Consider the following 144,179-nt stretch of genomic DNA (forward strand, 5'->3'; position numbering starts at 1 on the left):
ATATATTTATAAATTAAACATTTTTCAAAGTCTGAAAAAATAATGTTCAGTTACTCCCAGAGTTGCTTCCACTTATATCATTCACATAACAGTATTGTCTGAGAAAACAAATTTCCTAAGCTATATGCCTTATATTCTATTCTGCCTTTCTTCATTATTAACAAAATAGCTCAAAATGTTAACTGCCTGCTTAAATACTGACTTGCCTATATGTAATACTTAACTTTTTTAATACTGAAAACCGAGTTACAAATTGAATGCAGGTTAAGATCATATATTCAGCAGGACAACAGATAACATTATTACATAAGTAAACCGTAACTATATATTATATGTATATATACAAGAAGAGTTAAGATTGGAAGTGCTATATTTTGATATTCTTGTGCTGTATTTAAAATCATTTTACACAGAAATCTTGTTGATAGGAAAATGTTTTATGAATAATAATCCAAACATCAGCTGAACTTCCATGTTTTATAGCCAGACTGTTTACTGACTGCTGAAATTTAATATCTTAATGTTGAAATCCCTTCTGACAGGTCCTTTACACAAATATAGCAAAATAAATACCAAAATAATATATCATATACGAGTAAATCATCTTTAATTATCATTTTGTAAGATAATATATTATCAACGGATAAATTGATCTTTTCATAATTTTATAAATGAATTAATTTCTTTGATAAGTTTAGCAAGGAGCAACAAACCAGTTTAAAGGGGTCAGGTTTTGCCTGATGATATGTTATTATTAGTCATATTTGATATAGCATAATATGTTCATTCCACACTACAAGTAATATGTCATTTTGAATTTGTTTTGGTTGTAAATATTTATTTAGATTTTGTACATATATTTATATGAGTAATTATTACTATATATATAAGTTTCTTTTTCTTTTTTTCTTTCTTTTTGTGCTTGTAAATATGTGGTGCTTTAATAAAAAGTGAGTTGCTCTGTGAAAAGGTGCCATTTTGTAAAGATGTTGGATATGTTGTGATAAGATGTTGTATTACATTATAACTTTGAGATATTCTTGACAATAGATTCAAATAATAAATGAATAGTTTTAATCTATGAATTTATAGTGGAACGAAGTATTGACTGTAGAAATAGTATAACTTATGGTTGAAATTATATGACTGAGGGTACCTTTTTGTGTGGCAACTCACATGTTTACCAAACAACATACAAACTCTGTGAAACTGTTGAGAGACAAAGCATTTCATTGGTTGATAAACTGGTCTTATCATTGTATATGTTTTTATATCAAGTACTTTTCCTACAACGTTGTTTCTATTTCGTAATTGCCTTTCTTCAAATTATTTTTCCAAGGGATAGAATTCTTAAGTATTTTGTGAAAAATGTGCTGTTTTATTTACATTATTTAAAAACCTGTGTATTGAATGTACATGTCTGCACATTATCAAAGTGTGTGAAGTAAACAGATGAAAGAATTTAAAAGATGTTAACTTTTACAATGCTCATATCAAAACTGAGATGCCTCTCATGAGCAAGACTGGTTACGTAATTTAAGTTGGAGGACCCTAGATAATGTTCGTATAACTATTTGTCCAACCCTTTTGTATGTACATTATATTTATGCTCTAACCATGTGACATGCTAGGTCCATCTAACCTTGTGACAAGCTAGGTCCATCTAACCGTGTGACAAGCTAGGTCCATCTTACTATGTGACATGCTAGGTCCATCTAACCATGTGACAATCAAGGTCCATCTAACCATGTGACAAGCTAGGTCCATCTAACCATATGACATGCTAGGTCCATTTAACCATGTGACAATCAAGGTCCATCTCACCATGTGACAAGCTAGGTCCATTAACTATGGGACATACTAGGTCCATCTAACCATGTGACATGCTAGGTCCATCTAACCATGTGGCAAGCAATGTACATCTAACTATGTGACATGCTAGGTCCATCTAACCATGTGACTAGAAGGCCCATCTAACCATGTGACAAGCTAGGTCCATCTAACCATGTGACAATCAAGGTCCATGTAACCATGTGACAAGCTAGGTCCATCTAACTATGTGACATGATAGGTCCATCTTACCATTGGACAAGCTGAGTCTATCTAACCATGTGACAAGCTATGTCCATCTAACCATGTGACAAGCTATGTGCATATAACGATGTTTAAAGTTCTCTCCACCTATAATTGTTTGGTAGTTTTAAATAATCTAATGATAAATGGCACAATATATCATTGTTTTTTCTTTTCAAATTAATGTTGTTTTTTATTATTGGCAAAAGCCTCCAGTTTTAATTAATTTTGATTTCGATTTATAAAAACTAAAACAGAAATTAATTCAGATATCAAGTGCATTTGTGCAGCTTCTTTCAGCAGTTTCTGAGATTTAAAGAATGATATTGAATTAAGACTTTTATACTGATTGAATCAGGATCTGCTTTGGTTTTGTCAGGTTTAACTTTTGACTTCTAGATCAAATAGCATACAAATACATCAAATAACAGTGTTTTAAATGGTTTTTAGAAAGTTCACATTTTATACCTTTTTATTTGACCAGCCTATGCATGAGAAAATCTCTCTTTGGTATTATAACATAACCAATCTGATACAAGTGACTGAGACAGGTTTTTCTTACTTTAAATATCTGTTCACCATCTTACATCCATACGCTACACGGTACAAAAGAGCTTACCATTGCAGTTTTGTTTTTTCAAGTTTTGTCGAGCATGCAAGCTGTCTCCTCTTTCAGCTCTTGTCTTTTACACTGGCTCTCTGTAGATTTTGCATTGTGTTATTTTGTAGCAAAAAATTTGTTAAAATAATCAGTGATATAAAAAAAAATGTCAATTTATGACAAAAAATAAATAAATAAGTTTTGAGAAAATACATATATGGTCTCTCAATAAGTTTCACATATGTTTATGTAAATGTTTAAATCTAGTCACATGTATGAGTGTTTGAGTATTGAGAAAAAATCTGGCTTAGTGAAATAGAAAAGGAACATTATTATAATTACGTTATTGTAATTTACTTCTGTGTAAAAGAATATGTCCTGTTATGTTATTGTAATTCTTGTATTTTTCTTTTTTGTGTGGTTTGTGAAATTTACCTTATTTATAATGTTAAAAACGAACCATTGAATACATCTAGAAAGAAAAAGAATATCACAGACTGGAATTTTAGAAAAAAAGATTATAAGTGGATTTTGTTATAGTGTTAAAGGTATGAAGTTGAGAGCATTTTCTTGCTATATGAGTGTGTGTGTCTGTGTGTATATATGTACAATCTGTTATAGTGCTATGTAATTGTCATTGATACAGACAATATTTTAATAAAAATGTTGATCCAATTATCCTTGTCTTCTCTTTTCTGTCCTCCTAAACTGTTCATCAAATCATTCTGGAAATTTGGCATTTTTCACCAATGTCTATGTCAGTTAAGCTTCTACAAGTATGACACAGAGCAATAAAAAGTCTTTGTCCTCCAGATGCTTGCTACATAAATATAACACCACCCAAAAAAAAAGATAAATTTATACAGACTATACATTGATAGAAGGAAGGAGTCATGACAAAAACTTGTGTAATAAATGCAATATATTGATGTGAATATATATAACTTTGCATATTAATTGGTTGCCAGGGGTGAAGACAATGTTATAGAAATATTCTGTATGCTCAATAATGTTATGAAAAGATATCAAATTGTTACTTTGTAACCAAGGATTTTTGTTTTTTCTCCTAGAAAAACCAAGTCTGGTCAGTGTTTACCAGTATGTTAAATTGTTACTTGTGTTGTAATTAATTAATTTATTGCCAATACTATACGTGGAGATAAATTTTTAGGGAAAATACTACCAATACTGAAATCTTACATCATGGAATAAGGAGAAATTCTGTGTAAGTCTCAGTTAATGAGTTTTAATTATTGCATTGCTTTTATTGAACTGCTTGAAGAGGTATGGGAGAGTGGTTTATGCAATAAGACTAGTTGTTTACCAAACTGCTAGCTGTGTTGGTTCAAACCCTGTCCTAGGTAAGTGACGTTTCCTTGAGCAAGGAACTTTACACTCATTGTTACAATAAGTGCTGGTTGGTTCCAGGATTGGATTTCGAGAATGTGTTGAGCTTTTAGTTTCCTACACAAACTAAAATAAGTTCTGTATAAAGTAGTGTATGGTTCAATTTTAACTTCATTATAAACATGACAGTAAGGTTCAAGGCCAACAAATTCCATACACCAGTACAACCTGCTGAATGTATTGTTGTTAATCTAAAGATTTTAAAACATGTCCTGGTTTGACACAATGAGAATCAACAACAAGCAGCACAATAAGAAACTATAATATAATGGTTTCATAGTTTTATTTTCGAATATTTCATAAATAAATGATCAAATGCAATTACACCATCATTTCAGAACATTTATACAAGATGTAGAATCTATCTAAATTTTGTTCATTTAAGAGATTCATGCTTCAATTGAACACATACTTCGTACACGCCTCTGTGAAAAAAATGTCAATATTTCTAATTTACAGACAACACATACAGAGTTGGTTGAAGGGTCAAAGGACAAAATTTGGTACAAATACACAATGTTGAAAGTTACACATAAACAATAAATCTACTAATATAGTTTACTCTCGAACACAAATATTCATTTTTCTGTTAATTGATTAAAATGCATAAATACATGTACATAAGAAATTAAGTGTTTTATGAAATGTCAATAACTGCCCTTTGATGATCATTTTAATATGAACTGACAAACATTTAGTTTTATTTCATTGAAATATTTTTATTGATATTAGACACTTGATATTAATACTGTTCTGTAAGCCAAAGAAATACAACAGCTTTTTTTTTCTTTGCACACAATTTGATGGAAAAAAAATAGTGAAACACCCTATTTCTTGATAAACTTCTTTTTTAACTACTGGTACACAGCAGTCAGTGTTCTCATGTACATGGAAGCAAATCTATTTTCTCTGTCTTAATTCACACAAGGTTTATTTCTTATATTAGAAAATATGTTTTAAAATATCACTGTTTAATTCCACTGACTTATGTGCTGAAAACTGCCTGACATAACTGGAGAGTTTGTACTCATGTATATTGTACAACATAAAGAAAGTTTATAACATGTTAGTGCACTGCTATAGAAGAGGTATTTAAAATTGTACCTTACTGCAAATATTTAAAAAAAAAGACATTTAAAGGTGACAGCAAAATTGTTCACCTTGTCTTTACAAATATATTTTAGATATGTGTAACACAGATTAAAATCTAATAATAATTTAATTATGCTCAACAGATGATTGTTTTATGCATTTAGAGAACAAAATAACAATTACAACTTCATAAACAAGACTTACAAAAAGTAAACACTATTTTTTTGATTAAAGGAAGCCATTTCACACAGAACAAAGATATTTCATTGCCATTTAGTTCAGTAACAGTAAAACTAAATGTCAGAGTTAGATAAAACAAAAGTTTATTTATGGAAATCACTTAATGGTAAACATAATGTGAGAAGAAAAAAAAAATCAGAAAATGAATTTAAAGGGAAAAAGGAAAATATTACACGTTTTTTAAGCATTCTTTTGAAAATGTGACATAAATAAGCTCATTTCATTTAAATCATTTTAAAATACTAAAAGTGGTGGTAAATTACAATTTTTCACACACAAATTTCCTTGTTAACTACATTTTCTGAAAAGAATAATAAAAACAAAATCCATATGCCCCCACCCAAAATAGTGGAGGCATAGAAATGGCATACCATATTGTTCAATACTAACAACCCATTCCTGGGGTGTTAATAAGAAATTGTATGGCTATTTATGATTGACTAGTTTCTATGACAACAAAGTATTTATGAATTTACCAAGGTTCAAAAATGCTTCACTTTTACAATTAAACAAAAAAATTTGCTTTGCTGACAATATGAACTTATCTTATAAGCTTGATTTAACACAATGTCATTGAAATGTATTATGAATAAATATGGCAGTACAGCAAAACCTTGTGCAACACCTGCTCAAAATGTGAACTATAATACAAGCATATAGATGATACAAGTAGACAACTTCTATCAAGTCTATTACTGCTTTCTATGGTCACAATATATTTCTTCTTAAAATTCAACATTTTTTAGATAAACTAAACACATCTAAAAATATCAATAATCAGTGTATTTTACTGTTCCAATATGTTAATTTACCTTTTTTTCCTCTAAAGAAGTTTATCATCTCTACAATTAGGAAAAAAAACAGTAAAACTTTTATTTGTTGTTGTTTTATGGTTTAGCATTTCTCGAAAATATTTCTTGGTTAATTCATATTTATAAAACCCCACAATTTACAGCCATAATAATCAAATATTGTGGTAATTAATCTTCTAACAATTCCATGTTTTTAAACTACAATGTACATGTATTTCATACTAATGAATAACTTATCCGGTGTAATATATTTATATGTAAAATGCCTTACAGCTTTGTGTCTAATACGAAAGCAAAAATGCCTTTGCACTATTTCAATTTACAAACATAAAAGTAAAAACTATGAACATTTGGTATCATGTACAATATATTCTATGTACAATAGTCTTTATACAGCATGTAAAAGCAAAATATATATATACATAAAAATAGGTTTAAAATCAATGTTTTCTTAAAATGAAAAAAGATTTTCATAAAAATTCCATAACACCCTAGTCAGTTGTATGCATGCTCTGTTCCTAGCTTGACCTTTAATAAAAGGTAAAATCTGCAGGGAAAAATATGAACTTCTATTCCTTTAAACAGAAATTTGTGAAGGTTTTAATGCTTCAATCACTCAGTTCCTGACAACTCAAACTACAAAGCTTAGATAGAAGTTTAGTAAATATATTTCTATACAGAAAGTAGTCCCATTTAATGATGATCTAAGATGTAGGAATACAACAGATAAGCCTAAACTGGGTGAAAGAATACAACAGCTAAGTTTAAACAGTTCACCAAACTGCACATCCTAACAATGAACTTTGTTCAGAATAAAATAAATACACAATTTAATCTTGTTCAATTCTAATATGTCGCTGTTCAAAAATGTTCATTGTTTTCAACATAATGATGCACTTTTTGTTCTCCTACTCTACACATGATGTACACGCCACTACACTTCTCCAAAAATGTTCTAGTGTGAGCTGTTTGCCATATATACCATTTAAAGTGCTCACACACAAAATCATGTGGTTTGGTTTTTATTTGTTTGTGGCAAGAAGTATGGTTCTTTCCAAACATTGTAAATCTTTAGAATATTGAATTACTTCTCAACAATAAAACATCTCTTCAGTTAGAACTGGTACATTACTGAGAGAATTATCATCATTTCCAGTTTCATTAAGACAATCCAAGATCATTCATACATCCTGCAATATTTGCTGCATGGTCAGATAGTCAGCATATTGGTACCTTAATCTGGTTCATTTTCTCGTCCTTGGGATTGTATCCCATATTTTTACGCTGAAGAAACATTTGGATTTCTCTGAAACTAGGTCGCTCGCTCTCTGCTCGATTCCAACATTCTAACATCAGATCGAATATTTCCTTTGGGCAGTTACCTGGTTGCGGTAAGTATATTTGCTTGTTATCATTACGATAATAATGTCCAGCATTTTCGATTACTTGTTCGTCATTCATGGTATCATATGGTTGATCACGAGCAAATGTCAGTACCTCCCATAATGTTACACCTAATGACCATACATCACTCTTTGTTGTAAACTTCCCCTGAAATTATAAGTAACAAGACAGAGTATTTTAAATTTTTGTGGTAGGAAAAATATTAAATAAATACAAGAAGACACACAGAAGAAAATAATTACAATAGTTTGGGTTATAAAACATATGAATGTATTACCAATAACTTACATTAAACTGTATAAAACCATATGAAATGAAAAATTAAAAAAAAAATTGTAAATGGTAAACTTACAATGTTTCCATAATAAATGTACAGGCATTAGCAATAATTCACATTAAAGTTGTGATTTTATTTCAGGACTGATACATTAACATCATTTACTCTCTTATAGCAGTTAACATGTAACTAATGAAAAACAAATATGTGGCTATTATTCTTTCTACATGAAACAAATGCTGTATAAATATTCTATCATATAATTATTGTTAACTATGCACTTATCATATTTGTCATTGTACCTTATTATCACTGTAGCAAGTAAACTACTTAACTATGTAAATAATTGATTTGTTCCTAAAAAAAACAGCTTTTTCATAGCTCCATTATATACAAGTGTTATTTCCCTAAAATCATTATTTCAAGCTTTATATATTTTAGAAATGATAAAAACCTGTGATTTTTTTGTCATTACTAAAAAGCAACATAAAACTGGTAAAAAGTAATGAATAATTCTATATACCCTATATTTTGCATCATATAACAGAAATTTAGAATAACATGCAAAAACAAGAGCACCGCTAGGCGGGGCATTAAATGCCCGAAAGTACTTTAGCTGTAGGTTGATTAATGCTTGAATTATTGAGCGAAAACTGTTTCCAGTTTAAAGGTGATAGTAACCTTGATCTTCCACCTTGTGACCCCAAAATCAATAGGGATCTTCTACCCAATATGTACAATCATCCTATGAAGTTTGAATACTATGGACCAAATGGAACTTAAGTTATGCTGCAGAAACCATTTTCAGTTTTAGGGTAATAGTGACCTTGACCTTTGACTTTGTGACCCCAAAATCAATAGGGGTCTTCTACTCAATATGGACAATTATCCTATGAAGTTTGAAAACTGTGGGCCAAATGGAACTTAAGTTATGCTCCGGAAACCATTTTCAGTATTAAGCTAATAGTGACCTTGACCTTTGACATTGTGACCCCAAAATCGATAGGGGTCTTCTACCCAGAATGGACAATCATCCTATGAAGTTTGAATACAGTGGACCAAGTGGAACTTAAGAAATGCTCCGGAAACCATTTTCAGTATTAAGCTAATAGTGACCTTGACCTTTGACCTTGTGACCCCAAAATCAATAGGGGTCTTCTATTCAATATGAACAATCATTCTATGAAGTTTGAAAACTGTGGGCCAAATGGAACTTAAGTTATGCTCTGGAAACCATTTTCAGTTTTACAGTAATAGTGACCTTGACCTTTGACCTTGTGACCCCAAAATCAATAGGGGTCTTCTACCCAATATGGGCAATCATCCTATGAAGTTTGAATACTGTGGGCCAAATGGAACTTAAGTTATGCTGCGGAAACCATTTTCAGTTTTACGGTAATAGTGACCTTGACCTTTGACCTTGTGACCCCAAAATCAATAGGGGTCTTCTACCCAATATGGACAATCATCCTATGAAGTTTGAAAACTGTGGGCCAAATGGAACTTAAGTTATGCTCCGGAAACCATTTTCAGTATTAAGCTAATAGTGACCTTGACCTTTGACCTTGTGACCCCAAAATCAATAGGGGTCTTCTACCCAATATGGACAATCATCCTATGAAGTTTGAAAACTGTGGGCCAAATGGAACTTAAGTTATGCTCCGGAAACCATTTTCAGTTTTACGGTAATAGTGACCTTGACCTTTGACCTTGTGACCCCAAAATCAATAGGGGTCTTCTACCCAATATGGGCAATCATCCTATGAAGTTTGAAAAGTGTGGGCCAAATGGAACTTTAGTTATGCTCGGGAAACCATTTTCAGTTTTACAGTAATATTGACCTTGACCTTTGACCTTGTGACCCAAAAATCAATAGGGGTCTTCTACCCAATATGGGCAATCATCCTATGAAGTTTGAAAACTGTGGGCCAAATGGAACTTAAGTTATGCTGCGGAAACCATTTTCAGTTTTACGGTTATAGTGACCTTTGACCTTGTTACCCCAAAATCAATAGGGGTCTTCTACCCAATATGGGCAATCATCCTATGAAGTTTGATTACTGTGGGCCAAATGGAACTTAAGTTATGCTCCGGAAACCAAATTCCTAACGGACTGACGGACGTACAGACAGATGTCCGGACAGAAGGACCTCAGGGGGTATAACATAATATGCCTGAAATTCTTTCGGGCATATAAAAAGCAATCATAATATGTAAAGGAAAATACATACAAGTAAAATAGATTCCCAGGCCATCCATCTAATTGGTAAAACTGCCCGTCCTTCAATCCTGTAATAATCTGCACTGTACAGACTTCGACTCATTCCAAAGTCAGAAATCTTGATGGTAAAATTTGTACCGACTAGACAATTACGAGTGGCCAGATCTCGATGAACCATATTTAGTGATTCCAGATATTTCATTCCTGAAGCAATCTGCGATGCCATGTAGATCAAACAACCGTAACTGGAAACAAAATAAATATCTTTGATATATTAATATAGTCGAGGTACACTAAGTAATGTTACAAGCAAAATATCTAAGATCTGGACGTTGTAGTTTCAAACAAGAAGATTTTAATAACTTTTCTTAAGTAAGTCTATGTAAACTATGTGAGCCAAGCATATGCCTAGTCTTTACCAAAGGGACATGATCTAAGAACCATAAGGTAATGTTAAATGTCAAATATCTGAGCTCTTAGTACTGAAGCTTCTAATACGCAGATTTTTAAACTTGCAGATATCAATTTTGATCCATATTTTTATTTTTGCCATCACACAAGCTCACCAATGTACATCAAATTATGCAACAACTGAATAAAGTAAATATTTCCTTCATCAATTAAATGTTAAACATTTAAAACTGGTCAGTGGTAACATTCATTTTTGGACTTGTTTCCATATCTTAGACTGACATTTCCTTGAAGCACTTACTAAATTTTATACAGCTAACCAGAGATATAAAATTGATGTTAGAACTATAGAAATTTAACCTTTGAATTTCCCGATTTCCTCTCCTATAATAATGCATATATACATGTATCTCTTATTTTACAGTACCAGAAAAACATGCAATAAAGTCTAATTATAACAGAATAATATTATGGGAACCATCTCAAATTGTCTCTTAAATCTTTATTTAGAATGCCATTTCATTTTTTTGCATCAATTATTATGTCTGGTCATAAAGTCTCTTTGGAATTATTTCCATTTTCTAGAATATTTCTGCATGATAAACTTATACCATTATCAAGTCAAATAACATGAAACATTTCTCAGTAAATCCAGTCAAAGAGATTAAAGCCTGGAACCAGTTTTTGAAATTGCTTAAAAATACATAGAACTTAAGTCTGTAACCATAACACAGGTGTGAATAATCTTTGTTGTAGATACTTTGTATTTACATAAGTTCCTTGAACTAGTCTATGCCAAATTACAATACAACATTTATTCCATGCCAGTTTAAATAAAATAAGCTGCCAATTTATACATTTCTCATCATACATCATATTTCATACTTGGAACAAACACTGACAAATAAGACTAAGGTTAATATTTAAATGCCTTAAGTTGACAGCCCATAATGTAAAATAAAGCAGACAAAAATCTGTTAGTGTAAGGGCCTTAATTCACTCAAATCTAAAAGTAATGGGCCTTGGAACTAGTTTGCTATAGCAGTGTTTAACTGTATTTAACATATGGTAATAACATGGATGCATTAATTAATGGACCTACCTTAAAGTTTTAGCATTAGCGGCCTCTGCCATGGGAGACTCTGGTACATGATCCAGTAAGAACTGGTTGAGGTCCCCATATTTCATGTACTCTACAATCATACATAGGGGCTCCTCTCTTATGCATACCCCTAACACCCTCACAATGTTTGGGTCCTTTAACTGGGACATTATCTTGATCTCCTTTTGGAAGTCAGACCTGAAAAATAAACCAAACAATTCTTATATTGTCAAGGTCAAATAGTCACTCTTTTTATCATTTGTTTTTTAAGTTATATCGACAAAATGTTTGGCTCCATTAACTGAACATAAATAATTTCTTAAGAATCAAACAGTTTAAAAATTTAGATGGACACCTTAATGATTAATAAATAGAATCATTAACAAATGTTGAAAATGTAAAAAAAATTCTGAATTTCAGATATTGCTATGAAATATATTTATTTTATATTTTACATATTTAAAAAAGTAGATATATTTTTATATCATGTTTTATGTATATATCACACCTAGCTCTGTCGTCTGCATCTTTACGTAACATCTTTACTGCTACCAGTACTGGGCGATTTACATTTCTGTTCATAATGTAGTCATCTTGCAAATAGTCCGCAATATCAACAGCCTCACATAGATGTACCTAAATATAACAAAAAATATAACATAATCAGTAATGTTAATCTGCAAACAAGTCATCTTCAACTCTTATACAAGTAGTAGCAGTGAAAATTGAAGGCAAGTCAATTATATAGAAACAGCTCAATTATTTGAGTTCTGAGAATTCTTACTGAGAACATTTATAATTGTGATATACATTGTATAAAGCAACTTCAAACTGTAATGGGATTGTCTTTTATTTATCATTAGGTTACAATAACTTGAAACTGTGAGCTTGAACACCAACTTGAATACTGAGATATGATAAAAATAGGTAAGATAATATATGAATAATATACATTGCTATTTATTGTGAGTGAATTATGTTTTATGTTGTTATTTAGCAATGATACACCATTAACAACATATATACAAGAAAACTCTAACTACCATCAGGCAGTAAACCCAGGAAGTATACTGTTTTATAATGCAAAATAACATTGACTCCAAGATTTATGCAAAAACCAAGCTTATATACACTACATAAAGCCCTCAAAAACAAATTAAATAGCACATTTAGAAATGTGTGGATCCTAGACGTAATTCATTGATAGGCAATAAAGTGCAGGGCAGAACAACGAAATGCAGCCATTATAATGCTGGGAGGCAATTAAAGTAATCAGAACTGTTTTGTTGTAAACTACAGATATTATACTGTATTATACAGTTATCTCTAGACTTCCAGTCATAACTAAACATTGTTTTATTTCTCCTATACACACAGTTAATAGCCAAATTATGCAGAAAAAACATAAGTTGCACTATAGAATAGTGAAATAATTCTTTGTATTTGTAGTATAGGTGATTTCCCCCACGGTTTTTGTAAATTCCTGATAAAAATTAACAGATAGGACTTTTTCCACATTTTCTTAGCAAACTTAGAGCATTTTTCACTGCAGATTCAAGGGCTGTCTCAGTAGCAGCTACTCTACTTTCCTCAGTGCTGTATAATTAACCTTTGACCTTTTTAACCCAAAACGGGTATGGTGGTTAGGACAAGGTAGGCAAGGTGTATCTTCAAACAAATATGCTCTTTGATTAAATGGACAATTTTCTGTTTGCTATTAAATGATCTTGACCTTTTGACCTAGAATGGGTGTGACAAGTAGTACTTATCAAGATACATCCACATATTAAGTTCCAATGAAATAGCTTTTGTTGTTCTCTTTTTTTTTATTTTCTAAATTTTTTGTTTGACATAAAGTTTAAATTTAATAAAGAAGGAACAATGTTGTTGAGTATGTAATAGACTATATTCATTAAGTTAATCCTTTTGCACTAAAAGCTGTATGAAATTTCCCACCATGTATATTATTTAAAATTCTGCACTAGCATTACAAAGAAACTTTCAACACAAGAGTTAAACAATTACTCCAAATAATTACCTACTCATTATTTTGGCACTGGAGCATTTAAGATTGTGAAGCTGCAAGACCTAAGCAGCTGTAAGTGCACATAATCTTTGTACCTGAATACCCTAACAATGATAACCCTTTGTCTTATGTGCAAATAAAGTGAAATGAGAGGGAACTAGAACAACAGTGTATCATTGACAACAAAATTAAATTATCAACATTGTGTACTAAATATCATTCAGGAGCTTAACTTTGCACTCATTCTATCATACTCCCTGCATCTTTCACATACTCCCTGCATCTTTTACAAAGTTGTTTAAGTATGTATAATGTATGCACCCATTCTATACATAAAACATTAGATTGCTTACAATATTTGCTTTTTAAATCTGATATCTGGACCCAGAGCAGTAGACCTATTATAAGTGAATACATCTAGTGATATCTGGACCAAGGCAGTAGATCTATTTGTCCCTGGACAACTGGCAATTACATTTAATAAATTTAGGAGTGAAGACTACACATGTAGGATTACCTCTCCAAACTGTCCTTCACCAAGAACCTCCACAAAACGAAGATTTTCTCTTGGAAACTCAACAATAGACAAGTCAATACTCAGCAATAACTCTGCATTGGGTATTGAATACACGCTGCTACCTGTAGCACCCTGCAATGTACACATAAAACACAGTAATAATCATCCTTTTCATTATTTCAAACATTTCTACTTTAAGGTAAATAAATTAATCTAAATTTATTTCAATGCATTCTCTAACCAATTCTCCACAGTGACATATACTAAAATTTCAAAGAAATTCTTCTAATTACTATTAGTTCCAATGACAATTTTTTACCATTTATTACAAACATTAAAGGTAAGTGGGCATCTATCACAATAACAAACTGATGTTTCACATTAAAAGCACCAAGCTTCTACAAGTTACCTTATAAGCTTTTGAAACTTCAAATTCATAAAATAAGAATTTCTGGCAGAAATATAAATCATAAAGCCAATCAAGATATCATCCTAATTGCTATAAGTGCCTTATTTAAATATTTTTAACAATGCATTCAGACTCGTAATTTAGAAATTTCAGTAATTTTGCAAAGCATTTTCAATATATTGCATTGCATAATCATGTTTTTTTATGTAAAATCTTGTAACCTGTAAATTTGGAATGTTTAAACCCTGTGAATTCACAATATCAGCGGCGGCATACAGGGCATCATACGTCGGTGGCGGAAGATCCAACTGGTTCAGTGGTTGAACCCGAACTGGAGGCTGAGGGGGGTATATTGGTGGTAGTGCAACTTTTAGAGCCGACTTTGTAACGTCTGGCACTGCATAGTCCCTCGAATCTATAAATAGAACCAAGTGTGTACAATTCAATAAAGAATTCTATAATTGGAACAAAGTGTGGTAAATTCAATCATGGTTTCTATAAACAGAACAAAGTGTGGTAAATTCAATCATGGTTTCTATAAAAAGAATAAGAATTGTAAAATTTGGTCCCCTTGAATCAATAAACAGAAAAGTGAGTGTAAAAGTTAATCATGAAATCTATAAATAGAAATAACAACATAAAGTTGAATTGAAGACTCAAAAAGTGTTAAATTTAATCACAGAATCTATATGAAGAAACCAGAGTCTACAATTTAATCATCATACATGCTGAATGAATCAATGAAGTTTTCTAGAAATAACAGCAGTAAATTTTGTCTAATTTTACTATTTCCAGATGACTTAAATTAAAGATGGTTAAAATACTTAGTAAAGAAGCTGTTAAATGAGGCAATAAGAGGAAGTATCAATTAATCAATTATATCTTATTTATCATAATATTTCTAAATATTATTACTATTTTATATTTACTTTCATTCAAATCATTAATCCCTGAACTATAAAAATCAAAATCAAAATTCATGGTTATCACATTAAAAAACATTTAAATTGCTTTTTAATACAACATATTCTTTTAATTTTCATGTTATATCAGCTTGTACAACAAATGCTAGACTATACTATATACATTAAAACATAAGAAATATTTACATGTCTGTTACAATACGATATTAAAATGTCTGACTAGTATCTCTGAAATGGAATAACATCTTCAATTTCAATTCAATTTCAAGACTTCTATTAAGTGCAGACAGATAAGGTTGCAAGAAGTTAGAAAACTGTTACCAATATAGAAATCTAATCTGAAGATTAAATTCTGTAAAATGCATTTTCAAAATTGAATGAAAATATCAGGATTCCCTCGCTGTTTTAATAGATGTTTAAGAAAACAACTTAAGTTAGAATTTATATAACAGTAGAGAATCAGAAAATTTGAGTTAGTTTTCATGTATTTTCAGCCAATTACATTCTACAGCTTTTTTATTTCCATATAACAGTAGCTTATTATGTTCTATTAGGTGTAATATTCAACACAATTCTTTGACCCTGGAAGAGTTTATCTATCAATATATTGATTATAAGGAATGGAAAATGAAATTGTTTGCATTTTTTAAAAACTTTCTTCATTTTACCAATAAAATGTATGGCCTTTAAATAACTAGAAACAGTGCTATATTTTCTAAGAAAAAGTTTCTAATAATTTATTAAAATATGCACCTGAAAATCATACAGCCCGAATTGTTTCTGTAATTGAAACAAGATTCTTCTCTAATTATTCCTAAAGTCATTGGTAATTATTTGCAAATACTTTAGTAATTATTTCTAACATTTCATATGCCTATAAACAAAAGTGATATTATTTAACATTAACAAAATGATAGGATAATACATTTCTACATTCATTTCTCTGTAATAAACAGCAGTAACAACATGTTTTTCATTTAAATTTATCAACAACTAGTTGTAGGTGTATTATTATGTCTCCTAGCAAATATTTATGAAACAAAATAATTCATACATTTGTTTAGTATAACAAGAATGCCATGAAGGCCTTAGATCACCCACCTTAGACCCATTGCTAGAAAAGGTCACATTTCTTCAATGAAGAAGTAGATCATTAAGTCACATGTGAACTGGTAGCCTATAATCAATATAACTTTTATAGAGGAACAATATAAAAGTGCTCAGCAGTGTGGTTTTTTCAAAAAGTCTTTTTTTTTTTGCTTCTGTGACTAACTTATTAACAAACTGAAACCACTTATAATTAACTATTAATCATGATGTAGAAAGCCACCTAAGAATCATTGGAGTGTATCAGGTGTATAAATAAAGGAAATGTTGTTTAGAGAAATTGTGGATAACAACAGGCATCCTTCTATGACAAAAAGCTCACCTCTCTGGTAATTTTCGAAGACATGAACAGCAGATATCCTTCATTTAAAGCATGGTCAATTTTTTATTCATTTATTTAATTTTTTTCTTCTTTTTTTTTGGGGGGGGGGGAGGTGCAGTTGGGGACAAAATATCCTCTGTCAGATTTAAAAGCGAGGGAGTCCACAGGAAAAAGTTATTTAGTGCCTTATCACAAAGTATTACAAAAAAGCCTTGACATCTGCACATTCGTGATCAATCAATCATTTCTCTTAATATCAACTGTAGCATGTTATTAAACTTTGTTTCAAAACAATCAAACTATACAGTTCCCCCTTTGTATTATCAAACAATAAAATGCAGCAAAAAAATTAAAATTTTGTCAGTCTCAAAATCTTATGAGCAATTTATTAACATATGAAAAAAATAAACGAAGCTAAATACAACATTAATGAACAATCTTCATACTGGGAGTTACAAAAACTCCAAAGATTGCATTTTAATGAGTGAACCTAAAAACTTAATTTGGCCTAACAGTAGCAAGATTTCCCCCTTATGATTTCTCAAACATTTTTTTTGCACAATACAACTGTTGTATGAAGATTTTTTTTCATTGCTTATAATTTCAATGAGATTATCCTATTTTATGATGTATGTAAAAAAAAATCCCCCATCAATCAAATTATAATGTTTGTTGATTACTACTTTAACTAAAAAAGTATAAAGAAACATAATAAAATCAAAATAAATAATTCTAATGCAGAGTTAAATTTGATTTTAATTAAACTACCTAGCGTTTTCTGGTGCCTTGAGCCTGTCCTATTGGCACTTGTGTAGAAAGGGGAATATTGACCTAGTGGGTGCCTGAGCCTGTCCTATTGGCACTTGTGTAGAAAGGGAAGTGTTGACCTAGTGGGTGCCTGAGTCTGTCCTATTGGCACTTGTGTAGAAAGGGGAGTGTTGACCTAGTGGGTGCCTGAGCCTGTCCTATTGGCATTTGTGTAGAAAGGGGAGTGTTGACCTAGTGAGTTTCAACATGACCACTTCTACTAGTTAGTTCAAGGAGACTTCAAGCTTTCTATACAATCAAACTGTATAATTATGTTTAAACTATGGCTAACAGTTCAGAGAAAAACAACAGGTAACAGTTTGAACAGTTCAATCACAGGGATTTTTTCTCGATAAAAAGTAAGATAAAACATTTAAGCAGGATACAGTTTTTGTGTTGTGATTATTTTTATATCTGGAGAGAAACTGTTTCCAATGAGCCAAAAACACTAAATTCTTCCTCAATATCAGATGCAAAGAATATAGTTATCAATGTGGTTCATAAAAAAAGTTTGCCTTCAAGTCAATTTTTCACAATTAATGAGTTATGCTGGAATGAAAAATATTAAAAGAACAATTTTCACAGTAAGTTTATGTAACACCTGTTATTTCATACACTTACACTGTCCATTGTGGTTTTTTGCAACTATTAAGTGTCCAACAAAACTTATGGAAGTTTTTATTTGTATAATATTACCTTTGTCATTTGCATATGATGGTTAGTACTACTCAAATAACATGATTTTAGTACTTGTATTTTAGTAAGACTCCTTTAATAATTGCACAGGATGATTTTGATGACATTTATTGCTTGTATAAAAGATGAACAATTGTTAAAACTAGCAAAATAGTACTAGCATCTTCGTGAAAATTTGGTTTTATCTAAAAGTTATTACAATATATTGAAATTTTTCCACGGTATAAAGCATGTCAAATCTTACACTGAGAATTTCTTTCTTTCCATTCTTATCATTTTTCTTCTTATCAATGTAACAGTAGGAAACTTTTTATATGCATTTCTTCATGAGAATTCCAGCTTGTTTTATACCAAAACATACACTAATTCAATTTATCCTCATATACAAAATACAGTCATTCAAACACAGGCAGGACAGAATTTTTTATGATTTTTATGATATCATAAGTACAGACTGGCAACTAGTTTATGATCTCATAATTCCTAGAATTAACTTTCATTACCATAGTTCATCTAATTAAAGTACCATATGCTTCCTTTTAAGTTATAATAAAGTTTAATTGTTGAAAATATTCTGTTGTAAAAACTTTTCAGAAAATAGTCTACAGGAAAAGTCTTAACACCTCACTTAAAGAGAGTATCTACCTTAGAATTAAATATACAGGATCTAAAATCTACAGGGGTTTATTTATAAAAAGTGCAGTACCTATCACTTACTTATTCATGAAAGGCAGAAAAATACATCAGTTTTTTCTTTTATTTGAAATGATATGGTATTACCCCCTTTAATCACATGCAGAAATATTTGGACAAATTGCAAAAATAAACCACATCATAAATTTATGTGTTAGTACATCACAGCAAGGGGCTGATTGCTTTAACAGACTATCAGGCATCTTTTTCTCACAGGAATTTATCTACAGTACCTCATAGGCATTTTGATAACATTATATGAATTTCAGTTATTTCCCACATTACTGAACTTTCATTTTCAATACTTTTGTATCTAAATTACAGTTATATTAACTAAAATGTTCATTTGGTCATTTCAATTAAGTTGGTGTGCCAATCTGTCACAGGCAGTAACTTATGCTGTATTAGTTTTAACCATATCTATCCTTGTCTGCAGAAAAATATTGCAAAAAAAGATCCAGAATGATCTCTAATTGGAATGTAAGAAATCAAAGTATTTTGGAGGATAATGTATCTGATAAAGAAATTACTTTATTACAGAGAAACAATTAATTCTTAATTGTGTAAAGTGTAATGGACCATCACAAGGGATCTAGATTTAAATGTCTCACCTGCAATAACTGTTCATATTTATGTACACATATTTATGTACACTGAGCTGTAATACTACAGTATTTGTACATATATTTATGTACACTGATCTCTTATACTACAGTATCTGTACATATATTTGTACATATATTAATGTACACTGGTCCCTAATACTACAGTATTTGAATATATATTAATGTACACTGGTCCCTAATACTACAGTATTTGTACATATATTTATGTACACTGGTCCCTAATACTACAGTATTTGTACATATATTTATGTACACTGGTCCCTAATACTACAGTATCTGTACATATATTTGTACATATATTAATGTACACTGGTCCCTAATACTACAGTATTTGTACATATATTTGTACATATATTATTGAAGACTGGTCCCTAATACTTCAGTATTTGTACATATATTAATGTACACTGGTCCCTAATACTACAGTATATGTACATATATTAATGTAAACTGATCTGTAATGTACAGGTAGTTATGACTTACAAGGGTATAACAATAACTGACAAGAGGTAATATAGATATGTAAAACTAGAGAAAGTTCATTAGGTATTTTGATTTGTATCCAAATTGTTTAACAGATTACATCAGATTACATAATCTCTAGTCATATCCTTACAGCCAGATTTATATTGAAGTTTTAGGAAATAGGGTAAATAAAACCATAAACTTCAGGTCTTGTAAACTCAAAGCAACATATTCTTCTATGTCAGAAAAACAGAAAATGAGAGGGTGGGGTAATACCACAATAACTATCATATTAGATTAACTTGTTCACAAAAGTTTTCATAGATATTATATGTGAAAATGTTCCAGGATAATCATGGGGCTAAAAATGTCCATGAAAGTCATATTTTGTTAATACTATGTACACAAAAATGCATTTGAAATGATGAAAATGCATTATGGGAGTTAGAGGATGAGTTCATAAAACAGTCGTATAACTTGCCTATGAAAGTCCTATGACATCCACTTCTGCTAACAAGGGTAAGTAACCACATAGAAAATATTTGTTAATTCAGGTACTTGTTCAATGACAACAGGTAAAATAGTCGGTTACATATTCAACATCTGTAACTAATAAGCTTAACAACTACTCCTTTAGTTCTCTGTACTTATAAAATATCCCAAGGAGCTAAATAACACAATGTATTAAATGCTTATGGGTAAAGACAAAACAAATCTTAGTACTTAATGTATTATTTGCCTAACCCATAAAATGATAAGATTTATGATATGCTGTGAAGCCCAAGTTATTTTGGCAATTTCAATTTTTCCCTTATGTACTATGTATATTAATTAACATATAAAGGTAACATTTCATGTGAAGAGAGAGAAAGAAGCACTTTAAAAGCATTCTAAAGATAGTAACAAAATTAGAAACATGCAAACATGCTAGTATCTTAACTATATAATACATGAACCAAAATCACTCAATTGAAGGTCACTATAGGAAAACATGCCTTTTATAAATTTCCCTGAAAAACAACTTTCTAGGAATTCAATTATTTGATGTGAATTTCACATAAACACATCATGCAGGAATTTATAGGAATCTAGCTGTAATAATGACAAAATAACTAGATGTTTAAGGCTATGTTCTTATATAAACATGCGCAAGAATACATGGGACAAGACACATCTAAAAGCTTTGAATATATTCACACAGGCATTAGCGATATAAAGTAAGGGCATGAAGCTTACAAACACAGTTTCTACCTTGCATTTCAGAACTAGATGGAAGGTCTGGCAAATTACGACCTTGAATTAAGTCTTTTGGTTCAGAGTATCCTTTTAAAATTTTATCCCCACCATTGCAAATATGATGTTCATCCATATCATCAACTGGTAGACCCTTGTACATTGTGCCATTTGACATCTTGCCCGTCAAAGTCGGATGAAATGTATTAACGTGATTCATGTTCATAGTCACATGATCCACGACAGGTTTCATACCAAGTCGATTATTGTTATGTTTTCGCTTCTTATGGCGAATGATGATAAATAGAACAATTACAAATAAAACAACAATGAGGAAAGCTAGAGCTCCAATGATAATTCCAATATATTGCTCTTCAAAAGATTTCTTCTCCTCTGTTTTATGTATATCATTCTCATTATGTTTTCTGCCTACATCAACTGGTACATAGTCATCATGGTTATGATCAGAACCTGCAACAAATATAATATTCACAATTTTTATATTTAAACATTTTGATATTTTACGTATAAATGAAGCAAGTACATGACTTGTATGTTGTATCAAGAAATCAAGGCTTATTACAAACTCACCCTTGATAAAAATGGGTGTCAATAGTGCATTTTAGTACATTGTGATGTAAAAACAACAATAACTACTTTATCATAACAACCATTCTCCATTTTTTTGCTGTTGATTAATGTTTACTTCCACTTTGAAAATTAGATTTATTTTTCTCATTTTCTCAACAGTTTCACATTAATTTAACAAGTTTACATAACACATGCTGTTAACAGTGTTGGGTGGGGAATATCAACCCACATTAACTAAATGCACAGCTTGGTAGTGTAATTCTAGAACATATTCCAACGAAATTAAACCACTAATCAAGTCATTTATTTTACATTTAACATTTTGCACAAAATAAAGTTTATCTATAAAATCTATCATATTTCACATAAAATAATATGTAAAACACATTTTTTACATATTTCTTAATGGATATTTCTGGAACAGCTAAAACAGTAATTTCCTAAACAAATAATCCTTCAGGGAATGACAAATTCTGTAACTAATTTTTACATTTGTTAATTTTATATTAAAACTTGATGCCAAACCATGTAATATGATTTTATATAGTTCATACAATTGGCATATAATTAAGAAAACATGTGTAGGCATTTGATAATCTTGATAAATCTGCTACAAGGGACTGTATAATCAGTTGTTAAAATTCTTTCATGTAAGTACAGCAAAACTAGTACGCACTAAATACAATGGACTTACAGATAGCATACTAGATACATGTATACAATACAATGGTTCAAAAGTGACTAAATTCAAGCTATAAGGGTGGAGTATGACCTAAAGTTACATGACTTTCACTGTTTTCATTCAGTTTAGAACCACCAGCCCTTCCACAAACCTCACATGATCCAACAAGAATTCAAACCTTTACTAATATACAAACAAGCAGACCACCTTCATATTATGAATATATTTATAAAGTATTGAAATAGCCTTTACTGTTGTTAAATATACAAAGAAAGTACTTTTAACAAAAAAACACAAAAATTAATGTATCAAATTATGCAAAAAATAACTGTTATTCTGTAAGTTACATCAGGTAAAACAAGCAAAGTCAGTAGTACTGTTCTTACAGACAATAGCCAGCATATATTACAGGAACAACAAAATAATATAATATACATATTTCTATCTGCATAACAAAGACCCTTAATTAAAATCTTGATGACATGAATTCACTTTCAAGTGAACACTTAACTTCAGCCAGAAATGATTTTTTTAAGATCACCAAGGGCCATTAACAGTCAACTTCCATGTCAAAGTTATTGACCTTTGAAAGTGACCTCAAATGATGATCATAAAGATTGAAGTGATATACTGCATGGAAAACTTTAAACAGGACACATTTTAAGGTCCATAATTCTTAAAATCCATGTTCAAGTAAAGGACTTTGAAGAGTGACCTATTATGATATCAAAGACATGTGTGATATTACAAGCAATAAGTTTTAAAAATATTTTATATTTACCTAGATCTATTGTAGGTCCACTGGAGTTTGGATCAGCCACCATTTCTTGACCCTTATTTTTGCCAGCCTGTTTCACTGTTGTTGTAGAAACTGTAGTTGGGGGAGGCAACTCATTAGTAAAGTTTCCAAATGCAGGTTCTGTAATTCAAATAAATATTATTTAACAATCAAAGAAAAATCAAATAAATTAGAAAAGGCAAATGTTTTTTGTCTTTTTTGTGTGTTTTTGTTGGTTTGTTTGTTGCTGTTTTTTTGGAAGGAAGGGTGACCTGTTGTTTGGTCTCATCAATTGTGGCAATACAGACCTATCTAAATCTACAATTCATGTTTCATTCAATACACACCTGTGTCTTATACTACTTAAAGCACAACCTTAAACTAAAATCAAATTAATACAAATAGATTTTCCATCCAGTATTTTCCATCCATCAAATCTTCGACATTGAATAAAGAGGAATGTGAATAAAAAAACATGTTTTGCAAATAAATGACATTCTATTAAAAGATGCACCTCAATACAGGGGTTTTAACTTTAGTTTCACATAGTATTCACAAAATTTGTGATATTAACTAAAACAATTATCAGCAATATATAGGGAAAGTGAAATTGGATGCAAATGCATTTTAGCAATTTGCCACAATTCTCATGTGTCTACAGACCACCTTGCTTTCCAATAATACTTTATTTGAATTTCAACACAATTCCCCCAGGACAGTTTCTGCCTGAGCATTTCTGGAGGCATAGACAGTTTTTCAAATTGATTTGATTTTTTTTTGTATTTTAATCCATTAGTCTAGCACAATTGTTTAAACATGCATAAAACCAAACCACAGAATAATATTATTTATATTGGTTATACATCAGGGGAGTCCTTCATAAGAAAACAGTATTATAGAATTTTATACAATATCTCAAAAAATGTTTGCATTTTCCATTAACCAATCACTCTTCTCACCTAAGTCAGCTACTTAACATAGTTAAATGGAAAATTCTTCAAGAAAAAAAAAACTTCAATCTTTGGTTGTTTAATTGATAATGTAAGCAGAACATAAACATTTAAAGCAGTGGAGATTAAGCACGAATATGACATCAGAAGGGAGAAAATACTTACTGGATTCAAACTGCACCTCACTGATTAAAATCCATTTGGCATCAAAATAAAGTTCTAATTTTATATATCTTGCATTAATATGATCCAACTTAATATAAACATTTCGTGCATATTCCACAACTGTGTCACGTATGAAGTAGAACTTGTCTTTTTTCTGTTTGAAGTATTTTCCACCAATACTGTAATGAATAACTGCTGTTTTAAACACTCTGTTGTCTTTTGTAAAGTAATTGTTACAAAATAACATCACAGACGAAAAGTTTCGAACTGTATTGAATTTAAATAAGATTTCAACCGGACCGGGGTCGATTAAAGTATCATTTTTCCAGCCGACCCACTCATATCCTTTTATTCCAAGATTCTGTGGGTCAAGACGAAAGTTTGTGTCTCCCTCCTCCCCATCAGTTAACTGTCCAAGCCCATCATGTAGGTAGTTCTGGCTTATTATACCGTCATACGTAAAATCAAAGAAGTCGACCTCAGCACCACGTTTATCTCCCTGTCTCATAGAATATGACACGATGCCGTCTGAAACAGTCATTAACATATTTAGATGTCAATTAAGCTAAAAGACAATGATTACCTAAAAGTACAGAACAAAATTTATATTTTCAGTGAAAGAAACAACAACAAAATAATTGAGCATGTAAAAGTTGATGAAAAATTATCATTAATGTGTTGTTAATATTAATCTTTTTATTTGGTTCCATTATAGCTCGAATTGACTCTTGACTACATAATGTTACGCATGATTTTGTACAACTATTGGATCATTTTTATAAAAACAAATGTATGTACATGTATATAAACAATCTAAAATAAATACATATTTAAACAAGATATGTTTGTAAAACATGTATGCCCCCTATCAGCAGCCAATTAGTCATGTGATAAGGTTATTATGCATGACTTCTGACCCAGTGATCAAACAATTAATAAGGGTTATAAAGTATCTACTGGTCATGACCTTGACCTTTGACCCCTTGACCCCAAAATCAATAGGGGTCATCTGCTGGTCACGACCAATCATCAAACAAAGTTGAAGTTCCTAGGCCTAGGCGTTTTTAGTAAATTGATCAGAAACCGTTTTTACCTACAAGGTCAATGTGACCTTGACCTTTTGACCCCTTGACCCCAAAATCCAATAGGGGTCATCTGCTGGTCATGACCAATCACCATGCCAAGTTTGAAGTTCTTAGGCCTAAGGGTTCTCTTATTATTGATCGGAAACCGTTTTAACATACAAGGTCAATGTGACCTTGACCTTTGACCCAAAATCAATAGGGGTCATCTGCTGGTCATGACCAATCACCATGCCAAGTTTGAAGTTTTCTAGGCCGAAGCGTTCTTTATTATTGATCAGAATCTTTTTACTTACAAGGTCATTGTGACTTGAACCTTTGACCCTTTGATCCCAAAATCAATAGGTGTAATCTGCTGGTCATGACAAATCACCATACCAAGTTTGAAGTTCCTAGGCCTAAGCATTCTTGAATTATTGATCAGAAACCGTTTTTACTTAAAAGGTCAATGTGACCTTTGACCCCTTGACCCCAAAATCTATACGGGTCATCTACTGATCATGACCAATCACCATTCCAAGTTTGAAGTTCCTAGGCCTTAAGGTTCTTTAGTTATTGATCGGAAACCGTTTTTACCTACAAGGTCAATGTGACCTTGACCTTTGACCCCTAGACCCCAAAATCAATAGGGGTCATCTACTGATCATGACCAATCACCATCTCAAGTTTGAAGTCCCTAGGCCTAAGGGTTCTTTCATTATTGATCGGAAACCGTTTTTACCTACAAGGTCAATGTGACCTTGACCTTTGACCCCTTAACGCCAAAATCAATACAGGTCATCTGATTGGTCATAACAATCACCATACCAAGTTCCTAGGCCTAAGGTTTCTTTTGTTATTGATCAGAAACCGGTTTTAATTAAAAGGTCAATGTGACCTTGACTTTTGACCCTTGACCCCAAAATCTATACGGGTCATCTACTGATCATGACCAATCACCATACCAAGTTGAAGTTCCTAGGCTTAAGGTTCTTTAGTTATTGATCGGAAACCGTTTTTACCTACAAGGTCAATGTGACCTTGACCTTTGACCCCTGACCCCAAAATCAATAGGGTCATCAACTGATGATGACCAATCACCATACCAAGTTTGAAGTTCCTAGGCCTAAGGGTTCTTTTGTTATTGATCAGAAACCGTTTTTAATTAAAAGGTCAATGTGACCTTGACCTTTGACCCCTTGACCCCAAAATCTATACGGTCATCTACTGATCATACAATCACCATACCAAGTTTGAAGTTCCTAGGCCTTAAGGTTCTTTAGTTATTGATCGGAAACCGTTTTTACCTACAAGGTCAATGTGACCTTGACCTTTGACCCCTTGACCCCAAAATTAATAGGGGTCATTCTACTGATCATGACAATCACCATACCAAGTTTGATGTTCCTAAGCCTTAAGGTTCTTTAGGTATTGAATCGGAAACCGTTTTTTACCTACAAGGTCAATGTGACCTTGACCTTTGACCCCTTGACCCCAAAATCAATAGGGGTCATCTACTGATCATGACCAATCACCATACCAAATTTGAAGTTCCTAGGCCTTAAGGTTCTTTAGTTATTGATCGGAAACCGTTTTTGCTTTCAAGGTCAATGTGACCTTGAACCTTTGACCCTTTGACCCCAAAATCAATAGGGGTCATCTTACTGGTCATGACCAATCACCATACCAAGTTTGAAGTTCCTAGGCCTTAAGGTTCTTTAGTTATTGATCGAAACCGTTTTTGCTTTCAAGGTCAATGTGACCTTGACCTTTGACCCCTTGACCCAAAATCAATAGGGTCATCTACTGGTCATGACCAATCACCATACAAGTTTGAAGTTCCTAGGCCTTAAGGTTCTTTAGTTATTGATCGGGAAACCGGTTTTGCTTTCAAGGTCAATGTGACCTTGACCTTTTGACCCCTTGACCCCAAAATCAATGGGGTCATCTACTGGTCATGACCAATCACCATACCAAGTTTTGAAGTTCCTAGGCCTAAGGGTTCTTTAGTTATCACTCGGAAACCATTTGGTCTACGGACCGACGGACCGACGGACCGACGGACCGACGGACCGACAAGTGCAAAGCAATATACCCCCTTTTTTTCAAAATGGGGGCATAAATATATCAACACTATAAATTTTCTACACCTGTGACCTAGATAACAAATAATTTAACTCCCCTTTATTTCAAGCACTTGAAGAATACCATGAATAAAATACTTGCATACAAAAAATTGCCATTTCATGCAGTTTGAGTAATTCATAGGGATTCAGATTTCATTATGACAAAATTCTACCTTAGTATCATACATCTGTTCTGATTTACATCAAATCAGGTTATACAAAACTGAAGAAACCCATGAAGTTAACAATTTCAAAATCTTCTAGCTCCATGTTCCTACTTCTTTTCTCCTTCATTAAAAATTCCGAGCAAATTCCACTCATATCAAATAACTTGTAATTTTATACTATACAGAGTTTTTCCAACACAAATGATCTTAGTTTTGGCCAAAATAAGTTAAATTAATCTAAATTGCTGACTTATTCCAAGCTCTTCTGGTGAGCAAGAGTTCTAAGGGTGATTTAAACTGGGTAAATCAGCAAACCTTCCATGAAGTAACAAGATATTTTCACATTACAAACATCAGGCTCTGGTGTTTGAATTTGTACAATATGACAAGAGATTATCAGCCAAAAAGGTTGTGACATTATTCATCACTTTAAATAACCACATAGAACTGAGAAACATTCATTCATAGATTTTACTAATGTGACAAAATTGATAAAATCTTTTCATGCATTAAAACTGCAATGACTTATGAACTAAATAAAAATTTCCTTGCATTTTTTTTCAAAGAATACAATTTCCTTGTAATTAAATGAAATCTCCTACTATTAGGTCCTAACCATAAAATGTTTATTTCAACAAAAACAAAATTCAATTTAAATGTTTCAGTTGTACGAATTAGATTCTGCCAAGTTATAAACAAAATTGGCAAATTTCAAAAAAAAAGGAAATAATAAAAAGACATAAAGAAAATTACTGAAGAAATGTTTTCCTTTTTTTTAAAAACTAGTTTGAAATTCTGTGAAATATTTTGACACATGTATCAAGGAATACAATCTTGAATACAATTTACTGAATTATATGACAGTAGGAAAACTAGGCTTTTTCTGATTTTATTTTTCTTATCACATGACCATAGAATATTATATCAGACTGCTGGCTCTATACTGGTGGCAAAGGCTTAAAATGCTTTTGGTTCCAGCACTTTAAGGGTTAAGAATTTCTTGCCATCCCAATCTTATTGCTTCAAGAATTCCTTTAAGATAAAATTGCCCATCAAGTTCTGTGACAGAGGGACAGACGTTTAATAGATTTTTGTTTAATAGAGGGCCAATGGCCCCTTACTCTAATGTTACGGAATAAATTCTATTGTTCTCTTTTGTTCTGTTTACAGTGAGATAAAATATGTTGATGGCAACAGCAGTTGACTGCATGACTGTACTGTAGCAATAGCACAATTTTCTTTCTTAGACAAAAAATAAAGGTGAATTAATCAACTATGTTGCTTTTGGTTAAAATATTTATTTCTTGTTTCAAAATTTGCTTTTTTAAAAATTCAGAACACTTTTTTGCAGTTTAATAGTTTTTTACAAGCGATCATCTGAATTCTGGCTGATAATTGTATCCTTGATATGAAAAACTTTGGCAAGTACCTTCCCATGTACATCCATACAGTTCCACTCGAAGACACACTGTGCGTGGATTACGGCAGTACGGGATAAAACGTATACGTTTTCCAATGATGGGTGGAGATACTTGACGCAGCTCTGCCGAGTAGGTGTTACCATTCCCCTCAAAACGCTGTGAATATAAAATTGAAATTATTCAAGAGGTGCAATTCATAAAATCTGTGAAACAAAACTTGAAAATATTATGCAGGTGATAATAGTTTGTGGAAAAATCTAACTGTCTAATTATAATTCTGAATTTAATAATTAAACAATAACCATCAAGTGTAACCATCAAAACTTCCATGCTCAATTAGGTTTTACACAGACTAGCAGGAAGTTAACAAAATGAAAATAAAAATCTCTTTTTAAAACAACTGCCATACAATTTCAACATGGCAATAAAATCTGAAGAAAACACACAAAACAATTACTCATTTACTAGGCACTGTTTTTATATTTTTGACATAACAATCTAATTATTCCATTCTCTTCATTTTGACAGGAGTAGCATGAAAACCAAGGAGAAAGGAATCTAGATTGCTGCATGTTTTTACTATCTTTTTACTTGTTTTCCCTGACAGTCGTTGAGAGTCAGACTAATTACTGAAATCGAGCTCTCCCTCCAGTCCATGCAATCTTAACAAAGTTACAGAGAGCAACATCTTTCCCTGAATTTTGTCTGTGAAAAAAATATAATGATACCAGTGGAACCAATGATACCTTTGGTGACTCAACATACAAACAAATGTCTCTTAACATTTTTTTATGTGTGTGTTTTGTCAGCCGGCTCTGGGAAAATTTTGCTATGATCTTAATTGTGTGATAACGAGGTTTTCCAAGCTATCTAAACATGGCTACAATTCTTCTACAAATACTGTCAATGGCAAGGAACATTTAATATAAAAGCTTCCCCATTGCAATTGCTTTGTTCTCCTACACCATCATAGAGAAAGCCAAAAGATAATGTGAGATTTCTTTTCTATCTTTATTTATAACAAAGATCCAGCTTCAGGGTGCCAATCTGATTACAAAGGAAAAAGAAAAATCCATGTAATTCTAGAATAGGAAAGTTTCTGTAATCACTGCTTAGTAGTTTGTCTGTAAACCTTTGAAAAGTAAAATGGCCCTGCGTCTTAAAATAATTCATCAATTCATTCACCTATCCCAAATCTTTAACACAACTATAATTATGACTTTGTTTAAATATTAATATTTTAAATAAGGATTTTTCCCAGCTAATCCGTAGGTACAAACAAACCTTTACCGTTTTAGCTTCAAGGCGCACAACCTGTCAACCTGTTGTGCTGACTAAAAAATGAGAAAAATCCAAATATTCTTAATTTTGGAGTAAGTCTATTTCGGGTCCATGTTTAGGGGCACCAACTCTACATAGTTTGACCAGTACAAACCGCAAATAACATTCTGCATGTGCAAGACCAAAGTGACCCTCTTATACTGGAAATTTTCAGTTCAAAAAGTGTCATGAAATCAAAGACAAATATCAGCTGTAACTAGACTAACATTCAAACTGTCAGATTAACTAAACTGTTTCAATATTTAGCAGACAATCACTTTTATGCCCTTTTGCAGTAAATGTCAAACTATTCTTTATTTTCCTTTAAACTACATTTGTACAATAACTGAATTTGTTCAAGAAAACAAAAAAAAATCTCTCAGAAGTTAAAACAACTGTAAACAGTATCAACTTTGACATAAAGTAAACAGCCATCCATTAAAATATCATATTTAATCATAATGAAAATATTTCAGATATCATATTCTTTGAGATCAGACGAAATGGGCTCTAAAAGAAAGTTGTTGTTTTTTTCCTTCATTTTTTTTCCTACACTGAGGCTATATGAGCATATAATATGTATAATATCATAAGATGCTTGCAAATTCTAATGAATAGGGTCAATTCTCTCCTATCAGCAACAAAGGCATCAACATTTTACTTTGTCAGTTTATTTCCACATTTGATTTTGTTTCTGTACAACACATATTCAGGGAACTGCATGGTTTATAAAATGTTTCTAATTAAAGGACAATGGTTTTTAAAATCCTTTAAAGATGACAGAAATGTGATAGCTTTAGGACAGCCTTTTAAATAAAATTCCCAATTACATGTACTATCATTTTATAACATTTTACATTTCTAAAATTTCTCAATATTGTCAGACTTTATTACAAAGTTTTATGTCAGTTTTGTTTCTGAAATTATTTTTTTTTCTGAATATAAAACATAGGTAAATATATTCCAGGGAAATTGACGTTTTTTTTAACTTTGACACATCGAATTAGGAGTGATAAGTTCACAACACCATGTCCAATCTGATTATTTTGTTTCCCCTAATATGTTCAACATTATATTATTGGTCAGTGACAAAGCAGGCATGATTCATCTATAATATCAGACAATGTAGTCACTAAACATGGAAAGATATTGTGAGAAAACTGAACAATGTATGAATCATGCTGTTACAATTCCACTGGAGAAATTGTTAGCCAGTTATAACTGTCAAGATTTTCTCCTGTATATTCCAAAATCCACATTAAACTTTGTTCATGTAGTAATTTCTTAATTGTGTGCAACAAGCATTAACTTTTCTGCAAGTTTGAAATGAATTTGTTATGTTTTGAATTCCTAATTTTTCAATTTTTAATAAAACTTGTATTCATGGTGATAACATTCTAGACTCCAATTAAGATTCACATTTTGTTTTAATTTATTTATTCAGCCTAATTAAATTTTTAATCTTTCATCAAAAAGATCATCATTCTCTATTTTTTGTTAACTATTAATATGTTTATGAAATTCCAAGAAATTATCCATTCTATTCATAGAACACAATGGTTAACCATAGACAATTACTAGGTATTGATTAATTAAAATGACAAGAGAGTAGAAAACAGAATTATAAATTGATGTCTGGGGAAGTTCTCTCACACAATAAGTACATGCTTCCACTTTTATTGCTGCAAACTGTCAGACATTTTGTACTATTCAGCACTATTTATCTTTGGCATCTGATTTACATCTAATATAACAACTATTTTTGGTAGTAAAAACATTTCATCTCTTTGAAAAGCAATATTTTAACAAAAATGAATTACTTAAGATTAATTTTTTTGATACTAATTATCCAAAAATAGATAAAGTATCATTCAATATGCACAGGAGATATAAAACATGTGCTTATGTAAAATGTTAAACGATTTGAGCACATTTTGTAGCAGTCTTGGTAGTTTTCAATCTGGGTTATAGCAGTTAGCCACTTTGAATTCACCAGAACAAGTTGGTTACCAGTACTAGTTGACTTCACTTTCAGAAGGAACTGATAACTTCTGTACATGCCCGGGCAAAGGTACAGTGATAATGACCATAGAATTAATCACATATAAGGTGACCTGCACTGTCCAGGAATCAAACCCAGGTCCTGATTCACAGTCCCAACGCTCTACCTATTTTGCAACAGTTCACTGCAGACAAATCATTATAAACATTGGAAACATAAAAAATCTAATTATGGTAAACAAACAAAAGTGCTAGACTATTCTCTCAGTTCTTGATAGTAAAACAAGAGTCTGATTAAAGTATAATTAACTAAGTTCAAAAAAGACCATTATACTGTCAAAATCCATGTGGAGTTATGGGCCTTTGTCAGTGACCTTCAATTATGCTCTCAAATGAGTGTTCAAATCATTCCCTTTAGCACTTTTGGAGATACCAACTTGTCCACAAAAAGTTAAGTGTGACGAACAAACTGGCTGTCTCATACCATGTTCTGGTTATTTGGGACGCCAACACGACTGGAACAAACTGGCTGTCTCATACCATGTTCTGGTTATTTGGGACGCCAACATGACTGGAACAAACTGGCTGTCTCATACCATGTTCTGGTTATTTGGGACGCCAACATGACTGGAACAAACTGGCTGTCTCATACCATGTTCTGGTTATTTGGGACGCCAACACGACTGGAACAAACTGGCTGTCTCATACCATGTTCTGGTTATTTGGGACGCCAACACGACTGGAACAAACTGGCTGTCTCATACCATGTTCTGGTTATTTGGGACGCCAACATGACTGGAACAAACTGGCTGTCTCATACCATGTTCTGGTTATTTGGGAACTGTTGGCAGCATCAAAATAATGGTTTATTTAAACATCATGAAAATATATTAATTTTAATTTGGGATGTCCAGAAAGGCACAATTAAGCAGATTGCACCTTATTTAACAGCGGTGGTCAATTGCACAGTTTTGATGAAGTCTGGTTGGTTGATTTTGAAAATATCTTTAATCAGAGTTAAAATCTTTACGTTTTTTTTTACTTTGAACTGAATTTTTATTCTCTGCTTTGTAACTGTAGACTGGCATATGCTCTATGTTCCACTACAGGGTCAAATTCTGGAAGAAGAATATTTATAAGAACTGGTTCACATTCAGCCAAAAGTTGAAAAACTTATTTATAAAATAGTCTTGAACTTATTCCTACCTGTAAACTGAGTGATACCATGATAATTTAAAATAGCATTTTTGATATCATTTACATAGAAACATGTAGAGTCATGTTCTTTATAATGGCAGAGATGAAAGGTTGAAGATTTGTCCTTTTATTCACTGATAAGATAAACTGTCTGAGCAAATCAATCTGTCAATAAACCATTAATTGACCAATAAATAATTCTTTTTTTTACTTTTTGTCCTGAATATGTCTTCCATTTTACAAATTTGAGATTAGAAACCAATGCCTGCATGATAACCTGTCTAGGCTGTCAACCATTCTCTGATAAAAGAAAAAGTTCCTGGAACTACGTTTTCTTCATAAATCAAATTAGTGCCCAATTAGTAACTTTTGGTTGTCTCTTACCAGCAAGATAGTGTTTTGTATATAGCCCATTATTTTAGATTTGTTTTTTTTTTTTTTTTTTTTTTTTTTTTTTTTTTTTTTTTTTTTTTTTTTTTTTTTTTTTTTGAGGCCCCAACTGGGTAACCCCGTTTATTTTCCTCGTTATAGGTCTGAAGGGGTCGAGGGCATCCCCATCATACCTTACATGTATTGCAAATATAATTCAATCATAATGTATATATCAATCAAGTCATATAATTATACAAACATCTCAACATATATATCAAACAAATCATATACATTATGTCATTATATCACATTGCATAATGATTAAACAGTTAACACATATACATGTAATTAATAAGATTAATATCTATATCATTTATTTAGTTTATAAAACGAAGAAAAAAAAGAAAAATTAACATCTGAAAAAAATATCTTGTATGCATTGAAGTTGTTTTCTTTTATATATAAGTGGAATAACCAAATTTTGATGTAGTTATTTCAGTTACACAATAAGAGATTTAACAATTGCCCATCTATTGATTTCTTCTGTTGTCAAATTTATATTTTTATAAATATTCCAAGCTAATTTCAAACTATTTTTAAAACCAGTACAAGTAGGTAACAATTTTTTTTTCGCTTAGACAAATATATATATCTTTTTAATTCTAAAAATAAAATATCATATCTATAGTCATTTATTTCACAGCCAAGAATAAATGATTTACAATTAAAAAAGGTATCAAAATTATGTATATTTTCTTTCAGAAACTGAAATATTGGCTGAATCTTTTTGCATTCCCAAAATAAATGTATCAGTGTTTCTTCTTGACATTCACAAAAAGTGCACATTTTAGAATTAACTATTTTCATTTTAAATAAAAGAGAGTTTGTTGCCAATATTCTGTGAATAATTCTTGTCTGAAACCATTGTAGGTATGAATCTTTGGTACATTTAAATACATAACCATATATAAACTGCCAATTTAGGGAAATGTCTCCAAGGTTTAATGTCCATTTTTCTTTACATGTTGGTATCTCTATAGTTTTTACCATGGTTTTATAAACATATTTATGATGTTATTGACAAATCTCATTGATGTAACAACTTATAATAGGATACTGAACATACAGTAAGTCGTTTTGAATACAAATATTAAGGTTTTGTGTGTATCTGTTTATTGCCAGTTTCAAACTATGATACTGTAAAAAATTAATTAGTTTACATGTAATTTGTTCTATGTAGCTTAATTCTAAAAATTCTCCATGTTGATTTAAAATGTCCTTTACAAATCTTAATCTATGATCATATAAGGTTTTAACGAAAAAAAATATTACTTCCTGTTAACAATTTATGGTTATAAAATAGTGGCATATGTAGCACTTGTTCAATATCATCTATATTAAGCTTATCAATAAGTACAATATAGGCTTTCAAAACATCAATCCAGAATCTATTCTTTATCTTATTAATAATCAAATCACAGAACAATTTTCCAGTATCAAAAATTTTATCAATATTAAACAGTGATTTTACAAGGTTAAAGCATTTTCCATCACTATTACTAACATACCTTTTAAGCCATTTTATCTTTAAACAGTGTATATAACTATAAATATCAACCATGTTAAGACCACCTTCTTTGTATGTCTTTGTCATAACTGATTGCTTTATTTTTGCCTTGCCTCCCCATATAAAGTCATAAAATATATCATTGAGGGTCTTTAAAAATACTGCACTAGGAGTTGGCAAACTTGTAAAACAATGTGTAAATAATGGAAGTAAAATAGACTTAACAACAGTGACTTTACCTATTGGTGTCAACATTCTTTTTTCCAATGACTTATACTATTTTTTACCTTTTGTAGTTTTTCATAAAAATTCAAATCAATCATTTTGTCTAAATCTACATCAAATATCAAACCTAGCAATTTAAACTGTGTATCACCCCATGTAAGTTTCCATTTTGTCTTGATTGATCTAGTACTGTACTTAAGGGAACCTATCCAAATGACTTTGGTTTTATCAAAATTTACTTTTAGTCCAGAAATCTTTGAAAATATATTCAACAATTTTAGAGCATTATTTAATGATTTTTCAGTACCATCTAACAATAGTGATGTATCATCTGCAAATTGTGTAATTTAATATTCTTCACCATCTATATGTATACCTTTAATATCGTTACATTGTTTTATTTTAATAGCTAATATTTCTGCACATAACATGAAAATATACGGTGAAATTGGATCACCTTGCCTACAGCCTCGTTTAACTTTGAAGAACGTAGATAAAAAACCATTTAGAATAACACAAGTTTCAGTATTATATAAAAATAATAAAAAAATATTTTAGATTTGTTGGAAATTTAAGGATACATGGATCGTAAATAATCATAAACAAGCTTTCTAAACTGCTCTGTATGCTTCACACCCTATTATTACCCAGAATGCTTTATCACACACATGTACAAACAATTAACTGTAAAACTCTGACGCCTAAAACACACATGGCAGCCATCGTTCTGACAAAGTTTGACAACATAATTTGACACCTGAGCCCAGAAGAATTCTTTAACAAAACAGTAAACAGACAAAATTGTAACTTTCCAGATATAAGATATAATCCCCTAGACACTAGAAAAATTGTTGGTCAATCAAATGGACATTTATCCAAATTACTAGTGTTAACACAGAATTTAACAAAATCCTAGTGAGAACTTATCTTTATCCCTGATTATATCTTAATGTTAAAATGACAGCAAAACAAATATATTCTAAAATCTAGTAAAGTCTGTTGATTGATACAATATGGTGCTCCTCCATTTTTTTGACCTAATCATTTTATTTTGACATTATAAATCCTGCATATGTGAAACACCTGTTTGTGATAAATGCATGTTTTTTTTAATGTTTTTGTAGCAGTAATGATAAAACTTATAGAGAAATCAGAGACAAGTTTTGAACTTTATTTATCATTTATCTTGTTATGGTCACCTTTGGTGATGCTCCAGAAAGAGTGATAAGTTTTGACATATTTGTTATGGAGGTAATGGCCTACCACCATCTTTATATAATGTCAACTGAACATATCAATTCAGTGACTGAATCCATTTCTTTATATCTAAAATGTTAGTAAATTTTCTGTTATAATTTACAAATGAACCAAAGAGACACATGACAACATACTAGATTTTATCAATTTTCAAACCCATAATTTATGTGAGATCAAAACATTCTAGATTTCCAATCCAAAACAGGTTTAAGACAGTGAATTCATTTAAAACATATTAGTTTACATTCAAGTTCAGGGTGTCTTGTTCATCAGTAACAATAAGAAATGCTTTGTTATTTTAGAAGTGAAATATAGTTGTTGTTTTGCAGTGAACGCAAATAATGCAAATAAGCTTAATTCAAATTAAATTGATTAACTTTCAATAATTTATTAATCTGTATATTTTTTTCCATTTTACCATAATTGCAGTTATATTCATAATTTGCTGCATGTATAATAGAATTCAAAATAAGGGATAGAAGATTGTATAGAACACAAAATAAACAAGTGTCCACTACATATGCCTAATCAATCCAATACCAAAGTCATCAACTGCAGATGGTAGGGATCCTTTATCATATAGGGGTATATCCTTGACATGTTATATGTATAAGTTATATTGTAACATTTTAAATGATAGATTGAGTTCATGGTCTGAAGCCAATAACATTATTGTTGATGAACAGAACGGCTTCCGTAGGAAAAGAAGCACAACTGATCACATTTCATCTCTTGTTAACCTAATTGATACTAGGAAGAAAATGAAAAAAAGTACTTTTACAGCATTTATCGATTTTCGTAAAGCTTATGACCTAATCAATCGTTCTAAGTTGTGGAGTCGATTACAAGTTACTGGTGTTTGTGGCAAAATGTTACGAGCCATTAAGTCTTTATATTCATCTTTAGCATCATGTGTTAGAATTAACTCGTTCACTACTGACTGGTTTGACGTCCACTGTGGCTTACGTCAAGGCTGTGTTTTATCACCTTACTTTTTAATCTTTATATCAATGATCTTGCGTTGTATTTAAAGTCTCTTAATATTGGTGTAACAATTGATGATGAAATTGTATGTATACTTTTGTATGCTGATGATATTGTGCTACTTGCAGAAACCGAGCGTGACTTACAATGTTTATTAAATGGTCTACACGATTGGTGTAGTATAAACGACATGTCAATAAATACAAGCAAGAGTAACATTGTTCATTTCCGCCCAGAATCCTGTACTAGATCAGATTTTGTCTTTAAATGTGGTCATGATACGTTAAGTTATGCTGATAAATACAAATATTTGGGAATCGTTTTGCATGAGCATGTCGATTTCAATGTTACAGCTAGGATGGTGGCACAAAGCGCTAGCCGTGCGTTAGGCTTACTGATAGCCAAGTGTAAGTTAGTTGGAGGGGTTCCTCATAGCGTTTTTACTAAATTGTATGACTCTGTTGTATGGCCTGTTATTGCGTATGGGGCTTCCTTATGGGGTCATAAGTCATATTCTTGCATAAATGCTGTCCATAATCGAGCTATGAGATTCTTCCTTGGGGTGGGAAAATATACGCCCAATGCAGCAGTTTCAGGAGATATGGGTTGGGTCCCCCCTTTGGTCCGGCAATGGAAATCAGTGGCCATTTTTTGGGTGCGCCTTTCCCAAACAAATACTTGTAGACTAAATAAACGGATTGAACTTTGGTCGTTGACAAAAGGTGCTCCTCAATGTAAAAATTGGTTTTATCATGTCCAAAAGCAATGGAATGAATTAAATCTTGGTATGTTTTGCGACTTGTCTTCACCCATTGCTAAAACTTCCTTTGTGCGCCAGGTTGAATCTTTGACTATGGAGGGATTTAAGGCTGAATGGATCCGTTCGGTTAATTGTACAGTGGGCCCGTCAGGTAGGGGTCTGAATAAGCTGAGAACCTATAGAACTTTTAAGCAGGAACATACGTCAGAAGAGTACTGTAAAATGATCTTACCCCCTAGGCATAGGTCAACGTTTTGTAAATTTAGGTGTGGGGTAGCCCCTATTCGTATCGAAACGGGTAGGTACGAGAATCTGAGATTAGATGAACGCCACTGTCCTTTTTGTAATGTACTTGAAGATGAACAGCATGTTATATTAGACTGCCCAGTATATGATGATTTTAGATCAGAATTAATCTCTAAGGCTGTGTTGCACGAACCTTCTTTTATTAATTTAAGCAAAGACAACCAACTTGCATTTTTGTTCTCTAGTCAACCATTAGTCAGAAAATGTGCCAAAACCTGTTTTAATATTCTTCAACGTCGTCAATCTTACTTATGTAAATAATATATTTTATATAGAACATGCTACTGTATTTTTTTTATATATATATTTTTTTATGTTTTGATGTATGTTTTTTTATTTATTTTTATTTTTTTTTCTTACTTTGAAATAATAAAAAATAGCGACTGTTTTTTTTTTTAATCATATAAATATATAAATGTATATTTCTTTCCATTAATTTATAGTTTTTGTACTGTGTAGTTAGTTATTATTTATAATTGGATATAATTTTATGATTAGTATGATATTTTATCGTGTTATTATAAATGTTTTACTAGTCTCTTATAATTCAATGATTGAATGGTCATGTACTTTTTTGTGTTTTATGTTTGCTTATGAATTTTATTTGTGTATGTACATGAATGAGACTTAAATAAATAAATAAAATAAAATAAAATAAAAATACTTCTTGCTGCAACTTGATTCTGGTGCAATTATTTTTGTTTATCATAAAACAACTAATTTTTCAATAATTATATACTGAACAATAAAATCCCAAACATTAAGTGTCAGCCAAAAAATTAACGTTAGGATGTTGGTCATTTTTTACAAAAATATTGTCAGGTTTCCTACATGGAAATGATTCTGGTCTCATGTGAAAACAAAAATTAAATTTAATTACTTAAATCATTTTTGATAGACATACATTGTTGTTATTTTGACATAAAGATACCAACCTCCTCTCCTCGTTTGTTACGGAATCTCATCCATTCACCACCATCTTCTCTCTGATACTCTAACAAAAACTCTTCTGTAAATTCCTGACCCTGTAAATATAAAACAACAAATAGTAAATCATAAAATTCTACCAGGAAGAGTATTTTAATTTTTCCAGATATGCAAAATTCTTAAGAAGTGGATGTTTTAAGTCATGGGATACAATTTTAGCTTTATAAGTAGAAGATGAATGGTTGTACATCAATTACATTGCCCATACAAATCTCTGTCAAGACAATCATATACATTGCCCATACAAATGGTTGTACATATCTCTGTCAAGACAATCAATAAACATTGCCATACATACATATACGTGCCATAATGGTTGTACATATCTCTGTCAAGACAATCAATATACAGTGACCATACAAATGGTTGTACATATCTCTCTCAAGACAATCAATAAACATTGCCCATACAAATGGTTGTACATATCTCTGTCAAGACAATCAATTTACATTGCCCATACAAATGGTTGTACATATCTCTGTCAAGACAATCAATATACATTGCCCATACAAATGGTTGTACATATCTCTGTCAAGACAATCAATAAACATTGCCCATACAAATGGTTGTACATATCTCTGTCAAGACAATCAATATACAGTGACCATACAAATGGTTGTACATATCTCTGTCAAGACAATCAATATACAGTGACCATACAAATGGTTGTACATATCTCTCTCAAGACAATCAATAAACATTGCCCATACAAATGGTTGTACATATCTCTCTCAAGACAATCAATACACATTGCCCATACAAATGGTTGTACATATCTCTGTCAAGACAATCAATATACAGTGACCATACAAATGGTTGTACATATCTCTTCAAGACAATCAATATAAACATTGCCCATACAAATGGTTGTACATATCTCTCTCAAGACAATCAATAAACATTGCCCATACAAATGGTTGTACATATCTCTGTCAAGACAATCAATATACATTGCCCATACAAATGGTTGTACATATCTCTGTCAAGACAATCAATAAACATTGCCCATACAAATGGTTGTACATATCTCTGTCAAGACAATCAATAATACATTGCCCATACAAATGGTTGTACATATCTCTGTCAAGACAATCAATATACGTTGCCCATACAAATGTTTGTACATATCTCTGTCAAGACAATCAATATACATTGCCCATACAAATGGTTGTACATATCTCTGTCAAGACAATCAATAAACATTGCCCATACAAATGGTTGTACATATCTCTGTCAAGACAATCAATATACAGTGACCATACAAATGGTTGTACATATCTCTGTCAAGACAATCAATAACAGTGCCCATACAAATGGTTGTACATATCTCTCTCAAGACAATCAATAAACATTGCCCATACAAATGGTTGTACATATCTCTCTCAAGACAATCAATACACATTGCCCATACAAATGGTTGTACATATCTCTGTCAAGACAATCAATATACAGTGACCATACAAATGGTTGTACATATCTCTCTCAAGACAATCAATAAACATTGCCCATACAAATGGTTGTACATATCTCTCTCAAGACAATCAATAAACATTGCCCATACAAATGGTTGTACATATCTCTGTCAAGACAATCAATAAACATTGCCCTACAAATGGTTGTACATATCTCTGTCAAGACAATCAATAAACATTGCCCATACAAATGGTTGTACATATCTCTGTCAAGACAATCAATATACATTGCCCATACAAATGGTTGTACATATCTCTGTCAAGACAATCAATATACATTGCCCATACAAATGGTTGTACATATCTCTGTCAAGACAATCAATATACATTGCCCATACAAATGGTTGTACATATCTCTGTCAAGACAATCAATAAAAATTGCCCATACAAATGGTTGTACATATCTCTGTCAAGACAATCAATAAACATTGCCCATACAAATGGTTGTACATATCTCTGTCAAGACAATCAATAAACATTGCCCATACAAATGGTTGTACATATCTCTGTCAAGACAATCAATAAACATTGCCCATACAAATGGTTGTACATATCTGTCAAGACAATCAATAAACATTGCCTATACAGATGATTGTACATATCTCTGTCAAGACAATCAATAAACATTGCCAATAAAAATGGTTGTACATATCTCTGTCAAGACAATCAATATACATTGCCCATACAAATGGTTGTACATATCTCTGTCTAGAAAATCAATAAACATTGCCCATACAAATGGTTGTACATATCTGTCAAGACAATCAATAAACATTGCCCATACAGATGGTTGTACATATCTCTGTCAAGACAATCAATATACATTGCCCATACAAATGGTTGTACATATCTCTGTCAAGACAATCAATAAAAATTGCCCATACAAATGGTTGTACATATCTCTGTCAAGACAATCAATATACATTGCCCATACAAATGGTTGTACATATGTCTGTCAAGACAATCAATTTACATTGCCCATACAAATGGTTGTACATATCTCTGTCAAGACAATCAATATACAGTGACCATACAAATGGTTGTACATATCTCTGTCAAGACAATCAATAAACATTGCCCATACAGATGGTTGTACATATCTCTGTCAAGACAATCAATATACATTGCCCATACAAATGGTTGTACATATCTCTGTCAAGACAATCAATAAACATTGCCCATACAAATGGTTGTACATATCTCTGTCAAGACAATCAATAAACATTGCCCATACAAATGGTTGTACATATCTGTCAAGACAATCAATAAACATTGCCCATACAGATGATTGTACATATCTCTGTCAAGACAGTCAATAAACATTGCCAATAAAAATGGTTGTACATATCTCTGTCAAGACAATCAATATACATTGCCCATACAAATGGTTGTACATATCTCTGTCAAGACAATCAATAAACATTGCCCATACAAATGGTTGTACATATCTCTGTCAAGACAATCAATAAACATTGCCCATACAAATGGTTGTACATATCTCTGTAATGACAATCAATATACAGTGACACTATACATTGCCTATACAACTACAGAAGTATTGACTTTTTTAAAGCTACAAAAATAATCTCACATGAATGATTCTACATTTATAGTCATGTGACTCATAAACATAAGGAATAAAAGCCTTTTAACCACTGAGTCAAATAAAAGCCCACTAAAACTCTAAGCCATTCAAAGTCTGATACTACGCAGAGTGGTATCACCATGCACACAAACAATTAAATCATGCATTTATACCATTCAGCCATTTAAATCATGTAATGATACCATTCAGCCATTTAAATCATGTACTGATACCACTCAGCCATTTAAATCATGTACTGATACCACTCAGCCATTTAAATCATAAACTGATACCACTCAGCCATTTAAATCATGTAATGATACCACTCAGCCATTTAAATCATGTACTGATACCACTTAGCCATTTCAATCAAATACTGATACCACTCAGTCATTTAGATTATGTACTGATTCCACTTAGCCATTTAGATTATGTACTGATTCCACTTAGCCATTTAAATCATGTACCACTTAGCCATTTAAATCATGTACTGATACCACTCAGCCATTTAAATTATATACTGATACCACTCGGCCATTTAAATTATGTACTGATTCCACTCAGCCATTTAGATTATGTACTGAATCCACTTAGCCATTTAAATCATGTACCACTTAGCCATTTAAATCAAATACTGATACCACTCAGCCATTTAAATTATGAACTGATACCACTTTGCCATTTAAATCAAATACTGATACCACTCAGCCATTTAAATCATGTACTGATACCTCTCAGCCATTTAAATTATGCATTTATACCACTCAGCCATTTAGATTATGTACTGATTCCACTTAGCCATTTAAATCATGTACCACTCAGCCATTTAAATCAAATACTGATACCACTCGGCCATTTAAATTATGTACTGATACCACTCAGCCATTTAAATCATGTACTGATACCACTCAGCCATTTAGATTATGTACTGATTCCACTTAGCCATTTAAATCATGTAATGATACCACTCAGCCATTTAAATCATGTAATGATACCACTCAGCCATTTAAATCATGTAATGATACCACTCAGCCATTTAAATCATGTACTGATACCACTTAGCCATTTCAATCAAATACTGATACCACTCAGCCATTTAAATCATGTAATGATACCACTCAGCCATTTAAATCATGTACTGATACCACTTAGCCATTTCAATCAAATACTGATACCACTCAGCCATTTAAATCATGTACTGATACCACTCAGCCATTTAGATTATGTACTGATTCCACTTAGCCATTTCAATCAAATACTGATACCACTCAGTCATTTAAATCATGTAAAGATACCACTCAGCCATTTAAATCATGTACTGATACCACTTAGCCATTTCAATCAAATACTGATACCACTCAGCCATTTAAATCATGTACTGATACCACTCAGCCATTTAGATTATGTACTGATTCCACTTAGCCATTTAAATCATGTAATGATACCACTCAGCCATTTAAATCATGTACTGATACCACTTAGCCATTTCAATCAAATACTGATACCACTCAGCCATTTAAATCATGTAATGATACCACTCAGCCATTTAGATTATGTACTGATTCCACTTAGCCATTTAAATCATGTAATGATACCACTCAGCCATTCAAATCATGTACTGATACCACTCAGCCATTTAAATCATGTAATGATACCACTCAGCCATTTAAATCATGTACTGATACCACTTAGCCATTTCAATCAAATACTGATACCACTCAGCCATTTAAATTATGTACTGATACCACTTAACCATTTCAATCAAATACTGATACCACTTAGCCATTTAAATTATGTACTGATACCACTTAACCATTTCAATCAAATACTGATACCACTTAGCCATTTAAATTATGTACTGATACCACTTAACCATTTCAATCAAATACTGATACCACTCAGTCATTTAAATCATGTAATGATACCACTCAGCCATTTAAATCATGTACTGATACCACTAAGCCATTTCAATCAAATACTGATACCACTCAGCCATTTAAATCATGTACTGATACCACTCAGCCATTTAGATTATGTACTGATTCCACTTAGCCATTTAAATCATGTAATGATACCACTCAGCCATTTCAATCAAATACTGATACCACTCAGCCATTTAAATCATGTAATGATACCACTCAGTCATTTAAATCATGCATTTATACCACTCAGCCATTTAAATCATGTAATGATACCACTCAGCCATTTAAATCATGTACTGATACCACTCAGCCATTCAGATTATGTACTGATTCCACTTAGCCATTTAAATCATGTAATGATACCACTCAGCCATTTCAATCAAATACTGATACCACTCAGCCATTTAAATCATGTACTGATACCACTCAGCCATTTAGATTATGTACTGATTCCACTTAGCCATTTAAATCATGTAATGATACCACTTAGCCATTTCAATCAAATACTGATACCACTCAGCCATTTAAATCATGTAATGATACCACTCAGTCATTTAAATCATGCATTTATACCACTCAGCCATTTAAATCATGTCATGATACCACTCAGCCATTTCAATCAAATACTGATACCACTCAGTCATTTAAATCATGTACTGATACCACTCAGTCATTTAAATCATGTAATGATACCACTCAGCCATTTAAATCATGTAATGATACCACTCAGCCATTTAAATCATGTACTGATACCACTTAGCCATTTCAATCAAATACTGATACCACTCAGCCATTTAAATCATGTACTGATACCACTCAGCCATTTAAATCATGTAATGATACCACTCAGCCATTTAAATCATGTACTGATACCACTCAGCCATTTAAAGCACAAAATTAAAAGCACTTTTCACTTCCTACAATATCTGTAGCAATATCGATACTATAGCAGTATTATATTTATTATTTAATTCGACCAGAAGTGAGCTCATATAACTGGTAAGTCCTGAGAATGGAACAATTATTATTAAATTTGTAAGTTTGAAAAGAATTGAGACTAGCATTAAATCAATTGTATTCTAAACATCAAACTTCAGAGTCAACTGAAAACCACTTAAACCAATTTTCTGCTATTCACAAATGAATGTATTAATAATGCATTCTTGAATCTTTCTCAACAAAAGCACCATGATTCCAGGCAATTTTCTCATCTGAATCACACATATGCATGGAATATATTGGCAATCATTTCTAAGACACAGATCAAAGTAAATAATCATGGAGGTGTTGCTATTTTATTTCATTTTTATTTTGTTTTTATCTTTTATACAGAATAAAACTGTTGGTGTTTTAATGTGTTTCTCAATACAACACCACAAGGCAAAAATGGGTTATTTTATTTCTTTTTTTTATGATATTGATAATAATGAAATGGTGATAATGATGATGATGATGTTGATGATGATGATGATGATGATGATGATGATGATGATGATGATGATGATGATGATGATGATATAATAAATAAATGAGTTAAAATAAAATAACAATGACTCAAGCAGAACAAGTTGCGCTATATCTTGTGACTTTTGACAAGACCTTATCATTTTTTTGTTAGAAGACAACTTCCCTTTGCTTATACACTAGACTGAAAACCCAAATAAAACTGATGCCACACATATGTATGTAGAACATGTTGTCAGAAATACTAGAGATTCAAAAATGATATGATATTCCTACATAAAGAAATCTGACACAATGTTCACAAGATAATAAATACTAGGAATTCCAAGTCTTAACATATCAACATTCTTATCTTTCTCTGTAGATTTCTTTCAATTTCAATGTTTCCAGCACACTTAAATCACTGGCACATGCAACAATTGATAATGAATGGAATCTATCTTTTTTCACACAGAATGTTAAAAAAATTAAAGATAGAAACACAAAGCCTTTTTCTTCTAGCCTAATACAAACTTAGTCTTTTATTTTATTTGTAGTTTTTCAGTCCTGGCGGGGAACCGATAAATACCATATGTTTAACTGGATTCAAGTGAATATCTGTTATGGTGTCTATGTAATTAAAGTAAAAGTTTATTTCAATACATTACATTTTCAAAGTAAAAAGGTGTAAAATACAGCTGTCAAAATACAAAACAGAGTGATGAGACTTGACATGGTGACAATGCTGACCCTTAATATATTTTAAGTTTCAAGCCGTTACTGGTTTCTAGTTAACATAAATTTTTAACAAGGGGCATAACTTTGTAAAACTGCAATTAAGAGTTATGAATCTTGGCCTGTGACCTTTTATATATATTTTATATATCAAGCTACTACCTGAAATGGTTCAATTGGGTGAGGATAGTACAGACAGGATGGGATAAAGTGATTCCTATAGAGCCTCGGCATCTATCTACATAGCCTCAGGATCTATCTACATAGCCTTGGGATCTCTCTACATAGCCTCAGGATCTATCTACATAGTCTCTGCATCTATCTACATAGCCTCAGGATCTATCTACATAGCCTCAGGATCTATCTACATAGCCTCGGGATCTATCTACATAGCCTCGGCATCTATCTACATAGCCTTGGGATCTATCTATAAAGCCTCAGTATCTATCTACATAGCCTCAGGATCTATCTACATAGCCTCGGGATCTATCTACATAGCCTCAGGATCTATCTACATAGCCTCGGGATCTATCTACATAGCCTCGGCATCTATCTACATAGCCTTGGGATCTATCTATAAAGCCTCAGTATCTATCTACATAGCCTCAGGATCTATCTACATAGCCTCAGGATCTATCTACATAGCCTCAGGATCTATCTACATAGCCTCGGAATCTATTTACATAGCCTCGGCATCTATCTACATAGCCTTGGGATCTATCTACATAGCCTCAGGATCTATCTACATAGCCTCAGGATCTATCTACATAGCCTTGGGATCTCTCTACATAGCCTCGGTATCTATCTACATAGCCTCAGGATCTATCTACATAGCCTCAGGATCTATCTACATAGCCTCAGGATCTATCTACATAGCCTTGGGATCTATCTACATAGCCTCGTCATCTATCTACATAGCCTTGGGATCTATCTACATAGCCTCAGGATCTATCTACATAGCCTCAGGATCTATCTACATAGCCTTGGGATCTATCTACATAGCCTCAGGATCTATCTACATAGCCTCAGGATCTATCTACATAGCCTTGGATCTCTCTACATAGCCTCGGTATCTATCTACATAGCCTCAGGATCTATCTACATAGCCTCGGGATCTATCTACATAGCCTCAGGATCTATCTACATAGCCTCGGGATCTATCTACATGTACATAGCCTCGGCATCTATCTACATAGCCTTGGGATCTATCTATATAGCCTCAGTATCTATCTATATAGCCTCGGGATCTATTGATCTATCTACATAGCCTCAGGATCTATCTATAGATATTATAACACTTGAAATTACTTGCTTTCCATACTGAGAGCATCTTGGTACCTTTCATACAATAATAATTTCAATCAAATCAAATGCTTCATAAGATCATTTATATAGTAAGATATTCTGGGAATTTCTTTGAAAATTGTACACATCTTAGGTAAATAGTCTCTTTTTCAGATTCTCATTTTTGAGATAAGATAAAGGCATATCAGAAAACATTGTATCTGTAAACCTACACAAATTCAAACATTAGATACAAAGTTATATCGTCTAAGAAATTTCTCTTTCTCCAATAAAACATATATGAATTCTGTGAATGTAAACAGATGCTGGGAAGTTATAAATTAAGGAAGAGACAATGGGACCTTGATCAATCATTATCAGTATCACACAGACACTTGCATGCAGGCAGAATGTGCAGACACCACCAACTGCTGTCAACAACAACAACAAAAACACTTTCAAAACTTTTTGCATATCTCACAATCATAGTAAGTTTGCCTGGGAAAAATGTGGAGAGAAGTCCTAACATAAGATTCTATCAGAATTTTTATCATGTGTCTCATCTACTTTTACTTTGATTATCACAGATGTTTATTGCAGGCATCAGCCAAACCCTTTCATTCAAAAAACAAGTTGGACAGAAAAACTGCTCTCTGGTAATTCTACACCAGTACATATGTGTTACTTTAGAGCAGCTTAGAATCACAAACACAACATCAAATTGGAACAAATTTCTGTATGATTCAGCAAGAGGTCATTTCTGCTAACTTACTCAGCCTGGACAAATTCTGAGCACTTAATGTTAATAAATGCATATTAATTGTGGAAGACTATTTGTATTATAAGCTGGATAAATTCCTAACCAAAAAGACAGCTTATTGCATAGATAATTTTCATTGCAATGGAATTAAAATTAAAATGATAAAAGGAAAAGCAATCATCTTTTATCACATTCAACAGAATACCCATAATTCCATGATGCTGACTGATCAAGGTAATATCTCACAACAGACTTTACAAAAATGAATAAAACCATTATCCCTGTAATGAATAAAACCATTATCCCTGTAATGAATAAAACCATTATCCCTGTAATGCAATTTGATAGGAAAACAGACAGTTTTAGCATTCTGATACAGCTTGTATCTCATATACCAGCAATACTGACATATTATTATGAGAAGTCTACTGAAGAACAAATATGAAATTTCTGGTACCCTGCCAGACTTATTGTATAAACAAACAAAAACAAAGATTTTTCCCCTTTTCCAACAAGAAACAATCATTTTTGTAACAGATGAATATTGTTACTTGTGTGTACCACATCTGATTCATTGAACATATCTACTCCCAAGACATTTAGTATTTAACCTGAGGCATAATTTCCTTGCCTCCCATCACATTATCAAACATAGAAATCTCCTCACAGTAAAACAATATATAATGATATTGACTTTTACTATTTTAAAGCTTAGATCATATCCATTATACATGTAACTTATAGATGCTATATGTAATACTTGTAAAGTTGAGTGTTGCAGTATAAATAAGTAGAATAAAAGGGCTATAACTCTTGTAAATTAACTATGGGTGGAGAAAGGCCATAATGTAAAGTTGTAGAATATTTGAATGATCGATTGAATTCAATAATGAAATATATACATGTATCAGAAAAGTTATGAAAGAATGGATTTTATCTCACCAATGAATGAGGTGCACTTATTGCCAGTTTGCTATAATTGTTTTTAATTCACAGAAATCATTTACTCATGTTTCATGAATATCCTTAGTAATTTTTTGGCAATGTTCACTTAATAATAAGAGTGAGGTAGCCTATTTATGATAATTTTATGCAGTTTTTATATTTTATTCTAAAATTTCTCATTAGCAATAATTTGTCAATCACCATGACATTTTGGTCAACCTTATTATTTATATAATTTAATAGATATTTCAGCTCAACTTGACAATGAAATAAGCATAGTGTCACTGTTAACTATCAGTACTAAATATTGGTTCAAACACCTATTTTCTTGTGTCAACATTGAGTGGAATCCTAATTCATTTATATATTTGAATGTTTCATATTTTTCAACAGGAGAACAACCATTTCCGGGAAGAAATCAAAAGGTTTGATTCATTTAACAGGTCTCGGCATCTGACATGACATCAATTTCTGATGTGTGCTTCACTTAGCCCACAATGTTAAACTCCACAAATCCAACATGAACTTCACATATATTCATACATGATAAATGATAGAAAACTATGAACTGCAGTTGTTCATGACATGCCTTGATAATTTCAAATGCACAAGGAGCTTGTAAAGAAAAAATGAAAATATTCTGAGAAGTGTTATTCATGGCACCAGCTCATTCTTCAAGCAGCTTTGAGTTTTTGTGTGTGTTTTTTTCTTTTGTCATTTACTTGCTTTTCTTTAGCCAAAAGTCTTTGAAGTGTAGATATCAAGATGAATATGAAAGATATAACATCATGTTATGTAAACATTTGGTGGAAGTTTTAAAATTAATTTGCATATAATATTATACATGGCAAATATCATACACTTACAGAGTAGCTTCGAATACAAAATGTTCATTGCTATGTTCTGAACAATTATAACTAGAACTATCACTAAATGTGATTAATACCCCCACAAGACTGCTTTGGAAATGAGGATGTTACTAGTAACAGAATACCTTGTAAAAGAATTGAAATATATAGTTATGGCTGTGGGCAATTAAAGATAGTTGTGGTTCTTGTATGTTGCATTTCCTGTCAATGTGGTTGGCCATTAATGAAGTTTTATTGAATTACTCTGTAATAAGTCCAGAAAGACAAGGAAAAGGAACAAAGGGCAATAACTCTATAAATACTGAAGATGGAGTTATAGTTCTTGTGCACTGCACTTCCTCTTATTGTGCTTGACCATTGTATGAAGTTGTTTTGAATTCCAGCCAGTACCTTTTAAGTTATGCTCCAGACAAGAAAAAGTATCAAAGGGCAGTAACTCTGTATTTTGTCAAAATGGAGTTATGGCTCTTGTGCACTGCACTTCCTTTTAATGTCCTTGACAACTTTATGAAGTTGTATTGAATTCCAAACAGTAGTTTTCAAGTTATGCTCTGGACAAGGAAAAGTAACAAAGGGAAATAACTCTGTAAATACTGAATATGGAGTTATGGTTCTTGTGCACTGCACTTCCCCTTATTGTGCTTGACCATTGTATGAAGTTGTTTTGAATTCCAACCAGTAGTTTTCATGTCATGCTCTGGACAAGAAAAAGTAACAAAGGGCAGTAACTCTGTAATAAGTCAAGATGGAGTTATGGTTCTTGAGCATTGCACTTCCTCTCAATGTGTTTGACCATTGTATGAAGTTATAATGAATTCCAACCATTAGTCTTCAAGTTATAGTCCGGACAAAAGAATGCAATGGAAAAGTAACAAAGGGCAATAACTCTGTAATTACTTTAGATAGAGTTATGGTTCTTGTGCACTGCACTTCCCCTTATTGTGTTTGACAATTGTATGAAGTTGTTTTTAATTCCAACCAGTAGTTTTCAAGTTATGCTCTGGACAAGGAAAAGTAACAAAGGGCATTAACTCTGTAATAAGTCAAGATAGAGTTATGGTTCTTGTGCACTGCACTTCCTCTCAATGTGCTTGACCATTGTATGAAGTTATAATGAATTCCAACCATTAGTCTTCAAGTTATGGTCCTGACACAAGAAAGCAATGGAAAAGTAACAAAGGGCAATAACTCTGTAATTACTTTAGATAGAGTTATGGTTCTTGTGCACTGCACTTCCCCTTATTGTGTTTGACAATTGTATGAAGTTGTTTTTAATTCCAACCAGTAGTTTTCAAGTTATGCCCCGGACAAGGAAAAGTAACAAAGGGCAGTAACTCTGTAATAAGTCAAGATAGAGTTATGGTTCTTGTGCACTGCACTTCCTCTCAATGTGCTTGACCATTGTATGAAGTTATAATGAATTCCAACCATTAGTCTTCAAGTTATGGTCCTGACAAAAGAAAGCAATGGAAAAGTAACAAAGGGCAATAACTCTGTAATTACTTTAGATAGAGTTATGGTTCTTGTGCACTGCACTTCCCCTTATTGTGTTTGACAATTGTATGAAGTTGTTTTGAATTCCATTTCAAGTTATGCCCCGGACAAGGAAAAGTAACAAAGGGCAATAACTCTGTAATTAGACAAGATAGAGTTTTGGTTCTTGTGCACTGCACTTCCTCTCAATGTGCTTGACCATTGTATGTAGTTATATTGAATTCCAACCATTAGTCTTCAAGTTATGCTCCGGACAAGAAAAATGCAACGGACGTCTGGACCGACCTACCGCCCGACCAACCGACCACTGGGTGACTCCTATATACCCCCCCAAACTTCGTTTTTGGGGGTATAAAAATGTATGTATACATTGTTCAGAACAAGTTATTATTTTACTGAGTCTGGCTTATTGTAACAATAGAAAGTTCTTTTATAAAGATTTATCATGATATACATGTAATTGATGATCTGAATGACTCTTATTAACAAAAAGGAAGATTTAAACTCTAAAAGCAGAAATTTTGCCCATCATAATTTTTATAATTACCTTTGATCAGTCAGCAATTAAAGAGAAAGCAAGAAATAGCTCATTTTTTTTCTATGATGAACATCATAAAATATCATGTTATCTTAAAGAAATTATCAACATAGATTTACACTAGTCTTAAAAACATAACAAGAAAAAAAGTCAAATTGACTTTAAATGTTATCCATTTACATGGTATGTAAATCAAATTGATTTTATCATCTATAATTGAAAAGTTTATAAAAAGGTAAATTATTCAAATATTGGTTATTAATATCACTTATAGTGCTACATATTATATTGCTATATGTTTTAAATTTGTATTTATCTGTTTTATGGTAAAATTAAAGGCTGCTTTTAAAGTTCACCCCACTTTGGGAACAGTCTGTAAGAAGTTTCTTTGGTTTTTTCCCTAACATTAACTGCTAAAAAAATTGCAACATACATAAAAAGATAATTTTTGGGGATAAGATTTTTTCTCCAAACAAATAGGTAGTGGTTTTCTGACAAACTGATAATAGCATTTTTCTCTGGTAATAAATCTATCAAGAAACTTTGATGTTAACAGGCCAAGCGTCTATAAAACATACATTGAGTAAATTGGGCAGTAAATTATTTGAAAACAGGAGTTCACAAATATGAACACTTTGATACAAATAAGCTATGTGAAAATTGTCCAATATTATCAGTTCACTGGGCTGTTTTTTTATATAAATAATCTTTTCAGACAAACTATCATGAATACAAATGGATAAGAAATATCAAGTAATTCATTAACAGCTCATTTATTTCAACATCTAGATTTTTCATACTTAATCCATCATATACAAGAATTATCAGCTGGATACACTCTTTGTGCTATTCACTAATACATTCTTTGACAAGTTAAGAAATTCCTCTGATAGGCATACTTAATTAACACCTGAACAGAATTATGGTATAAGCCCTGTGAGCTGGTGTAGCACAAGGAGCTTCACTTTGCCATTCATCATTCAATGTATAATAGCTTAACCATTATCACAACTTGATATTTTTATGATGTAAAACAGAAATATTCTACAAATCATACAGGTATGCATCAAAACTTCTTAAAACTGTGGAATACATCAAAATGACACAAAACTATCTAAAATGTCTATCAAATATAACATGAGTATTGTATCGCTCTTTCTCTAGTAGATATAAAATGTTTCAGATATAGTCCAGATCACACACATTCTTAGATACTTTCTTATATACAGGAAGCTTAATCCATTAGAGCATTGAATTTTTTAAATGAATCTAAATGTTCCAACATAATGTCAATCAATGTGTGCCTCCTGTGTCAGATGAGACAAATTAGTTTGTTGTTGACATATAAATATTATCAACATCATAATGGCAGCTTGCAGTTTTACTATCATATATAAAAGAACATCAGAGGAAAAGAGCTCTGGCACTAACTAGCAACAAGGCAAGAACTTTCAAGCATTACTAAGAATAAAATTTAAACTCCTCTTTTAGAGACTTTGGGTTCTGGGTTTCAGAAATCCTTATTAGTATTTCAGAAGTTTCTTATCAATAAATCCTTAATAAGACAGTATTGCTTGATTTAGGAGTATTTACCAAGCATAGATGCATAGCAGGTCAGAGTTATCATTAGCTGCATGCCTTTAAATATGTTTGATTTTTGTTTATTTGGTTCACAATTTATTATCATATAATGGTGGCCGGTCCACCTGACTTGCTTTCCTGTATAACCAATAATTACTAATTTACCATCGAGTAATGATAATGTAAAGGTAGTTAGGACTCCACAAATTTATTAAAATATATATGCCATACATATTGCAAATCAATACCAAACATACCTATCTCTATCATCCAGCCTGAAATATTATGCAACTGTATTCCAGGCAATACATTAAAATCATCTACAGCAGAGTATTTCTTATCTTCATCTCAACTACTATACATCAAAATAATCCACCTAATGATTCAAATCTTGAGAAAATAAATCATCAGTTACATGAACCGATCCTGTCAGCTCTGTTCACTGAAACTTATTTTATTCATAAAAGTTACACAAATAAACAAAGAACTGAGTGGGAATCATTTTCTTCACACACAGATTACCTACTTCAAATTCCCAATCAAATTTATCTATATCGTTTTCATGGTTTATTATTGAAAATTAGCCTATAATTAGAACTAATGACTTCTCCCAAGTCCAATTATAATTGGTTAATGTGATATCAAGGGATAAACCAGTGGTCTGAAATAAGATCCTAATTACAGATGAAGAGGTCTGGCTCAGAGATATGGAGAAGTTTCTTGACTCTGTATTTATTTACCTTACCTTTCATCAATAGAAGCAATCTATGTCATATATATTTTTCTAACAGAAGTCATTCAATTAGCAATTCCAAGGGTCTCAGTCCTTCCCACCCCATGCTTAAACTTGAAGTTTATGTAATTTTATATTTATTTGCTTGTTGAAAATTTACTTGTTCATATAGAAACTTCCTGAACATGGTTCCTGACATTCAATTTGTATAAAACATATTATCAACGTAAAATTCTATGAAAAAAAGTTTGTTTGTAATACTGTTTAAATATCCTACATGCTATGCTGTAATGTATACAATATTATTCAAATGGGTTTTAATTTTCAGTATCTGTCAATTATTTCCATTTAACAATACTCAATCTTTTAAAATTCAGAGAGACAGGATCTGCATTTTATAGAAATACACTAAAACCGTACAATCGATACAGATCTAGAAAGCTAGCATGCTTATCTAAAATTAAAATTGCCTTGCTATGTTAATACAAGCTTGTCATCCAATATTCAAACATTGTTTCATGCAAAAGCACAGTGAACAATAACAGTAACACAAAATAATGAATTATTGAAATTTTACCCATAAATCATTCATTAATACAGATTTTGTGTGGTTAATATAAAGCATTTAGATCAACCTTAAAACAGGACTTTTATTACCAAATACAATGTCAGCCATTTACAGAACAAGACATGGATGCAATTCTCTGCTGTGACCTTGACCTTACAAAGTTGCGCACCAGATGCAAAGAAAATAACAAAAGTGGTTTTGGTGACCCAAATACCCTTGACCTTTGACATTGTGCCATGGATCTTGTCTGCTACACAGATCATCAACAAATGATTGTTATGTGTACCAATATTAACAATAAAATTCCATCATGCATGTAAGACTTACTCTAAACTAAATGCTCATTAGCCCCAGCTGTGACTTAGGCCCATGGATATACTAGCAACACACCATTTTCTTATGGTGATCTTATGAACTAATTTATGTTGGAATCCTATGAAATATGATGAAGTTATGAACTGAACAAACAGTATATACTTTTTCAAAATAATGTATTAGGGATATAATTTTGCTCTATAAGAGCACAATGCATGTTAGTTAAATTGAGGCACCAAAGTTGTTTAAATACATACCTGACCATTGCCAAATCTTCCCTGTATTTCCACCATTGTGATAACAGTGAGACGTCCAAGGTCAATCTGCAGGTACTCATAGGTGTCACGCTCAATAACACTTTTCGGACACCATGCCCCACCATTTGTCTCTGTGCGAATTCTGAAAAAATCACAGAGAAAAACATTAACAATGGCCTGATAAATGTTATACAATCTGTATCTGTCGTCTTTTCTCAGTGAGCTAGTTTTTGAGTTAATTCATCAGTAAATTTCAAGCTTTTCATACATAATGTTTCATTTTTCCAATTTGGTCAAAACAATATAGATCATTTTGTAACTTGGCTCCAATAATACAAGAAAAGTATCTTCCATTTTGAAGTACCCTGGTAGAGTTTTCTAAAGTGAAGCCTTCAATTTGCTTTTTTCTTCTTTTCAAGATAAGGAATGTTTATGGGCCTTCAGATATTTTTTTACATGGAATAATTTGATAAAATCAGGGTTCAATATTCCCGTCTGCTCACACACTGGCAGCTTATAGCATCAAAGTATAGATATTGCCATGTGTTGCATGATAGTGTACCATTAATTACTTGCATTTGTTGTGTACATCTTGGTGTTGTCTTAAAGCAACCACTATCTTACATATATGTTAGGCTTCCATTAACCAACATTATGGGGATCAGGACAATGCAACAACAATACATGTATGACTGTCCCCCAGAATCAGATATCATAAACCACTAGGGCACATGGAGATAATATTGATCTTGCAATATGAGAAGATGTTATAATTCATACAAAGTAAAGCAGCTGGTGGGAATTTTTAGACAGATGTTTAAAAGGTCTTAGTCACTTTAACTTAATTCTGTATAAAGTCACATTGACTTATATAGAACAATCATACTGAATTTAAAGCACAGAGCCCCTCCATTCACCTTTCTGAGTTTATATAATGGACTTGTCCTGCTATGAATTTATAATAGTGCAATGTTAGTCATAAAAATATTGAAAATGGCTTACAGAGGGGGGTATTTTTTACATTTCACAAACAATTGTTTGGAAACCATCTGAAGATTGACTTACTTCTGACCTTTTGATAAATTTCTCATTAAAAAAAGAAAACTCTGATTTTGTAATTCCTTGTAGCATTAAGATATAAACAACATTCATTTAAGAAGACCCTATCTCCTTCATGCATATAAAGAGAATTGTTGAAGCCATTCAAAGAATTTTTTATAATTGTCCCTGTGAACATTTTTCACAATCAATCTTTCCATGGGATTGCCATAAAAATGTCAAATTTATCAATATAATGAGAGTTTTGTAACTCTTTATTTTTTTTCATTCAACTGTTGAGACACAATAAAACTCAGATTTTTATAAAATTCATTGTAACTGAATCCAGAATGTAAATCAATCAATGGGACTTTTTATGTAAGAAGCTTGAGATAACATTGCAATATTTTCATTTTCTTTCCTTGAAACAAACTTTCAAACAAGAAAAAATCTCTTAAAGGACTAAAAATTAAATTAAAATACTTAAAAGACATGTACATGTATAATATTATGATGATAAGTGACAAAACATTACGTCAATGTAATGTCAATACATTAGGCATTTCTGAGTCAGGTTACAAGAGCACAGTTCCTGGCATTATTACCAGACACAAGTCAAGGTATTTTAATATTCTTCACGATTCCTGAGTTTTTCAACTATAATCTTAAAGTATAAACATAATTGACAGTTTGTTTTGTAAATATTACGTGTATTACTATCAGTTTTGTAGCACATTACAAACACTAGTAATGTCACAAAATAACATTTGTAGCACATTTCAAATAATGTCATATTCAATTGTTTTGATTGCATGGAAAAAACAGAATACAGCATTTTAGAAATGGAAGTTCTGAGAAAAAATGCCAATTATAAGTTAATATTTATATTGATTATTGTGGAAAGTGTCATTTGCTAAGACATATTTCTTTATTAAAGAGATAATTTCTGACAAAGGAAAACAAAGGGAGAGGGGCCTTTGTCCATGTATGCCTTTAGCTTTCCTGATGAATCAATAACTTGAACATAAATGACTTCAGCAGAGGGAAACCAATAAAAAATAGATTGGTCCACAATGTCTGCTTGATGCTAACTTTCAACAAAACCATTGTTGTGTTAAAACATCCCCAACATTAGACCAGCTCTCACTTGAATATCAACATTTTTCTTTCATATATCTAATTTTAAAAGATATTTTACTCCTTTGTCCAAAGGCTTGTTTGAATTCTTTGACAATGAGTAAATTATTTCATTCTTAGTACAAAATAATAGAAACAGAGATTATTCTAGAGGTGACTGAAAACAAAGTACAAGTCAAAATTGTAGACTCCATTTTGCTGAGCCTGGTGTAACTTTTCTTTCTTTATTATACAGAAAACAAGAGCCGGTTGAACCGGGTGATGCTCCCCGAATAGGTTTTGGACACAGGAAGGTATACCTCTTGTAGTGTCAGAGTTATGTCACAAACAAAGTTCAAAGTGTAAAAACAACCCAAATATTGCATGCGACTTGTCGTCTCAATATGGTGATCATTTCTGTGAAATTGTTGTAAAATCCGACTTCAAATAACGAAGATATGTGCCGTACACCATTTACTGCAAGGTCATACTGTGACCTTGACCTTCAAGGTAGCTCCCCAAATGTTGCTCGCGATACGTCGTCTCAATATGGTGATTATTTTTGTGAAATAGTTTTAAAATCCGACTTAAGAAGTTATGGGCCGGACACGATTTTGCTGCAAGGTCATGCTGTGACCTTGACCTTCAAGGTAGCAACCCAAATGTTGCGCTTGACACATTGTCTCAATATGGTGATCATTTCTGTGCAATAGTTGTATAATCCAACTTCAAATAACGAAGTTATGGGTCGGATACGATTTTGCTGCAAGGTCATACAGTGACCTTGACCTTTAAGGTAGCGACACAAATGTTGCCCCCGACACCTCGTCTCAATATGGTGATCATTTCTGTGAAATTGTTGTAAAATCCGACTTCAAATAATAATGTTATGGGCCGGACACAATTTTGCTGCAAGGTCATGCTGTGACCTTGACCTTCATGGTAGTGACCCAATCGTTGCGCGCGACACATCGTCTCAATATGGTGATCATTTCTGTGAAATAGTTGTAAAATCCGACTTCAAATAACAAAGTTATGGGCCGGACACAAATTCGGGACGGACGTTCTAACAGGAGAGTAATAATGTGGCTACTCTATTGTTCTCTCTATTGTTCTTTTAATAATTTGATAACTACAATTTGTTACCATCAATAATTCTATATTTTTCTAGTTGTAACAAATACCAGACTGGATAAAGAAGTTACAGAAGTTAGCAATTAACATGTAAACTATTCTAGACCCGATAATTGTTACCAATTAATTTTTATTGCAAAAACATAAACATTATCAAAAAATTCTTCAGATATTTTCCAGTTAGTCAAAACATTGTTAGTATATACACCTCGGAGCCAGTAACCTAAACAACATTGGAGAGAATAGGAGAGATTTACCACCACGTCACTGATAACTGCTGTGTGGACTATGTATACACACAATCTTAGAAGGTCGTACAAACATTGGTAGCATTTTCTGTCAAGTTAACATAAGATGATGTTCCTGGGGCAAAGTTTTAAAGATCAGAATTATCTGAACATATTCTTTTTGTAATATTCAAAATGAAGAAAAAAATACAAAACTATTTTCTAAATAGTATTGATATATTTTACATATAAAATAAGTGTGATGTTATAAAGGGTTAAATTTTTGCTAAACATCTACATGTACTTTAATTTTTATGTCTATATCAATCTTGAAACAACTCGCTACATGTGTTCTATGAATTATCATTTTTATGTGAAATATGCCTGCTACATTGCTCAGTTTTGTTTCATTTTCATTTTCCCCCTTTTCACCTTGTCAATGTAAATATGTTTTATGATTCAAGGGTATTATATTTTAGCCATTGTTAAATGTATGCTTAAGACCCAAAACTGAGTGTTGTTAACATAAATATACAATGTAATTTAAAACTTTATGCTTAGTTCATGTTCAGCTTTAAGTATTAAGCAAGTTAAAGTGACATTATGCTCATATTTCATAGTCAATTTGAGCTGAATTGACTTTATATTTCAAAAGATTGACTGTTAAAATGGTGTTTGACCAACAGGTGATATTTGAAAATGTTTGGGATAAATTTAATTTATTTAAAAAGTTGACAAAATCCCCAATTAAACATGTTTACAGCAGCCAATAAAAAAAGAAAAGGCAACATAATTACTCAAAATAGTCATGTGTCACATCTGTGGTTGGAAAAAAACCTGGAATCAGGTAGATATGATAATGACCTCCGTGAATTTATTTCAGAATACAAGTACACCTCTAAAACTTGATCATACTTATAAGCTAGGCATTATATATTTGATGTAGTTAACTAATTATAACTTTTTTAAGGCCACATATTATAACAAATATCTAAACAATGTCTTTATAATTGTTCGATCGAATATTTCTTTTGCCGACAGTTTTTATAACTGTTTGAAGATTTCTTTTCCCTACAGTTTTATTTATTTTCAATAAAAAATAAATAAATAGGAAATATGAGATAAGAAAGATTGTTTTGTTTATATAATTTTGTAGTCAGTATCTTTAAAAGTACAATAGAATTGCATCGTTTCATACAATAATTAAACATAATAGCCTATATTTTCCCAGTCACTTTGCAAGCTTAATGTTAATGCTTTACTTTAATTATTTTCAATCACCTGTTTTATTCGCGATGAATTAAGTTTACGATGAATTAAGTGTACGTTATTTTTGCTGATTTAAAAAATGATAACAGTTTCTTGACAATATTTCTAAGCAAGTTTGTTTCACATATAATGTCTTTATTGTAAATAAATAGGTACTCATATTAACATATTGTTAATCTTTTCTTTATTCATGGACCATTTAACTGATATTTTCTTAAATTTATGATAATACAATCATTTTTCTATTCGGGGACTAATGATGCTTTAGCATAAAAAACTCTACTTTATTGAAACAGAGCTCATATTTATTTCTTAATAGACATACACAGCATAGTTTTCTTATGTAAAATGACTAGGTAGTACAAAGAGGATGTACGACCAGCAACGGTTGCTATGGTCAGTGCTTATCAGCAATTCTATTTTTAGAATATTGGCCACTGGTAAATCTCTCCTATTGGCTTCAAACAGCGACTATCAGGAGCCAAGGGGTGATTAAATAGCTTTCCTGGTCAGCAGAAGCTGTCAACATACAAAGTGTGGAAATCATCAATCTGAATGATCCCTAAGTCTGGGATACAGGTCATTTATATTTCAACCAATTTATTCTAGAGGTATTTCTGTCTTCTTGAAAGTTTTATTACAAACTTTTTTTAATTTGTTTACCAGTTAAACCCAATCATTTCTATCATTCATCAAAACATTATAATACATATATAGATCTATATATATTTCCTATATTGAACTTAAAGCAAATTATAACATTTATAATTATTTAGAATACATAAAGATCTTGAGAAAAAAAAAGCCAGTAAAACTGGTTTATTGAATTCTCTTGACAACTATTTTCTCTGACTCTTAAAAAATCAAGTTTTTTTTTTATCAATCTTATCACTATTGTTGTTAAACTATTTAAAACTTAAAGAAGAGTATATATCAGACAAAATACTCAAATTGATACAAAAAACAGATTTCTCTCTCAAAATATATTGCTTTGATACAGAACAGTATTGCCAGAGAAAGAGAGAGACGGTCAATGAAATAAAAGGAAAGAAAAAATTGACCACATGGGAAATAAGGTAACGGTCAGACAATGGGTGTTACTGCTAGTATAATAGACAAGGAAACTTGGAACAGATTGGTCCAACAATGAACAAATTGACCACTGGGAAATAAAAACTTGTTACCACCTTCTGATTTTCAATCTTTATAATTAGAAAGGTAGAGAGAGTGCCAAATGAAGACGTAGAAAGCTGTGATCATTTTCAACAAAAATATAATTTGCAATCTTGTAAAATCAGCTGAAAGTTTGCACAGAAGGATAGGGAAGAAGGAGTTCAAACTAGAACTGCCACTATCATGGCGTGAATACCCCCGCATACCACTTTGTCAGAATCAACAGTGGCCATTTAGAGCTCAAGGACAACCTCCCTGCCAAATCTGAGGTTACTAAGCCAGTGCATTGCTTAGTTATGTATTCTACATGCTTCAAATGTCAAAATCAATACATTGCGGACAGGACATTCTTTAGCAATTGAGAAGAAAAGCTTTTTTTTGTCAAGGTCCCTGTGACCTTGACCTTTGACCCAGTGACCTCAAAATCAATAGGGGTCACCTTATAGTCATGATCAACATCCATACCAAATATGAAGACTGTGGGTCAAAGGAATCTTTGGGTGGACAAACTTTCTGAAGTCAAAGTCCCTATGACCTTGACCTTTGATCCAGTGACCTCAAAATCAAAAGGGGTCATCTACTAATCATGACTAACCTCCATGCCAAATATGACGACTGTAGGTCAAAGGAATCTAAAGTTATTGGGCGGACAAGCTTTTTGAAGTCAAGGCCCCTGTGACCTTGACCTTTGACCTGGTGACCTCAAAATCAATAGGGGTCATCCACTAATCATGACTAACCTCCATGCCAAATATGAAGACTGTAGGTCAAAGGAATCTTAAGTTATTGGGCGGACAAGCTTTTTGAAGTCAAGGCCCCTGTGACCTTGACCTTTGACCTGGTGACCTCAAAATTAATAGGGGTCATCTACTAATCATGACTAACCTCCATGCCAAATATGAAGACTAAGGGTCAAAGGAATCTTAAGTTATTGGGCGGACAAGCTTTTTGAAGTCAAGGCCCCTGTGACCTTGACCTTTGACCTGATGACCTCAAAATCAATAGGGGTCATCTACTAATCATGACTAACCTCCATGCCAAATATGAAGACTAAGGGTCAAAGGAATCTTAAGTTATTGGGCGGACAAGCTTTTTGAAGTCAAGGCCCCTGTGACCTTGACCTTTGACCTAGTGACCTCAAAATCAATAGGGATCATCTACTAATCATGACCAACCTCCATGCCAAATATGAAGACTAAGGGTCAAAGGAATCTTAAGTTATTGGGCGGACAAGAAAAAACCGACGGACGGACGGCCGGACGGACGGACAGCCGGACGGACAAGCTGATTCCAGTATACCCCCCTTACAACTTTGTTGTGCGGGGGTATAAAAATGCAGATATGGTAGGGGAAGGACAGAAAAAGAAAAAAAGAGAAAATAGAATTAACTAGAAATGTATCTATAGGACATCAATCAAATCAAAGAATGCTCCTAATTTTTATATATTTGTTTGGTCTACAACTATAAATGGTTTCTCTCCATGCATTATTCCAACCCTTCCAAAACTGGCTACATCAAGCTACCACAAACATCTTTGCCAGGATTTAAACATAGTCAGCAGCAGTTTAGTGGCATTTAGTCAGGTATTAATGTAGCAACCTGAATCAATCAGCCAGTTGTTGGTGGAACAAAGTTTGACCTCTTTCATCAAAAGGGTTACATTAGGGAGAGAAATTAATCTAAGTAAAAAAGGGGGATATAATATTACTACTATATTTTAGAATGATCTAACCTTTGTGATATGACTTTGATAATGAAGAAATCAAGTTTCAAATGAATAGATTTGATAATGTTAACAGAATAACTTTACTTAATAATTTCAAAACTTTTGATCACCATTTCCATAAATAAATCACTGGTCTATATGCTATTGAACTGAATACTTTCCATTCTTTCATGTAACAAATCTGCTGTCTCACTGAAATAGCCATGATCGGCAATTACCCAGGATTATGTGAATGTGTCCCCTGCATTTATCTTTTGCTGCTATTGTTATTAATAGCATGAAACTATATTTTGGTGGACTAACTCCTGGCTTACTACAGTATTGATTGATTCACAGTTCAATAACATAGCAGACAATCAGGCGCCAGTTATGCCTCTGTGGTACAGCAGAAGAATACTGTGTCCAAATTTACAGCAGTCTTTTTCTTGGACAAGATTTCCCCAATTTAAAAGAATGGAGAAAAAGGAACATTGTGGACGCAAATCTATAAATAATTGTTACCAAACAAAAGCTCACTAATATGTGCAGGATTCCCATGGGACTTGGAAGTAATTTTCAGATGATTTGCAATCTGCCTTAAAACAATCAATTGTCTGTTACAGAAATGTTAATTTGTTTCCAAATATTAGAATGTCTATTTTCACAGTTCAAGAGAACAAGCTAGAATTATTCTGAGTTATCCCTAGCTTGTTAGTTATGACTACTTTCACTGATTAAATTATACAACTTTTAAAACATTGAATACATCTAATAAAACATGGAAGCATGAATGTTAAGGTTGAGAAATTAATGTGATGTCTTACAGGACAATTTCTTCAACTGAGATGTTTGTAATAATATTATAAACACCAGTTGATTTTTTACACAGAAATTAAAATGAAAATTTTTCTTTTAAACAAAATGCAATGTGGGCTTTTTTTAAAAAAAAAATAAAGAAGAAAAAACCAAGAATTAGCCATCTGATTTATCAGGAAGCAGCTAGCATTTTTTAAGACTTTGGGGGGGAAAAACATCATCTTATTATCAATTAAACATGAAATCAAAGTGGTGTACAAACTTTACCATTTATGCAGATTTTACATGAAATCATGAGCAAGATATATCCCGAGTCACTTTGCCATAATACCTGTCTATTAAAGTAAAATAATTATAATTCTATAAATAATAACACTGCTTGCTGTGACACACTGATTAAAATAACAAAACATGACTGATGTCCAGATATGGACTAGACATGACCATTAATGCACTTTCATATTCAAGTATGACCTTGACCATTGGGGTGCTGAATTGCTTCTTGTCCATTTACATGTTGTCATCATAAAGCGACATATTTATACAGAAATATTTCCAGGCAATCCATGAAAACTATGCATTAAACACAACCATATATACACAATCATAGTATGACTGGACATACAAGGCTATGAGTGACATTAACTTTTAAACTAGAGACCTGATTCTTGAGCCCAGCATGTCAAACATATTTATGCCTTGCTATTTAAATATCCATTCTGAATTAGAATTGTAGACCAGTTGCAATCATCAATGCACTTTTATCAAAGCTTCATATCATGACTTTGATGTGCAAGAAATACTTTGACCTTTAAGCTAGAGTCTTCTGAGCAACATATTATCATCATGTCAAACATATTTATGTCAAGTTATTTTAAAATCTGTTCATGAATGACAGAATTGTTGAGAGGACAGTCAACCATCAATGCAGCAGTTTTAGGGAAAAGACCTTTCCAAGCATGATGGTAACCTTGGCATTGACCCAAGTGACATCAAAACTTAAAGCATCCAAGGTATAAACCTACTAAGTATGGAAGATATTGATGGAGAAATAATTGCTAGTTAGAAACTGTAGGAATGCCTGCTGAAACTGTAAAAAAAATCAGGATGCATAAATGCAGATATTTTATGACATTATAACTTAAAAAAATACATATATTAATGATGTAAATCAGGATGCATAAATGCAGATATTTTATGACATTATAACTCACATCATTAATTAAACAAAATGTAACCACCTATAGTAGATATTCAAAACTGTTGTTACTGACACATGATAGCAATCACAGATCAATTTATGATTGTTTCCAATTTTAAACCATCTATTTATTCAATATGACAGAAAATGACAAATTAAATGAAAAAAATTGAGATATTGTCCCAGTTTTTCTATGACATCAAAAGAAGGAATTGTGGAAAAATGAGACCAAATCAATAATCATCTACTCTTATCCATTCTCTCCTTTCTACCTTTTTTATGATGATTAATTATTGATTCATAAATAGAACAATAGTTAAATATAGTGAATATTACAGCCAATCAAGAGAAATGTTCAATGTTAGAGATGGTGAAATGCTGTCAAAGCCAAAATTCTGATCAGTTATAAGAGAAGAGAGCATTCAGACATATGTAAAGATTTTAGGATATTTCTGGAATTTGTCCCCTTATGAGAATAATACAGAATTAAAGTTTTAAATGACAAACATAATTTCAAAATTAAGTTGGAGTGAACCTTTAATTAATTTAATTTCCATAACAACAACCTATCAAAGTATACTGTATCAAAAGTGTCATTGTATTTCAAGATTTTCTCATTAATATTTCAGTTTGTTGAAAAGGCTGATAAGGTTTTACAATTTCATCCCTCCATAAACTGTTACATAGAATAAAATAAAAACATGGAACTATCCAAAATAAAAATCCCAGTAGAAAATTATAGAGATAAGAAATTGCAGAATAATTTACAGTGAAGGAAAATCATCCCACATCCATTCCACTATGTCTAGACCTGCCAGCAATTACTGGCCAAAACAAACCTTCATATGCATACAGAAATGCACTATATTGATAGTATGGAAAAAACATTATTATAATAAATGTTCTTAGCATAATTATATCATTACAAATTCTATTTATTGATGAACGCTCATGTAAAACTACACACATCTCCAAAAAAACAAGCTATTATGGAAACCTGTGAGTTTTGCAGGCTCCATTTTTTTCTACCATTTTCTAACATCTTAATTCTGTTTGGGTTTTGATCCCTAACAGGGATAAAATCTCCTCTTGGTTTAGTTTCAACTTACATGCTGATGTAAAAATCAAGGTATGATAATTAAGCATCTTTATGAGTCTAAAATTATATTCCATTTTAAATAATTTCTCCAAATTAACTGCTCTGAAATATATAACAAATATATACATTACCTTCCATTTTTTGGCCCTACACTGTCATCATTGAAGGAGGAACTTGCTGTAATAGCTTCATCTGGTATGGAGCCAGACTGCATACCAAGCGAATTTCGACATTGTGCTAAAAATAGAAAAAATATACTATAATTAGAATAAAAATAATGTGAAAATTCTTTGGTACACAGGTAAAACCCATTAATTTTAAGGTCTGTTAATGTATATTTCTTCTTATGAGTGGATTTTTATTAATATGAAGGTCTTAATATGATATACAATATAACAAACAACTTCACTGAATTGATATCCCCAACCATACAAAACTGATATGCCCAACCATACTGAATAGATATCCCCCACCATACTGAATAGATAACCCCCATCATACTGAATAGTTATCACTAACCATACTGAATAGATATCTCCCACCATAACTGAATAGTTATTCCCCACCATACTGAATAGATATCCCCCACTATACTGAATAGATACCCCCTACCATACTGAATAGTTATCCCCCACCATACTGAATAGTTATCCCCCACCATACTGAATAGTTATTCCCCACCATACTGAATAGTTATCCCCAACCATACAAAACTGATATTCCTAACCATACTGAATAGTTATCCCCCACCATACTGAATAAATATCCCCCACCATACTGAATAGTTATCCCCATCATACTGAATAGTTATCCCCCACCATACTGAATAGTTATCCCCACCATACTGAATAGTTATCTCCCATCATACTGAATAGTTATCCCCTACCATACTGAATAGTTATCTCAAACCATACTGAATAGATATCCCCCATCATACTGAATAGTTGTCCCCCACTATACTGAATAGTTATCCCCAACCATACAAAACTGATATTCCCAACCATACTGAATAGAAATCCCAAACCATACTGAATAGTTATCTCCCACCATACTGCATAGTTATCCCCTACCATACTGAATAGTTATCCCCCACCATACTGAATAGTTATCCCCACCATACTGAATAGTTATCTCCCACCATACTGAATAGTTATCCCCCACCATACTGAATAGTTATCCCCCACCATACTGAATAGTTATCTCCCACCATACTGAATAGTTATCCCCCACCATACTGAATAGTTATCTCCCACCATACTAAATAGTTATCTCCCACCGTACTGAACAGTTATCCCCACCATACTAAATAGATATCCCCCACCATACTGAATAGTTAACCCCAGTACTGAAGAGTTATCTCCCACCATACTAAATAGTTATCTCCCACCATACTAAATAGATATCCCCCACCATACTGAATAGTTATCCCCAGTTCTGAAGAGTTATCTCCCACCATACTAAATAGTTATCTCCCACCATACTAAATAGTTATCCCCCACCATACTGAATAGTTATCTCCCACCATACTGAATAGTTATCTCCCACCATACTAAATAGTTATCTCCCACCATACTGAACAGTTATCCCCACCATACTTTAATAGATATCCCCACCATACTGAATAGTTATCCCCATACTGAAGAGTTTTCCCCCACCATACTGAATAGTTATCCCCAACAATTCTGAAAAGTTATCCCCACCATACTAAATAGATATCCTCCACCATACTGAATAGTTATCCCCCATACTGATGAGTTATCTCCAACAATACTGAAAAGTTATCCCCCACCATACTAAATAGATATCCCCCACCATACTGAATAGTTATCTCCCACCATACTGAAGAGTTATCCCCACCCTACTGATCTCCAAAAGTTGATTTATCACTAACATCATTCTGTATAACAGGACTGGTGTTTCTAGTTTGTCAAAATTTCACCTTTTAAATAATTTATATTGTGAATTAAATAAACATTTACAATATGGTATTAAAATCTCTTCTTTTTGGGCCTCTTTCCTTTGGTTTTAAGACTTTTATAATTGAAAGTTAAATTTCCAGATATTGAGCAATTGTCCAAAGATGGATTAAAGCTTGTTACAAAGCAATTGATGGTAAGGGTGACAAATGACAAGTGATTATCACATAGTGTTAAATGTTTAAGTACATGGATAAAAAGGTCATATCTTTCATAAATAAAGTCATATTCTAAACTTTAGTGTGGATGCATAACATAATAACACAGAACAATTTCAATGACATTGCACTTATTCATTTTGAAAAAAAAAAAACCTTTAAATGAGAGAATTAGATCTAGATACACAAAAAAACACATGCACAATCTAACACTAACCATTCAATGTGGAGACTACAATATGCCAAGTCAGAGTTGTAATTTTAACATATTATTTTAACTACTCCACTTCCTTTACTAAACCAGTACAAGATTTAATGTATAGCGAAGCATAGTCATCATCCAAACCCTTGCTTCCTGTACTATTAGGCATACAGCTCTCAGATTCTAGTTAAAGTTCTGCTTCAGTTTTTTATTATATCAAAGCTAGGCCCTCTAAATTTCATGTCTCTTTCATAAACTAGTGTAACTGTTCAAAGTTACTACAACATCAATAATTCATACAGCATTATCTGCACGTAAGTCATTATTATCATCCACTGCAATTTTCTCATAATGTTCCTCTAATGGAGTTTACATTACACTAAGTCAATAAATCAAATATGTACAGAAACTCATGCCTGCACCAGTTTGCCTAAACATCCTGCCCTCTATCATGCCATTGGAGCCATTCCAATTTCCATATTGTCCAATTATGGGATAAATACATTAATAGCAGAATAAGGCAATATTATTTATCATTTTCTCTTGTCTGATGTGGTATAGAGATAATTCTGAAAATTATCAGGGAATCAATGCATTGGTAATGAACAAAAATTGCATCAAGCTGTTTGAAGATGACACCTAATACCCATCAATATATGAAATCAATATCAATTTAATTTGATATAAATGTAACTTGTTTTTCTTTCCTTCTTCTGCAACTTTCTACTATCATGTTTGTAAGATTGCTTTTCTTCTAATCAAGGTGCAAAACAAGTATACATCTGAAATTAATCAAAATAGGTTAACAGTTTCCCATCTCTATTCTCTTTCATATATCATAAGACTGATAAAACTAACAACTTAGAACTGTGACAAAAACATTGTCCAAGTTTGGTATTTTTTGCAGATTCCTAAGAAAAATGATGACATGATTGCAGTTCATAGTGAGAATGGTATTGGTACCAAGCAATCATTGATTTCAAAGCCATAGCTGTTCATAGGACAAGAAAACCACACACAAATGTGACAAGATTTCAGTGAATCCCAAACATGTTAGAAGAAATGTAAGAATGTCAGTAAAAACACATCTCAGTCACCTAAACCATGCATATTTGATGTAGCAAATGACATATTACTACCAGTCCATTAGACATTGACAAATAGACTGTATCTCTGAATTACACTTAAAAGATGCATACCGCAACAGTTATAAATGAGCATCAGTCAAAATGTCACACAAAAAAAGACAATGGATGCCGAAAATCACTAAAGCTCAAAGGAACTGAATACTTTACCAATTGATATATGTCTCTAATTGCAGTAAAGAAAAATAAAAGAAACACAAAAGAAATCAAAATGGTGTACCAACTGTGGCTTAATTTATAGATACTTTTCACATCACTTTACTATTCAGCAATTATACAATAAGGAGAAGTTTACATCAACTCTTTATATCAGTCAAAATGATGTTATATGCATCAAATTAAAGTCAATAAAAGATTTAAAAGATTACTGAACAGAAATTAAACAGTTCTATTTTGATGGAAACTTAAATTGGGTAAATATCAATGTCCACTACAAAGAAGAATCAGAGAATTTCAAGATTTAACAAATCTTGAGTTTCTTTCATAAAATAGTAACAATTGAGGTGTAGCAGTCCAAAAGGACCTTTCCAAAATTCCAAGCTGCGATCATGATATTTAATGGAACAACAACAATGCATTCAATCTAGAGCCAACATTTGTCTAACACAATCTAGAGCCACTATATGTCTAACACAATCTAGAGCCAATATATGTCTAACACAATCTAAGAGCCAATATATGTCTAACACAATCTAGAGCCAATATATGTCTAACACAATCTAAGAGCCAATATATGTCTAACACAATCTAGAGCCAATATATGTCTAACACAATCTAGAGCCAATATATGTCTAACACAATCTTAGAAGCCAATATATGTCTCCAAGAACACAATCTAGAGCCAATATATGAAATTTAATGGAACAACAATGAATTAAATCTAGAGCCAATATATGTCTAACACAATCTAGAGCCAATATATGTCTAACACAATCTAGAGCCAATATATGTCTAACACAATCTAGAGCCAATATATGTCTAACACAATCTAGAGCCAATATATGTCTAACACAATCTAGAGCCAATATATGTCTAACACAATCTAAGAGCCAATATATGTCTAACACAATCTAGAGCCAATATAATATTGTCTAACACAATCTAGAGCCAATATATGTCTAACACAATCTCGAGCCAATATATGTCTGACACACATAAAGGCTGCTCTCTTTTTTTCCATGTTATATTTATATATTACATTACAGCTATGATATTAAATTAATCCATTAAGTATTCATTCTACAGTACCTGATATTGATAGCCCAAGACTGCCGCCGCTATCAGAGCAATACCTAAATAGTCATGGCCTATAAATTTCTTAAAAGTACTACCAGTAAGTGTTCCCGGCATACACTGTCAATAATATCTATAGTACATACTTATTCATTATTCATATAATCTACCAAGTACCATTTCTTAACAGATTCTTCTGTCAGAATGAATAAGTTGCCTACAAAACAGCAAAGTGGGTCAAATAACATATAAGTGGGTTCCACACAACTAAATCTTAATTCAGTCAATATATTTAACACCTGGAGTATTGTCAGTATAAAGCCTCATTAATTAAACACAAGGAAAAAGTAATTTGAAAATTATCATACATGTATATAATAAGTTAAGTCAAATGTATACAATTTGATACACTAAATGTTATTTTAATAGATACAACTTAGCTAAAACAATGTTATGTCAGAAAAAATTCTGTCCATGGACAGCACACTTATCATGATATATAGACATATGGGAAGGTAGCCTTTGATAATACTAAAATCAACAGATTTTAACAGAAAACTTAACTTAGACACTTTGTCAATGATAAAAAATAAACATAAAATTTGACCAAGAAGTCTGAAGAGAGAATCTTGGGCTGTTTTTTTTTCTTTCTTTGTTTAAGGTCAAAATAATACAATAGGTCAGTTTTGTCATATAAATTTGTAATTATGTTCTTTTGTCTACTTATAAATCAAATCTATAAATAAATATAAAAACATATGACAGTAAAAGCAAGTTTTTAAAAATTTGACCTTGATGGTGACCTTGATACTGTATACTGACTCTGAGGTCTGTGAAAGATTCTGAAATTCTGAGAAATGGGTGTTAACAAGTAGATTGTCAGTGAACGACATCATACCATGCAGACATCAAGGTCATATCACAATTATATCTCCGCTCTTCTTCTTCGTAAAAGCAAATTCAGCGTAAAATGGCTAAAAATTCAAAGCAGCTTAACATAATTATAAATCATAATATCATCTAGATAATTCTTTTCTGATTAAAAGATATGAATCTACACTATAACTGACCATTCCAGTACAAAATACATGCTTCAATTCACCACTTTCAGATTGTATCTGGCTCATAACTGACCACTCTGAACAAAGGTTTAAACTAATGACCCATCTGGACAAGACAGAATGTTTGTTAGATATCCATCACAACCACAAAACCATCAGTATTCACATAAAGACAGACAAATTTTAGATACTATAAATGATCATAAATATTCAAATCATTGGCATCATATCCAGACCTTTAATTCTTTTCTCTCCTTTTTCCAAATGATGTGAAATTTGGAGGTAGCTCATAACATACATAAAATCCCTCCTTTCTTTCACTATCCCAATGCTCTCTCTCCCTCTCTCAAATTTCTTATTGTAAATACAAACTGTTTTATGGACCATTTCTTATTTTTTAATAGAGCTGCTCTTAAATAAATAAAAATATTTACTATTTAATTCTGAAAGAAAAATGTTAAGAACAACAAAACAAAGAAAAGAAAAACCAAATAATTTCAAGTCTGACAGTTTCTGACAATGATCTTTCCAAATGATTAAACATTATTTATGCTTGAGTAGCAAAATATCCACTGAAATAAAATGAAGTGACCCCAGGGTGTGAAAACTTACACTATTTCTATGTAATAACCAATTCTATTACTGACCTTGGTGACATAAATGTATAGCCATGGGGAAACTCAAACAATGTAATGACAAGAATCAGATGATTACCTATGATTTATGGTAATTAGAATACAACCAGGTAGAGCCTCTGTCAATTTCTATGAAAACAATTCATTTTCCCTGCTGGGGCTTTATTTTCAGTCCCTGGACAAGTAACAAGTTAACCAATTGATAACTAATGGTGACTGGGTCCACTAATGTGTGTGTACTTCCTATTACAATTACCGATAATATAAAATATGAGAGATACCATCATTAACAACTATAAAATTATTTGAAATTCTACCCAAATCAATTAATCAAACATCATAGTACAATTATACTGAAGGAAATCAAATCCTGTAATCTGATTGGTCAATATATGACAAGCTTATCACCTGTACTGGTGTCACATGTTTCCAACATTATTTTGTCATAAAATTTTTCATTTTCTCTAATTTAAACACCCAGCACAATCGAAAGGATGATTGTTTGACTCATAGAAATGTAATAAAAATTTAATGGTAACAGGACTTTGTTCATCTGTTTTTGTTGCAGATAAATTTTGTTAGCTTTCAAGCTATTTATAATAACCTAGTCTTTTGTCCTCAACACCTTTTGAACAGTTTATCACATTTTTTAGCAAAGATTTTTTTAATTACCCTTATCAAGAATATATTATCTTGCGGTTTTCCAAAGGTTATGTAGGACATGACTGCAACTTTTAAAAAATTACATTGTTTGAAGTTTCACCTTAGACTGGTAACCTCCCCATTTGTGACCTCCTGAGAGCCAGTCTGTCTGACATAAGTGTTAAACCAGTCCACCTCAGGCGCGACACCACCATTATAACTTTAATCACTGACATTATTAAGGCAAACCTCTCACTGTGTATTTGTACAATAAATTCAACATCTCAACATTTTAATACTGCAGCCATTGACAATTAAGATAATTCTTACAATAAAATGTCCTGAATTTCATCAATCAGCTAAAAAAAGTTTCATTATGGTACTTTTTCGTCTGCCAAATTTTAACATAAACCAATCAAGAAAGCAGTAAAAAGTCAACAAGGACCACACAAACATATTTCAGCTATAAGAAACAATGCATTTGTTCAGCCCTTGGAATAAATAACATCAAGATGAAAAAATTTTGTAAGGAATATTATATATATAACACTCATATTAACCTGCAAAAGTGTAATTCTAAGAATTCTAACAGTTTGCCTGCTTGCAGTGACTGAATCTACCCATGCAGCCAGTGCAAACCAAAGTCAGTTGACATTTCAATGCCATCAGATCATGGTTTGCACTGTTCATTATTCAGTCAGTGCTTATTTTAAAAGTTTTGCCAAAAAAGATAAATTATTTTTGCTGAGATTGAAAGGTGGACAAGTCCATTTAAGATGTTTAGCATGGTAAAAGTAAAATCATAACATAAATGACGAGAAGCATGCTTCTGAAGTAATCAATGAGATTAAAAATATGACACATTAATAACTTCCTGTCCATTAATGTATAAACAAAAAATTTGAATGTGACATGCAATCAAGCAGTTATGGTATACATATAGTATTAACAATAAACTTCGTCTCACATACATTTTACTTTCCAAATTCATATAGTAAAACTAAGAAGGAAATGTGGCCTGGTCTATCTATAGATTGCATGGATAGCCAGTGACACATATAAACAAGTTATTATCATCATTATAATATTGACAGAGTGCATAATGACAAATATGTAAAATGAAGCTGTCCTTGGACAACTAACTCATTAGATAAAATCAAGGGTTCTTCTATTGATGACATAAGAGGATTATATAAAGCTGATTGTATCTATGAAGAGTACTTGAGACTTGTTTGCCCAGTATATGACAATGTTTGTCACAATGACACCAATATTTACAAATGTAATCATAATATTCAAGTAGTCTGTTTACTGATATGATAATGACAATGTTCAGGTAACGATAGCTAAAAGTCGTAAATGTGAACAATTCAAAAATGCTTCAAATACTATAACACATATTGTAATGTTAGGTCAAGTGCAATGTCATGCTAAACTTGACTATCCTATTTTTCTACTTTTTTATTGTTTGTTTGATGTTAATATTCAGAGTCTGTTCATATTTTAATATTGCTTTTATTTTAGTATTAATCATGAAAGAATGGTTACAGGTAACTTTAAATACTGACATTGGATGAGCTTTCAGTTTGTTAACATGAACAATAAATAATAAGCTAGAATTATACATTTTTAAAACAATGTGCACTATAAAATCATATCACATTAATATAACATTTAAGAAACATTAGTCACATTAATATAACATTTAAGAAACATTAGGAGTTATATTATTATGATATAAAATCAGAATTTACACAGAATATTTTCTACATTAGCTGTCTTAAAAGAAATCTACTTGGAACCCTATTCTTTTTAAGAATAGTCAACTGCGGGTAACCTTATAGCTTTTTGTTGAGATATTCTGAGTATTCATGTAAAAATTAAAGTTATTCAGTCAGTACATTAATGGTCAATATTTGCTAGCATTTAAAGTATTTCCCTATCTGTATTGGAGATAAAATCCTCTTAAGAGGTCAGATACATTTCAGTGAAGTTTTCATGCACAATATAAAAATGCCTTCTTTGTCAGTTGACAAAATGCCCATTAAAATTAAACCCCTTTTAAAAAAAACATTGTTTTCTTTCCCCCCCCAAAAACTGTGGGAGGGGAACAGTTTGTCAGGTCGTTTTGGGGCCTTTTTTGAAAAGTTGTAATCTGTGAAACAGGGGAAAACTGTAAAAAGCCCGGGGCCCCAAAAATTTCCTTTTTTTTACTATCCCCGGTTTTTTCCCCAATCCCCCGCCCCCCCCCTTTTTTTTGGGTTTTTTCTGAAAATTTTTTTTCCCTAAAAAGTAAATTTCCAAATTCCCCTGTCAACATTTTTGTAAAAGAGGAAACCCGTCCCCAGGAAAATGGGAAAATAATGATGGTTAAACAGCGTAAAATTTTTGCTCGGGCCAGTCAAAAATGTTTACTCTTTAAAAGGGGGGTAAATTTTTTGTTTTTTTCTTATCCCAAACCCTTGGGTGGCCAATTTTATAATTAACAAACAACTATTTTCCCAAATTTTTAACAGGTGGGATAGTTTTTTTTCCCTGGTTCCTTCCGTTTCCCTCGATGTTAAAAAAGTAAATTTGACATAACCTTTAACATAATTAAAAATCCCTTAAATTTTGGTAAAGTATTTTCTTATAAAAATTGTAAAATTCTTCCCAATCTCTGTAAAAAAAATTTACCCCTAAAATGAAAATACAGCGGTATTTTGCCATTGATTAAAAAAACATAATTTAAAAAGTTGTTCATTACGTAGTCGTTTCTTTTTTGTATTTCTAACGTATGATACCTTTTTGAGACTTTTAAATAATATCCCCTAAAAAAAGTAAATAAAAAATTTTTTCTTTTGTTAAAAAAATTTTTATAAAATTTGCAAAAAAATCCGAAGAAATAAAAGGGTTACAAGGGGTAATAAAGTAAAAAGTTTGTTTTTTTTTGGGTTTTACGTTGAACATAAAAAGTACGGTCAAAATAATTTGATTTTGCTTTATGGGGGGGAAAAAGGTCCCCTTATGCATTATTTGGGCCAAAGGGGACTGAGGAACCACCGTTCCCAAAAGAGTGGGCTCCCTACATAAAGATCCAAACCGTCGGTTCGAACCCACAGCGGTGGGGGGAGTGGTTTGAAGTCAACCCTTAACCCAACTGGGAAGACCCCCCGTAAAAGTAAAATTTGGGAAAATACCAAAATGAACCGTTAAAAATTTTCTTACGTAAACCTTTTGCAGGGGGCAGCTAAACATGAAAATCAGATGTAATTTTTTTCAAAAACTTCAGTTCCCCCTTCTTGTATCCTAAAATTTTAAACCTCCCCAAAAAAGCCTGCAAAACGTGTGCTTTTAAACAATGTATAGTGTTTAAAAACTTTAAAGCTTAAAAGGGGAACAGGAAAAATAGAAGGACCAGGTTTTTGGAAATGTGCAAAAAAGGTGTGTGGTGTCGATTTTCCCACTTGGCGACGTGCCCTGAGGTATCCACTTTAGTGCAGATTTCCCGTACAGTTGTAGGCTGGGTTTTTTAAAAATTATTTCCCCATTATTTGTAACCCTTTCCAAATGTAAATTTTTTTGGTTTTTTCTTTCATACAATTTTGATTAAGGTTTATTTGCTCCAAAAAAAAATTATGTAACTATCTAGGTACGTTTCAAAATTCTTTGCCAAAATTTGTAAAATCCAAAATCTGCTTTTTTTTCGAATTTTCAAATGAGTTTTTTTTTCAAAATATACTTTTTTTTTTTTTTTTAAAATTTTCTCTTTGCTCTTTGATTTTTAACCCCATATGAAATTTTTCCCAACGTCATAATGCAGTTTTAATTTCCTTCAAAGCGACCTAAAATTTGATGGTTAAAAAAATTCTCTAATTTTTAAAGTAAAAAAAACCAAAACTTCTTATTTTTATATGACTTATTTTTTATTGCTCTTTGGGTCATCAAAAAATTCTATAAATTGAAAATTGATGAAAATTTAAAAAAAAATTCTGTGATAAAATATTAGCAAAAAAATGTGGGGTATAAATTCCCATAGGCAGAAAAAAATGAAGTAGTGCTCCCAAAACTTTCTTTTTTTCCCGCAAAAAAATTTTTTACATTTTCTTATTGATATCTCAATAGGGTTATAATTTCAAAGTTGTTAAAAAATCCCCGTCTAAAGTTCAAATATTTTTTCACCTTTGTAAGTAAACTAAATTTTTTTTAAAAGAAATAATGAAAAGGGTTTTTATATGTCAAATAAAAAACAACCCCCATTTTTTGAGTTACTGTGGTGTCTAATTCATTAAAAATTTTACGATTATACAATAAAAGAAACAACTTTCAATTCTCTTTTTTTTTATTTTCTTATTTTTCACCCTCTCCTTGATATTCTTAATACTGTTGCATTTCCCTTTGATTAAACAAGTTGATTGTGTAAGAATCTTTAATTTATAATTATTAAATTAATAGTATTAGAGGTAAAAATTGACAAGGTTCTTTAATGACTTTAAACAAACTATGCATTTTCCTCAGTCTCTCCTTTTTGAATCTATCTTTTCCTAATTTAACATCTTGGTGTTACCCAGACAGTGCGGAACCCTGTCTTTATTTATATTTCGATAAAGTAATATTATCCCAGTGTGTATAAAGGCGGCCTTCCTGTGTATTCTTACCATGAAATCAGGTATTTAATATGACAATCAAATGTTTATGTCCCATACCAGGATATAAAATTAAGCAATTTTCACAATAAATTTTCATTTTCAGTTATTGGATGGCTCTCACATGATGATAAATATCACTTTATAATGTCACTGTAAGTATGCCTTAATGAGAGTGGCACCATGCCACAGGAAAACAATGTCATTAAGCCTTATTTACTAACAAACATAGATCTTTTCACATGTAAATGATAACTTTGATAAGACAAAACTTAGTACTCTTTAACAATAAAATTTCAATTTCACAAAACCAGCAATGATTCAGTGAAGAGTAAACAGTCTAAACACCAGTATCAAGCAACCATTGTAATAAATACCATCTGAAATGTACCTGTCTTTGTGCAAACCTTACAAACTGGTTGTGGTTTTATATATAAAAGCAAACTGATTAATCAATAATATAAGATGTTTAATCCAGGAAAAACTGTATTGTCACTAAAAATTCGGCTGGGAGCGTCTAGTATGACAAATTTGTGGTCTTCCCTAATTTACATAATCCTGCAACTCATGTGACAACAGTGTTGATATATGTAGCCAGGAAACAGCAAGAACTATAAACAACAACACTGTTGATATATGTAGCCAGGAAACAACAAGAACTATAAACAACAACACTGTTGATATATGTAGCCAGGAAACAACAAGAACCATAAACAACAACACTGTTGATATATGTAGCCAGGAAACAACAAGAACCATAAACAACAACACTGTTGATATATGTAGCCAGGAAACAACAAGAACCATAAACAACAACACTGTTTGATATATGTAGCCAGGAAACAACAAGAACCATAAACAACAACACTGTTGATATATGTAGCCAGGAAACAACAAGAACCATAAACAACAACACTGTTGATATATGTAGCCAGGAAACAACAAGAACCATAAACAACAACACTGTTGATATATGTAGCCAGGAAACAACAAGAACTATAAACAACAACACTGTTGATATATGTAGCCAGGAAACAACAAGAACCATAAACAACAACACTGTTGATATATGTAGCCAGGAAACAACAAGAACCATAAACAACAACACTGTTGATATATGTAGCCAGGAAACAACCAAGAACTATAAACAACAACACTGTTGATATATGTAGCCAGGAAACAACAAGAACTATAAACAACAACACTGTTGATATATGTAGCCAGGAAACAACAAGAACCATAAACAACAACACTGTTGATATATGTAGCCAGGAAACAACAAGAACCATAAACAACAACACTGTTGATATATGTAGCCAGGAAACAACAAGAACCATAAACAACAACACTGTTGATATATGTAGCCAGGAAACAACAAGAACCATAACACAACAGGAAACACAAGTTGATTGATATGTAGCCAGGAAACAACAAGAACCATAAACAACAACACTGTTGATATATGTAGCCAGGAAACAACAAGAACCATAAACAACAACACTGTTGATATATGTAGCCAGGAAACAACAAGAACTATAAACAACAACACTGTTGATATATGTAGCCAGGAAACAACAAGAACTATAAACAACAACACTGTTGATATATGTAGCCAGGAAACAACAAGAACCATAAACAACAACACTGTTGATATATGTAGCCAGGAAACAACCAGAACCATAAACAACAACACTGTTGATATATGTAGCCAGGAAACAGCAAGAACTATAAACAATCATTTGGTTTTACCACATAAATCAACAGAATCTGAATAATAAAATTATTTCAAGTATATAACAGTTCAAAGCAGAATATGTATACATTTACATCTTGGTGACCCCCAATTTATTTTTTCTTTAAATGTTTCAGTGTTATATTAATATTCTTTTTGCTTATATGTCTATTTGTAAGTTTAACTTACACCAATATCAATGCATGCCATATCAACTATTGAGAAATACTGTGAGTTTATAAAATATAGCAGGTAAACGTTATTATGTGACTGTGTAGGTTTGAGAAAACAAACTAATTTAGCCAAGTCATGCAGGCAGACTGTGCCATTCAAGTTGGTTTTCTTACTTGACACCTCTTTATTTTTTAATTTATGCCAAACTATATATGATAACAGAAATTGGATGGGCTATCAAATTACCAATATACTTATCTTTATGATTTATTAAATCATTTATAAAAGGTTATCTGTAAACAAACTTCAGTGACACCATCTCAGTATAGAATGATTAGAGTGTCCAATTTTTATGTTATAAATGAAATACGAGCATTATGAAAATAGCAAATTGGGTCATAAACGATAGAAAAAGCTATAAAAGATAGATTATACACCCTCATTTATCATCATTACATTTTGATGTCAATGAAACTTAACTTACACTAAAATGCCCATGTTAATGTATAAGAATTCTTTGTAGAAAAAAAAAATCACTTTTGCTCACAATTCTTAATTCCACAGTATGGTTAACAAATCTAAAGTTCATTTCTGATATTCTTTTATTTATTTTAAAGGTACATTGATGAACTATATAATTATTACTGTTGTAGGTATTGGTAAAGAAGCACACAAATGTGGAGAAAACCTTATATGTCAAACAAGTACGGACTAAACCTCAAAATTCACACAAACGTTGGACAAAACTCTCACATTACACAAATGTGTACACAACCTTGTACGGACAAAACTCTCACATTACACAAATGTGTACACAACCTTGTACGGACAAAACCTCACATTACACAAATGTGTACACAACCTTGTACGGACAAAACCTCACATTACACAAATGTGTACACAACCTTGTACGGACAAAACCTCACATTACACAAATGTGTACACAACCTTGTACGGACAAAACCTCACATTACACAAATGTGTACACAACCTTGTACGGACAAAACCTCACATCACACAAATGTGTACACAACCTTGTACGGACAAAACCTCACATCACACAAATGTGTACACAACCTTGTACGGACAAAACCTCACATTACACAAATGTGTACACAACCTTGTACGGACAAAACTTCACATCACACAAATGTGTACACAACCTTGTACGGACAAAACCTCACATCACACAAATGTGTACACAACCTTGTACGGACAAAACCTCACATCACATAAATGTGTACAGAACCTTGTACGGACAAAACCTCACATCACACAAATGTGTAAACAACCTAGTACGGACAAAACCTCACATCACACATATGTGTAAACAACCTTGTACGGACAAAACTCTCACATTACACAAATGTGTACACAACCTTGTATGGACAAAACCTCACATCACACAAATGTGTAAACAACCTTGTACGGACAAAACTCTCACATTACACAAATGTGTACACAACCTTGTACGGACAAAACCTCACATCACACAAATGTGTAAACAACCTTGTACGGACAAAACCTCATATCACACAAATGTGTAAACATCCTAGTACGGACAAAACCTCACATCACACAAATATGTAAACAACCTTGTACGGACAAAACTCTCACATTACACAAATATGTACACAACCTTGTACGGACAAAACCTCACATCACACAAATGTGTAAACATCCTAGTACGGACAAAACCTCACATCACACAAATATGTAAACAACCTTGTACGGACAAAACTCTCACATTACACAAATATGTACACAACCTTGTACGGACAAAACCTCACATCACACAAATGTGTAAACAACCATGTACGGACAAAACTCTCACATTACACAAATGTGTACACAACCTTGTACGGACAAAACCTCACATCACATAAATGTGTGCACAACCTTGTACGGACAAAACATCACATCACACAAAGGTGTGCACAACCTTGTACGGACAAAACCTCACATCACATAAATGTGTAAACAACCTTGTACGGACAAAACCTCACATCACATAAATGTGTAAACAACCTTGTACGGACAAAACCTCACGTCACACAAAGGTGTACACAACCTTGTACGGACAAAACCTCACATCACACAAATGTGTAAAGAACCTTGTATGGACAAAACCTCACATCATGCAAATGTGTATACAACCTTGTACGGACAAGACCTCATCACACAAATGTGTACACAACCTTGTACGGACAAAACCTCACATCACACAAATGTGTACACAACCTTGTACGGACAAAACCTCACATCACACAAATGTGTAAACAACCTTGTACGGAAAAAAACCTCAACATCACACAAATGTGTACACAACCTTGTATGGACAAAACTCACATCACACCAAAGGTGTACACAACCTTGTACGGACAAAACCTCACGTCACACAAAGGTGTACACAACCTTGTACGGACAAAACCTCACATCACACAAATGTGTAAAGAACCTTGTATGGACAAAACCTCACATCATGCAAATGTGTATACAACCTTGTACGGACAAAACCTCACATCACACAAATGTGTAAACAACCTTGTACGGACAAAACCTCACTTATGCAAATGTGTATACAACCTTGTACAGACAAGACCTCATCACACAAATGTGTTCACAACCTTGAATATCAAAGTTATAATGGACAAAACCACTTATAAAACCATTTACAAAAGTGTAAATGAGCTCTAATATCACACCTTTTAAAATCACTAATGAATTTTCAGTCTTTGTACAAAAGAAATCATCTTTTGATTCAATCTTATTATATTACACTTGCTTGTCCAAAAAATCCAAAAAATTTAATATTGTACCTCAACCGCCTCATTTTGATTTTTTCAGTCTAAAATCTGTATCAAATCCTTATTGTTTACTTGAAGTAACAAAGTTATGCCAAAAATTGATGATGTGAAATAAAGAGATTATAATACTTTGAGAACAATACTGATTCTATTGGACTTGTACACAGCTGTAATACCTGTATCAGACTCGGCTAGCCCTTGACTCATCAATTGTACTCAAGCCAGTTAGATTGATTACTAATCAAGATATGACCAAAATGTGTAACATCCTTGTAACTAAATTACACAAATGTGTTCATAATTCACATATAACACAAATATGTACAGTATATCACACAAATGTGTATGTCTTACAATTTTATATACACAAAGACAATTACTTATCTTGTCAACCAATTCAAGTACAGGTTTTTTTATTGACCAGCCAAACATACATTTTGGATAAAAGCTGCGTGCCATTTTATAAACATTCAATGTGGTAGGATTATTTGACCTGTGTAAATCAAAATGGCTACCTTGTTTTTAAATTCCAAACCATTATTGTCTCCAATTTCAACCAAACAATCATTTCTATCTGCTACTTGGTCTTTGAGAAATAGCAAAGAATCAATTTTTCTGTCAAACTGTAAAATGGCACATGCCCTATAATTATTGACAATGTAAATATTCAGTGGGACGTTCTGCATGCTCCCTAGGACAAAATGGAGGCATTGTTCTACTTTGTTATATCAAAAAGCTGTTTGTTCACCAAATATTGAAAGTGTGCAAAACTAATTTAAAATAATTCATGATAAAAAAATAAATGGTAATTTCTTCTCTTTTTCTTCTTTTTTTTTCAGTTTAACTCAGGTTCACATTTGTTATTTTTAACTTGATGAAATTTTGTTACTGTCTTTCCACCATTGTATTTCATTCTATGGTGTATTTACTCAGAACATTATATCTATGTTAATTTTAAATGTTCAAATATCTTCAAAAGAATTCTAAAAATTGATTTACCAGGAATTACACAATTTTTGTGAAACAATATAAAACTAGAAATGTGTCATCATGCCACGGATGCCCCCGCATGCAGCCAAAATTTCAAATGTTATAATATTTAGTTCCAAATTTGTTTGCACAAATTATTTTCTTCATTCTAAGTTCAAAGCCCTTAAAACTTTTCAATGTTAACACAAAACCATTTTTATTTACAATGTTCAAGGCACTTGAAAAAATTATTCAGGTCTTAACCATTTTTATACAATGTTCAAGGCACTGAAATTATTCAGTCTTAACCTTTTTAAAAATAGCATATTGCATATTTGTAGCCACATAATGGCTATATACATTTCCATAAAAGTATGAGTGCTGAAACTGAAAGTTTTTCAAAAATTTTTCCCAACATTCAGGAAAAGGATAAGTTTGTCTAAAATCATTGAACCACGACCAAATTCAAACTTAAACTGCTTATTCCTAAGATGTATCTATATTATTTTTTCAAAGTGAAAGGGACATAACTCTGCCAAAAAATCATCGAACCATGACCAAACTCCAACTTGACCTGCGCATTCCTTTGACATATCCATATGTCAATTTTAAGTTGAATATGTAACACTGTTGGGTTGATAATGAACAGAAACTGTAAATTTCATATCATTTTCAAAGTGAAAGGGGCATTACTCTGCCAAAAATAATTGAACCATGACCAGATTCGAACTTGGTCTGCGCATTCCAAAAACATATCCATATGTCAAATTTGAGTTGAATATGTAATATTGTTGGGAGATAATAAACGGAAACTGAAAATTTCATATTATTTTTAAAGTGAAAGGGGCATAAACTCTGCCAAAAATCATCGAACCATGACCAAATTTGAAATTGACCTGCGCATTCCTTTGACGTATCAATATGTCAAATTTGAGTTAAATGTTTAATACTGTTGGGGAGATAATAAATAGAAACTGAAAATTTCATATTATTTTTCAAAGTAAAAGGGGCATAACTCTGCCAAAAATCATCGAACCAAGACCAAATTTGAAACTTGACCTGCGCATTCCTTTGACGTATCGATATGTCAAGTTTGAGCTAAATGTGTTGTACGATTGGGGAGATAATGAACGGAAACTGAAAATTTCATATTATTTTCAAAGTGAAAGGGGCATAACTCTGCCAAAAATCATTGAACCATGACCAAATTTGAACTTTGACCTGCGCATTCCTTTGACGTATCCATATGTCAAGTTTGAGTTGAATGTGTTGTATATTGGGGAGTTAATGAATGGAAACTGAAAATTTCATATTATTTTCAAGTAAAAGGGGCATAACTCTGCCAAAAATCACCGAACCATGACCAAATTTGAACTTGACCTGTATTTTCTCATGACATATCAATATGTCAAGTTTTGAGTTGAATGTGTTGTACAGTTTGGGGAGATAATGAACGGAAACTGAAAATTTCATATTATTTTCAAAGTAAAAGGGGCATAACTCTGCCAAAAATCATCGAACCATGACCAATTTCGAACTTGACCTGTATTTTCTCATGACATATCCATATGTAAAATTTTGAATTGAATGTTTTGAACCGTTTGGGAGATAATGAACGGAAACTGAAAATTTCATATTATTTTCAATGTAAAAGGGGCATAACTCTGCCAAAAATCATCGAACCATGACCAATTTCGAACTTGACCTGTATTTTCTCATGACATATCCATATGTCAAATTTGAGTTCAATATGTGCAAGGGTTATTAAGATAATGAACGGAAACTGATGATGACGGAAGGACGGAATGACGGAATGACGGAACAGGGTAACACTATATGCCCCTGCCATTATATGGCGGGGGCATAAAAATAAATGATCTTTTATTTTGTTATAATAATAATTTTGTAGACAAAAACTTTCCTAGTAGATGTAAGTGACTTATATTTTTGATGGATTTCCATAAGATGCAGTATTTCACCTTATAAGATCTTTTCCCCATGTCATTACTTAATAAGTTTTTAAAGATCCTGAACCCCTGCTAAAATGCAGCACAAATACCAGTAGACAAATTGACCTTTCCTCTTTTAATCATTTAATCGGTGATAGAATATGGTATATACTTTTAATTATATGCTTAAAATTATATCTTTTTTACATTTTCCCATTTTGAAACTCATCATTATAACAACAAAATATTTCAATTCTGCTCAAAGCAAATTCCAAAAAAAATCTAAAAAAAAATTAACACAAATTTTAAAATTAAATTGGCCAGTTATCAATGTAATACATCAAATTTTCTGATAATCTGAAACATTATTGGCATCAGATCTGAACATAGTGGTAATTGGGTTGATTACCTACCAAGTGGATAGTAGACTGTGTATCAAAGTAAAGATTGATTCTGGATCCAGTCCATGATTATTTTATTTAGCCCAGTCTGACATCGTAGAAATTTCTGTACATAATGAGGAATTCCATCCTATTTTTTGCCAAACATTAACTGAAAATGAAAATTACAGACAAACTGCACCCCACCAAATGTTGGCCTTTCCTAAAATTGTGCTCTGCTTTACAGGATGAACCTATGTGACTTTTGGATAATGTAGAAAAATCAAAAGATACCTTCATATCAACTCCACCATCTTTCTGATTTTCCGTCATCTTTTGCAAGGACAAAGCCTGTTACATTCAAGTGTAAGGGAACCAGTGCTATTTTTAGGTCTTTCCTTCACTTTTCCCAAAAAGTCAAATGAATTAGCCACCTTTTCATTAAGTGATTTCATCTCTTAACTTAAACCCAAAATTTTGTCAATATCATTTTGACATTCTTTGAAAGGTTAACAATCAAAAGAATCTACCGGTATTTCACTACTATTTCACAACATTTAAGTTTACAAATCATTATTTCACTATCCAAAAATTATGGTGAATATCCAATATATTTTATCCGACATTATGGAGCCTATCAAGACAAGATTATTCAAACATTCAAGTCTTGTGTTTCAAATAGTTTTATACATAACTTGTAACCAATATTACTCTCATTTGTATTGAAATGTAGGAATTAACAGAAAACATTTCAGCTGTGTCACTACAAAACCAACATAGTGCGTTTGCTACCAGCATGGATCCAGACCAGCCTCACATCCGCGCAGTCTGATCAGGATCCATGCTGTTCGCTTACCAACTCTATTACAAGTAAAGAAACTGATAGCTAACAGCATGGATCCTCAGATCAGACTGCGTGGATGCACAGGCTGGTCTGGATCCATGCTGGCCGCAAACCAATTATGTTGGTTTTGTCATGACGCGGCTCATTTCATTAAAAAAATATATGACATAATTATGATTCTTGGAAATCGACCCTAGAAACTTTTATGTTCACTGTCTACAAAGGGCCATATTTCATCAAACATTCATGCCAAGAGACATGATCTGTCTTAGAAAGTGTCCTCCAATTATTAAACCAAACAAATGTATTAAGTTTCATGTGAAAATTTTCAGAAGTTTTAAAGCACACTTCTGGCATTTGGCATATTTGCCATGCCAATAATGGCCAAATTATCATAAAATAATCACCCATTGAACATTTACAATGTATATATATAATAGTAAACGGATGCTGGATAGTAATTTTGTTCTTAATGCTCAAGGGGAGATTATTTTATGATAATTTGACCATTATTGGCATGGCAAATATGCCTATAAGGCCTGTGTTTTGAAGAAACAGCAAGCAAAACTTTGACCTGGAATTTTTTAAGTTCACTTTTAAGGGCCAAATTTTGGCAAAATCAATGTCAATGGGCCATGGACAGTGGATGATCCTTTTATTGTCATAAAGCTACAAGAAAATATCTATAGGGGTACATGAGATACCATATTGTAAAAGAAGTTGCAAGCGACGTAACATTTTCATCAAAAAGTTATGCTCTTGAAAAAGTTGAGTCTGGTACCCCAAATCCACCAAGGTAAATAGTAGTGGTACTGAATAACACAGTATTATTTTTACTAGGAAAAATATCTGGCAATACTTATACATGTGAGTAGTAAATAACTCTGAATATTTTCATCATTTGAGACAAACTTGCTGACATTAATTCAACTTTTCCAATAATATAACAATTTGCACAAATAATTCTAACTTTGAGTATAATTTCAACATTACTACAAACTTTGTTAATGTTGGCGTTCCTAAACATTTCATTAGGACTTAACATTCGGTTGATTTCAAATCTGATATGTCACGCAAGCTGTACAATAACAAATCCTTTCTTCAGTGACTGGTCAATTTGCTAGTATATTTATGTATGTACAAGCATTTTTACTGATTTTAATTTGTTCAAGCGGATTTCATTTATTCAACAGCCAATTAACAAGTAGATGTTGCCTAACTTTATGAGGGACTTCATTATGACCACTAACAGTATAATATATATACAGGATAATTGTTCGTTTTTCCATTATTTTTTTCTTCTGAATAAATGTTTTTCTCACGATATTGCCATTTAGAAATGCTATATGCTATTTATTTAAATTCAATATAGTTCAGCTACTGTGAAAATTATATTTTATAATTTCATTTTACTATCTACAAAACAGCATGTAATGAAGTGAATTTAAAAGTCTTGAGCTGTTATGTCTACAGGTTTGACTGTTACATCCTTTAGTCTACAGAAATATTTTAAAAATCCATAATTGGTATCCTTAGTACATAATTAATACTGGGTTCAAACCCTGTCAGGAGCAGACCATTGTTTCCTTCAGCAAGAAACTTTACACTCATTGCTTAAAGTACAGGTTAGTTCAAGACTGTTTCAATAAGGTTATAGCTTCCAATTTGTATAAAGTAAACTAATACCGGGTACATTTCTCCAGGTTATAAGTTTGGGTCTGTATCAATATTTTATTAGTGTATGATTTCTAGCCAAGGTGAATTGGATAAGGCATCATATTACAGTTCAAACTTAACTGGGGCTCTGCCTCTGACCAGCTGACCAAATTGTACTGTAATTACATCAAGAATATATTAGCTGTAAAATCAAAACTTAACAACATGATGTAATGAGACATTACATATCATCTATCTTTTGTATTAATGCGCCCACAGACCCAAACCCAAGTTCACTCTTTATTTCAGGAAAACTGAAGAAATCAGCTAAACTTTAAACCTCTACTTTACTTGTTTCCTTTTTTGTGGAGATTGTGCTGGCCTCTTATAGGACTGGCAAATGTGTGTGTGTAATTGTGTTTGGGCAAACAATTTATTACATTTACAATTTAACTTTTCATCCCACTTCTCAGATAAGATGGGGAATAAAACATACAAAATAACATGTATTGTTTCAGAGGTAGGACCTATAGGTCATTTGGTGAAGAATTTATAAGTGAATGCTGCTGATATCAAATTATAGTAACCTTTTCTGAACATCAGGAAGTATTGAGAAGTTGACAACTCTATGTAATTGTTAAAATAATTTTCTTTCAATCCTTGATTTAATCTTGATAGATGTATCAACCTCAGAAATTTTCTAAAACTCTACCTTAATCGCTCAACTTTGCGCTGATGTCAAACCAGTGCATGCATTTAAGTTACCTCCTAATAAAGCAAGCTTCTATTGATCCCTTTATTCAAGCAAGCATCTATCGATCTAGAACAGCAATAAAGTCAGGAAGTTTTTCATGGAAGTTTTTTTCTCTTTTCATAGATATGGAAACAGAACAGTTTTAACAGGCATGTCTATCAAAGTATACAACTCATAAACAATATACTTATTGCATTCACAATAAATGCAACACATTTGGAACTTTGCTAAAAATAGTCTACCAGACTGGTTAAAAAATAAAGGGATTCCCTTAGACTGTGAAAACGATTATTCAGACTAAAAAAAGACAACAAATTATGTAAGCAGACAAGATGGTCAGGATAACGCATTTTGTTATATCATCAATGAACATAATGATTATTTATACTGACTTACAATAACAAAGAGCAAGAAGGAAAGTTCTCTGTCTGGTATATAAATTGCTGGTTTTATTTATGGAAAAAAACACATCATAAATAATGATATTTCTACAACAATATTACATGGATCACATCACCATTACAGAATAAGGAGATAAGAATTAGTGATACACAAAAGGTTAAATGTATTGAGTGTTTTTGCCTAATGTGGTTTGCACTGCAAGTCTGATTCACATTCTTAATAATAATCAACTGGGCAAAGTATTTATGAAGAAGTAAACAGCCAATAAAAAATATAAAACCTAAAAACTTCTTGAATATTGATGAATGCAACCTGTCATCCATTCCCCATTCTAAGCATCAACTTATGCTGATCTGACAACATGGTGTTTAAAAAGAATTATAAATCATCCAAAGATGTCTCAAAACTGTTCATGCAGTGCAGTGGAAATGATGATGGACTATGAATTATTGTTGAATACATGGCCATAATAAAGATGGACCATAAAACATACAAGTACATGTATTATACTTAGTAGCAATATTTACTGGGCATATTTAAAGGTAGACTAGGTCTAGTTAAGATTCTGGAAATGATGCAAATGTAACAGTATAAAGAAGTTAGCAAGGCTCGGCTGTCACCATTACAGTCCTTTCTAATATTAACTTGATATATTTTAGATTTAAAATTACTAATTATTTCGAGTAAACTGTGACTTTGGTGAACTGTTTTCTGATTGGTCGTTTATTTTTAGATTATTGCCGCGCCAATTTTGTACTTCTAGTCATTCGAGCCTTTGTTGTCTAGCTGTCAAGTTATAGAAAACCTGCCCACCCAACCCATAATTTATGTTGATTGGCAATTTAAAATTTTGATTTGAGTTTATTGTTTGTGTAATGTTATTAGTATTGTTTAATTATTATTTGTAATTGGGAATGCGCATATATGTGAATCTTTCTGACACACAGTTGGAGAATGTATTTTATTAAGGGAGTGTTTGAGTTAAATTGACTTTGTTTAAAAAATTTGATCAGAAGCAGTTGCCTTCTTATTTTTGTAAAATAAGAGTCATCAGTCTGAAGAAAGAGAATTCACATGTATGGATATGTGTTTATTTGCTTTGTCTTGTGTCAGTCTATGCATGAAATGTATGATTTATTTTGCATGAATGTCTCTTTGTATTTAAGATGCTTTGAAACCTGCTTTGTTCTTAAAGTTTATGCATTGTCATTATCGACTTTGCTAAGATTGGCGGGTTTTCTCTATAATTATGTTAAATTATAAACATTAACATTAAACATTTATTTGATTATTTAACAGAGAAATTATTTGTATAAAATGTGTACAGCTAGACATGCATTTTGAAGATGAACTATGTGTGGTGTTTGTTATTTCTTGTTATTGAAGGTCATTGCCCTTTTCATAAGTAAGGTCCGAGAAGTAATTCTATAAAAAAAATTTAATATAAACTTAACTATTAATCATCTCTTCAGTGATAGAAGTTTGGGTGGTCACTTTTTAGTCACTTTTAATTCACCAGTCTAGTACGTACAGTGCAGCCTTGGTTACTTGTTCCTGGACAGGCTGTAAACCTGCTTCCTAGTACTTGTGCCTAGAACTGATATAATTCTGTACCTGTCAGAGCAGAGTGCGGCTACAGTAGAAAGGATTTCATTATCAATCAAAATGAAAGTAACCTACACTGTTGAGGAATTGAACCCAAGTCGACTGGTTCACAGTTCAACACTACCAATTAACCTAAATAGACAGTATTAGGAGTTTGTTTTATCAACAATGTGCCATACATAAATCTGGATAAATAGAACTACAATACGATTTATCTATTAAACCCTTAACCTACTAAATTTCTAATAAACCTATATTTAAATCTGGACAAAACTTGATCATTCATATCATTAATTATATGTGGCAATAATTGGACAACACAAATCTGATTGTTGACATTAACATCAAGGCCTTATATGATAATTAAGTTTTATGATAATTAAGTTATCATTTTGAAATGGAAATAGTTCATGAATAATTCATTATCAGGTCATCATAACCTCTATAATTATTACAATTAGCTTTGATAATATTACATGTGCTGTAATATTAAACTTGGATACTTTTTAGTGGGTCAAAATTGATCCAACCTTTAACTGACCGCAATCTTACACTCCCAAATCAAAGAAGACTTTTACTTAAAGTAAAGCTATATAAATATCTTTAAAAACTGAAAAAAATCAGAGACATTTTTAAAGGAAAATGGTCGAGTTGGGTTTAAAAAATGTCAGATCTCTATACCCTTTTTGGGTAAAACCCCCTCAAGGGCATGAGGTGTTCCAAAATTAAAAAAAGAATTTTGAGACATAAACATAATTCTGAGAAGATTTCTGGGTCAAGATCACAATTTAGGTGATAGCCCATAAAGATCAAAATGTCCATAATTATATTTAATCTGGGTGCAAAACTGGGAGGCAATTTCCTTGGATACATGAGGGGGCAGGGGAAATTTACAAAGAGGGCAAGTCTCAAGCATTCACTAACTGCAAGTAATTCACTATTTGATGAGGTGCCAGTGACTTCTAAAAGGAGAGTGTTTCATTATTGCTTATCACTTCTTACCATATCTTATCTCGAAAATGTAAATTACAGTGCACAATTTTCACATTTGGAGAATCTCTGTGATGTTAAGTTAGCTTATCAGCAGTGACTTGATTGTTAGAAAACCAACATTTCACAGAAACAAATTAGTCAAACAAATATGAAACCTGTGAGAGAAATTGTGCAAGATTATGCATGGAAAATGCATTACATTTCCAGTTATCTCATAAGGAAGGTCGAAATGTTACCAAACCTGTGAACCTGATATTTGCCACAAGCTTGGAAAACAATTAACTGTATCTCACTGGGAATTTACATTTTTGGCTGATGTGTAGCCTAGGGTTGAGAAAATATAACACCTTTCGATGGAAATACTTATTCACCTATTTGCCCCACTACTTGACTCATTATTGAGTACACATGATGTAACTATAATCATACATTGAAATTTGACTTGTTTGTCACTTTGTGCCAGAAACAAGATCTCAAGGACCAGAATGTATTTTTAAGTGTTGCCATATCCATAGTCAAAAAGAATGCAAGCACTGAACACTTGAAAACAAATAACAGTACAAAGGTTTCTGCTCATCTGCCACTTGAAACCCAATCTTTTGAATGTACCCACATCTATTAATTAATCTTATCATGATAAATTTATTATAAGTACAATCAAAATATGCCATAAAAATACATAAGAGCAAAGTTCTGTCAACCCCAGAACCAGACAAAAAATCTTCTATCTTCTGATTATAGTAAAATATTCCTCACTCCCCTGTAATTCAATCAATTCAATTAACAATGGCCAATTTACAAAATAACTGAACCTGAAACAAAAAGTAAAACTTTTTTTAATTCATATTTCACATATTCTTTATAATTTATTGTACAAAGAATATTTTCCATCAATAAGATTTATTCAAAACTAATTAACACTTACCAATTGCTAAATATCTTAAACAGACTTGTCCATCTTACAGTCCGGACAAAGCCAATTATTATTTTTTGGGAATATTTCATAGTATTTCCTAATTAAATAGCAAACATGGCATGAATGGAATATGCTGCCACTAGCAGGCTAAGGTTTGATACAGGACCAATACGAAGTCAAGGCTTCTTCTCTGAAGTTAGTGTATATGGATAGCTTGTATGATACTATTTATGTTAAATATTAAGTTAACTACTTATAATAGATGCAAAATTTTTTGAGTTGATAAGAAGACTGCACATTTTAGTGATGTAAGTTCTACTTTTATTCAGTTAATCCCTGTGTTTTTCACAAAGTAGAGAGCCTCAACCTTCATTACATTACAGAATGAAAATCTTGCAGTCAATGTATCGTCAACAATGTTGTTAGGTGTGTTTAAATCAATTTAAAGGTTACAATTAGACCTATAAAATGCTTGATTTTGTTTAATTATCAAGTTCTCAGCTGCGATCAAGATCAATCTTGAAATTATCAATTTCACTCATGTCACCATGGAGTCAGACAATGTTCCAAAGTTCCACCATAGCAACAAAGACAATTTTCTTTATTTTCAGAACATCTGGTGAAAAATATCGGAAAACTTAAATATCTGACCTGACAGTGAACATTATGATTTAATGGTTTGCAGGCCGTTCTTTGTTTCCATTAAAGTTAAAAATTATACAAAGCTTACAAATGGACATAGCTGTGAACAAGTTCATCATTCTTTGTCTTCTGTTGACATTGAGTCACCAAACAATGTGTTTTATTTATTCATTTTCAAAGGTTCTGGACTGAAAATTGAATAGAAATTGCTCCCAATTAACAAATCAAAACTTGGTTTGTCACCATTTTTATCCAATTATTGGTCGCTCAATCTGTCTTGAATTGAATAACTCGAAGGGAAATACATGTGAAATTTTAAAGCAAGCTTTTGAAAGACTTGATTGTTAATTATTACGAGAATCTGAACATCACAAGGTCAGAAAATAAAATTTGAACAGATGCCCTACAGCAAGAGATAACATGCTAAAAGGTTCTTAAAACATTAAAAATTTGTCGAATAACACATGTCATAATATGATACAACAAGTGAAAAATATCAATTAGAAGCTTAATAACAATTTAAATATGACACATTAATGAACTTGTGCACTGAATCAATTATCTTTAATATATTAACTACATCAAATTAAATCTAATCTAATTTTCAATATTAGTTGATAGCAATTGTTTAGTAAAATGATATCACAAGATGTCATCCTTCAAGATGGTAAGTTTTTTTATAAAGACTTAAGTAAGTTATGATTTAAATGTTAATGTTTGTCAAGTTTAGTGCTTCTCTCTAAAATTCTCATAAGTGAGGTAAAAGAAGGCTGAACACTCATAATAAGTACCCTCCCATTGGCTTAATTTACTTGTATCAGCTGTGTTGCTGTCTTAGAGTTTAGACAGGTCCTCAAAATACCAACAAAACTTAAGAGTAGAATATTAAATATCTCTTTTACATCTCTTTGTCTATAAATGAACAGAAAATTTAGAAATAAATATGTATTTGTCATGTATAAATGACACATTATTATGTGCATCTACATGTTATATAATGTGATACTTCAGAAACCATTCTTGAAATCTTAATGATGCACTTAAGTGTCTTAACCAACAACAAACAAAACACTTCATAATTATTCATTCTGTAACAAATTTCCCACTGATACTAAAGAGTGCACTTGACAAAATAATTTTCAGATTAACCTACGACAAAATGCTTTCAAATGGTGTTATAGAAAACAATGGACATACACAACAAGAAACAAAACACTCATTGCTTTACCAAGAAAAATGAGTTAATAAAGTATTATAATTTATTTAAATCTCTCCATAATCCAGTATTTACCTCTAAACCAGAAACAATGTTCATTTCTTTTGTCAGTTAGGGCCCAGTTACACAGACGGTCGGTCCCCAATCGGTCATTTAATTTTAAATTTACTCGCTGTTATGATCGGTTGTCATGCGTGATTTTATTTCTGGTTTTCTGTGTAAACGGCCATCGGTGACAGAAAGCAAACTCATTGATTAAATGCTGAAATACTTTTGGTTTTTATCGTTTGTAAATCGGAGCTAAATCGGGCGTTACGAACGCTGATTAATCGGTGTTCGATAGCTAGTCATCAGTGGTTAAACACTTTCCGTCAGATATGACCGGTGATTCATATTTGGTTATCTTTGTCCGATCGGCGATATCGGTGGTTAAGAGCTTGAACATCTCGTGATATAGGTTGCCGTCGGTAATTTTTAAAATATTTTCACCGATCGAGAATTTTAGACGTGTTTAAAAATCCCAATCGGTAATTTTTCACCGATGAAACTTATCTTCCCCCAATAGCAGTCGATAGGTGGAAAACAGGTGACCAATAGGTGATATCGGTGATAGATACGTTGTCATCGGTTCACTCCATAAGTTGGCTAAAAAAACTACCGATCAATCACCGATGGCTCTGTGTAACTGGGGTGTTAGCTTACTTGTTAGGCAAAAAAATCACCACCCTATTGATTAAAATAAGTACTCTCTAAATTTCTATTCTGACATTCTTTTAATTGCCCCAACATTCTCCAAGTTTATGTAACTAAACCCAAAATAATGCTATACACCAAGATACAAATGTATTTGTCTAATTGCCCTTTTCACAAAATAGGTAACTTCAAAAGATGCGGAAAACATCAAATAACACAAATCTTACATCATTGGAAGATAATTAATTACACTGTATAACAAGTAATGTTAAAACTATTCTGATTAATTAGGTAAATATATGACAGTGTTTCTCAGGTTTTTGTCAACATTTCAATTTCTTCTAAGTGGACATATATAAATACATGTACATTTGTATATATAATTATATAATTATATAGGATGTGCTGAGGTTGTATAAACCATGATGGAGAGACACTATGAATGCTTGTGAAATCTACTGCCTGCACTTATGTTTATGTTATGAAAACTTAGTAAAACCCCTTTCAAAGTTGATTAGTTCAAATTCCAAGCTTAAAAGGGTAATCCACTAGAAGTCGTTTTCTCTTATTACAAAAGACATTAATGAATCTTAGAATCAACAGTGCCACAATAAAATCATTAATTCAGTAAGCCAGTATTGGTCATGAACAGGTAGCTATGATGAAGTCTGATACAGTTATTTTCAGTGTCAAACAGGTCATAAAAGCCTTAAAGCTTAAATAAAGGATATAAATGACCTGTCATAGAGTTGACCTATGATTGACAGGTTGGTAAGGACATGTAGCAATATTAGAAAATAACAGCCACTGTAATGTACAGCAAGTCATCCACATCAAAGAAATGTTCCTGGTTTTATCTATTTTGTTATCACTGAAGATCTGTCTAAAATCTAACTAAATCATTCATTCATCAAGAACAAGAACCAGTCCCTCTGTGAACTGACTGAGGCTTAACTGAGGCTACTTGTGACAATTAAAACAATACATTTATATATTTAGGCATCAGGTGGACTGTTACATTCACCTTCTATCATGTTTTATGATAAGACTTGGAACATGTGAAAATGGGCAGGTTTATCGGTTTGAGTTATCTGCAATGTTTGTTTTCTCCACACGAGATACACAAACACCAGCTAGTCTGTATTAATATGGTAGACAAGTATAGTGCTATGTCGCCTCTAAAATACAGAGATTGTGGAATCTGCAAACATAACCTGACAAATTTCACCAGATCTCCTTAATCCCTCTGTTTTCACATGCTTTATTTTCATTGTTGGATACAGCTAACCTAGACAATTTTTACAAAACATCAGATGTAATGGAAGACATGGATACCATTTGTACATTAGTGCCAGAATAAACAGTTGTTTTAGTCCTTATTTTACAAAGTATAGACATCCGAAAATGTACCAAAACAATGTCAAAACTTACCACAACATGGCTCGCTGGTAAACAATTACATTATCTTAGAAAAAAACTTCCTTTCTTTATTGAAGAGCTGCCCCCAAATGTTCAAACCAGTAATATAATGTTCATCATAAAGTTTTCAGAAACTACATAGAAACAAGATTGCATTTGAGAAAAATGCTATGCCACCGCATTAATACAACACTAAGTAGTAGTGTAGGAACAGATTTTTTTTGTTTCTATACAATTTTGAAGATTGTCATAATGCATAGATCCCTGACCTATCTTATTCTTATTATCAGATTAGTGGTTAAATCTGTTGTTAACTCAATAAAAGATCAGCGTAGGAATATATCAATGCACTCGAGTCTAGTGAATTTGGTGGTGAATGTCATATTTCACACAGCCTAAATTTTATGACTACATCAAAAGGACAACACAGTAAGACACTTTGTCAAAATCTAGGTCAGCTGAAATCAAAGTTCACTTTACATCTTAATCTGTGCACATGTTTCAAATTTCATAGCTGTACATCAAAGGACAAGAAAGTAGGTCACATCATCAAAATCTAGGTCACCTGATATCAAAGCTCAATTTTACAACTAAAACTGTGCACATGGTCAAAATTTCATTGCTGTACATCAAAGGACAAGAAGGACCCAAGGGTTTAATTCAAAACAATCTTGATACAGGTCCACCAAACAACATTTCAAGTCAAATATCTAAGCTGTAGCTTTCTCCCATTCAGAAAACATTTGTTTTATTTTCTGTTTTTACTATGTGTACATAATGAGAATCACTGCCCCCCGGGCAGGGCCAATTTTGACACCAGGGGAAAAATTTGAACAACTTTGGTAGAGGGCCTATAGATGATATTATATAGCAAACATCAAAGCTCTATGCCTTGTACCTTCAGACAAAAATATTTTTTATTTTTTTACTATATGTAAATCAATCATGATATATGACCCCCTGGGCGGAACCAATTTTGACCCCAGGGCTATAATTTGAACAATCTTGGTAAAGGTTCACTTCGCAAAGTCTCATGCTATATATTTAACCTCTAGCCTTTGTCAATTCAGAGAAGAAGATTTTTCAATTCAGAGAAGAAGATTTTTCAAGTTTTTACTTTATACATATAAGGAAAAATATTGCCTCTGGGGCAGGGCAATTTTAACACTAGGGGCATAATTAAAACAACTTTAGTAGAGGACCCATAGATGATATTATATACCAAATATCAAAGCTCTAAGCCTTGTACCGTCAGAAAAGAGGATTTTTTAATTTTTTACTATATGTACATAGTAACAATTAATGACCCCTGGGGGTAGGGCCAATTTTGACCCCAGGGCTATAATTTGTACAATCTTGCTAGAGGTTCACTCACTACATAATGATTCATGCAAAATGCATTTGTATCTTAACTCTAGTCTTTGTAAATTTAAAGAAGATGATTTTTTAAGTTTTTACTATATACATATAAGGAAAACCTATGGCCCCTGGGGCGGGGCTAATTTTGACACTAGAGGCAAAATTTGAACAACTTTGGTAGAGTTCCTATAGATGATATCATTTAACAAATATTAAAGCTCTAAGCCTTGTACCTTCAGACAAGATTTTTTACTATATATATATATATTGAAAATCAATGACCCCCGGGGCGGGGGCAATTTTGACCCCAGGGCTATAATTTGAACAATCTTGCTAGAAGTTCACTTTACAATGTTTCATGAAAAATATCTAACCTCTAGCATTTGTCAATTGCTAGAAGAATTTTTTTTAAAGTTTTTACTATATACATATAGGGAAAACCAATGACCCCCACGGGCGGGGCCGATTTTGACCCCAGGGCTATAATTTGAACAATCTTGGTAGAGGTCTACCAGACAATGCCTTATGCAAAATATCTAAGCTCTAGGCCTTTTGGGTCTTTACAAGAAGATTTTTAAAATTTATTCTTATAATTCCTTTTGGTTGCCATGGCAACCAGATTTCTGCATGGAATGAAATTCTTTCAACAACTTTGGAAGCCCTTCACCCAAGGAACAATCCTGCCAAGTTTGGCTTAAATTGGACTAGTGGTTTTTCACAAGAAGATTTTTTAAGTTCACTATATAATCTATATAACACACACACACACAAACAAACAAACAAACACACACACACACACACATACACACAGGTGAATCGCTATATGCCACCGCATCGCAGATGCTGCGGTGGCATAAAAAATGTACATTTAAATTTAATTATATATAACTATTGCTTTATTGGAATGTCTTTAAGGCCTTGGTAGGATTTTGCTAAAAGTTTTCTTGCAACCGCCATGTTTATTCACTCTGGAACAAGTCAAATGCATAATATGTAACAATTATTTTTCATAAAGTATATGTTTGCACATTTTTTTCTTTTCCAAAAAAAAAATACATAAAAGAAACAATATTTTTTTCTTTTTCCAAAAAAAACAAGAGCTGTCGGTAGGACAGCATGCTCGACTATTCTTAGTGCTTGATAGTAAAAAAAATGCCTGATACAGTTACCTCCTCCTGTTTACAGGTTGGGGTCATGATGGTGAACAAGTGTGCAAAGTTTCAAAGCCATATGTCAATGGACTTTGAAAATATTTGAACTATTACAAAAACTTTAACGTAAATTCTAAGTCGAAAAAGGGGCATAATTCTGTCAAATTGCTTGATAGAGTTACCTCCTCCTGTTTACAGGTTGGGGTCATGATGTTGAACAAGCGTGCAAGGTTTCAAAGCCATATGTCAATGGACTTTGAAAATATTTGAACTATTACAAAAACTTTAACGTAAATTCTAAGTCGAAAAAGGGGCATAATTCTGTCAAAATGCTTAATAGAGTTACCTCCTGCTGTCTACAGGTTGGGGTCATGATGTTGAACAAGTGTGCAAAGTTTCAAACCATATGTCTATGGACTTTGAAAATATTTGAACTATTACAAAAACTTTAACGTAAATTCTAAGTCGAAAAAGGGGCATAATTCTGTCAAAATGCTTGATAGAGTTACCTCCTCCTGTCTACAGGTTGGGGTCATGATGGTGAACAAGTGTGCAAAGTTTCAAAGCCATATGTCAATGGACTTTGAAAATATTTGAACTATTACAAAAACTTTAACATAAGTGGTTACGCCGACGCCGACGCCGACGCTCGGGTGACTGCAATAGCTCTACTTATTCTTATCGAATAGTCGAGCTAAAAAATACATAAAAGAAACAATCTGCCCAACTGCTTACCATATGTAACAAATTTATAAACTCTTTATCTATACAGATAAGAATGTTTACATTTCTTTATTATAAGACACAGTCTGTCTACCAATTGTCTGCGACACAGTCTAACCAACACAGTCTAACCCCAAATGTAAATATTGTACAATACTGCATCATGCAAGTTCTCTAGATTGATGTAAAGTCAGATTTGATGCAATCATCACAAATATTATTACAGTAATTGACAAGTAATCAATGGTCAATCAATTAATTATACTGCTTCTTCAGTATCTCAGTTTTCACATCATAAATATTTATACAAGTAATAAGTGAAATACAGAAACAACAAGAATAAACACACACTTCTCACAAAGATAGATAATCCATTGATTACAACACGGGATCATTTTTCAATATTATCCTAATTTGCTTTTGGGGTTTCTGCGGCCTTTCTGTGTTTTGTATATCATACTGTGAAAAGGAAAATTATATTTTTTGAAAATTGTGACAACCTTTGAGTATAAAATACAAGATTTGTGTTTACCTCCCCTGAGGTTTTTTGACATGAGTAGATCAGAAACTATTTTGGGATTTATGCACCATTTGAAGTAGGTCTGCACCAATAACTTGCAAGTAAATTTTCAGATCATCCCAGTGTCCTTTATAATTGCTCAAAATGACCCAAGTTTTCATCCAAGTTGGACTAAAATCACACAAAAAATTAATTTTGAGCATATTTTGTGATCATCTTTTTTTAAGTGCTTAAGTTTGACCTATGTAAGAAGTTCAAATTTTTTACATTTTAGGCTTTTTGACCTCAGTGGAGCTTCTTTCAAAATTCAAAATATACTTGTTTTTTTATATAGTATTTTTAAAATATCTATTTAAAAAAGAAAAGCAAACAAAAAAATTAGCAATCTTGTGAATTGTCAGTGCTGAATGTCATAACAAAAAGAAAGTCATTCTATGTATTAAAGTAACGCCACTTAAGTGTCATCAGATTATTTACTTTATTTAGTTGTATAAATATGACAATTTACCGTCTATTTTCTGGTATTTATTTCAAATTTTAGCATTACGCTGCTTACTTTTCAAAACAGTTTTTTAAAACGTATATAATAATCACTATTATTACTATTACAATACGTCATTCAAATGTCCTAATTGTACCTGTCATGTGTAACATGGCTCTATAATTCTACACATTTTCATATAAACAAGGAACAATGGACCCCTACCCAGGGGAGGCATGTCAATGAATAAACACTGTTAAAAGATACATATCACTATTGTAAGTGGCTATGTATAGGAGAGTATTGAAGCGGGCACCTAGTGTCACACCGACAAACCTATCTGATATTCCATGATAGACAAGTCCCTTACCTTACACTAAATCTTATAACTTATCAATGAATGACTTGTGCAGATCAACTGTTAGCAATGATGACAAAGGTCTTTCAAAATTTAAACATAACTCAACCAGATTAATTTTTTTCATTTTGCCAAACTTCAATACTGCATGACTTACTGATTCATTAGAAAACATTGAGGTAAAACATTAATGAGCCGCGTCATGACAAAACCAACATAGTGCTTTTGCGACCAGCATGGATCCACACCAGCCTGCGCATCCTATTACAAGTAGAGAAACTGATAGTGAGCAGCATGGATCCTGATCTGATCTGTTGGTTTTGTCGTGACGCGGCTCAAGTTATGATTATTTCTTACATTCTTTTCCAACAAAGAGAACACAGCATTAAAACATTAATAAAATGCATCAATATATATTAAAGATTGGGAAAGGTAACAGTAAAGTTAAAGTAAAATGTTAACATAAAAGCAATTTTATGTTCAACATTTTTAAGATTTATCAAGCAATTTCTGATAAACACATACATAGCTGGACTAGTTGTGGTTGTAGAAATTTTACCAATTTAACTCTATAATTGACAATATTGGCAATCACTTAAGTTCTTAGTTTTTAGTGAAAACAATAAACCATTTATATTAACTTACATAGTGATATAATTTTAAAAAAAATTACACTGGAAACAAATTCATTTAAAATAAAATGGACATATTATAGGCAAAAGAATCAATCATAAAAAAACAGACACAAATAAAAAAAAAAAAAAAAAAAAAAAAAAAAGCTGGTAATAAAGGCAAGTAATTCATTTCAGAATCTTTAATAATTAACTTTTTTACCGGATCAGGGCACAAAATCTTCCTGCTGTAGACGTGATCGATACAAACGGCTAATCAATAGCGCACGTCTGTGGAATGCTTTATAACATGGAGAGGAAAAAGCATGTCACTTCTACAGACAATAATAGTCTATATATATGCAAAATAGCAAACAAAATGTATACTCAACAAAATGCAGAGAAATTTCTATGTTTTTCATAAAAAAAATTCACAAATTCTTTTAAAAACTGCATGAATACTGTTTTGTCTATGAAAATAACAGAAAGTTGTTGCCAAATTCCTTTAAATAAATCACTCATAGAATAAACTGAGACTGAACTTTTTCCAGTACTTGACAAGATTTACTCAAACATTGCTTTAACCCACAACCTATCTATTCTGTTCTTCACATTTCTGAATTTCATTGAAACATAACTATTGATTCATTGTACCCCCATTTTTAATGTTTTGAGGTTATTTCCTTCAATAAACCATGCAACAGACTATTACAACATGAAAGGCTTACACCACCATTGTGTTGAATCTGACATCTTAACAGATGTTTAAGTGTCCACTTCACTGACCATCCTTAAACATCTCTGATCAGATTAATTTTGTGCATGTTTTCAAAAGAAGAATTTTCAAAAAGGCAGAAATCAACACAAGCATATAACAAATATTTGGACAAATATATTCCTAAATTTATCTTTTGTTCCCTGTTAAAGGTGTTGAAGGTGTCCAACTGACACAATGTAATCATTTGGTCAAAGGATGCAATAATAGGTTACAGATATTTTCATTCACTTTGATAAAAGCTTTAACATTTATTGTACACAATAGACAGGAATTTAAAGCTTTATTAACTGCTTCACTGGTAAAGAAATTATAATCTCAGTGTTACATCACAGTACAATTTTACATTTATTCTATTTGAAAATGATGGTAGACATGTCAATGGTCTGAAATTTTTGCTTCCACAAATAATTTCCTACATCCTACCTAAAACCTTTCAATAAAACTTCATGAATGTAGAATGTTTTATTGCCTAAGTGACCACAAATTTAGAAATGTAATGATGTCAATCTTTCATAGCCCAGAGTTAATAACACCTGTTCAATAAGTAATTAATCATAAATCAAAAACTTCACATGTTTATTGCCAAAATGTTTCAAATATTGTGACAGTATCTTTTGATTAATAATCTTTTTTAATACCAACCAACTCCAATGTTGTAATGTGAAAAACACGAACAGAAATAAAATGGCCAACATAGAAAGAAAGAAAACTTTTTTTGAGCAAGTTAATGTTTAAAAATAACAAACGAATGGCCCAGTTGTTAGATTGTCACCATTATTTGTTAGGCCATTAGACATTAAATAGCTGCCCATTTCTTTATTTGCCTAAAGTCAGGATTTTTATTGACGACACATTAAACCTATTATTGTAGTATTTACTTTGGTTTGAAACTTGTCAGACTTTTGATAATTTCAAAGTAAACAGTCACTTCTCTTCACTGGTATGAGATAAACACAATCATACAAGAAGTCTATTAAGTTAATAAACATGACCTTTAACCTTTAAAATTAGAAAGAACATTAACCTATAAAACTTTTAATTTACTAGTCTTATAATTAGACATAGTATTAGTACAATAACTTGCACAGTGTAGGGAAAATTCAAAACTGCTAAAAAAATGTTACATAAAGCAATGACATTAAACTTAGAATTAATATATAAATAAATAAAAAAGTTTAATTACAATGTAATTATTATTATTGAACAAGAACACTGTGCTGGGGCCTTTTCAGCTATTTGGAGAAAAGTCCCTTGGAAAAATTTATCTAACATTTTGGGTAATTTGATTTTTTTAAAGTTAATTACAAGGTGTAACTTATACAGAACTTTTCAATTCCTGAATCACCTTGGTTTCAATACATGAAGTCTAATAACTGGCTTAAAATTAATTATGCATCAGGAACTGTATCAACACACTAACATGGCAGACACATTCCACCCCCCAGTTCCCTTCTGTATGTCAGAATCAAGCCAATATGGTAGCTGTGTCAATGTTATGTTTTTCAACATGGTTGATGAGGCATGAGGATCACTTGTAGTTAATCAGGTCTGATTATCAATTATTGCCCGTTGAATATCAAATTAATAATTTTAAATCATTGATTGTCCAAAAAGTTTTTTATACAGCTCTGGGGAAAGATGGGATAATGGTATCCCCCAACCCCATCCCCAATTTTCTGGTTCCCCGAGCTGTCCTGAAAAACGAATAAATGAAAGGAGGCCAAAAATTCACAACATTAATGGTATTCATAACAAACAAAAGCAGAATTGTATAAAATTACAGACCTGAAACATCAAGAAATGTACAAAACAGTTCCTTTCAATTAAAGAAACAAATAATATAGTTCATAATTTCTTTGAGACAATTTTCAGAGATAATATTGTTACATATAGTTACATGTATCTTTACAGACATTTATGAAAATGTTCCAACATGTTAAACACATATGTATTCTTGAAGTTTTGTTTTCCCACATTGCATATTCTATTGCAGCATCCAAGTCACCCAGCTGCATGCACTAGCAAAATAACATGTATTTTTATCGTCTGCTTCCAATGTCATAAACAATGCTCTTCCAAGATTAGGAATTTTAAACTGATACAGACTGATATCCTTGTTACTAATAATAACAAAGTTCTTTAATTTGCATTCACAATGTATAATATAAGTAGATTGTCAGAAATTGTGCATTCTTGAAGTTTGGGTTGTCTACTGTTCCAATGTTGTCACTTGAATAATTATTGTTATGTTCTTGTTTTTATCACATCTAAGTAATGCATATATACTACATGATGCCTGAAACAGCCCAATATTAACATTTTCATACTAACTTTCCCTCACTTACTCAAAATAGACAGTTTTTAATATATAGTTTTTAATATATACTAAATGGTTTAAGTCCATTATATGTATAGGTTAAAGTTTATTAGTACGTATTTACAAAATATAATTGGTCAGGCGCGACAAATTTAGTATTGTAATTTATGTACTAATATATTTTAACCAGCTTAGTGTTTACTATTTATTTATTATATTTTATTAGTTTGCTGATTTACCAAAATAAATGTGTTGCCATTCATTTGAGATTCTGCAATCCTATTGGACGAAAAATAATTTCAAACACTGAACTTCAGTAGAATTCAGACATACAGTATCATTGTGTACATTATATACTTCACATCAATGTGATCATGCAATATTACAACATGTGATCAATACAAATGTTTACTCTCATAAAGTAATTAATAGTATCAGAGATACTAGTGGCAATTAGTGCTGTTATACCCACTCAATATTTGCTGTATGTGTTTAGTGACCCATTTCATGATCTGTTATTGACAGCTGATAAACTGTTAAACTTTTCATGCTTTGGGCTCAATTTTCTAGGGTAAAAAAATAATCAATTAAAACCTAAACATATCACCTGACAATCTAACTGGTCCGTGTGCCAATGGCTATTTACAAATTTGTTCAATTTTTACAGCTATAATTTTTCAATTGCACCGTTTGTAGTGTAAGCCCATGTCAGAGCATCAAAAGTTAATTCCCAACGTTTTTTATGTTAAAGCTCACACACATTGAAAATATATCAGCACAAAGATTTCAAAATATTGCAGTCTTTATTAAGTTTAATTAAGTGCAAAATCTATAAAACATTTGTTATGGTATTTTTGATATAGTTTTATGTAAATGTACAATCTGTTGGTGTGCTTTTGTCTTTTCTAAAGAACAAACATACAGTGAAGCATAGCTTTAAAATGAACATATAAGTTTTACATCTTTTATATAACATCATATTTTACTACCTTTTTCATATGCACTTTTAAAAATACATTGATCAATATGTTCATGCAATATTACAACATGTGATCAATACAAAAACATTTACTCTCATAAAGTAATTAATAGTATCAGTATTTCTGTGGCGGCGTGACTGTCACGAGTGGTTAAAGCGTCAGACTAGTAATCTCAGGATTGCTGAAAGCGTGGGTTCAAACCCTGTCAGGGGCAAGCCGTTGTTTCCTTGAGAAAGAAACTTTACATTCATTGCTTAGTACTGGTTGGTTCCAGGAACGGATTTGAGAGCGTTTCATTAAGCTTATAGCTTCCAACACAATCAAACTAAAATAAATTTGTATAAATAGTATCAGAGATACTAGTGGCAATTAGTGCTGTTATACCCACATGATAAAGAATACATTTTTCTCAACAAATATAAATATTTATATCTTAAAACATATTTTCATTACAACTTTTATTTATATAATTGTTACTCATCTCTACAATTTCACCTACAATATTTAGTGGGCTCTTTTTTCATTTCATCATGTATTACAATATTTTAAATTGACTGTCATATTTTAAGAGTGTTGATATCAGACATGCACAGTAGTTGACACTGAAGAATACGAGACAACCATCTCAAATATGCTTCATCATACAAATACATGTAAAATAACACCCCTTAAAACCCTAAATAAATGTACTACAATACATAATCTTGTAAATAACAAATTATACCAATTGTACAATAAACAAGCTTATTCCATTTAAAATATTGCCAACCACTCCAGAACTGAGGTGTATGATCTGAACCATGTACTGTGAGTTATGGTGTTCCTGTGAAACCAATGATTTTGTTACAGTTTCCACCCTTAATCTTTTTTTACCTGCTGCCAAATGAAAATTGTACATGGCTTTTTTTTCTTCACTTATAACAGCCACCATATTACATTACATTTTTCATTAATTAATTGGCAAACTGAAAATTGCTTCAAATAATTTATCTTCATGTATATTTTGTATATCTTAGAATATGAAAACAGGACCATTTTAAGCAAAAGTAGTTCAGTAGTTGGGGTTGGCAATCTCATTTTTGAGTTATCTACCCTTGAATTTGAATTTAATGATCGTGTTAATTGTTATTTAGTAATCAGTTAATATTAATGTAAAGCACCTTTGCATGTATTTGAAAAGGGTATAGTCTATAATTATAAGTTTAGTAAATAATATATAGTAATAATGATGATGGTGATTCTCATTTCCCCTATTTATATATTTACATTCATATTTAATTGTGATCCCTAAATTTAAAATTTAAATTCAAAATTGTCCATGCCTTCATTCCTTATGTAACATGATCAAATATAGTATGCAACACACTGTCAGGTTATATTAAAGGGACTCCCCTGAGGTCCAAAGGCATTCAAACATAAAATTTGAAAATCTTAAGAATATCAAGTGAAACACTTAAAATTGAAAACTCTGCAAAGGATAGCAAAGAAATGTACTAAATATTGAATTAAAAATCAATTTTCTGTAAGATTTTTAGCTGGATGTGAGTGAAAAGCGTTGCAACGCTTTTTCATTTTCTAACCATTTTGCACAATAAAAATGATTATTCTGAAAAAAAGGAATGAGGGAATGAACTGAAAATTTGCACACAAGTTATTAGCCCAGAACTTCATCAAACTTGACACCAATCTCGAGAAAATGTTTAAAATCCTGACACATCAAAAAAACTCAGTGGAGTCCCTTTAAAGTCTCTTTAAGTTTAGTAACATAACAGTTATACTCCAGACAAGTCTTTAAACACATTTATAAATTAATAATTTTAAAATTAAGCTGTCATAAAAGACCTGCACTGAAGGCAAATTGCACAAGACATTACAATATTTAACAATTTACATGAATTGATACTTATTTGCTGAAACAAATGAATTGTGATGCTATATTGCAATATAAAAATTGCAAAGCAATGCATTTCATGTATGATACTTACTTTTAATGCATTAAATAAGACAAATGTTAAGATTTGTTTCCACTGACAGACTGCTTCCATGTTTTTATTTTTCTTTAATAAGTTTATTGTGTAATTGCCATACAATTACTAATCAGCCTTTTTAATGTATTGCAAGGTGAAATCTATAATTATTTAGGTGTATAATCATGAACAATTTCTCTCCTATAAGGATAATTTCTCTTAACCAGTGAATACCATGATGTATACCAAGGCTTTCTTTACGAAACCTGACATTGCAAGTTGCAACAAAAACATTTATCAACAACCTTACTACATTATCAGGCAAACATGCTCTACACATATTAATTTTAAAAACTATTTTACAGATAAATTATCATAAAAAGTATTGCCATTGTATGGCTAGAAGATCATATTCAAACATGTCAATGTTGTATTGATAATGTGTAAATAATTTATGAAGAAACACTTTATATTCTGAAAGGAAGAACAATAAGAGAAAAGTGAGTCAACTGTGTATAGTTCTATATGGTTTGTGACAATGTTCCACAATGAAGTAATTATATTAAATGATCAATATTTCTATCTGCAATCACGGGAATTTAGTGTAAAACAATGGAATCAATAAAAACAAGCACTAGCCACTACAATGTAACTTCAAAAGAATGACTAGTAAATAAGAATAACTACCAGTTGCTTATTTTTGTTGGTCAAATTGGAAAATAAAATTTCAGTTTCATGAATACAAAGCACGTCAAGATGAAAATAATTATCTTTCAAAAATGCAGCAATTTTTCAAATTAGTAAAATTGAAAGAATATATATATCAAGTAATCCTAGTAATATACAATGTATATATACATGTACACGATTTTGGTGTAGTGGATAGATGGGCGGGAATGTTTACAGAGAAAACTCCTTTGTTTATATTAAATCATTTGGAGTAGAAAATATAGCTATTATACATCACAATTTGACAATTTCATCAACCAACATTTTCAAATATTGTTCACGCAAAAAACTGATTTTTCTTGTGACATAGATTTGATCAATACAGTATAATATGAAGTAACATTTAACAGTTGTCTATATGCAGGTGAAAAAAATCCCCACTTTGTCTGATCTTTTACTAGTAATTAATAAAATATTCAAACATTGATTTTGCGTCCGGCTATTTAGAACATAGGCGATATTTTCGCCAAATAACACATGTTAAACAAAAGTATAAACAAAACTTAAACGACCATACAATATTCAATAACTTACTCAAATCCAACCCATGCGCTCTGAAGAATTGTAAACAAAACAATGTCACTAAAATTTCCGGCGACACAGATGCGAATTTTAAAACTACGTTGAATTTTCTCTTCATTTTCTACATTAAACCTAACTGTTTTGTTTATCCACAATTGAAATACATATTAATTCCATGGAATAAGTGTACAATTATCCATACATTGGCAATTAGTTTCATTTTACGCCATTCCGTGTTAAGTACAGTACACCGTTAACATCAATGAAATGCACTGATTATGCCGACTCTGGACTGTTTCATTCTGCGTGCGGGGGACACAGGTTGTTAAATGGCATGAAATAAAACAAGCACTGGACAAGGATTTTACGCGATAAAATTATTATATTTTAAGCGGACTTTTATATAAAGCGCAAAATTAATGAAATGTGAATGAAGGAAGTAACATAAAACTTTTTAAATTTAAATAAACTAAATAAGACGAATTGTTTTGTTGGTATCTTGGTTGTTGATTTTATTAAGTTTCAAGGGATTTAATCCCCGCGTATCCTTCTTTGTTACTATACTTATTTACCTCCCTTGTATATGTGTGTCCATCCATACTGCCAAAAAATAACAATATATCAGATTTGATCAATTTTAAAACTATTCTTTTAGAGGCCCGTACACGTTTGTACATTATATATTTATCACATACCCGTGTCACTTTTCCGTAAAAAAATGGTAGTGCACGGCCGTGCATATTATTTTGACGTGACGTCATGTAACACTAAATGGAATAAACGGTCTTTATCTAAAAAGAATGATAAAGTATTGTAAGCTCAATTGTACCCGGTCAATAAATAAAATAATATTATGGTCACAAGTAGCAAAGGTTACAAAGGCTCGCAAAATATAATTTTATTCAACTCGTTCAATAAATTAACTTATTTACACTCATTCAATATCCTCTATTAATTAAGTATCTGCCTCACTGCACTGAATTTAAGTGTGCATGTATTCTATGTTAATGATAGTCAAATCCCACACCGTACAATCAAATGGGTAGACAACCGTTCAGCCGTCGACAGCCGTACTAGTATATACATGTCGGTGTAAAAAGAACACAATTGACGGACGGTAAGTATTTATCTATTTTTAACATATCCCAACTGTGTTCGAGTAAATCAATGTTATAGGTTCATAGTAAACATCCAAAGAAGCATGCTCCTGGGCGTGAATTTTGACTGAAAATAACCACACTTTACGATGAGATGCGGCATTTTTTTAAGTCACAAAAACTTACATTTTCTAATGATAATAAATCATTTTAAGATACGATTCGTAAACGTCAATATTTCGTCATTAAATACTCCAAACCATACATTTAAAAATGTTTTTCTTTTAAATATATAGTTTATTTAAGTCTGAATGTCTTGGGTAAAGTCATCAATTTAATGATAACAACGACATCCACTCACCAGCAAGAATGAATAACACTGAAACCCGTTCAACGAAACAATTTTCAGGGCTTTTGTGCTATATGAGTAAAACTTTTTTGTTCATTTATATTTATTAGTTCATGGTACTTTCTAATTGACTTCATGCTTACGTAATATTTTCCAACAAATCAGTGGAAGAGTTATGGCAAACAATCTCCAGCTCAATTTAGGAAGGGGTCAATACTTTTAAATTTATCCCATCAAAATGGTCATCCTCCAAAAGTAAACTCCCCTGGATCAAGGTCAACCTCAAACGTCTATATAGGAAAAGGGACAAAGCCTACAAGCAGTACAAGGGCCATAACTCAAATAAATCTAGAGAAAAATATCTCAGCATAAAACATCTCTGCAGAAAAGAAACTAAGTTAGCCTATCAAAATTACTTAGAAGATATACTAAACATTAACAACAACATCTCTCAAGAACATGAACAAACACAAAACAGACCAAACACCAAAAAGCTATATTTACTATTAAAACACTCAAAACAAGATTCTTTTGGCATTGACTCACTGAAAAAACACAATAAACTGTATACATCAGATCAAGACAAGGCAACAGTACTAAATGAACAATTTCTAACAGTTTTCACTTAAATGCCTTGCTGATATCAGGCAGATACAGGTAGAGAGGTTCCCCACACATCATTTAGCCACCATAACCCCATGCGTGATATTGATATCTCAGCTTTTAAAAAACCTCAACCCCCATAAGGCTGCAGGACCTGATCAAATAAGACCCATTGTGCTCAAAAATACCAGTAAAGAATTAGCCCCTATAGTGTCCAAACTTTTCCAGAAATCACTGCAGTCCAGCACTCTACCAGACATCTGGAAAATGGCAAATGTCGCCCCTGTCTTTAAACAAGAGCCCGGTTTGAGCCGGGTGATGCTCCCCGAATAGGTTTTGGACACAGGAAAGTACACCTCTTGTAGTTTCAGAGTTATGTCCCTGGAAAAAGTTCAAAGTGCAATAATTCCAAAATTAGGCAAGGCAGAGTTACTGTTCTTTGCACTGCACTTCTAATCAATGTGATCTATCAACCTACAAAGTTTCTTGATGATATCTCTTATGATTTCCGAGTTATGTCCCGGACAACTTCAAAAAGTAAAAATAAACAAAGGGCAATAACTCCAGAATTAGGCAAGGCAGAGTTATGATTCTTGTGCACTTCACATCTACCCATTGAGATATATCTACCTACAAAGTTTCATGTTGATATCTCTTATAGTTTTACAGCTATGTCCTGGACAAGATTTTTCTAAAAGGGGAGATAATTAAAAAATGAGGCTTAACGGAATTATGGTTCTTTTGCACTGCACCTCTACTCAGTGAGATCTATCTACCTACAATGTTTCATCTTGATATCTCTTATAGTTTTAGAGTTATGTTCCGGACAAAGTGCAAAGTGTTAAAATTAACAAAGGACAATAACTCCAAAATTAGGACAAAAAGAGTTATTGTTCCTATGCACTGCACATCTACCCATTGAGATCTATTCACCTACAAAGTTTCATGTTGATATCTCTTATAGTTTTAGAGTTATGTCCCGGACAAGATTTTTCTATAAGGGGAGATAATTCAAAAACCGGGCAAAATAGAGTTATGGTTCTTTGACACTGCACTCCCCCTCAATGCCCTCTACCACTGTATGAAGTTTCAACAAATTATCTCCGAAGGTTTTCAAGTTATGCTCCGGACAAGACAACGGACGGACAGACGGACGGACAGACGGACAAGGCGCCGACTATATGCTCCCCCGAAACTTTTCGGGGAGCATAAAAAGGTAGCAAGTCAGACCCAGCCAACTATCGCCCTATCTCTCTTACCTGTATCTTGTGTAAAACCCTGGAACACATTGTCTCCTCCAGTATAACAAAACACTTTACTAGATCAAACTTGTTCTATGAATTGCAGCATGGTTTCCGAGAAAAAAGGTCATGTCAATCCCAATTATTAATGCTTATAGATGATATCCTACAGTCAGTAAATCAGAGAAGCCAAGTAGACTTAATCCTTCTTGACTTCTCTAAGGCCTTTGATATGGTCAACCATGAAAAACTTCTGTATAAGCTGCATTTCTACGGTATAAGGGGTCAAACTCTGAAATGGATCAAAGGTTTTCTTGATAACAGATCTCAGTCCGTGGTGGTAAATGGCTCCACATCCAGCTCCATACCAGTCTCCTCCGGTGTTCCCCAGGGCTCGGTCCTCGGACCTCTCTTATTTCTTATATACATCAATGACCTTTCTGAATATGTCGAATCCTCTAAAGTCCGCCTATTTGCTGATGACACGGCCATCTATCTATCTCTGACTGACGCTTCTCATTCTAGCTTACTGCAACATGACTTACACCAACTTGAACAATGGGAGACAAAATGGGACATGCAATTTAATCCATCAAAATGCCAGGTTATCCAAATCACGAAACGAAAAACAGTCATTCCAACAGAATACCTTCTACATAACACCACATTAGAAACAGTTCCATCTGCAAAATACCTTGGCATAACAATATCAAATGATCTAACATAGAACAAACACATAAACAACATCACAACAAAGGCGAATCAAACACTTGGTTTTCTACGCCGAAATCAAGGTTCACTCACTAAGGTAAAAGTCAACCGCATACAAGACACTTGACAGGCCCCAGCTTGAGTACAGCTCCACGTTCTGGTCCCCCTACACAGGAACTCTCATTGACCAGATAGAGTCCGTCCAGAGAAGGGCTGCTAGGTGGGTCAAACATGACTTTGGCCGTATGTCAAGTGTCACTGACATGTTGACTTCCCTTCAATGGAGGCGCCTTGACCTTCGGCGTATTGACCAACTCCTGGTCATGTTTCACAACATCTTGCATGGCCAGGTGGCTATCCCTTTCCCAAAGTATATCATTCCTCTTACAAGAGCAAGGGAATGTAGACAAGTTCAATGCTAGAGAAGTGGACTCATAAATTACTGTTCACAAGGAAACTTTGACTTACATGTATATGCGAACTTTTATGCTCCAGCTTTGCCGTATTCAAATGCGCCACGCTTTGAATATGGGAATCAATATATTACTTTTTAACAGTTAACCATTCTTATTTTCGATATGTTATCAATAGAATATTATATTCGTGTAGATTCGATACTAAATTTATTGAACTCGTTGAATAAAACAAAATCATGCTCGCCAGAGGTTCGCATAATAAGATTTTATTCAACTCGTTTAATAAATTTAGTATTAAACCTACACTCATTCAATATCCTCTATATCTATCATATCATAATTATACATGTTTATAACATTGGAAAAAAAACCAAACACATTTCAACGTTAATAATTATTATTGAATGTGATTTTTTTTTCAAAACGGCTTATATAAAGTTTATACATTTTTGGAAAAAACACCATTTTCACGAGCTTACCGTTCAAAAACTATTTGACTAATTCCGATGCAATTTCATTTTGTACAACTTTGGAACGTCTTCTTTATAAATTGTAAGTTTTAAAGTTCTAACCCAAGAAATATGTCCATGACATTTCCGCATGGCAAGGACATTTTTTGGTCCGGCAAATTGTTCTTTCTGTATATAAAGTGTATACATTTTCGGAAAAAAACACCATTTTCAAGAGCTTACCGTTCAAAAACTGTTTAACCAAATCCGTTGCAATTTCAATTTTGTACAACTTTAGAGGGTCTTGCCCTGTCCTTTTTATGTTTGGGGTCCGCCTGGGCTCCTTGCCATTGGTTCTTGTTGCTGGGTCATATGGGGGTTGCGTTCATTGAACGCCGCCTTTCCTTGTTGATCTTGTTTTTCATATTCTTTACATATTGTAAGTTTTAAAGTCCTAACCCAAGAAATATGTGAAAGAGATTTCCGCATGGCTTGGTTTTCCGGCGATTTGTTCTTACTGTATATAAAGTGGATAATTTTTTGGAATAAAATATTATTTTCTCCAGCCTATCATTCAAAAACCGGCTGATCAAATTCATTGAAAATTCGATTTTGTACAACTTTGGAGGGTCTTCTTTACATATTGTAAGTTTTAAAGTCCTAACCCAAGCAACATGTCCAGGAGATTTCCGCATGGCTTGGTCATTTTTGGACCGGCGATTTGTTCTTTCTCTATATAAATTTCGGGAAAAACATCATTTTCACGAGCTTACCGTTCAAAAACTATTTGACCAATTCCGTTGCAATTTCAATTTTGTACAACTTTGGAGGGTCTTCTTTACATATTGTAAGTTTTAAAGTCCTAACCCAAGAAATATGTCCAAGAGATTTCCGCATGGCTAGGTCATTTTTTGGTCCGGCAAATTGTTCTTTCTGTATATAAAGTGTATACATTTTCGGAAAAAACACCATTTTCACGAGCTTACCGTTCAAAAACTATTTGACCAATTCCGTTGCAATTTCAATTTTGTACAACTTTGGAGGGTCTTCTTTACATATTGTAAGTTTTAAAGTCCTAACCCAAGAAATATGTCCAGGAGATTTCCGCATGGCTTGGTCATTTTCCGGCGATTTGTTCTTTCTGTATATAAAGTGTATAATTTTTCGGAATAAAACATCATTTTCTCCAACCTACCATTCAGAAACCGGCTGACAAAATTCATTGAAAATTCAATTTTGTACAACTTTGGAGGGTCTTCTTTACATATTGTAAGTTTCAGAATCCTAACCCAAGAAATATGTCCAAGAGATTTCCGCATGGCTAGGTCATTTTTTGGTCCGGCAAATTGTTCTTTCTGTATATAAAGTGTATACATTTTCGGAAAAAAACACCATTTTCACGAGCTTACCGTTCAAAAACTATTTGACCAATTCCGTTGCAATTTCAATTTTGTACAACTTTGGAGGGTCTTCTTTACATATTGTAAGTTTTAAAGTCCTAACCCAAGAAATATGTCCAGGAGATTTCCGCATGGCTTGGTCATTTTCCGGCGATTTGTTCTTTCTGTATATAAAGTGTATAATTTTTCGGAATAAAACATCATTTTCTCCAGCCTATCATTCAAAAACCGGCTGATCAAATTCATTGAAAATTCGATTTTGTACAACTTTTGAGGGTCTTCTTTACATATTGTAAGTTTTAAAGCTCTTACCCAAGCAACATATCCAAGAGATTTCCGCATGGCTTGGTCATTTTTGCACCGGCGATTTGTTCTTTCTCTATATAAATTTCGGGAAAAACATCATTTTTACGAGCTTATCGTTCAAAAACTGTTTGACCAATTTCGTTGCGATTTCAATTTTGTACAATTTTGGAGGGTCTTCTTTACATATTGTAAGTTTTAAAGTCCTAACCCAAGAAATATGTCCAAGAGATTTCCGCATGGCTAGGTCATTTTTTGGTCCGGCAAATTGTTCTTTCTGTATATAAAGTGTATAAATTTTCGGAAAAAAACACAATTTTCACGAGCTTACCGTTCAAAAACTATTTGACCAATTCTGTTGCAATTTCAATTTTGTACAACTTTGGAGGGTCTTCTTTACATATTGTAAGTTTTAAAGTCCTAACCCAAGAAATATGTCCAAGAGATTTCCCCAAGTCTAGGTCATTTTTTGTCCGGGAAATTGTTCTTTCTGTATATGGAGCTTCTATTTGGGATACCAAATCTTATAGTTGTATTAATAGTATTCATAACAGAGCTATTAGGTATTTTCTAGGCACGAGTATATACACACCAAATGCTGCTGTATATAGTGAAACAGGTTGGAATCCAATTATTGTTGAACAATGGAAAGCAGTGGGTAACCACTGGCACAGAACACTTTGTCTTAGAGAAAGTAGAATGAATAAGAAAATTTTCAACTGGGCTTTTAACAAAAAGGGAAAAAAATGTAAAAACTGGTGCTACATTGTTGAAAACACTTTATTGTCATAAGGACTTGATGTTTATCAATATTTTCAGTTCCCGTTTAGTCGCAAAGTATGGTTGATGATTTAACTAAAGCTTTGGTTGTTTTTCCATATCGCTCAGTGGACAGCGGATATTTCGAGGGAAAACAGTAGCAATGGTTCCGGCAGAAATAAACTTCGTACATACAGACATTTCAAAAAAGAGTATGTTACAGAGAAATATTGTTGTTTATTAATTCCTGTTTCTAACAGGTCAGCTTTGGCTAAATTCCGTTGCGGAGTTGCACCTATCCGTCTTAAAACTGGTCGATATGAACATTTACCAGAACATTAAAGGATGTGTCCACTTTGTCTAAATGGAATTGAAAATGAAATGCATGTAATAATGGAATGTTCTATGTATGACAACATTAGGAAACCATTGTTAGATTATGCCAACTATACTTGTGACTTATTTACTACAATGTCAAAACATGAAAAGTTTATGTACTTATTTGCCCACCAGGACACTAATATGATAAGATTGCTCGCAAAAACCTGCTGTGATATTCTTAAATATAGAAACAACATGTTGTATAGTAAGAATACTAATTAAATTGTAACACACCACTATTGTTTGACTATACAATAGCACAACTTTTAACAAGTTTTTAATGGTTTTAATTGTTAATACAAGTACAATTTAAAGATGTTTATAAGCGAACTGGAAATTATTATTCTTAAAGAAGTAAGGTTTTGTAATTAGGACTAAATAAATTATTTTGACTAATTGTACAAGCATAACATTTTAACTGTATCACATGGTTTTAAGTAATTAGTATTTTACAAGCTTCATTTAGCAATATATAAATTATTTTTTACAGGTACTTTGAAAAAACTTTTTTTATCCCTTAGCCACTATTAGTCCAACTAATTAGACTTGTCAAAGAGACACCGAGATAATTTTGGACGGGCGCTGTCTTTTTCCAAGTCCAACCACGAACTGCATTTTTATGCACGGACGCTTCCCAATTAGAAGTTGTTGGGAGCGAAAACTAGAAAAGTTTCAAAGAAACGGTCTACATTACCTGAAAGAGAATCGTTTTTTTATGGCAAGGTTCCAAATTATCATACTTCAAAGTCGAACAGAAGTCTAAATATTCCACTTTAATTTTTTAATCGTTGAAAATTATTGAAAGCGGCCATATTGGAAAGGCGGTGTCATGGTAAAATCCATGGTGTAACATAGGTATCGGCGGCAATCGATTGTATTTGCCAAGCTTTTTTATACAATTTGTTTATGTTATTTTATATGAATTATTGCAGGAATAATTCTTTTATTCACACACAAATATTTCAGCATTAAAAAGAGAATGTGAAAAGGAAATTCTGATAACCTTACTTAGAAATTAAATAGTTTATGATGTCCGATGTCAGATCATACTGCATTTAAAGTCCGTTTAAATTGTCAAATTAGATATTATTAATTGATTTTTTAACATCTGTGATCATAAGGTGAAATTTCTGAACCACCTTTTTATTTTATAACCCTGCCATGGATTTCCCACATACGAAAATACAATGTAATTGTAGGTACATCTTAATGAATTATAATTTTACTATACATGATGAAGCAAAGAAGAATTTCAATTTATATTACACTCCATATCAATTTTTAGTTTATTATCTTTAAAAAGAAATTGAGGACGGTGTGAAGGGGAAGAAGTTCAAAACAACCAAAAATAACTTTAAAATTCTGAAAAAAAATCTTAAAAAATTTCAAACTTAAAATGGAATTTCAGACAGTCCTCGTCGCACAGATTTGACGGGGTTATGATAAAAACGCAGAAAGCGGAAATTAAGTGACCGTTATTAGGACGTTGAATAGCATAACAAAACAGATGGCAGAGAAATGTTAGAACGACTGTCGCAAAATGCACCAAAACCTCTGATACCCATTAAAAATTCCATTTTATCTAGTTCCCGTTGAACGGCACCTCGAATGTGTCCACATTGAAAGTTCCATGATTACCGCCTTATTATGTACACATCTGTGGATTGTTGATTAAAAATTTCAAACATTATTATGTTTAAGTGATCAATTCTGTTTAAACCGGCGAAAGGAGCACTTGCACCTACCAGAGCCGTCTTTTGCACTCCTGTGTATTTATGTTTCGATTTTTTGCAGTTTCAGGCGTTTTTGTTGGGGTTTTTTTGGAGGTGGAACAAGGAATATGCGATAATTTTTTCTGTTCTTTAGCCATTTCTTTGCTTGCTTGCCGAACCTTGTACATGTATTGATAATCATTATCTGTTTGTTACGGTTCGGTATACATGTATTACAATATGATAGACAAGATGAACAAGGGAAAGGCGGCGTTCAATGAACGCAACCCCCACATCACGACCCAGGAACATGAACCATTGGCAAGGAGCCCAGGAGGATCCTAAATTAAAACGGAACAGGGCGCAAGGGAGAGCACAGTCATGCTTATCACTAAAATGTAACTGAGAAGGAAATCAAAGAAAATAAATAAATGAATGATTAATAGGACCACTAAGTTAACGAGCACAGGGGAAGGGGATAGGAAATTCGGGGAGGGGGCGAAATAAAGAAATAAAACTAGGGGCAAAGGGAAGATACTTACCAAAGACGAGAAAACAACAAGGGACACAAACAAAAGAGTCACCAAAAACAGTATGAAACAGGACCACTAAGTTAACGGGCACAGGGGAAGGGGATAGGAAATTCGGGGAGGGGGCGAAATAAAGAAAATAAAACTATGGGCAAAGGGGAGATACTTACCAAAGACGAGAAAACAAACAAGGGACACAAACAAAAGTGTCACCAAAACAGTATGAAACAGGACCACTAAGTTAACGGGCACAGGGGAAGGGGATAGGAAATTCGGGGGGAGGGGCGAAATAAAGAAATAAAACTAGGGCAAAGGGAAGATACTTACCATAGACGAGAAAACAACAAGGGACACAAAAAAAAGTGTCACCAAAACAGTATGAAACAACAAGACATACACCTTATACATTTATAGGTCTCTTAATCTGTTCATTTGAAAATTCTGATCTTCTCAATGACTTTTTAGCTCACCTTGCACAAAGTGCAGGTGAGCTTTTAGGATGGCCAACCAAATGGCGTCCGTCGTCTGTCGTCCGTCCACATTTTAAATATTCTAAGGACATCTTCTATGATACTGCAAGGCCAATGTTAATGAAACTTGGCAGGAATACTCTTTGTATGAAGCTCTATCAAGATTGTTCAAAGAATTCCATTTCATGCAGAACTCTGGTTGCCATGGCAACCGAAAGAAAAATCTTTAAATATCTTCTTTTAAAGAACCGTAAAAGCTAGAGCTTAGATATTTGGCATGAAACATCTTCTAATGAGTGTCTACAAGTTTGTTCAAATAAAAGCCCTAGGGTCAAAATTGGCCCCGCCCCAGGGGGTCATTGATTTTCCCTATATGCATATAGTAAAAACTTAAAAAATCTTCTTTTAAAGAACCCAAAGAGCTAGAGCTAAGATATTTGGCTTGAAACATCTTCTAGTGAGTGTCTACCAAGTTTGTTCAAATAAAAGCCCTGGGGTCAAAATTGGCCCCGCCCCAGGGGGTCATTGATTTTCCCTATATGCATATAGTAAAAACTTAAAAAATCTTCTTTTAAAGAACTGTAAAAGCTAGAGCTTAGATATTTGGCATGAAACATCTTCTAGTGAATGTCTACCAAGTTTGTTCAAATAAAAGCCCTGGGGTCAAAATTGGTCCCGCCCCAGGGGGTCATTGATTTCCCTATATGCATATAGTAAAAACTTAAAAAATCTTCTTTTAAAGAACCGTAAGAGCTAGAGCTAAGATATTTAGCATGAAACATCTTCTAATGAGTGTCTACCAAGTTTGATCAAATAAAAGCCCTGAGGTCAAAATTGGCCCTGCCCAGGGGTCATAGATTTTCCCTTTATGCATATAGTAAAAACTTAAAAAATCTTCTTTTAAAGAACCCAAAGAGCTAGAGCTAAGATATTTGACATGAAATATCTTCTAGTGAGTGTCTACCAAGTTTGTTCAAATAAAAGCCCTGGGGTCAAAATTGGCCCGCCCCGGGGGGTCATTGATTTTCCCTATATGCATATAGTAAAAACTTAAAAAATCTTCTTTTAAAGAACCGTAAGAGCTAGAGCTTAGATATTTGGCATGAAACATCTTCTAGTGAATGTCTACCAAGTTTGTTCAAATAAAAGCCCTGGGGTCAAAATTGGTCCCGCCCCAGGGGGTCATTGATTTTCCCTATATGCATATAGTAAAAACTTAAAAAAAAATCTTCTTTTAAAGAACCCAAAGAGCTAGAGCTAAGATATTTAGCATGAAACATCTTCTAATGAGTGTCTATCAAGTTTGTTCAAATAAAAGCCCTGGGGTCAAAATTGGCCCCGCCCCAGGGGGTCATTGATTTTCCCTATATGCATATAGTAAAAACTTAAAAAATCTTCTTTAAAAGAACTCAAAGAGCTAGAGCTAAGATATTTGACATGAAATATCTTCTAGTGAGTGTCTACCAAGTTTGTTCAAATAAAAGCGCTGGGGTCAAAATTGGCCCCGCCCCGGGGGTCATTGATTTTCCCTATATGCATATAGTAAAAACTTAAAAAATCTTCTTTTAAAGAACCGTAAGAGCTAGAGTTTAGATATTATACATGAAACATCTTTAAGTAAATATCTACAAAGTTTGTTCAAATAAAAGCCCGGGGGTCAAAACTGGCCCTGCCCCAGGGGTGTCATTGTTTTTAACTATATGTGTAAAGAAAAAACTTGACCAACTAGACCTTAGATGTTTAGCATGAAACATCTTCTAACGGGTGTCTACCAAGTATGTTCAAATAAAAGCCCTTGGGTAAAAATTGGCCCGGGGGGGGGGGGGGGCTATATAGAGGTGAGCGACCTCAGGGCCATCATGGCCCTCTTGTTTTTTAATATCCTCTACTTAAAATTTATTTCAATTAAAATATGTGACCCTTCCTTTATAGTTACACATCATATGGCTGGATCACAATAAAGTTCCTTTTTAGTAAATTAATAAAGTATGTCAAGAAGACATTTAACTTTATCAATATGTTTAATATGGTATTATATATCGGCAATCGGTGAAAAAGAGCTCTTGAAATATTATTTGTACAAATACTGAATAATTTGAAGTGTATTTCAAATAGTTTCCTTCAATATTTCTTTTACGTTCTTCATTGTCATATAAATATGCATGTATAAATGAAGTCAGTATTTTATCCGAGAGTGACATTTGGCAGTCATTAGCAGTAAACAAGAAGGCAAACCACCAATTGATAAATGTTGAGTACATGTATTAAAATATTTAAAAAATATGAAACAACAGTACTTGTACGGAGCCTATTTGCGACCATTGCATTTTAGGTTAAATAGAATGATACTTTTCAATAGTATTTAATAATGCACACATTTATTAAAAAATAATGAATAGATTTATTTCCCCCGATATTTTGTTTAATTTAATCTTCATGCGTAACCCACACTTACCTGCTAGACACACTGGTAGCTACTACCAGCTTTCACGGAATCGATTTTTTACGATGACGTCATAACATGTCCGCCGAAGATAGAGTAGACAGTACAAATTTGAAATAAATCGCATGAATGCGTTAAGACAGGTACAATCTAATATTTTTTCTAGGAGAAGTTAGTACTAAAATTGATATTCTATTGATCTTTAGAGGTAATTGAAGTTACTTTCAGGTTTAAGCAGTAAAAATCAGTCCAAACTATCGATAGTGTTACCGGTAGATTTTCCGTGCGTAAAAATGACAGTTAAAATTAGGCGTAACGGTTTGACAGTAAGAAAAAAAAGTCTGTAAAATGGGTCAAACCGTTCACGCCAAATTAATTAGGCTAAGCCACTATGTACTTGATTTTAGTAACAAGTAGTTTTCTTTTATGTGTGAATGATTTTCTTGTCTCTTGTAATTCTTATATAGAATGGCTGTGTACATGTTTTATGATAGTGTTTGATTGTAATATACTTTATGTACATAGATGAGACACAAATAAACAAATAAATAATACCTTTTTACTTGATATTTGCTTATATTTATATCTGAATTTTATTAAGGGTACGCAAACAGATATCAAATTACGACTAGTGTCATACGAGCTTAGAAATGGGAATTTTTTAAACTCTGGTAATTTTCTTCGATTCTGTTGCAACTCAAAGGTGCTAGTGGCATTGATTTGACTAGCCTAATTAATTTGGCGTGAACGGTTTGACCCATTTTACAGACTTTTTTTTCTTACTGTCAAACCGTTACGCCTAATTTTAACTGTCATTTTTACGCACGGAAAATCTACCGGTAACACTATCGATAGTTTGGACTGATTTTTACTGCTTAAACCTGAAAGTAACTTCAATTACCTCTAAAGATCAATAGAATATCAATTTTAGTACTAACTTCTCCTAGAAAAAATATTAGATTGTACCTGTCTTAACGCATTCATGCGATTTATTTCAAATTTGTACTGTCTACTCTATCTTCGGCGGACATGTTATGACGTCATCGTAAAAAATCGATTCCGTGAAAGCTGGTAGTAGCTACCAGTGTGTCTAGCAGGTAAGTGTGGGTTACGCATGAAGATTAAATTAAACAAAATATCGGGGGAAATAAATCTATTCATTATTTTTTAATAAATGTGTGCATTATTAAATACTATTGAAAAGTATCATTCTATTTAACCTAAAATGCAATGGTCGCAATAGGCTCCGTACAAGTACTGTTGTTTCATATTTTTTTAAATATTTTAATACATGTACTCAACATTTATCAATTGGTGGTTTGCCTTCTTGTTTACTGCTAATGACTGCCAAATGTCACTCTCGGATAAAATACTGACTTCATTTATACATGCATATTTATATGACAATGAAGAACGTAAAAGAAATATTGAAGGAAACTATTTGAAATACACTTCAAATTATTCAGTATTTGTACAAATAATATTTCAAGAGCTCTTTTTCACCGATTGCCGATATATAATACCATATTAAACATATTGATAAAGTTAAATGTCTTCTTGACATACTTTATTAATTTACTAAAAAGGAACTTTATTGTGATCCAGCCATATGATGTGTAACTATAAAGGAAGGGTCACATATTTTAATTGAAATAAATTTTAAGTAGAGGATATTAAAAAACAAGAGGGCCATGATGGCCCTGAGGTCGCTCACCTCTATATAGCCCCCCCCCCCGGGCCAATTTTTACCCAAGGGCTTTTATTTGAACAGACTTGGTAGACACCCATAAGAAGATGTTTCATGCTAAACATCTATTTTCTAGCTCATTGGGTTTTTTAAAATATAGTTAAAAACAATGACACCCCTGGGGCAGGGCCAGTTTTGACCCCCGGGCTTTTATTTGAACAAACTTTGTAGATATTTACTTAAAGATGTTTCATGTATAATATCTAAACTCTAGCTCTTACGGTTCTTTAAAAGAAGATTTTTTAAGTTTTTACTATATGCATATAGGGAAAATCAATGACCCCCGGGGCGGGGCCAATTTTGACCCCAGCGCTTTTATTTGAACAAACTTGGTAGACACTCACTAGAAGATATTTCATGTCAAATATCTTAGCTCTAGCTCTTTGAGTTCTTTTAAAGAAGATTTTTTAAGTTTTTACTATATGCATATAGGGAAAATCAATGACCCCCTGGGGCGGGGCCAATTTTGACCCCAGGGCTTTTATTTGAACAAACTTGATAGACACTCATTAGAAGATGTTTCATGCTAAATATCTTAGCTCTAGCTCTTTGGGTTCTTTAAAAGAAGATTTTTTAAGTTTTTACTATATGCATATAGGGAAAATCAATGACCCCCTGGGGCGGGACCAATTTTGACCCCAGGGCTTTTATTTGAACAAACTTGGTAGACATTCACTAGAAGATGTTTCATGCCAAATATCTAAGCTCTAGCTCTTACGGTTCTTTAAAAGAAGATTTTTTAAGTTTTTACTATATGCATATAGGGAAAATCAATGACCCCCCGGGGCGGGGCCAATTTTGACCCCAGCGCTTTTATTTGAACAAACTTGGTAGACACTCACTAGAAGATATTTCATGTCAAATATCTTAGCTCTAGCTCTTTGGGTTCTTTAAAAGAAGATTTTTTAAGTTTTTACTATATGCATAAAGGGAAAATCTATGACCCCCTGGGGCAGGGCCAATTTTGACCTCAGGGCTTTTATTTGATCAAACTTGGTAGACACTCATTAGAAGATGTTTCATGCTAAATATCTTAGCTCTAGCTCTTACGGTTCTTTAAAAGAAGATTTTTTAAGTTTTTACTATATGCATATAGGGAAAATCAATGACCCCCTGGGGCGGGACCAATTTTGACCCCAGGGCTTTTATTTGAACAAACTTGGTAGACATTCACTAGAAGATGTTTCATGCCAAATATCTAAGCTCTAGCTTTTACAGTTCTTTAAAAGAAGATTTTTTAAGTTTTTACTATATGCATATAGGGAAAATCAATGACCCCCTGGGGCGGGGCCAATTTTGACCCCAGGGCTTTTATTTGAACAAACTTGGTAGACACTCACTAGAAGATGTTTCAAGCCAAATATCTTAGCTCTAGCTCTTTGGGTTCTTTAAAAGAAGATTTTTTAAGTTTTTACTATATGCATATAGGGAAAATCAATGACCCCCTGGGGCGGGGCCAATTTTGACCCTAGGGCTTTTATTTGAACAAACTTGGTAGACACTCATTAGAAGATGTTTCATGCCAAATATCTAAGCTCTAGCTTTTACGGTTCTTTAAAAGAAGATATTTAAAGATTTTTCTTTCGGTTGCCATGGCAACCAGAGTTCTGCATGAAATGGAATTCTTTGAACAATCTTGATAGAGCTTCATACAAAGAGTATTCCTGCCAAGTTTCATTAACATTGGCCTTGCAGTATCATAGAAGATGTCCTTAGAATATTTAAAATGTGGACGGACGACAGACGACGGACGCCATTTGGTTGGCCATCCTAAAAGCTCACCTGCACTTTGTGCAAGGTGAGCTAAAAAGTCATTGAGAAGATCAGAATTTTCAAATGAACAGATTAAGAGACCTATAAATGTATAAGGTGTATGTCTTGTTGTTTCATACTGTTTTGGTGACACTTTTGTTTGTGTCCCTTGTTGTTTTCTCGTCTATGGTAAGTATCTTCCCTTTGCCCCTAGTTTTATTTCTTTATTTCGCCCCCTCCCCCGAATTTCCTATCCCCTTCCCCTGTGCCCGTTAACTTAGTGGTCCTGTTTCATACTGTTTTGGTGACACTTTTGTTTGTGTCCCTTGTTGTTTTCTCGTCTTTGGTAAGTATCTCCCCTTTGCCCCTAGTTTTATTTCTTTATTTCGCCCCCTCCCCCGAATTTCCTATCCCCTTCCCCTGTGCCCGTTAACTTAGTGGTCCTGTTTCATACTGTTTTGGTGACTCTTTTGTTTGTGTCCCTTGTTGTTTTCTCGTCTTTGGTAAGTATCTTCCCTTTGCCCCTAGTTTTATTTCTTTATTTCGCCCCCTCCCCGAATTTCCTATCCCCTTCCCCTGTGCTCGTTAACTTAGTGGTCCTATTAATCATTCATTTATTTATTTTCTTTGATTTCCTTCTCAGTTACATTTTAGTGATAAGCATGACTGTGCTCTCCCTTGCGCCCTGTTCCGTTTTAATTTAGGATCCTCCTGGGCTCCTTGCCAATGGTTCATGTTCCTGGGTCGTGTGGGGGTTGCGTTCATTGAACGCCGCCTTTCCTTGTTCATCTTGTCTATCATATTGTATACATGTATACCGAACCGTAACAAACAGATAATGATTATCAATACATGTACAAGGTTCGGCAAGCAAGCAAAGAAATGTAAAGAAACAGAAAAAACTTATCCATATTCATGTATCCACCCTCCAAAAAAACCCCACCAAAAACGCCTGAAACTGCAAAATCGAAACATAAATACACAGGAGTGCCAAAGACGGCTCTGGTAGGTGCAAGTGCTCCCTTTCGCCGGTTTAAACAGAATTGATCACTTAAACATAATAATGTTGAAATTTTTAATCAACATCCACAGATGTGTACATAATACGGCGGTAATCATGGAACTTTCAATGTGACACATTCGAGGTGCCGTTCAACGGGAACTAGATAACATGGAATTTTTAATGGGTATCAGAGGTTTTGGTGTCATTTTGCGACAGTCGTTCTAACATTTCTCCCATCTGTTTTGTTATGCTATTCAACGTCTAAATAACGGTCACTTAATTTCCGCTTTCTGCGTTTTTATCATAAACCCCGTCAAATCTGTGCGACGAGGACTGTCTGAAATTCCATTTTACAGTTTGAAATTTTAAGATTTTTTTTCAGAATTTTAAAGTTATTTTTGGTTGTTTTGAACTTCTTCCCCTTCACAACCGTCCTCAATTTCTTTTAAAGATAATAAACTAGAAATTGATATGGAGTGTAATATAAATTGAAATTCTTCTTTGCTTCATCATGTATAGTATAATTATAATTCATTAAGATGTACCTACAATTACATTGTATTTTCGTATGTGGGAAATCATGGCAGGGTTATAAAATAAAAAGGTGGTTCAGAAATTTCACCTTATGATCACAGATGTTAAAAAATCCAACTTAATAATATCTAATTTGACAATTTAAACGGACTTAAATGCAGTATGATCTGACATCGGACATCATAAACTATTTAATTTCTAAGTAAGGTTATCAGAATTTCCTTTTCACATTCTCTTTTTAATGCTGAAATATTTGTGTGTGAATAAAAGAATTATTCCTGCAATAATTCATATAAATAACATAAACAAATTGTATAATAAAGCTTGGCAAATACAATCGATTGCCGCCGATACCTGTGTTACACCATGGATTTTACCATGACACCGCTTTCCAATATGGCCGCTTTCAATAATTTTCAACGATTAAAAAATTAAAGTGGAATATTTAGACTTCTGTTCGACTTTGAAGTATGATAATTTGGAACCTTGCATAAAAAACGATTCTCTTTCAGGTAATGTAGACCGTTTCTTTGAAACTTTTCTAGTTTTCGCTCCCAACAACTTCTAATTGGGAAGCGTCCGTGCATAAAAATGCAGTTCGTGGTTGGACTTGGAAAAAGACAGCGCCCGTCCAAAATTATCTCGGTGTCTCTTTGACAAGTCTAATTAGTTGGACTATGATTTGACCTAAAATGTGTTTAACCTTGTTATTTATGTACTAAAATAGCCATATATTAAAAAAGATTAAAAAATTTTTACTGTTATATTGTAAACAAGATAACAGTATTTTTTTTCTTTTTTTCTTTTTTTCCTAATATATGGATATTTTATTACATAAATAACAAGGTTAAACGCATTTTAGACTGCAACTCATAACACAATTATATCCCGTGCCATACCGTAATATATATTACTTTGTTAGTTTTTTTTTAGCTCGTATGAGCACAACATGCCCATTGGACTATTGTGATCCCCTCTTCCCGTCGTCCGTCGTCGTGCGTCGATTTCTTTTTAAACCATTGAGGCAATGACTGGATATTTACCAAATTACATTTAATAAAGTATTTATTGAGACTTGATGGTATACGGTATTTTTTTCATATATGTAAAAATTGTTTGAAAACCATTTTTATCGTTGTAATAGATGTCCCATTCGTGTTTAAATATTAAAATAGTTTTGATAGAGTGTTTACAGGGGCGTATCACGTTGGGGGGGCAGGATCTGACCCACAAGCGTCTGTGGTGTGGGGCAGTCTTTTTACATTTTATTATCCTGACCATTGACCAAGATCAACTTTTGGTCAGTCACCAATATAACTTTTAATCTTTTAAAATATATATTCTGGTCAGTTCAATTCGACTATAAAAATGACCACACTGCCACTATGTAGCTGAGACCGATATGCTGCACGAAAATATCGTGCACTCATGTCACGCTTTACTAAATAGCTTTACGGTGACTACCTTATCTTAAGGAAAAATAATTTCCTTTTCATTTGTATCTCAAACGAAAGAAATTAAATTTTACTTCTGAAATCTGCCTCATTCTGAATTGATACTTTCTTAATTCCTGCTTTTCATTGGTTGAGGCATCGTTCCGCCTGGTTGCGCTCGTTTTAAGATTTGGAGGGCTTTAGAACTGTGTTGATGAGAATCTTTTCTGTTTGTTCATCTAATTGTTTATGGATTAAATATTTTTAATAAGGTATGTTTTTGATCTACTGTTGGTAGCAAGTCATTTATAGTTTATTTGTAATGATTTCGTAGACGTTTGGCTTAGAATTATTAAAAAAGAATATTACAAAATGGCGGTAAAATGAGTAATTATTGACTTAAAAATCCAAAAAAAATCTAAATATCATTCTATATCTTTAATATCTTGACAATAAATATCATTCTATATCTTTAATATCTTGACAATTTATTTATAACCTCTTTATTTAAAGTTTTTAGGGACAGTCCGATGATGTCATAGGTATCTGGAATTCGTGCATCTGGTTGTTGTTGTAGTTGACCATGCGTGCTATTTTGACATGTATATTATAGGACAAAACTCAATACGTCAAAACACCACAACAAAACACTACGCCTCAAAATTTTATAGAGTGGACATAGACCCACACTTTCAAATTATTTGTTATAAAACCATACAATTCTTTAGATTTTGATCTTGTAAGAAAAGAACAAAACAGAGTATTTACTAAAGTTTGATACATTAGTATAGTTACTTTCATTATTTTACACAGTTTCTTTGATCATGATGGTATGTTATATTTTATTTCAATAAAAAATAAATATTACAAACTGCTGAATCAAAATCAAAGGGTAAACTTTCAAATATCACAAACTGTTAAATAAATTAATAAATTAATTGTCAATTACAGTCCCTGATTTCTACTATCATTAAAGTGAACCCTCCAAAAGATAGTGAAGTTCATCACAAATCATATTCTTATCACAAAAAGTACACATTCTTAGGTGTCACTGTAAACCAAGATGCTGACCATTTTCTGATGGCAGATAATGAGTCATTGTTCTAAATTTAAATAAAATTTTATTTAAATTAACAGACAGGATATTCAAATAATTTTCAAAGCAGAATGTAGTTTTGTACATATTATACAGGCCTGTTGTCACGATTTTGTGATTGACGTGCGGCCAATTTGGTGGTTCCAGGAGGGTACAGGGGCATGCTCCCCGAAAAATTGTTTATTCTAGAATCCTCTCAGGAGCGTTTTCACTGTATTTGGCACAGTTTACTGTCTGTCGCTAGTTAATATTATTTTGGCATATGTCACTGATTCTTTACAAATATTTGTGCATCGTAAGTTTAAGGAGTAAAAGGTTGACAACCGATTGCATAACGGACAAACAGTTGCACATAAAATATATTATTTGGCAAATGAAAAATAAACATTAATTCATGTTGTTGTAATTCTTCATTTTTATCTGATAATTGTTCATTATTAAACATATACAAGAAATATTACATACAAGAACAGTTAAGTATGCAGATTGTGTTCTTTAATTATTAATTGATAAGAGTCTCATTTTGTGTGAATTTTCCGTTTTGGAAATGAAAATAATTTTGGTTGATTTGGTTGCGGTGGAACTGTGTCACATGTCACGATATCTTAATATTTTTAACATTTTATATTTAATACTTATATGTGAATAGCAGTAAAATTTAAAGAATTGTGATGTTATACATAATTATGTATAAACGGTAAACTGTCCGAAGCTACATCAATATCAATTAATGCCATTTAAGAAAACTTCACTACCGTCAATAAACAGTATCCAGTTGTATTATAGCGTCTTTTTTTTGGTCATTTTACAGCGCATTGCATAAGGGGACAGTTGTTTTTCCCGCTAAAGTCCAGACATTTTTGGCCAAAATATTGGTCAGGCCTTGGCCGGACAGTCGACGACGGCCCTGTACATTTGTGTGAATTTTCGATTGTACTCTACCTTTCCTGACCAAGCTGAACCTCTGACCTAAAAGATTTCTTAAACTGGTCAAAGCGAATGTTTTGACTGTCATGCCAAAGCTATCTAAAACCTATTTTAACAAATCAGATCCATGGGAAAAAAAAGAGATGATAATGCAGTGTTTTACAAATTTTTACATGCCTTGTTATTTGTTATCTTTTGACAGTGTATCTTTAGCACTAAGGCCAGCTTTAAAATTATCTTCGTTTTCCCTCCAGCAACCTATGCCAATTTAATCCAAAATAATTTTTTAATTCTTTTTATATCTTAAATTATAGGGATTTCAAAACAAATTGTGAATGGTTAGCATCTGTTTAAAGTTAGAATTAAAGTTTTATTCCACATACATGTATATCCCAGTTTGTATATTTACACTTTCAAAACATGAGACTATAAACATGTGATTTTCATTGACAGACACTGTCACTCTGCCATTGTGTTTTGTAAAAAAAAATCTTTTGTTTGACAAGTTTGTTGGGGTAGCTGTGATTTATGTGAAAAGATATCAGGAGACAATATTTTATTTTATGCCTTATCTTAATAGCAACAGTAATACCTGATGAAGACTTTTTAGTCCATTTTTTATTTGAAACTAGAGTTGATTTCTATATTCAAACTTACCTTATTAGCAACCACCCAATTTCCAAAATGAATAACACACAATTAAATAAATTAAATAAGCACAAAACATTTTCTAGTGAGTGTATACCAAGTTGGTTCAAATTAAAGCCCTTGGGTCAAAGTTTGTCCTGCCCCAGGGGCCATTGATTTTCCTAATATGTATATCAAAGTAAATAATTTTCCTATATATATTGTAGAAACTAAAAAAATCTTCTTTTGAAAAAACCAAATAGCCAGAGCTTAGATATTAAGCATGAAACATCTTCTAATGGGTGTCTACCAAGTTTGTTCAAATAAAAGCCCTGGGGGTAACATTGGCCTGCCCCAGGGGGCTATATTTATATAGTAAAAACAAAGAAAGGTTTCTTTTAAAAAACACTAAGAGATAGAGCTTAGATATTTGGCATGAAACATCTTTTAGTGAGTGTTTACCAATTTGTTAGAAAATAAGCCCTGGCATCAAAATTAGCCCTGCCTGGGGGGGGGGGGGTCATTGATTTTCCTAACATGCATATAGTAAAAAAAATCTTCTTTTAAAAGAACCAAATAAACAAGTATTCTGACTCAGGTGAGCGATTTAGGGCCATTATGGCCCTGTTTCCAGCTACATTTAAGCTTGTCCAAACAACTCCTTAGAAACTTGTAACTGGTGCAATCCAAACTTTGCAGGAATGATCATTACCAAGTCTTGTTATGCATAATATTGGCATATAAGGTTCAATGAATGATACTTGTTGGAGTTATGGCCCTTTTAATAATTTATATTTTTTTACAGTTTGTGTGAACTACTCCTCTAATATCATTATTGTAATTTCAATTAAACTTTACAGGATTGAATGGTAGCTCAAGTTCTTGCGCATATTACACAGGCTTTCTGCTTGAATGATTTTTGGCTTTTTACCGCGTACATGATTTTTGTGACTCCTGCTACTGCAATTGGCTATCATTGGCTATCTGCAACACGTGATCACTGATAGCTCTTGTTAATTATAGTTGGGATAGTAGGGACTCAAACTTGTGACACCTTGATTTGTAGTATCAGTGTTACCAATGAATTACTGTATCCATTCTATAAAACATTTCTTTAACCCTTATGGCATCTGATAAATTTCTTAAATGACTCAGCTGTCGTTATAAGAACTGTCTATAATCAATATTTCGGGATATCAAGATGAAAATTAAAGTTCAATAAAGCAATTAAAAAAAAAAAAGACTCGGGTCAACCCTGTGCAGATTGTCTTTGCTCTATTGTCATGTTTTTGTAAAAGCCATAAGCCTTTATTGTCCCCCGCCTTTTCGAAATAGAAAAGGGGGATATAGAAATAGGCTCTGTTCGTCCGTCTGTCCATCCGTCTGTCTGTCCGGGCAAACATATGAAAGTTATAAGCTTCATTCTATAGTTAAATAAAGAACAAAAACTCATAAAATTCATATTGTGAGCTATTTTTGTGTCGCCTCTATGGAGTAGTGGCGACATATAGGGATCACTTCTCCGCCTTTTGTCTGTCTGTCCATCTGTCTGTCTGTCCGCACTACCGAATAGGGATAGGGGGCCATCTAACTGTAAACAGAACAAAAGAGAACAATAGAGTTCATTCCGTAACAATAGAGTAAGGGGCCATTGGCCCTCTATTAAACAATAGAAAATAACAAAAGAAATGGCCCCTTGTTCCATTTCGTCTGTCAGTCCGTCCGTCACAAAACTTGTCCGTACTACTCCTCATAAACTACTGGTTCAATTTCATCCAAACTTTACAGGAATGATCAGTACCAAGTCTAGTTGTGCAAATTGTCAGCATTTTCCGGTTCAATGATTTTTGTAAGAGTTATGGCCCTTAAATAATTTTTATTTTTATGGTTTGTCCGGACTACTTCTCTTATACCACTAATGCGATTTCAATGAAACTTTACAGGATTGATCTGTAGCTCAAGTCTTTGCACATATTGCATGGGTTTTCTGGTTGAATGATTTTTGGTCGAGTTATGGCTCTTTGATAAAAAGGTGTTTTTTTCTGTGTGTTGCCAGATACACAAAAGCTTGTCCGGACTACTCCTCATAAACTACTGGTGCAATTTTATTCAAGCTTTACATGAATGACCAGTACCAAGTTTCGTTGTACATATCGTCACCATTTTCCGGTCCAATGATTTTTTGTTAGAGTTATGGCCCTTTAATAATTTTTATTTTTAAAGTTTGTCCGGACTACTTCTCTTATACCACTAATGCGATTTCAATGAAACTTTACAGGATTGATCTGTAGCTCAAGTCTTTGCACATATTGCATGGGTTTTCTGGTTGAATGATTTTTGGTCGAGTTATGGCTCTTTGATAAAAAGGTGTTTTTTTCTGTGTGTTGCCAGATACACAAAAGCTTGTCCGGACTACTCCTCATAAACTACTGGTGCAATTTCATCCAAACTTTACAGGAATGATCAGTAGCAAGTCTAGTTGTGCATATTGTCAGCATTTTCCGGTTTAATGATTTTTGTTAGAGTTATGGCCCTTTAATAATTTTTATTTTTAAAGTTTGTCCGGACTACTTCTCTTATACCACTTATGCAATTTCAATGAAACTTTACAGGATTGATCTGTAGCTCAAGTCCTTGCGCATATTGCACGGGTTTTCCTGTTGAATGATTTTTGGTCGAGTTATGGCCCTTTGATAAAAAGGTGTTTTTTTCTGTGTGTTGCCAGATACACAAAAGCTTGTCCGGACTACTCCTCATAAACTACTGGTGCAATTTCATCCAAACTTTACAGGAATGATCAGTACCAAGTCTAGTTGTGCATATTGTCAGCATTTTCCGGTTCAATGATTTTTGTTAGAGTTATGGCCCTTTAATAATTTTTATTTTTAAAGTTTGTCCGGACTACCTCTCTTATACCACTAATGCAATTTCAATGAAACTTTACAGGATTGATCTGTAGCTCAAGTCCTTGTGCATATTGCACGGGTTTTCCGGTTGAATGATTTTTGGCTGAGTTATGGCCCTTTGATAAAAAAGGTGTTTTTTTTCTGTGTGTTGCCAGATAAACAAAAGCTTGTCCGGACTACTCCTCATAAACTACTGGTGCAATTTTATCCAAACTTTACAGGAATGATCAGTACCAAGTCTAGTTGTGCACTGTATGTCTGTCTGTCCGTCTGTCACAAAACTTGTCCCAACATGAAGATTGGCCATCGATGAGGCCGACACACTGTGATCACTGATCGCTCTTGTTTTGTTTTTTATGAAGCTTATGGACTTACCTTCGTGGTGTAGTTTAAGAGCTTAATTTGCCTCGTTAAATATCAAAAATGGTTGGTACGTCGTCTGTTTTCAGTATGTCCGCACTTTCGTGTCCGGTCTATAACTTTTGTCAATTTATCAAAGGAATCTGAAATAACTGTGGCACAAATGTTATGATAAGATGATGTGTTTGTGTCCGGTTCATAACTTTCTTTATCTTTGAAGGGATTTTTTTTTGTAAATAGCTTGCCACAATTGTTTCACAAATAATGAGACCATCATGTGGTTTAGCAGCAACAACAGGTCCACCTTTACCTCCAAGGTCACGGTCCACTTGGAGGTCAAAGATTAACATTAGTCTGTTATAGGGGTATATTTTGTGTCTGGGTCCATGACTTTTTTCATAGATCAAAGGAGTTTTGTAAATTACTTGGCCACAAATAGTCACTATATAAGACAATGTGTCATGAGGCCAACAACTGCATCCCTACCTCCAAGTGCAAGGGTCACACTTAGAGGTCAAAAAATTAACATAGTTAAGGTAATAATGGGTATAGGTTTTAGGTATATTTTTGTGTCCGATTCTAGAATTTCTTCGGGATTTTGAAAATAACTTGGCACAAATTGTCACAATAATAAGAGGATATGTCCAAGTACAACAACTGCACCCCTACCTCCAAGGTTAAGGTCACGCTTAGAGGTCAAAGGTTAAACAGAGTCTGTTATAATGGTAAATATTTTGTGTCTTGGTACATAACCTTCTTCATAGATCAAGGGATTCTCAATTATACTTGGCAGCAAATAGTTTACAAAAAATGAGACGATATGTCAAGCAACACCTGCACACCTACCTCCAGGTCAAGATCACACTTAGAGGTCAAAGCTTAACATGACAGATTTTTAAATTCTGTGTTTCATTTTAATTTCTTTAATAAATTTATTATTGCATTTGCAGATCTGCATTGATCATAATTTTGGACCTGAGAGTCCTGAGATTCCATACCTCAATCTTTTTGAAATAGCACAATTTTAATGGCTTCATGTAAAACTTCCCCTAGGGGCTCTGTTTTACAAATTCTTGTTAATACCATTTTTACCAATAGATAACCTGTTTAAAGGTGGTCCCAATTGATTTATTTAATTGATGGTTAAGGATTACATCTAAAGTTATTGGCCCCAGCAGCACAACAGACACTTTTCCTAATGTGACAAAATACAGGGTCACAATGATCTGAATTTTTTTGGCAACACTCACAAGATAACAGTTAATGCCAAGTACATTTAGTATTAAGTTCAAATGACCAACAACATTTTGAATTTTAGTTATTTGCAAATGTTTTACATGTAAGTAAGCTTTATATTTTCATGGAGAAACATTATAAGAATGTTCATCAAACAACTTCATTGTTAAGTTTAGGTATTCCTATAGATGTTTTATTGCCAAGTGGTTTTATTTGGCAAGTTAAATTTGTAAACACATTCACGATATCTGCACAACATTTATAGCAAAATTTCTGCTATTTTCCAAGGTGGATGGTGGCAACAGCAGAGAAGAAGCCAATGATATAAAACAGGAGCAGCTCTCATCAACAACCAAACTCTTCCTTTCCACAAGGGTATTGCTTTACAGAGCTGTGGATACATCGGGATCAAAATTTGAATCAAAAGTAGGGTCACTGAGTGTATTGTTTGACAATATTGACCTGAGGCTCATTGATTTTCAGAAGCTTTTTCCTTAGTTTCTGTAATTTTGTCTCCCCCACCTCGGGGGGAGACATATTGTTTTTGCCCTGTCCGTCAGTCCGTCCGTCCGTCAGTCCGTCAGTCCGTCCGTCCATTCTTCGTTTCCGGACGATAACTAGAGTTCCTTTTGACCTACAGCTCTCAAACTTCATAGGATGAATGGTCTTATTGAGCAGATGATCCCTATTGTTTTTGGGGTCAGTAGTTCAAAGGTCAAGGTCACAGTGACCGTTGGTCAATTTCTCGTTTCCGGATGATAACTAGAGTTCCTTTTGACCTACAGCCCTCAAACTTCATAGGATGATTGGTCTTATAGAGCTGATGATCCCTATTGTTTTTGGGGTCAGTAGGTCAAAGGTCAAGGTCACACTGACCGTTGGTCAATTTCTCGTTTCCGGATGATAACTAGAGTTCCTTTAGACCTACAGACCTCAAACTTCATAGGATGATTGGTCTTATTGAGCAGATGATCCCTATTGTTTTTGGGGTCAGTAGTTCAAAGGTCAAGGTCACAGTGACCGTTGGTCAATTTCTCGTTTCCGGATGATAACTAGAGTTCCTTTTGACCTACAGCCCTCAAACTTCATATGGGATGATTGGTCTTATAGAGCAGATGATCCCTATTGTTTTTGGGGTCAGTAGGTCAAAGGTCAAGGTCACAGTGACCGTTGGTCAATTTCTCATTTCCGGATGATAACTAGAGTTCCTTTTGACCTACAACCCTCAAACTGGGGGGAGACATATTGTTTTTGCCCTGTCCGTCCGTCAGTCCGTCCGTCAGTCTGTCAGTCCGTCCGTCCATTCTTCGTTTCCGGACGATAACTAGAGTTCCTTTTGACCTACAGCTCTCAAACTTCATAGGATAAATGGTCTTATTGAGCAGATGATCCCTATTGTTTTTGGGGTCAGTAGTTCAAAGGTCAAGGTCACAGTGACCGTTGGTCAATTTCTCGTTTCCGGATGATAACTAGAGTTCCTTTTGACCTACAGCCCTCAAACTTCATAGGATGATTGGTCTTATAGAGCTGATGATCCCTATTGTTTTTGGGGTCAGTAGGTCAAACGAGTGGAGTCATCCCAACACACTACAGTTATCATGATTTGACATACATTGAAATTTGAGTTGTCTTTCAATAGTGTAAAAAATCTGACAATATGAACGTTTGTTTCAAGTATCATCAAAATCCTTCAAAGGGTTGAAGAGTTATGGAGCAGACACAATTTCCTTTAATTTCGTTTGTGAAACTATATATGATATGACATTCAAGTGTCAAGTAGACCTTGACCTTGGAACCAGCCATACGAAACATGTACTCTACACGTTCTCTGGATGTGGTGAATTTTTGTTTCAAGTATCTACCAGAGAGGCTTCATTGTGAAAACGAGTGGAGTCATCCCAACACACTACAGTTATCATGATTTTACATACATTGTAATTTGAGTTGTCTTTCAATAGTGTAAAAAAATCTGACAATATGAACGTTTGTTTCAAGTATCATCAAAATCCTTTAAAGGGTTTGAAGAATTATGGAGCAGACACAATTTCATTTAATTTCATTTGTGAAACTATATATGATATGACCATCAGTGCAATTTCGTTTGACGCCCGCCTGCCATACGCTGATTGAATAACCAGGATTTTCAAAATTGAATACCTGGTTAAAAACAAACAGTTTAGGAAGCATCTTCTCATACAACCTTAACAATAGAAACCATCCATAGACAGCCTTCATTGAAGTGACTACCGGGTATTTACATTATCTTATCTCCATTTCCATTCCTGTTTCCATTCACAGTTATTCTCAGCAGTGGGGGAGACATGCGCTTTTTTACAAAAGCATCCTCTAGTTTTATTATGATTTACTAATTGATTTTTATTGATAAGAAAGTTCTTGATACTTTAGTTATACTATGGCCAACATAGCAATGACGAAGTCTCATGTTTAAGCCTTCAGATTTCTTAAATTATTTTCTTTTATCCTATGCAACATTAGTGGATGAATCATTTCCTTAATTTCTTGTTTACAAAATCATTACTTTGCAAGGCTTTCCCCTGTAGTTCATCCTTTTTCCTGTGTGAGGCCTTAGTTTTTCCACATTAATAGTCAGTGGTGGAAATTTTTTTGTAACAGTTTTCTCAGCCTCTTGATATGTGGTTCACAGCATTGACATGTGTGGTCCCATATTGTGGGATTTTGATTTCAGGTCTGTTGCTCATTTCAACATCAATGGTCCAATGGTAGAAAATTTAAGTAAACATCACAGCCTTATGATATTTGGTATACATATGCAACCCGGCCTTTTCTGTCTTTGACCCATTTTTAGCTCACCTGTCACAAAGTGACATGGTGAGCTTTTGTGATCGCTTTTTGTCCGGCGTCTGTCCGTCCGTCAACTTTTACTTTAAACGACATCTCCTCATAAACGACTAAGCCATTTTCATCCCAACTTCACAGGAATGTTCCTTTGAAAGTCAACTTTAAAAATTGTTCAAAGAATTTAATTCCAAGCAGAACACTGGTTGCCATGGCAACCGCAAGAAAAAACTTAAAATATCTTCTTTTAGAAAACCGTTAGAGCTAGAGCTAAAATATTTGGCATGAAACATCATCTAGTCAGTGTCTACCAAGTTTGTTCAAATAAATGTCCTGGGGTAAAAATTGGCCCCGCCCGGGGGTCATTGATTTACCTTATTTGTATATAGTAAAAACTTTAAAAAATCTTCTTTTAAAAAACCCAAATAGCTGGAGCTCAGCTATTAATCATGAAACAACTTCTAGTGGGTGTCTACCAAGTTTCTTCAAATAAAAGCCCTGGGGTCAAAATTGGCCCCACCCCAGGGGGTAATTGTTTTTCCCTTTATGTATATAGTAAAAACTTTAAAAAAAATCTTCTTCTAAAAAACCTTTAGAGCTAGAGCTAAGATATTAAGCATGAAACATCTTCTAATGGGTGTCTACCATTTTTGTTCAAATAAGGGCCCTGGGGTTTTAAAATTGGCCCCATACAGGGGTTCATTGATTTTCCTTATATGTATATAGTAAAAACTTCAAAAATCTTGAATCTGGCCCCGCCCAGAGGTGTGGGGGGGGGGGGTTATTGTTTTTCCCTATATGTGTATAGTAAAAACTTAAAAAATCTTCTTAGAGCTAAAGCTTAGATATTTATCATGAAACATCTTCAAATGGGTGTCTACCAAGTTTGTCCAATAAAAGCCCCTGGGTTAAATTGGCCCCGCCCCGGGGGCCTATATACATATGAGCGATTTCAGGGCCATGATGGCCCTCTTGTTTAGTTTGACTATTCACAGAATAATCAAGCTAATGCAGTCACACTTGTTCTCTGTGATTATCTAACATGATTGGCACAAGTCCCATAACTCTGGTTTGTTTTTTTGCCTAATTATGCCCCTTGTTTGACTTAGAAATTCTTGGTTAAGTTTTAGCGTGTAAGCTGGTATCTCCATAACTACTGAAGGGTTTGTGCCTTTTTGGGACAATTTTATGCATTCATATTAATAAAGCAGTGATTTACTAGATAAAACATCTTAATAACAAGCCTTTGTACCTTTTTAGACAACTTTATGTATTCATATAGGTAAGGTTTAATACTCAATGAAACACCCTTGTGAACAACTTTCTTGAATAGTCAGGCGTTACTGTCCTCCGACACTTCTTGTTATTTCATGTTATGATACTAGTGAATATGTTTTTGTTTTTGACTGTCTTAAACTTGTCAGTTTCGTCGTGGCCGATGATGATGTCCAAATTTTCACAATTCATCTTTGCTGCAACCAAGTGTATTATATACTTACGTCCGTGAAAATCATACATATATATAAAAAAAAAAGAAAAGAAAAAAGTGCCTACCTACAGATCCACTCCTTGTGACCCTGGGTTGGCAATTAGCCAACAGATATATTTTTTTAAGGGTGGCTTTATATAAACATCACAATTTTTCAATGAAAAAAAGATATTACAAAACATGAAGTATTATCAACTTTTGTATGGCTACGACATTTTGTATTCATAGTTTTTATTGTGCCCCCACTTTAGTGGCGGGCATTTAGAATTACCCTGTCGCTTCTCCGTTCGTCCGTCCGTTTTCTTTTGTGTGGGCTGTAGCTCAAAAAGTATTTGACCTAAGAGTCATGAAACTTTACATGAATAATTGATCATCATGTGTAGTTGTGCACTTGGGTATTTTCGTTAGGATATATTTAGTATTTTTAGAGTTATTGCCCTTGACTTAGTAAAATTTTGCATTTTTCAACTTGTGTCGCACGTAACTCAAAAAGTATTTGTTCTAGAGTCATGAAACTTGACAGGAATGTTGATCAGCATGTGTAGTTGTGCACCTGGGTATTTTCGTCTGGATACTTTTAGTATTTTTAGAGTTATTGCCCTTGGCTTAGTAAAATTTTGTAATTTTCAACTTGTGTCGCATGTAACTCAAAAAGTATTTGACCTAGAGTCATGAAACTTTACAGGAATGTTGATCAGCATATGTAGTTGTGCACCTGGGTATTTTCCTCTGGATTTATTTAGTATTTTTAGAGTTATTGCCCTTGACTTAGAAAATGTTTGCAATTTTCAACTTGTGTCGCATGTAACTCAAAAAGTTTTTGACCTAGTCATTAAACCTTACGGGCAGGTTGCTCAAGCATATTTATTTGGAACCTGGGGTTTCGCTTGTGGATTTATCCAGTATTTGTAGAGTTATTTCCCTTGACTTAGTAAAAACCGTTTTATTACGTTGTTATTTGTTCCTTGAATGCTCGAGTTAGAATCAGCCAACTTTACAGGAATAATGATCAACATCACTAAATTACAGGAATAATGATTCACATCACTGTGAAGCTATGCACCTGGGACTTTGCATGTGGATTTTTTTCAGTTTTGTTAGAGTTATTGCCCTTAACTTACAGTAGTATAAATTTGCAATTTTCAACTTGTTCATGCATAGCTCAAAAAAGTATTTTCACTTGTAGGCCTGAAAAGTTTACAAGAATGTTGGTCAGCATGTGTACTTATGCACCTTGGGGTTTGCTTGTGGATTTATTCAGTATTTGTAAAGTTTCTTGCCCTTTACTTAGTAAAAAGATTTTTAGTTTTCAAAAAAATATTTGACCTAGAGTCATAAGATTGACAGAACAGTGGCGCAGTGGTGGCACCGTGTCCTATGGACACATTTCTAGTTATAATACTGCACGTGGTAATGTTGATTTTCATTGGATAACCGTGACATTTTGTTTGGGGTCGTCAGACCAAACAAAATAATGGTAGCGATTTTCAGACTCTAATGCTGTCAATTGCAAATGCCGAAAGTAGTCCGCTTTTTTTGAAGCGGTTACTTCCCTTTATATGTACACTAACAACCGAAAAATTCAGGGGAGATCAACTGTGTAAAGATTGGTCAAATGACAGGCGCATTAATTTTTCAAGCAAAATAATTCCCGAATGGTCGAAGATTTCTAATATTGTTTTATTCTTTATAGATATACATGCTTATACGTAAGCTCCAATTGATTATTTACATATATGTTTAAACAACAGCGCCGTTACAAACCCCAATAATTTTAGAACAATATGGTTTTCTTTAGGCCCATTAATATATAAAATTCACAGGTGGGCGAGGGTTTGCGCACTCGCTGGGAAGCAAGAGGTCTGGAGTTCAAATCCCAGTTTAAGGAAACTCCATTTTTTTTTCAAATTGTTTAAGTCAAATAAAACATTGGATTGAAAATGTCAGTGTTTGCAATTAGTCTTATAGCCCAATTTACTACAATTAAAACGCTGGAAAGCATTGGTGGCACTAAATACAAAATCAAATTGGTTTATATAATCTCACAACCTTCACCTTTCTGAAAGTCTGAAGATCCAAACAAATTCAGCCGCCTTCTGTGCTTTGATATATATAAGGTTGCTCTTAATTTATGAAGGAAATCTTATTTCTTTTCATAAATAGAAGTTTGGTATATTATAAAGTCGTAAGATATTCCTGACAGGTTTATATGAACTTGTATATAAACAGTTTGTTTGCAAATATAACTCTTGGCCTAGCGCCTTGGGTTATATTTACAAACGGCCATTTTTATGGGGCCATATAACCTGTCAAAAAAATCTTTATAACTAATAATGTAAACTCATCTTTCTGGAATGGACAAGAGAGATTAAATCAGGAGCTGTCATTATCATAATCTGTTCC

The 144,179-nt window shown here is 32.7% G+C and overlaps 1 protein-coding gene across 2 annotated transcripts; it reads right to left on the bottom strand.

Annotated features, from left to right (window-relative positions):
• Window positions 1-4,347: 4,347 nt before the first annotated feature.
• LOC132726880 (discoidin domain-containing receptor 2-like) lies at window positions 4,348-111,266 on the bottom strand. 2 transcript variants are annotated; one of them, XM_060712290.1, is made up of 14 exons: window positions 110,998-111,266; window positions 67,793-67,898; window positions 56,883-57,024; window positions 40,330-40,419; window positions 29,414-29,561; window positions 24,631-25,158; window positions 23,519-23,656; window positions 21,576-21,935; window positions 14,814-15,007; window positions 14,184-14,315; window positions 12,149-12,276; window positions 11,641-11,838; window positions 10,138-10,372; window positions 4,348-7,776 (listed from the first exon to the last, which is right to left on the bottom strand). In XM_060712290.1, exons 1-14 carry the CDS (start codon window positions 111,101-111,103, stop codon window positions 7,444-7,446), a joined length of 2,838 nt encoding a protein of 945 aa, XP_060568273.1. In that variant the 5' UTR covers window positions 111,104-111,266; the 3' UTR covers window positions 4,348-7,443. The 2 variants fall into 2 exon arrangements, with proteins under 2 accessions (XP_060568273.1, XP_060568272.1); XM_060712289.1 differs by having other exon boundaries at window positions 21,483-21,935.
• Between the last annotated feature and the right edge of the window lie 32,913 nt (window positions 111,267-144,179).

The sequence above is a fragment of the Ruditapes philippinarum genome, unplaced genomic scaffold (assembly GCF_026571515.1).
Source record: "Ruditapes philippinarum isolate M1 unplaced genomic scaffold, ASM2657151v2 ctg381_1_1_1_1, whole genome shotgun sequence".
NCBI classification, from domain to species: domain Eukaryota; kingdom Metazoa; phylum Mollusca; class Bivalvia; order Venerida; family Veneridae; genus Ruditapes; species Ruditapes philippinarum.

Excerpts from the sequence above, each read along its gene's own strand:
- LOC132726880 (XM_060712289.1), bottom strand. The coding sequence starts at position 111,103 with ATGAAGAGAAAATTCAACGTAGTTTTAAAATTCGCATCTGTGTCGCCG. Across the intron at positions 14,316-14,813 it reads TAAACATTCCAAATTTACAG|GGTGCTACAGGTAGCAGCGT; the intron begins GTTACAAGATTT and ends TGTACATTGCAG. Across the intron at positions 11,839-12,148 it reads GATGCAGACGACAGAGCTAG|GTCTGACTTCCAAAAGGAGA; the intron begins GTGTGATATATA and ends TTTATTTTTCAG.